This window comes from Brassica napus, chromosome A2 (assembly GCF_020379485.1).
Source record: "Brassica napus cultivar Da-Ae chromosome A2, Da-Ae, whole genome shotgun sequence".
Taxonomy (NCBI): domain Eukaryota; kingdom Viridiplantae; phylum Streptophyta; class Magnoliopsida; order Brassicales; family Brassicaceae; genus Brassica; species Brassica napus.
This window is the reverse complement of record NC_063435.1, coordinates 10438064-10577723: the sequence shown is the minus strand read 5'-3', so window position 1 is coordinate 10577723 and position 139660 is coordinate 10438064. Positions and strand designations below refer to the sequence as shown.

The 139660-nt window shown below is 33.5% G+C and overlaps 19 protein-coding genes across 26 annotated transcripts; 11 read left to right on the top strand and 8 right to left on the bottom strand.

Annotated features, from left to right (window-relative positions):
• Positions 1 to 330: 330 nt before the first annotated feature.
• LOC106395284 lies at positions 331 to 3912 on the bottom strand. Its single transcript, XM_048759024.1, has 7 exons — positions 3295 to 3912; positions 3081 to 3167; positions 2538 to 2747; positions 1860 to 2024; positions 1670 to 1723; positions 1428 to 1574; positions 331 to 1062 (listed from the first exon to the last, which is right to left on the bottom strand). The coding sequence occupies exons 1-7, from the start codon at positions 3484 to 3486 to the stop codon at positions 685 to 687; spliced, it is 1233 nt and encodes a 410-aa protein (XP_048614981.1). The 5' UTR covers positions 3487 to 3912; the 3' UTR covers positions 331 to 684.
• A 6820-nt stretch (positions 3913 to 10732) lies between these two features.
• Positions 10733 to 11595, bottom strand: LOC106421224 (pectinesterase inhibitor 1). The gene has a single exon (XM_013862078.3). The coding sequence runs from the start codon at positions 11306 to 11308 to the stop codon at positions 10808 to 10810; it is 501 nt and encodes a 166-aa protein (XP_013717532.1). The 5' UTR covers positions 11309 to 11595; the 3' UTR covers positions 10733 to 10807.
• A 9995-nt stretch (positions 11596 to 21590) lies between these two features.
• On the top strand, positions 21591 to 24483 carry LOC106395293 (cysteine-rich receptor-like protein kinase 2). The gene is made up of 7 exons (XM_013835793.3): positions 21591 to 22543; positions 22627 to 22740; positions 22820 to 22959; positions 23179 to 23389; positions 23464 to 23698; positions 23768 to 23909; positions 24009 to 24483. Exons 1-7 carry the CDS (start codon positions 21793 to 21795, stop codon positions 24336 to 24338), a joined length of 1923 nt encoding a protein of 640 aa, XP_013691247.2. The 5' UTR covers positions 21591 to 21792; the 3' UTR covers positions 24339 to 24483.
• Positions 24484 to 29433: 4950 nt separating this feature from the next.
• LOC106395301 (homeobox protein knotted-1-like 2) lies at positions 29434 to 35040 on the bottom strand. Its single transcript, XM_013835806.3, has 5 exons — positions 34543 to 35040; positions 34342 to 34464; positions 34115 to 34259; positions 29948 to 30189; positions 29434 to 29824 (listed from the first exon to the last, which is right to left on the bottom strand). Exons 1-5 carry the CDS (start codon positions 34855 to 34857, stop codon positions 29666 to 29668), a joined length of 984 nt encoding a protein of 327 aa, XP_013691260.2. The 5' UTR covers positions 34858 to 35040; the 3' UTR covers positions 29434 to 29665.
• A 10858-nt stretch (positions 35041 to 45898) lies between these two features.
• LOC106394555 lies at positions 45899 to 48464 on the bottom strand. 3 transcript variants are annotated; one of them, XM_013835133.3, is made up of 9 exons: positions 48275 to 48464; positions 47541 to 47901; positions 47412 to 47445; positions 46937 to 47152; positions 46772 to 46861; positions 46628 to 46693; positions 46455 to 46546; positions 46321 to 46368; positions 45899 to 46187 (listed from the first exon to the last, which is right to left on the bottom strand). In XM_013835133.3, exons 2-9 carry the CDS (start codon positions 47870 to 47872, stop codon positions 46082 to 46084), a joined length of 984 nt encoding a protein of 327 aa, XP_013690587.1. In that variant the 5' UTR covers positions 47873 to 47901; positions 48275 to 48464; the 3' UTR covers positions 45899 to 46081. The 3 variants fall into 3 exon arrangements, with proteins under 3 accessions (XP_013690587.1, XP_013690594.2, XP_013690581.1); XM_013835140.3 differs by lacking the exon at positions 48275 to 48464 and having other exon boundaries at positions 46455 to 46529; positions 47541 to 48223; XM_013835127.3 differs by lacking the exon at positions 48275 to 48464 and having other exon boundaries at positions 47541 to 48191.
• A 1872-nt stretch (positions 48465 to 50336) lies between these two features.
• LOC106394578 (phenolic glucoside malonyltransferase 2-like) lies at positions 50337 to 52069 on the top strand. The gene has a single exon (XM_013835147.3). The coding sequence runs from the start codon at positions 50524 to 50526 to the stop codon at positions 51904 to 51906; it is 1383 nt and encodes a 460-aa protein (XP_013690601.2). The 5' UTR covers positions 50337 to 50523; the 3' UTR covers positions 51907 to 52069.
• Positions 52070 to 56592: 4523 nt separating this feature from the next.
• Positions 56593 to 58428, top strand: LOC106394586 (ADP-ribosylation factor 2-B). 3 transcript variants are annotated; one of them, XM_013835186.3, is made up of 7 exons: positions 56593 to 56692; positions 57150 to 57311; positions 57389 to 57459; positions 57589 to 57708; positions 57827 to 57945; positions 58032 to 58113; positions 58212 to 58428. In XM_013835186.3, the coding sequence occupies exons 2-7, from the start codon at positions 57164 to 57166 to the stop codon at positions 58215 to 58217; spliced, it is 546 nt and encodes a 181-aa protein (XP_013690640.2). In that variant the 5' UTR covers positions 56593 to 56692; positions 57150 to 57163; the 3' UTR covers positions 58218 to 58428. The 3 variants fall into 3 exon arrangements, with proteins under 3 accessions (XP_013690640.2, XP_013690635.2, XP_013690623.3); XM_013835181.3 differs by having other exon boundaries at positions 57147 to 57311; XM_013835169.3 differs by having other exon boundaries at positions 56643 to 56756; positions 57147 to 57311.
• A 1967-nt stretch (positions 58429 to 60395) lies between these two features.
• On the top strand, positions 60396 to 61234 carry LOC125588593. The gene has a single exon (XM_048760080.1). The coding sequence runs from the start codon at positions 60620 to 60622 to the stop codon at positions 61067 to 61069; it is 450 nt and encodes a 149-aa protein (XP_048616037.1). The 5' UTR covers positions 60396 to 60619; the 3' UTR covers positions 61070 to 61234.
• On the bottom strand, positions 61191 to 64921 carry LOC106394659 (proline-rich receptor-like protein kinase PERK13). The gene is made up of 8 exons (XM_048760069.1): positions 63671 to 64921; positions 63069 to 63512; positions 62897 to 62983; positions 62743 to 62813; positions 62575 to 62651; positions 62245 to 62392; positions 61977 to 62138; positions 61191 to 61677 (listed from the first exon to the last, which is right to left on the bottom strand). Exons 1-8 carry the CDS (start codon positions 64419 to 64421, stop codon positions 61414 to 61416), a joined length of 2004 nt encoding a protein of 667 aa, XP_048616026.1. The 5' UTR covers positions 64422 to 64921; the 3' UTR covers positions 61191 to 61413.
• A 714-nt stretch (positions 64922 to 65635) lies between these two features.
• LOC106394631 (serine/threonine-protein kinase BLUS1-like) lies at positions 65636 to 69484 on the bottom strand. Its single transcript, XM_013835205.3, has 17 exons — positions 69262 to 69484; positions 68997 to 69168; positions 68653 to 68907; positions 68319 to 68443; positions 68197 to 68241; positions 68018 to 68099; positions 67748 to 67816; positions 67486 to 67656; positions 67296 to 67409; positions 67083 to 67208; positions 66917 to 66996; positions 66486 to 66816; positions 66340 to 66385; positions 66222 to 66259; positions 66085 to 66140; positions 65939 to 65990; positions 65636 to 65851 (listed from the first exon to the last, which is right to left on the bottom strand). Exons 2-17 carry the CDS (start codon positions 69162 to 69164, stop codon positions 65783 to 65785), a joined length of 1827 nt encoding a protein of 608 aa, XP_013690659.2. The 5' UTR covers positions 69165 to 69168; positions 69262 to 69484; the 3' UTR covers positions 65636 to 65782.
• A 6719-nt stretch (positions 69485 to 76203) lies between these two features.
• Positions 76204 to 77242, top strand: LOC106394669. The gene has a single exon (XM_013835240.3). It carries the CDS (start codon positions 76337 to 76339, stop codon positions 77105 to 77107), a length of 771 nt encoding a protein of 256 aa, XP_013690694.2. The 5' UTR covers positions 76204 to 76336; the 3' UTR covers positions 77108 to 77242.
• A 1595-nt stretch (positions 77243 to 78837) lies between these two features.
• Positions 78838 to 83587, top strand: LOC125574767 (beta carbonic anhydrase 4). Of its 2 annotated transcripts, XM_013835249.3 has the most exons (10): positions 78838 to 79076; positions 79463 to 79554; positions 80900 to 80964; positions 81302 to 81442; positions 81763 to 81811; positions 82226 to 82342; positions 82432 to 82485; positions 82835 to 82923; positions 83021 to 83126; positions 83217 to 83587. In XM_013835249.3, exons 2-10 carry the CDS (start codon positions 79501 to 79503, stop codon positions 83382 to 83384), a joined length of 843 nt encoding a protein of 280 aa, XP_013690703.1. In that variant the 5' UTR covers positions 78838 to 79076; positions 79463 to 79500; the 3' UTR covers positions 83385 to 83587. The 2 variants fall into 2 exon arrangements, with proteins under 2 accessions (XP_013690703.1, XP_013690709.1); XM_013835255.3 differs by lacking the exons at positions 78838 to 79076; positions 79463 to 79554 and adding an exon at positions 80599 to 80788.
• Positions 83588 to 84074: 487 nt separating this feature from the next.
• LOC106420971 (protein NUCLEAR FUSION DEFECTIVE 6, mitochondrial-like) lies at positions 84075 to 85289 on the top strand. The gene is made up of 3 exons (XM_013861810.3): positions 84075 to 84290; positions 84429 to 84547; positions 85011 to 85289. The coding sequence occupies exons 1-3, from the start codon at positions 84112 to 84114 to the stop codon at positions 85028 to 85030; spliced, it is 318 nt and encodes a 105-aa protein (XP_013717264.3). The 5' UTR covers positions 84075 to 84111; the 3' UTR covers positions 85031 to 85289.
• Positions 85290 to 86283: 994 nt separating this feature from the next.
• Positions 86284 to 88322, bottom strand: LOC106394690 (equilibrative nucleotide transporter 1-like). Its single transcript, XM_013835262.3, has 2 exons — positions 87604 to 88322; positions 86284 to 87134 (listed from the first exon to the last, which is right to left on the bottom strand). The coding sequence occupies exons 1-2, from the start codon at positions 88142 to 88144 to the stop codon at positions 86407 to 86409; spliced, it is 1269 nt and encodes a 422-aa protein (XP_013690716.2). The 5' UTR covers positions 88145 to 88322; the 3' UTR covers positions 86284 to 86406.
• A 13020-nt stretch (positions 88323 to 101342) lies between these two features.
• On the top strand, positions 101343 to 106021 carry LOC106394715 (potassium transporter 6-like). Its single transcript, XM_013835283.3, has 6 exons — positions 101343 to 101768; positions 101878 to 102370; positions 102469 to 102522; positions 103279 to 103592; positions 103871 to 104249; positions 104740 to 106021. Exons 1-6 carry the CDS (start codon positions 101730 to 101732, stop codon positions 105789 to 105791), a joined length of 2331 nt encoding a protein of 776 aa, XP_013690737.2. The 5' UTR covers positions 101343 to 101729; the 3' UTR covers positions 105792 to 106021.
• Positions 106022 to 106483: 462 nt separating this feature from the next.
• LOC106394727 (probable LRR receptor-like serine/threonine-protein kinase At1g56130) lies at positions 106484 to 112865 on the top strand. 2 transcript variants are annotated; one of them, XM_013835290.3, is made up of 24 exons: positions 106495 to 107021; positions 107410 to 107590; positions 107684 to 107755; positions 107872 to 107943; positions 108024 to 108095; positions 108177 to 108248; positions 108347 to 108418; positions 108563 to 108634; positions 108724 to 108795; positions 108867 to 108938; positions 109011 to 109082; positions 109155 to 109226; positions 109312 to 109377; positions 109526 to 109591; positions 109714 to 109758; positions 109848 to 109909; positions 109985 to 110361; positions 110441 to 110639; positions 110713 to 110871; positions 110998 to 111116; positions 111192 to 111402; positions 111475 to 111706; positions 111986 to 112136; positions 112214 to 112865. In XM_013835290.3, the coding sequence occupies exons 1-24, from the start codon at positions 106901 to 106903 to the stop codon at positions 112559 to 112561; spliced, it is 3057 nt and encodes a 1018-aa protein (XP_013690744.2). In that variant the 5' UTR covers positions 106495 to 106900; the 3' UTR covers positions 112562 to 112865. The 2 variants fall into 2 exon arrangements, with proteins under 2 accessions (XP_048607866.1, XP_013690744.2); XM_048751909.1 differs by having other exon boundaries at positions 106484 to 107021; positions 109848 to 110361.
• A 3724-nt stretch (positions 112866 to 116589) lies between these two features.
• On the top strand, positions 116590 to 123533 carry LOC106410680 (probable LRR receptor-like serine/threonine-protein kinase At1g56140). Of its 2 annotated transcripts, XM_048751921.1 has the most exons (24): positions 116590 to 116725; positions 118280 to 118463; positions 118584 to 118655; positions 118758 to 118829; positions 118907 to 118978; positions 119065 to 119136; positions 119204 to 119275; positions 119368 to 119439; positions 119532 to 119603; positions 119681 to 119752; positions 119835 to 119906; positions 120009 to 120080; positions 120168 to 120233; positions 120322 to 120387; positions 120569 to 120613; positions 120705 to 120766; positions 120878 to 121254; positions 121325 to 121523; positions 121599 to 121757; positions 121882 to 122000; positions 122098 to 122308; positions 122381 to 122612; positions 122712 to 122862; positions 122936 to 123533. In XM_048751921.1, the coding sequence occupies exons 1-24, from the start codon at positions 116605 to 116607 to the stop codon at positions 123377 to 123379; spliced, it is 3156 nt and encodes a 1051-aa protein (XP_048607878.1). In that variant the 5' UTR covers positions 116590 to 116604; the 3' UTR covers positions 123380 to 123533. The 2 variants fall into 2 exon arrangements, with proteins under 2 accessions (XP_048607878.1, XP_048607873.1); XM_048751916.1 differs by lacking the exon at positions 116590 to 116725 and having other exon boundaries at positions 118269 to 118463; positions 118907 to 119012; positions 119103 to 119136.
• A 6229-nt stretch (positions 123534 to 129762) lies between these two features.
• LOC106394738 (probable alpha,alpha-trehalose-phosphate synthase [UDP-forming] 8) lies at positions 129763 to 133723 on the top strand. Its single transcript, XM_013835300.3, has 4 exons — positions 129763 to 130070; positions 130531 to 132514; positions 132737 to 133010; positions 133085 to 133723. The coding sequence occupies exons 2-4, from the start codon at positions 130665 to 130667 to the stop codon at positions 133403 to 133405; spliced, it is 2445 nt and encodes an 814-aa protein (XP_013690754.1). The 5' UTR covers positions 129763 to 130070; positions 130531 to 130664; the 3' UTR covers positions 133406 to 133723.
• A 1439-nt stretch (positions 133724 to 135162) lies between these two features.
• LOC106420979 lies at positions 135163 to 135811 on the bottom strand. The gene has a single exon (XM_013861820.3). The coding sequence runs from the start codon at positions 135793 to 135795 to the stop codon at positions 135463 to 135465; it is 333 nt and encodes a 110-aa protein (XP_013717274.2). The 5' UTR covers positions 135796 to 135811; the 3' UTR covers positions 135163 to 135462.
• Between the last annotated feature and the right edge of the window lie 3849 nt (positions 135812 to 139660).

Genomic DNA, 139660 nt, shown 5'->3' with positions numbered 1-139660 from the left:
GTTCTTATCGTTTTTTAATAAAAATCTAATAAAAACTAAAAATCGTCTTTTAACCGAAGCTAAAAACTCCAGTTAATAGACTGTGATTAATCACGGTTAGTTTCAACCTTTGCTTAATTCTTCATATTTTTGGGGTATTCGATAAAAATAGACAGTTCACAGTTATGCGACATGAATGTTTGAATCTAATCTTCAGAACTAACATTTATAACCATTTCCAATTATTATTTCAGTCTCTGCTCTATTTCCACATAACTTGTCTTCTGGTCCACCAGTGACAAACCTTTCTGACCATTTTATACATATTTAAAATTTTGAGAAGAGCCTTAATTAGTTACGAGTACATGACATTAAAAATCAACATTCAATATCCTTTTGAATAGTCTACATTTACACATTGGTAACACTAATAAACATAAACATTGCAAAATTCATTATGCGATACCACATTCCTCATTAGTAATAAACAAAAGAAAATCCAAGGGAAAAATGTATAAACCTACCAAACTTTTTTTTGGTAAAAACTACCAAACTTTTTGTTGCCAAAGAAACAACTCATCCACATTATATTTGCAAAATCACCTAGCCGCAGAGATACTTTTAAGTTCCTAATCTTCTACTCCCAAAATCCATTAAAGCACAGCATGCTAGAATAACAACAATAATAGAACGTTTCTTGATCCTTCATGGACATCTAGGGTTTTTTCCTGGACCTCCATAATAAAAATAGTTACCCCACACACGACTCGTCCCACCTCTTATATCATAACAATTGGGATGATCAGCAAGAATCTTTAGATTCGAAACGGGAATAAGAGTATTGTCCCAATCAACCATTTGGAGATTCCGGAAATAAGATGCTTTACCAAAACCTTCACCTGCGAAATGGCCACTGCCCATTTGTGTCGAAGTGTGTGAACCACCAGGTCGGGTGTTCACAATCTCGCCTCCGAACTGGACCATGCTCCCATGTTGCCTTAGATGGGTGAATAGAAATGCCGGCCAGTACCCGACTAATACACCCGACCCGAATTGTAGCCACCAGTGACCGTGCTTCGGATCCTAAGTAGTACATGTAACGAACTTGCATTAACATCATTGTTATTATTATTATTATCATTAAAGTATTTAAGACTTTGTGGAGACACATCTTATAAATGACACGTTAAATGAGCTGGGCTGACGCAGGAAACATTGATGTGAACCATGTGCTTTAAATTCTTTCTTAACTGCTAGGTTTGATTGGTAACGTTTCTGAATTACATAATACCAACAATATATATATCTAGAATTATATAGAAAATAGTGATTATCAAAATGTTGCTTAATCATGAAATCATTATGCGATACTACCTTGTCTCAACTAAGCAATGGTATAACTACAAGGTAAATTTTGATAATGGATATGGAGTAGTGAAGAAGATTACCTTCCAGATCAATAATCTTATATCGAATTGTCCACCTTTATAAGAAGATCTAGGAGAAATGGCTGCTCCGATCGCGATTCGACGGTTGGTTTGGACAAAACCGGAACACAACAAATTGTAGCAACCCGTTGTTCGGTATGCATCAGACTGAAAATCACTATCGTTACCATTGTTAGCAAAATGTTAATTCAAGCAAACGATTTACTTTAGCATGACGTTAAAGTAATGAAGTAAACATTTACCGTCCAATAGGTGAAGAATCTTGGGTAAGTATCTCCGTATAGCTCCGGGCTAATCTTTGCAACGTAATCAAATAAACTTATTAGTCTACAAAAAAATCTAAATGGATAAAATAAATGAATCTCATAATTAGCATAATTTTATTAAATTTATTTTTCTATAAAATAAATAAAATGAAAAATCGAGACGTACTTGCCAACCGGCTTCGATAGTATTAAGATCGTGAGTGAACGAACCGGCAATAACCCAAATCTGAGAGAGACTGAACTCGTATTGGCTAGTGACTATTGGCGACCACACGTTTATACTCGCTTTTGCTCCGTAATATTGTCTCCCGGATACGTATCCTACCGCATGCTACACAAAAACAAACTTTATCATCAAAATAAAATATTATTTTCTAATCAAATTATAATTTATAGATTTTATATATTAAGAAAAATAAATATATAGTTATGTTAATATTCTATTTGTTTTCAGTAATTACTACTCATATTTTTATATCTTACTTTTAGTTTTAAATTAAAATGCATTACTTAAAGTCTAAACTAACCTTTTGAATCTAAAACAAAACTTTAAAAATATTAAACTGGCAAAAAAATAAATGTGTTTACTGAATTTCATGTAAATTTCTAAACACTGAAAAAGAGAAAAAAAAGGAACAGAGAATAATCTCTTGACGATGTGAACAGAGAATAATCTTTGTAATGTCACGCTTCTCTTTTGAGACTTTGGAATACAAGAAAGTGTGTGATGGTCGTGCAAAGAATTAACGAAAAAGCTGAGTTTTGGTATCATTCTATTATCTTTTTTCCTTTATAGGTAAAAGAAAGCTCTGACTTTTTTTTCTGGATAATTATAGTAACTTACTTCGTGTCCGTTACTTGTGGAATCTCTCCTCACGCGCCTGATTTTCCGACCAAATCTCCGAACAGAACTTGCTCGTAACATGTCTTGTTCCGTTGTTCTTCTTATAGGAACCGTACCTTCTGGACATGACTCTCCGGTTAAACTCCACAGCTGAGAATCTTCATACGATTCATCATCTTTGCTATATCCTTTGGGCATCTCAGGCGGATCCTAATGTAAGAAAGATTGAAAACTTTGATGTTTTTTTTTTTTTTTTTTTTGATAATCCAGGGGTTCCCCACTTACGTGGGTCATTCCCCTGGGCCCGGTTAGGCAGCGGTCCACTTCACCCGGGAGGGCTTTACCTGGGCTGGGGACAAGGCCCAACACCCAGTACCGCATTTGATGACAGAATGGGTAGTTCGCCTCCGCTTGGCGTCGAACCCGTGAGCATGACAATTGGCCCACAAGGTCCTTACCAAGTGAGCTACCACATCCCGTCAACTTTGATGTTAGACTTATGGTTTCAAATGAAAATGGAGAAGAAGATGGAAAATAACTTACCATTGGTCTCTGTCCATGTAAGAGAGGATGATCGAAAGCTGGTTGCTGATGAGTCGGAACACAATCTATTGTATCTCCGTCTGAGCTCTGCAAGAAACATAACATAAAGAGAAGAAACAGAGCAAAATGCTTGCATGTTGATGATAAAGTAAAATAGAGAGATCTAAATAAATACATTGATCAAAGATAACGCTGGGGCAGATAGAAAAATTACTTGAATGGTTTTAACGGCGGGCTTGTTGATCTTGAGAAGCTCATTTCTAATCAGTTTCAGCTTCTGTATCTCTTCTTGAGGCCGGAGAGTTTGATCTGAGGCAGTAGAATTGGAGGGAGAAGTGGTGTAGGAGAAGGAAGAAGAGACGAGGGAGAGTAACAGAATCAGTCTGAGAAATCTAGAAAAGACCATCTTAACGGACTTGAATGAAACCTGGTGTGGACTCGGTTATGATGATGATGAAAGCATCTGATGTGGTGTTGTTTTCTTCTTCTTAAGTGATTCAAAAGACTTAACATTTAATACGCTTTCTTATTGTTGTTCGTCTTCTTGATGTTTCTGACACATCTCCCAACAAACACATAATCACTCTCTCTAAGGAAACCCAGATGTGATCAGAAGCAATAAAGAATGGATCAAGAAAATTTATTAGGGTTGAGTGTTGCCAAATTTTTGGGCATGTGGGTACATAAGGTAATATAAATACATGGTTTATGATGAAATCAGAAGATTCATGTATCAAAGTTTTGCAGATTTGTAAGAAGTAAATGGATAAAAGAAGAGAGAAAAGGAGAAGTAAACTTCATATATATGTGAGAAGAGTAATAATGTATAGGGAAACTTGGTTTTGTGGTGATCATTCTTTGGTTTGAAGAAAGGGACCAGAGTTCAAACTTTATTACCCTCTCTTTCCACTTCCTTTTAGTTTTTTTTTTCGTTTTTTCACAGTTTATGTAGAATACTATATTAATATTTATATTCCATGCATGTTGCAGTTAAGAAAATATGTAGGGGATAACATCTTTTATTCCACAGTGTTACTTGTGGAATAGTGAACTGTTATCTTATTAATTCTCAAAGCAAATATATTATTATAGATAGGTCCCTATTATTATATGATCACTTATCTTTTGTATTTAAGAAGCTGTGGAGTTTACGGTACGTAGTCTCTTTAATCAGAGATTAAAACTATGCAGTCTATGCTTATAATTTAATCTTCTCTTCAAGCTGGAAGAAGAAGAATATACAACAACAAAAAACTATGAATTTGCGGAAAACAAAACGAGTTTATTGATACAAAACATTATTATAGCATAGTACAAGTTGTGAAATTAAATTGTCGAGCCTCGAGAGTGTCTATTCTTTAAAACACAATCATATTGTCTCTCAAAATTGAGGGATTGCTTTAACCAAAGCATGCTTAGTTCGTCCTTTTTTTTCCTTTTGAAAGAAACATGCTAAATTGAATCGTACGTATGTTGACCAATATTATAAGATTCCAGCGACATTATATTGCAACTTTATACGAATTTAATATACTAATCTTAAGATAATAATTATAAGTTGGGGAAGTAAGTGGGTGCAGTCCTCGTAGGGACACATGCATATATTGATGATCCTTCTGTTAGCCCATTTATAATCAAGTAATGGGTAATCCCTCTGCCATTTTGTAAATAATTCAAAAATTCCTGTCACTTATAAGTTGTCTCTTTAGAATCTTTTACCATAATGTATTTCTGGGGAAGATCTGTATATCATTTACTCTTTGAGTTAAAAGCTTTATGAGTAAGAGTCAAACATCCAAATAAATAAGAAATGTGAGCTTGGCTGCTATTTTGCCAGAGTCAACTCAATCAAAATAGCATCCGCTGGTTTAAAAATATGACGAATAATCGAACTCATCCATTTTGTGTTTAGAACATACCATTTATATTAAGTTCAAAAAAAGCATACCATTTATATTATTATTTTAAAAGTATTTATGTCTAGTAATTTAACTAAATTTCACAAGGCTAATTATTTCTCATTATTTTGTATCAAACGGGCGGGGTGATTCGAATATGGTAGTATCTTTACATAAACTGATTATATGGCTTTTACGACGTAATGTATGGTTGGACTTGGAGCTGCTTTTGTTACATTCAAGTTATTATTGAAAAAAGAAAATCGATCCGATATATATATTTCTTAGAAAAGAATATAGTTGAGGGCCTTGAGGCTCTCTTTTAGGTAAGCCCAAAACGTGAAGTTGTGACTTTCTATGTATATATACATATGTTTTGGACATACGATTCATTGTTTTTTGTTTTTAAGTTCTATCGAGGCCAAGACAAAATCGGAGGGTTTGGATGAGAAGCATGAAGATATAAGATGTATGTCCTGAATTAGTCGCTGACATAGTTGCTGAAACAGATGTTATGTTGAGTGATAAAAACTATACGGAGTTAAGGTGCTAAGCTGGAGTCGTGTAGACTTGGAGAGTAAGAGAGTATCTTGAAGAAAAGACAAGAAGAATAAACTTAGGTATCAAATTTATGACTTAAAGAAAGTGCAATAAGTACAATGCCAAGAAAAGAAAAGTTGCACTTATTGTTTTGAAAGATATCGATATTCTTGATGCTTTGGAGAAAATACATTGTAGAACATGGAGTTAATGATAAAATAGCTTTGAGGGTTGTCGAAAAAGACAGCGACATAGAGACTGATTTTATAGAGAGAGAAAAACTCTTGAGCGTGGTCTTAGTCGTACTGAAGTAGTTGTTGAAGTACTGATGGAAGACAAAAGAAGCATTGTAGCTTAGGAATCTTTCAGTTACGTGTGTTAGGGTGTTAACACTAGACGTGTAAAAGCTGAATTAAGCAGATATTGTAATAAATTGTTTAAAATAGATTCTATTAAAACATAAATGTTTGCTTGTAGTGTTTTGTCTCTCGGATTACTTTCTGCAGTACTATTGTGGTGTCTCCTTTACATCAATAATTGGTATCAGAGCGGGTCACTTAAGTCACTGGTGAAGAACCCGAAAATAAGAGAAAAGAAGGAAAGACAGAGTACAACAGAAAACATGGTGGAATAGCTTATTCTTGATCCTGAACAAGTCCAAAAGAATTTAGAAAGTTCTCTACTACATCTATTGCACCCCTAAATAGACATACATGACATTATAACACATGTAAACAAAAGTTTACGCAGCAGAACAAAAACCTTGGAGGATGGACCGACTAGGTCAGGTTGTTGTGATGACTAAAATGAATACCAATTGGTTATTTTTGACTATGGGGTAAACAAATTTGGGTTTGTAACTCAGAAAAAAAAATTAAAAATTACATTTATTTGTAATGAATTTTGAGAGTTTTATAACTTGGAGTACAAAATTATTTTCTTTCATGAAATTAGAATTAGTCTTTTTTTAATATTGTTTTAGCATTTATTTGAAAAAAATATAAATTTTTTTTTTTACAAATACTAAATTAATTTTATATTTTAAATTTATTTATTTATAAACAGCATATAATATCCATGAATATACAAAGACGGATCTACAAAGACGAGATATAAGAGAATGGGCAACTGTGAGAGCTTTCATTGGTTTCTCATATTAAATTCTCTATTTATGTTTTATTTGTTTTAGTTTAATTAAGCTGTTGTGGGGTTGACATGTGTAGAATCATCTCTCACTATTTTGTTTGCAGTACCTTTATAAACAATTGATCCTAACAAATTATCGTTCTCTTTTCTACCATTTCAATTCTTTTTGTTATTTTAATTGATAGACACTTAGTGAGATACCTTCACTAACGGTGCCCTAAGTGTCTAAACAAACCTCCAACATTGGTTTCAATCAATGTTTTTAAACATGACTCAGACGACTTACCGGGTCACTGGATCGACCGCGGATTAATAAATAAATTAATTTATTATATAATAATATATTAGCTATGAAAATAAATATATAAAACTAAAGTTTAATATTTTCTATATGTTTTTTAAAACATAAAATAATAGTTTGGATATGTGAATATTTTATGTTTAAAAAGTATTTAGAAAATACTTCACTTTAGTTTTTATATTTTTATTTTCATTTGACATACAAAATATCAAAAAATAATTTAGACTATTTAAAGTTTTGTGTAACAAAGTAAGAGTTATGAATCTAAAAAAATCAAGATATAAAATTTATAAATATTTAAATGTCTACTGTGAATAATAAATTAAACTTTAAATTTAAAATAAACCAAAAGTAAAAGATCATTGTAATAAATAGTCAATAACGGAAGTAAACTAACACCAAATCACGTCACCTAATTTTGTTTTTTATACCATCTTTCACTTCATTTTCTTTATGTGACATAATGAAATCTTCATCAAAATCTAAAAATTACAAATATAAAATTGAAAAAGGAAAACCTAACTCTTTTTTTTTATCAGCACCTAACTTCTTAATTGGAAACTTAGAATATACAACATAATCTAAAGACTTTTTTTTTAAGTTATTTATTGGTTCAATCAATAGTTCAATCGATATCAAGTTCCGGATTTTAATGGGTTTTTGCGGGGTTTTGCGGGTTTCTAAATATTGGATTTTTTACAAAACCCAAACCGGAGTTTTTTTCTGGGTCACCAAATTTACAGGTTCAACCGCGGGTCTAGGTCGGGTTTCAAAACACTGGTTTCAATTAAATCCAAACATCATAATATTTATATAAAAAGGTGATTAGTTGCACTGTAGAATACCTTTACAGCTAAAATTTTGTTTACATCCATAACCCATAACTAATACCAATTTAGCATTATTTAAAACACTCACCTTACAAAATAACAAAAGATGTATTTTTGAATGTACCAGCATTAATTTTTATAATCATGATTTCATTTCTTTAGGAAGACTGTAGCTAATTAATTATTATATTTTTCTTTTTAAAATAAATTTTGCAACTATTTCACATTTTATGATGTATGAAGTATGTGTTATAAATATAATATGTTATATGTTACGGTAATATATTCAAATTATTATACACAAATTTAAATAATCAAAATATATAGATACAATTTACAATTTCTTCTATAAATGCATCATATATTATAATAAAATCACATTGTTATAATTAATATTAGGTAATATTTTATTTTCTAAAAAATTGCAAAACTTTACCAAATAAATAATTATTAATCATTTATGTTTTATTTTAAAATAGCTAAATATAAAACTGTAGAGGTATGACTAATATATTTTGAAAACTGGGTATTATTCAACATGGCCAATTCCTCATCATATAACGAAAGTTATATGAAAACTGGGTATTATTCAACACTACACCACCTCTGTGCGAAGCCTGAATGAATCTAAATAACGAAAGTTAAAAATAGAATTTAATCTGCTCTGGAAACAGTTTAGTTATAAGAAAGAAAAAAGATCGTAGATAGGTTATTGATAAAAATTAAAAAAAATCATAGACAATCTAGTTTCTTTTTACTAAAGAGGGAGAAAGAGAATGCGGGGAAAAAGGTGAAGAAAAAAAGGAATATTGAAACAAAAGGAGGATACAACAATTTGATGTAAGAGACCAATGATGCTGTCTAAAGTCGTCCCATGCTCAGCTTTTACTTCCTCGAGGTAAAACTTTTATTTTAGTTTTGATTTAATCAAGATTCTATTAAGTACTATAAAGATAGATTTTTTATGTTGTTAAAGTATTTTTTTTATACTTTTGAGAAATATTTAAAAATATTTAAATTGATTAAATTTCATTGGTGAAAAATTATTGAAAAGTGTATAATAAAATTAAAAATAAATTAAATTATACATTTATTAAATTCTTAATAAGCGTGCATGCTCTAGAAAATTTTACTTTCGGAAACGGAGATGGTGTATCTTTTTTTGCATAGTACGTCGAGTATTTATTTTTATACTATACGATTCGGCACTCACTATGATTCCTCATCATTTTGTGAATAAGGTGTTCACAAAGCGGCGTGATTACATATAGGACCTGCACATTATTACAGCTTCAACACATGCATGATGAATAATGCGCATATGCGTGTGACCATCACTTATCTTATAGACAAAATTGGGCCAGGAGTTTCGTTATATTGGGTTGTATACAGGCTCGTCTTGGGCCCGTAAAGCTACGTACTCCAAATTGTATATTTGTACAACTACAACGCAATGCAATAAAGTTGCTACAAATTAATAAATTAATACCATAATATTTTATTCACTTAATAAGCTAATAATTTATTAAAAGACTTACTAAATCAAAAACTTAATTAAAAGGAAATTATGTTAATTAGTGAAATTATCAATTATTGGTATTGTATTATTTGTCATTTTAGAATTAAAATTTTGTTTTATTTTAAGTGTTGTTTTATGTTTTCAATGCCAAATTTAATAACAATATTCTCTATTTTATTTTTATTGGTTGAAATATAATTAAATGTATAGATAATGATGTTTTATTTTGCAAATATGCAAAATTAAATGTTTTATTAATCTGTGTGCATAAACCTAAAACAACAAATTAAGCGAAACATGTGGAGTATTAATTCATAGAGGCTAACGTGGGTCATGTTTGTTTACATATGGATATCGATGCGATCTACAACTACGATCAAAGACAAATGTTGTTTGTTTATTTCTGCAACTAAACACACCGACCAATTGTAAATTACATAAAATTTTAATTTCTAGTTGCTATTTTTCAACGTTTTTAAATTGCAATTTGCGTTAGTCGTGATCAGTCACACGAAAACAAAACAAACAATAATCAGTGACCTGCGACACAAATCATAGGTCACATCTACACACAGGCAAACACCTGACCACAATGAATAAACATAGATGGTCAAACAATCAGAAAATATACACAAGTTTTTATTGTGTACTAAAATGATGGCCTCTCGAATACAATAAACTTTAGTAGGTAGGTTTGACCATTTACAATGTAGGTGTTGAAAGTCCTCCAATAAGCAGGGCCGGTCTCGAGCTTAGGCGAGGTAAGCGACCGCTTAGAGCATCATATTTTAAGCGAAAATTTTAGTTATATATAAAGCATAAATTTTTTTTACATGAATAACAAAAGCATAAAATTTGAAATGAGCTTAGGGCATCAAGAAAAAAATGAGAATGTTGGACCGGCACTGCCAATAAGAATGTTGAAATATTGTGTTTATCTACCTGGATTCAACCACCGTCATAAAGTTTCAATTGTTAAAAAAAAAATTTGTGTTAATTCAAGATTGGGCAAACAAATTTTTATTGGTTGTGCAGATTTCTTTTGTTTTTTATTTTTACCTAATAATTCAAAAACATTTATTATACAATAAAAGATTTTTAAAAAATATCAAAATTAAAGAAAAATTTAATCTATAAATAGAGACTGCAAAACTACAGGGAGGAGCCCTGAACTCCGACTGGAACAAAAGCCAAGGAAGAACTCCATTCAAACACGCGGACACAAAGATCCATGACCTACAACTGCCTACAAGCTATACACCAGACACCTCACGCAAGAGAAAAATGGAAGCAAATGAAAAAGAGCAAACTCAGGAGTAGAGGAAATTTGAGTGAAACCGTGACTCTGTATTTCAAGCTTACCTCTTATATTTTGCTCACTTTTCTGTTTTTCTTAACCACAAAAAAAAAAGAATTCTTGAAATTGTGGCATACAGAAACAAATCAGTTTTTTTCTCTCTTTCATTATCAACAATCACATTTTCGCTATATTATCATTGTTTAACAAGCGTAGAGAGCGCTAAACAATTATCAGCCATTTCATGTAAAGTCTTTGTAGATCTAGCGAAGACATTCGACGCCTTAGCACCGCCCATGGCGTCGTTGCATGTATCAAATTCCGTTAAGGATGCACTAAGATTGATGTTAAGGCTAAATCCATCATTCTTTTTAAGGTCTTTCAACGCCTTTTGTAGATTACCAATCGCACTATCATAGTTTGAGTAACAAGTCTTGAGTCCTCCACCACTTTCCCGGCCACTAGCAGCGACTTCTTTAGCCTTTGTCGTTCTTTTCATCAGCTCTCTTATGGAAACTTCCGTCGCTGCGTTAACATTCTTTTGACCTTTCACGACTGATCTGCACAAGACCTTGAAGTCTGACACGGAGCATGGATCACGCCCGCCTGAGATCACCGGGCGAGCGATCGCTACGACGCTTTTGCTCACCATACAGAAGAGGAGAACCATCGCCACAAGGTGAAGATTCGCTGACATATTATATTATTGTGCTTTTGAGATTTAATATTATGGCCTTTAAACACCTGTTGTTTATTATTTGATCGAAGAGAAGGAAATTGATTATTTATGTGTGTTGCATATGCTAACCAAAACTATATTTTTAGTAAGTATTTTTGAGGAAAGTAACTAAAATCATTTGTCACCGGTGAATTAGAGGGACATATCAAATATAGTTCAATGTGATAGCTTTTTTGTTTTCTTTTGAGGAAGAACTATAAAATCTTCAAAAATTTGATGGTTTGTGACTATGCTTCAACATTAGCCATATATGACCAATGAATCATTTTGCAATAAAGGACTGCGGGAAAAGGCTATCTTAAATCCTATTTATGTTGCCTACCATTATCAATAGGGTTATAAGTGGCTCTTGCTGTTTCTTGGTTCAGTTAGAAAAGATGTTCAACCGTTGACTTGGGTGAAGAGGTTCACAATTTTACTTGGCACCGCAGAATAAATGACGTATCTTCACGAAGAATCAAACCTGACAATACATTTCGCTGATTAATATGACCTTCCAACATGATTTTATGTATTACGATGAATTTTCAATTCAAAATCAATTAATAATTTAATAGATCGACCTTCATGTTTAGAATAATTTTTATGTTCTAATATATATTCTCTCTATTTTTAAAAAATGCATATTATAGACTTTTCACATATATTAATAAAACTCATTAAATATGCATTGTTTTTTTGTGAATAACAATTTTCCATAACTTTAAGCCAATAGAAATTCAATAAACACCACTAATTTTTTTGAAACTTACAATTTTTCATAAAATCATATATTGAAAAGATAAAAAATGTATCTTTTTGAAACAATTTTTTTTTCTAGAATATACATCTTTTAGGAATGGAGGGAGTATGATGTTTTCATCTTTCTAGGTAACTTAAAGTTTATCAAAAACAATATAGCCAATCAAATTTAATAGTTCTATTTTGTAATTGGTTGAATCATTTTTAGTTTATAATTTTAATGATACTTTTAGGTAAAAATTAATTTTCTAAATAAGTGTGTACTATCCAAAACATCTTACATTTCAGAACAGAGAGAGAGTAGTTCAATAATATAATTATCCAACTACTGATATACAGTCATTTATTAACACTCACTAAGTGTGAGAACAAAATCTATAAGGCTTAAATTAAATGAAACAAACGGCGGTATATTTCTGGTGAAAAAACATATTTATTCTCATTTCAGCCAATATTAAACCAATCAAGTTAAAAAAATTTCACCTCCTTTTCTGTTAGTAACTACTTAGATAAAAGTAAAATTGGTTACTCTTTCCCTCTTGATCTATGAAGAGAAAAAATATGTTGCATTCGATTTGACTTTTTTTATCATTAGATTATATATACTATTAGAATAGAAGTTTTAGATATCATGTTTATAACTAGTTGTAGAGTTTACTAAAGTACTACTGGGGAAGCCATTTCATATCCAACATACCGCGATATGTTCAATTTAACCGAATTATATGAACATGTAAAAACATATTCGTACTTTTGAAAATTTCAAATAACATACCCATTGTTTATTTTTTTGACAAAATCACTGGTCGCCACAACAGCTGTCACTTCATCTAATTTTGTGACGTGGATATTATGTCAGCTAATTTTGCTGACATATATGCTAAATAAGCTAATTTTGCTGACGAAGATTCCACGTATACAATTTTTTTCTTTTTAAATAAAAAAATAAAATAGTCGTTTATACAATTTTTTTTAAATGTAATATTTTATAATTTTTATTATTCAGTATTATAACAAAAATAAACTAAATTAACAAAAATTTAATCTTATATAACATATATATATATATTCATAAATGTTTTGATTGTATCACAATATCGTCATTATAAGAGTTATTTATGTGTTGTAATGATTCAAATTCAATGCTAGTGTACTCTCGATTAATCATGGTTGTGTTTAGGGTTAGACATAAAATCCGTGACCTGAAATCTGAACCGAACCCGAACCAAAAACCACAATCCATACCCGGTCCTAAATGTAAAAAAATACTTGAATAGGTCTTGTAGTGTATTACAAAACATATCCCGATCCATATTTACAAAAATTCAAGTATGGGTCTGATGACGTGTTACAAAATAGAACCGAAATCTGAAAAGCTCGATTGAACTCCAACAGTACGCGAACGCTACATTTAAAGAATTTATGATGTAAATATATTGTATAACTAACATTTACGAATATATCTCTTACATAAGAATACTTTTTATGATTTAATTAATTTTTGTTAATTTACTAAATAATTTTTTTTTATAAAACGACTATTTTTGTCTAAAAATATTATACACGTGGCATAGCAAAATTAGCTAACGTGGACAAACATCAATAAATTTAGATGACGTGTCAGCTAATGTGGTGACTAGTGTATAATTTTGTCAAAAAATAAACAATAGGTATGTTATTAAAATACAAGTATGTTTTTGTACGGTCAAATAAGTTAGGTATAAATTGAACGTATCGCGATATATTGGGTATGAAATGACCATTTCCCATAATATGGGACACAACTTGTAGTTGTGAGATCCATATATTGTTTCAAGGATAAAATAGTAAAACAACTCAAAACAAAACAAAAAGACGAAAAACCAGTATGTGTTGGTCCAAATGATAAAAAGGTCCAGGTTGGAATTACCGCCACATAGGTATGAAATGACTATTTCCTATATTTAATTTGTATTTAAAATAATATATAAATTTTTATACATTTTTTTTTTATGAAATTTCAAATTTATTGATCATGGCAAAAGAATATATGTACAAGGGGAAATTTTACTTATACACTTTTCTTGATACCACTTTTCACTTATACCACCACTCAAAGGACATTTTCATAAATACCACATTCATTAATGTGTAAAAGACTAAACTAACCTTACCTTATCTTCAATCTATCGTCTCCTTCTTCTCTACCGTCGTGATCCTTCTTCTCTCTCCGTTTGGATCCACCGTCTCTCTCCGTCGGATCCACCGTCCTTCTTTTCGAGATCCATCGTCTCTCTCCCCGTTGAGATCCTTCTTCTCTCTTCGTTGAGATCTGTCGTCATCTCCGCCGAGATCCGTCGTCGTCTCCGTTGAGTTCCATCGTCACTCTCTCTCACGTATCTGGTGATAAGCAATTACGAGAATCACGATTCAAAACCTCAAAGATGTTGGCTCCGCTCCACGATTCACACTGGTATGTTTCTAATTTGTGTATTTTTTTTGTTCGATTCAAGTAATATTTTGGATTTGTTCTTTCTGTTATAAAAAAAAGTCAACGAAGGTTGGTTTACAACAGGTCGATCTAAGAGAAAGAGTTTCGATAGTGAACATTGAGTTTTCAAAAAATTATAAACCTTTATAAATCTGGGTTCAAGTAATTTTAGGATTTTTTTTTCCTCTGTTATTCAAAAAACAAATAAGATTGATTTAGACTTGTCATTTGAATAGTTCTGGTTAGGAGAAATATTTTCGGATAGTGAACATTGTATTTTAAAGAATTAGAACCTCATATAAATCTGGGTTTTAAGATATTGTTGATAGTACAACTCCATGCTTTACAAAGTTTTATAAAGAAGTTTGTAAACAAGAGTTGATCATATATGTCTATAAAAAACATATAAATGTGTGAATTTGAGAAGTCTTGTCTTTTATTATCCTATATTCTTTGTAAGATTGTTACCAAAATACATGAACATTATGCTTGGATAAAGTATCTTTAGACCATGATTAAAAGTTAACATCATCTTTTTATTTCGTCTTGTAGTTAGATAGCAATGAATTTTGCACATCTTTGAGATTGCGTCCGAGGATTGATGAAGCTAGAAGAGAACCACTAGACAATCTAAAAGTGATTATCCAATCGGTGTCTTGGTCAATAATGTGAAGCATTTTATAAAAGATTATAAATGTAGTTTTATAAGGGTTTATAAATTAGAAGTTTGTAGAGACTTATAAAACGTTGTTTATTCTTTATTACTTCTTATGGTTAATACAATGCTTGGATTTCCTGATGAATACAAACATTTGGTGACCCCAACACATCCTGATCTTGATGACATAGATTTTAACAGTGTTGTATAATTAGTTCAACAAAGATATAAAATGAAGAAAATTTAATGGGAACAAGGATTTGTAGATATACTTTTTGCAACATATGATATAGGAAAATAACACATGAAAGAAGATAAAAATGAAGAAAAAAGAAAGCTGAAAAGCAAATAAGAGTTTGTAAATCATTTATAAAACGGTTTGTAAAGTTTATAAGCTATTTATAAAGGTTTATAAACTATTTGTAAGAGTATTTAAACCATTTATAAAGGTTTATAGAACAATTAATAAAGTCTATAAACCATTTATAACTGTTTATAAAAACATAATGAAATTTTATAAACAATTTATAAGGGGTATGTATACAATTTATATGGTTTATAGGTTTAGGAATCAATTAGAAAGTCTCTTAAATAATTTATAAGAGTCTCGAATAATTAACGAAGACTTATAAAAATCATTTATAAGAGTTTGTAAAATAATTTATAAGGGTTATAAGGATATATAAATACTTAATAAGAGTTTATAGATCATTTATAAAATTTTATTTAATTTTTTATGAATTTTATAAACCTATTATAAAGGCTGATAAAACAGTTTATAAAGTATATAAACTATTTATAAATGTTTATTACAAAAATTATAAAAGTTTATAAATAATTCATAAGGGGAATGTATATAATTTATAAGGTTTATATAGGTATATACATGTTTATAAATCAATTGGAGGTCTTTAAATCAATTATAAGAGTCTATAACCATTTAGAAAGGCTTATAAAACAATTTATAAAGTATATAAACTATGTATAAATGTTTATTACAAAAATTATAAATGTTTATAAATAATTTATAAGGTATATGTATATAATTATAAGGTTTATATATGTATATACATGTTTAGAAATCAATTGGAAGTCTTTAAATCAATTATAAGAATCTATAACCATTTAGAAAGACTTATTAAACAATCTATAAGAGTTAATAAAATAATTTTAAAGTGTATGTAAATTATTTTCAAGGTTTATATAGGTATATACATGTTAAGAAATCAACCGGAGGTCTTTAAATCAATTATAAGAGTCTATAACCATTTAGAAAGTCTTATTAAACAAGGTGTTATAAAAGAAGTTCTTAAACAAGAGTTCATCGTATATATCTATAGAACAACATATAAACGTGTGAACATGAGAAGTCTTGTGTTGTGTTATCCTATATTCTTTGTAAGACTGTTACCAAAATACATGAACATTATGCTTGGATAAGGTATCTTTACACGATTAAAAGTTAACATTATCTTTTTATTTCGTCAGGCAGTTAGATAGCAATGAATTTTGCACATCTTCGTGATTCATCTGAGGATTTATGAAGCTGGAACAGATCCACTAGACAATCCAAAAGTGATTATCCAATCGGTGTCTTGGTCAATAATGTGAAGCATTTTATAAAAGATTATAAATGTAGTTTTATATGGGTTTATAAATTTGTAAATTAGAGATTTGGGAGACTTATAAAACTTGTTTATTATTTGTTACATCTTTTGGTTAATACAATGTTTGGATTCTCTAAGGAATACAAACATTTGGTGACCCCAACGCATTCAGATCTTAATGACATAGATTTTGACAGTGTTGTACAATTAGTTCAACAAGGATATAAAAAGAAGAAAAGTTAATGGGAACAAAATTTTGTGGATTTACTTTTTGCAGTATATGATATAAAGCAATAACACATGAAAGAAGATAAAAGTGAAGAGAAAAGAAATTTAAAGGGAAAATAAGAGTTTATAAATCATTTACAAAAGTTTATAAAACATTTTTGTAAGTTTATAAGCGATTTATAAATATTTATAAATTATTTGTAAGAGTCTCTAAGATCTATGGTTCACTTTCTCAGATCAACCAATGGGGGTAGATCTATGATTATTGATGAATGTAAATAATTTATAAATTTAAAAACTATTTATAAAAGCAATTTATAAACTATTTATAAAAGTTTATAAAAATGTTATGAAAGCATATATTCAATTTATAAGGGGTATTATAAGAGTTGTATAGGTTTATAAATCAATTAAAAGAGTCTATAACCATTTAGAAAGCTTTATAAAACAACTTATAATGGTTTGTATAATAGTTTATAAGGGTTTATAAAGGTATATAAATAATTTATAAGGGTTTATAAAAATAATTTATAAAATTGATACACCATTATAAAATAATTTATAAGGGTATGTAATATTATTCGTAGGAGTCTATAAACCATTTATAAAGACATATAAGATTTGTAAGTCCGACAAAGGAGGTTTCTTCGTTCGTGGAGCTGAAGCGGTGGGGTCTGAAGCGGTGGAGCATTGTTTGCTGTCCGCATGTGCCTCAGAATCTGCCACGTATCATCATCTCTTTATAAAACATGCACGTGTTCTTTATTTTTATGAATTTAATCTTGTGTATCAAAGTGTTGGGCTTTAAGACGAAAGTGTGCCCATAATTTCAGCCCATGAGGCTTAAATGAAAAGAATGTTGACAAAAAAAAAGATTTATAAGGGTTTATAAAAGATTTTAATGGGTTTTTAAGAGTTTGTATAGGGTTTAAAAAAAATATAAAGGTTTTATAAGACTTTATCAAAAGATTTATAAATAGTTTAGAGAGTCTTTTTAAGCTGTTAGAGAAATATCTATTCAGCCAAAAAACATATCAGAAGAATCAGGTTAGTGGTTTTTTGAAGTGTTACAACTTTTTATTTCATGAAATCAGGTGTAGAGTGTATGACAAATGAAGCATTGTTAAAAGATAGTTGCTTGTTACTAGTACTTAATCTGAAGGATGAATGCTTCTTGAGACATTAAGAAACATACATTCAGAAAGAAGTCGTTATAGTCTTCTTTGAGTGTGAATTCAGCTGACTCAAACCGCCAAGCAAGAGGAGTAGAAGGCATCATCATAATAGAGCCATGGCGGATTGGGGAGCACCAAGTTGATGAGCTCTTCAAGCAATCAGTAGACTTGGGATATTTTATTTTGATTTACAAGAATGTATAAATTGATTCATATAGGTTTATAAATAGATTTGTAATACTTTATAAAATATCTACTGCAGTCTATAAGTTAATTATAAATATTTATAAACTAATTTATAAAGCTTTGTAAATCATTTGAATCTAGCTCCAATAGAGTTTGTACTTGCAAAACTCGGTTTTTGTTAGTTGTTACTAACATGATCTGAGAATATCAAGGCTTCTCCATATCTCATTCTTCTATAAAAGAAACGATTGGAACCACACTCATTTACATGTCGAACTAATCTCTTCAACTATGCAACTCGTAAGAGGATATACAATTGGTTTAGTATAAGAAATGTCTGAAGAAGATGAAAGAGAAGGATGTATAAAGAAGCCAACTCTGCAATTTTTATAAAGAGTTATAAATATTTAATTCTTTGATCATACAAACCACATTTTTGTTCAGAGTTCCTCTTGCTTCTTCAAACAGCTCACCAACCTTGTCGATCTTCAAAATCTGAGCGCAAGCCAATCACATGTTATTCATACGCATCATCACTCACTTCCAAAAACAAGATTCAAAAATAATATGCTTTGGTAACTCAACAAACTCATGCTTCATCTCCACTGCTTCTATAGATATTATACACAAACAAGACATAAAAAATGAATCTCATATAGTACCAAACAGAACATTACACTACCAAAACACCAACCTTCCACCTCATATACTGCATATACTAAACCTTGCTAGTCAAACTACAAATGGTATCATTGTATTACCTCAAGAAAGTGAGGTACTTGATATGCATATCATCACACATATTCTCCACAGCATCTCTTAAATCCAAAAGATCATACCACACCTTTGTAATTTCCTGCAACATTAACATATCAACCAAGAGAAGAAGAAATCATGGAATAATCTTAATCTTAAATTATTAATTTCTCATGATTTAAATATATGTTAAGTTCTATGTCTTTTGATTGCTAACAGATCAACGGTAAGATTCCAAAGGACCCAATTTATAAGGTCTTATAAATTTGAGATTTGAAAACTTCATGAGAAAAACTTCAAAACTTCGTCTTCCTTCCTAGAAATTGATCGAATTTGATATACCAACCTACAATTACAGAAAGAGACGAAAATCACCATCTATTATCCTCTTACCTTTGTTAGCGTTTCTTAGGTGTTGGGAGAGAGATCGTCTTGTTCGTTTGAGCTTGTAAATTCTGTTAGCTTCGTGGAGAACTCGTCATTGGCGTGAGATCCATCATCTAGGGATTGGAATTGGAAAGGATGAGTTCACCTGAGCAGGCGAAGACATGAACTGAGGCGAATCGAAGATGTCAATATACGGCGGCGGACTCGTAAGAGGAGGCGTTTGATCACCAAAGGCTTAAGCTGCTCGACACGTTACGAGCTGCCGGAGCCATCAGATCTTCACCAGACGAGCATGACGATGCAGCCGATGAGAACAGCTATGGAGGTGGATATAACAATGGCGGATTGACGATTCTCGATGAGCATCAAGCTCAATTCGGCGGCGACGGACTCATAAGCGGAGGCGTTGGCCAGGTTGGAGACGATGATGGGTTCTCCATTTCTTTTGATTAGTTAGGGTACAATAGTCTTTTACCTATTAAAATTTTAATGGTAAAATTGAAAAGTGTAAAGTTGAAAAGTGGTATTAGGAAAGTGGTATTAGTGGCAATTCCCCTATGTACAACTATAAGGTGTTTTACAGCTTAAATATCTAGTTTTCTTATAGTGATTCCTAAAAGAATTTTACAGTCTGTGTATATTCATCTGTTGTTAAAGGATTTTTTATAAACTTTATGCAAAATGAAAACTTTTTAATGCATAACATTTTTTTAATTAAAAACCAATTATAGTTTTAACACTCATAAAAATAGTTTTAAATTTTAAATATTTTGGTTGTTATAGTGAATCAAAATTATACATTTTTTATTGTATTCCTTATGTGAAAAATATTTTTAATGATTCTATTTAATAATAAAACTATATAGTTGAAACTTATCAAGTTTTATTTTATACTAGGTGATTTCCTTGTGCTGGGTATAAATATTATAAAATAAGTACATCATAAAATTTATTAATATTAATATTTTTATTTTTTTATTATTCTATTATTTATATTGTAACCAATATGAAAGGTTTTAATAAAATTATGTTATTTTAATTAGACGTATAGTTTTAGACATATAATATCTTGACTTTTTGGTTATTATTTGGATATATTAGATAACATTTACTTTTCCGATTCAACTATAATACTTTTGTTATTTTGATGTAGTTTGATTCTTGTCTTAGACTTGTAAACATATTTCAGTAAGATTATGTATAATTTACTATATGTTGTTTGAGAATCAAATAATAAAAGTAAACTAAAGTGTTGACGATTCAAAGTTACATAAATAAATATAACAATGAAAGTCCTTTGAAACTTTATGCATATATATATATATATATATAAGTTATACAAAATATTTAATTGTAATAATTGGTTAATATATTTCTAATATTTTTTAAAAAAAATCATATTTATTTGTAATATGTTGAACCATTCTATAATTTATATGTATAAAAATATTGCTATAAATAAAAAATATTATTTTTAATTTAATGTTTGACTTTGTATAAAGAAAATTGAATTTGTCTAGTTACTCATCTTGTGAGTATATTGTGTTACATATATTCCATCAAATTAAAAATATTACTATTTATATTCATTGTATTAGTTTGGTTGTTCATCTTAGATGTATAAATATATTTTATTTTTTTAGTTCTTAATGTCAGTGAAAAAAATCAGGTTTTGAAGTGATCATCAAAGACTAGCTATTTCGGTGATGACACGAAAAGAACCGACATTCGAGCCAATGAAGTAAATCTCACCGTTTAAGTTTGTTATATCATCGCCTCTGAGAACCGGTTAATGATATTTTAAAGATTACATAACGATCTAGCGGAACGATTAAAAATAAGCTAGTGTCTTAATGTTTAATTAAGAAAATTTTGTTCAAATCGATTTTTAATCAACACTTGAATTTTTGTTTTTTCGGATTGTTTGAATGAAATTAAATATTAAAAAAAAATATACCACTGAAAAATTGAGTCATTAATATTGGTTTTTAGTTTGATGATGTATAACACTATAAATAGAGAGAAAAGTCTCTCATCATTTAACAAATTCAAACTTTTTTACGTCAGTCTAAGTACGTCAGCCTATCATTTTCTTTTCTTATTCAACTTTTTTGTTTGCTTCAGTTGACTGATTTACATACCCCTTTGATCAAAGTCAAGCTGTTGAAAAATTCAACACTTTTAATTTCAACATATATATTCTGTCTCCATGTATCCAATCAAAAGAACAACAAATGAAGAAAAAATCAAAACATCTCTACCTTCCATGCCTCTTGACTTTGTTTCTTGCGTTACTCCGTCCAACCAACGGAGACGCACGAACTCGAGCCGTAAGAATCACATGCTCACCACAGCTCGAGCGCAACGAAACCGTCTACATCTCCAACTTCGTCGCCACGTGGGACAAAGTCCTCCAACAGGTTCAGACCAACGCTTTCGGAGTCGCTTCCACCGGCTCAGGACCATCTTCTAACTACGGTCTCGCCCAGTGTTACGGAGACCTGTCTTTAAGCGACTGTTTCCTCTGTTACTCGGAAGCACGCGCTAACCTTCCACAGTGCTACCCTCACAACGGTGGTCGTATCTTCCTCGACGGGTGTTTCATGAGAGCTGAGAACTACAGTTTCTTCGACGAGTTCAAAGGACCTGAAGATGACGTCGTGTGCGGCGGGACCACGACGAGGATGAGGAGAGAGGAGGAGAGTTTCGGAGAAGCGGTGAGGCTGGTGGTGAGAAACGCGGTTGCTGCGGCTCCTGGTAACGGAGGGTACGCTCGCGGTGCGTCTGCAAACGCGTTTGCGTTGGCGAACTGCTGGAGAAGTTTGAGTGCTGAGTCTTGTAAACAGTGTTTGGAGGATGCTTCTGCTTCTGTGATTAGCAAGTGCTTGCCGTGGTCAGAAGGGCGTGCGATTCACACGGGGTGTTTCCTTAGGTACTCTGATCATGATTTCTTGAACAAGATTCCAAGAAACCGAAGATCAAGAGGTGACAGACACAAAAGGGATAGATCTCTTTTATAGAAGAATCTGATTTTAGCTTGATCATAACTAATCAGTTGACTTTTGCAGGTTCTGTAGTTGTGATTGTTGTCTCAGTGCTTAGCTCTGTGTTTCTGTTCATTGTTGGAATAGCAATAGGTGTTAATATCAGCAAACACCGGACCATAGAGAAGAAGAGAAGAGGTCAGTGTACATTGTTTTGTTTCTGATGAATCTATTGTAGAAGAGAATGTTCTTACCTAGACTTTTGGTTCAATTTCAGGACCAAATGATGTTGAAAAAATGGCTAAAATTTTGACTAACAGTAGCTTGAACTTCAAATACACAACTTTGGAGAAGGCCACTGGTTCATTTGACAGCGCAAACATGCTTGGACAAGGTGGGTTTGGAGCTGTCTTCAAGGTATGAATACGTTTCTAGTTGTGAGTTATGACCGGTCCTCAGATTTTTAGGGATATAAACAATTTAGCAAGAGTTTATATAATTTTTTTTTTTTTTTACGAATTTGGAGGTCTATATATATATGTAAACGTTTCTTAAAATTTTAGAGGTCATAGCTAATGCTTCAAAAGCTTTTGCTAAGAACCGGCCTAACCTAGTGGCATCTCTCTTGGTTTATAGGGGGTTCTTCCAGATGGAAGAGATATTGCTGTGAAACGGTTGTTCTTCAATAACAGGCACAGGGCAGGAGATTTCTACAATGAAGTCAACATTATCAGCACTGTTGAACACAAGAACCTTGTCAGGCTCCTTGGCTGCAGCTGCTCAGGACACGAGAGTATCCTTGTCTATGAACATATTCAGAACAAGAGCCTAGATAGATTCATCTTTGGTAAACACCAAACACTATTCCATGAGTTTCTTTCATTGGTTCTTAAAAGCAGGTGATCATTAATAATTTTACAGATGTGAACAGAGGCAAAACACTAGACTGGCAGAGAAGGTTCGTGATCATTGTTGGAACAGCTGAGGGTTTGGTGTATTTGCACGAGCAGTCGACAGTGAGAATTATCCACAGAGACATAAAAGCAAGCAACATCCTTCTAGACTCAAAGTTCCAAGCTAAAATAGCTGACTTTGGTCTGGCAAGATCGTTCCAGGAGGACAAGAGCCACATCAGTACTGCCATTGCAGGGACTTTGTAAGATATTGATTTTGTTACTTCAGAAAATTAAATGTTTGTTATAATCCAATACGTGTGAATCTGCAGGGGCTATATGGCTCCAGAGTACGTGGTACATGGTCAGCTAACAGAGAAGGTAGATGTCTACAGCTTCGGAGTTCTTGTATTAGAGATTGTAACTGGGAAGCAGATCACCAAAAGTGAAATGTCAGAATACTTGGTCACAGAAGTAAGTTTTGACCACAAAAGAAACTTTCATGAATTAAAATAGTAAGTCAAATTTTACTATCTCATACTAATTGGTGTGTTTTGTTTTGGCTATAAAAAGGCATGGAAACATTTTCAGTCAGGAGACTTGGAGGAAATATTTGATCCAAACCTGAACTGGAAGAATCATAAGGACAGTATCATCATCAAGAAGGAGATAGTGAGGGTTGTTCAGATAGGGCTCTTGTGCACTCAAGAGATAGCTTCGCTAAGACCATCAATGTCAAAGGTGTTGCAGATGCTAAAGAACAAAAAGGAAGTATTGCCATTGCCAAGTAATCCTCCCTTTTTGGATGAAAAAGTCATGGAACTTACACATGTTTCTAATAGCACTCCACCTGCTTATACATCTCATGCCACCATCTCGCAAAACTCCTTGTACTGTAGATGAGTCTTTGAAGAACTGCATAAGGACAGCAAAAACAGTGTTGAGCACAAACCAAAAAGTTGTGTACAAACCGAAAAAAGAGATAAAGAGTTAAAGGTTAATATTTGGAACTTGAATTCTTTTTAATCAATAAATACACATTCCATGCGTTTCATATATGTATATGATTTTTCATGTTTCTCAAATATCAAGAAAAATTATTAAATGTTTATCAAAAATCCTCACTTTTGTGATTATCAAATTTTTAATAATACTAGATTTTTTAACCGCGCTACGCGCGGATAAGATATTATATGTATTTATCAATTCTAAAAAATAATGTATAATATTGTATTATATTATTTAAAGAATAGAAAATAAGACTACATAACATAAATATATTTTTATATTTTCTTTGTGGAAATCATTATGTTGTTTGATTGTTGTACTTAATTCACATATTTGCATAGATATTTGTGATAGATGAATAACTATATTTTTATTATCAGTAAATAATATATATTTATTATATAATATAAGAAAAATAGAATTATTTACTTTTTAACAAACTTGTCTCATGTTGGGGACTCGGTTATAGACATATCATATTCGAATGAAACATTTTTACACTTATCAATCTTCTTAACAATCAAGAAACAAATCTGAATATCAAAACAATATCTCATACGATCTCTTTGTGGAATAACTGCTCTGAAAAAATTGAATTTATGCATAAAAAAGGACTGGAAATGGATGTGCATATGTGTTATCTAAGTCAGCTTTACAAAAAACTATTTATAGTTCATATATCATTTATGTCCATCCTATTTTTTTGTCCATCATTTCTTAAACATCTTGAAATAAGTAATGCTAATTAATAATAAACTTTTTGCTCACAAAATAAAAATCAAATTTGTCTAATTATCGCTTAATTTGTCTAACTGATATATGTATTTCTCAATTCTAAAAAAATAATGTATAATATTGTATTACATTATTTAAAAAATAGAAAATATGACTACATAACATAAATATATGATGACTATAAAAAACATAAATATATTTTTTAAATTTTCTTTGTGGAAATCATTATGTTGTTTGATTGTTGTACTTGATTCACATATTTGCATAGATATTTGTGATCGATGAATAACTATATTTTTATTATCAGTAAATAATATATATTGATTATATAATATAAGAAAAATAAAATTATTTACTTTTTAAACAAACTTGTCTCATGTTGGAGACTCGGTTATAAACATATCATATACGAAGGATACATTTTTGCAGTTATCAATCTTCTTAACATTGAAAAAACAAATCTACATATCAAAACAATATCTCATACGATTTATTTGTGGAATAACTACTCTGAAGAAATTGAATTTAGGCATCAAAAAGGACTGAAAATGGATGTGCAAATATGTTATCTAAGTCTGCTTCACAAAGTACTATTCATAGTTGATATATCATTAATGTCCATTCTACTTTTTGTCCACCATTTCTTAAACATCTTGAAATAACTGATGCTAATTAATAATAAACTTTTTGCTGAAAAAAAATCAAATTTGTCTAATTATCGCTTAAATATTTTATTAATATGGTCTAAGAAGCTTTTAAGTGATATCATAGTTTAATTTATTAGTTTTTTTGTTAATTTTTAGAGGTTTTTGTATTTAAGATTTTTTTCCATATTAAGCTTCTATTTCTTTCACGGAATTGATATATATATATATATATATATATATATCATAAAAATTACCATCAAATCAGTTTTACTTATTTATTATTTTGTTTTAACGAAAATACACTTTTTAAATAATTTAATTTAAAATAAAATTATATATTAATTTGCTGTATTTTAACAATTTCATTGATTTAATTAATTTGCTTTGGTGGATAACTTAAAATGTTTTCATATGAATCAGGGAAAGCAAGCTTATGTTGTTATATTATATTTATTTTGTGTATATAGAATCTATATATAATGCTAGTGTAATAAAGAAAGAATATTATTTTTTTGTAACTTCAAAAAGATACATTATTACAATTTAAAATGAATCAAAATTGAATAAAATGGTAATTAAATATTTGTAAATCTAATTGTTTAGTTGGATTCTCATGAAAAAAAAATCGATTGGTTAAACAAATGTTTCAAAATTTGTTGTGGTATTGTTTTGTCTATAAATTATAAAATTTATTGAATTAATATATTTAATTATTGCATCCTTAAATAATATTTTATTAAGACATTAGAAAAATATGTTTTGAGTTGTTTTGTCAAATTGTACAAAAATCTATGCTTTTTCATATTTGTAACTTCAAAAAGATACATTATGACAATTTGAAATTAATCAAAATTGAATAAAATGGTAATTAAATATTTGTAAATCTAATTATTATTTTTATCTTGTTTAGTTGGATTCTCATGAAAAAAAATCGATAGGTTAAACAAATGTTTCAAAATTTGTTGTGTTATTGTTTTGTCTATAAATTACAAAATTTATTGAATTAATATATTTAATTATTGCACCCTTAAATAATATTTTATTAAGACATTAGAGAAGTATGTTATGAGTTGTTTTGTCAAAATTTTATAAAAATCTATGCTTTTTCATATTTGTCACGAAAATTTATATGTTAAACTTACTTTTACAAAATCTTAACTTTGTCACGAAAACAAAAATCTATGCTTTTTCATATTTGTCAACGTTCTCACACTTTCTAAGAATATATTAGCTTAGTCACTTACTTATTTTTTTTTTACAAAACAAAGTATCGGAGTCTTGAAAGTTGAATTCATATTAATTAAATGTACATAAGAGTTTGTGATTATATACTTAGTGGTTTTTGTATATGTGTCCAAGAAAGTTTCAATGGCTTAGTGGTAAATGTCCTATATATATATCATACTAACCTGGGTTCGATTCTCACCTTCGCATTGTTTTTTTATTTTTTACGAAAAATAAATGAGATGACATGGCAATTTCGGGTTCTCTGATTGGTTGATTTTTCTATCCTATGTGGATACCCTCTCCATGGCTTATATCTCCCTTTTAGTATAGTATAGATTAAGGAATATCAATTCACTAAATTTAGTTTTTTCAAAGTTTACAGTTTATTATTATTAGTAATAAAAATTGTAGAGAACATTAAAAAAATATTTTTGTGAAATTGATTTTTTTTCTTCTAAATCATACTCCTAAAATAGATTTTTTTGTATTTTATATTAATTTCTGTTATTTAATAAACTAGTAAAAATTAAAATTGAATATTAAATCAGTGTTGTTTTAAATTTATTGATAATAGAATGATGTATTTATAATACAAATTTAAAGTAATTGTTATGTGTCAAAAATATGAATTTTATTTTGAAATAGAGAGTACTTTAATAAACTGATGAAGTATATATGTATTTTCCAGCAACTTAAACATATGCAAAAGGAAAAAAAAATAACACCAAAACCTAATTCATAAAGGAAAACACCAAAACTCTTTTCTTTTTCTTTTTTGAAAATACCAGAACTTAACTAAAACACCTAAATCATGTGCAATCATACCAACAATAATACACCAGATTCTATCGGAATTCCGCAGTTAAACATGTTTGGGTGAGAACAGTACTAGAATGCATGACTTCCCAGAAAATCTTCGTATTACACCTTCTTTTAAGATTAATCAAAGAAAAAAAAAGGGACACCCAAATCATTTACGAGATCTCGTGTCAAGAAGCTAGCTAGGATGCAGTTGTGAAATGAAGTAATTTTTGTAACCATATGAAAAGATATGGATGATATAGATAGGTCCGAAATTAAAAAGATCTTTGCTTTCTTCTCATTTAAGCCCCTTTTAGTCTGCTTGAATTTTCTGCAGGCTAGGCCTTTTTAAAACATTTCATTTTGTTAAGTAGAATTGGGTGGGCCTATCTTCTCTAGAAGGAAGGTTTCAAAAATCTTTCTAAAATTGCTACATTTTTGACCAAGAAGTAGAGAGATAGAAACAGCATATTTGGTTGACTATATTATCACACACCTATTTCATCAGTCAAGCTACTGAAACAGAATACATAACCCTTGACCGGAAGAATGAAGGTTATGTATTTAGTAGGACACGCACGTTTTTAGTGGAGGAACTTGAGTACTGAGTCTTGTAACGAGTGTTTAGAGAATGCTTCTGCTTCTGTGGCTAATGAGTGGTTGTAACGGTCAGAAGGACGCCCGCTTTTGCACGAGATGCTTTCTTAACTCAGATCAAGATTTCTTGAACAAGATACCAACAAACGTAAGATCCTCGTCAGGCTGTTTGGTGCAGCTGATCGGGAGCAGAGAGCCTTCTCGTCTATGAATACCTTCAGAACAAGAGCCTTCAACGATTCATCTTCGTTAACAAAAAATATATATATGATCCAAACCTGAACTGGAAGAATAAGTATGATAGTATCATCATCAAAAATGAGTTAGTGAGAGTTGTTTAGATATGGCTTTTGTACACTCAAGAAATCGCATCGCTAAGACCATCCATGTCAAAGATCTTGCACATGCTAACGAACAAAGTGGAAATCTTGTCATTACCTAGTATATCTTCTGTTACTGGATAATAGATTCATGGAGTTTCAATATGGTTCTGATATAGATTCAGCTGCTTGTGCACCTCTTGCAACTATCTCGCAAGGGTAGATGAGGCCTTCGAAGCTACCATAAGAACAACAAAAACATCGTTGATCATGAGCACAAACCAAAGTTTAATATAAACGAGTCGGAAGATTTAGCTAGTATGTATAGGTAGATGCGATATTGAGTAATTTGTATACCAGATGAAACCTATTCAATGAAAAAAAAAAAACTCAATCGAGAAGCCCTTTTAAAGATCCAGACACGAGATAATGAATGTTTTTCGCATGAAAACGCCAAGCCATTGCCAACCTCAACTGATAAGCAAGCTTCAACCTTATTGGAAGATAGAATGTTTCAGCTACTCAAAAGTTATTAGAATATTTGTATTTTAACAATGCTGTTCCAGTCACAACTTGTAACAAATTGTTTATGTAATATTATTTAGGACTAAATTTACATGAACTTGAGAACCACATGAATGCCATCATTTTAGACCAGTGGTGGATATGTGACAATTAATATTTGCCCATATATATATTTTAATACAAAGGGTCGTTTCGCCCCTCGGCCGTACATGTAAATATTCTTTTCGTTTGGCCTAGGACTCTAGGAGTTTAATTTACTGGCAATGACACTCCATGTACTAAAGCTTTTAGCTTCTTTTTTATCTTGGCAAAACAATGTAATATAGAATTATACAACGCATGATGTCAATGCATAGGCTTCTGTTACGTTTCATTCCTCGGTAAAGAAAGTTTCACTAGAATCGTCCATCATAGCGAACGGCATGTTCTCGGATGGCTTCCAATGGCGTTTCCTTTGGTTTATAAACCAGTTGTTGATTTGTTTTTGATCCAAACCCGTTTCTTCAGCCAAGGCTATTTTGTCAGCTTCCTGCACACATTTCATACGAGTTGAGATGAACACAACAGTGACCAATTGTTAGGCTGACTGAAATATAGAAACATAACATCCTGTCTCCATTAGTATATACGGTCCAAAACACAGCAGACTTACAGTTGGGTAAGGCCATTTATAATGAACATTCCACCAATCAAGCAATGCTTGTCTTGCTTCTCTTGGTAGCTTCCCTTTCTTCTTCTTCTTGGAGAACTCGAGTTTCAATGAACTTATATGGCTACCGAATTTACGCAGCAGCTGGTCCTTGAGTTCCCGGTCATTACTTCTTTGTTGGCTGTCCTGGGTTGCTACGTCATCACTTTCTCTTAGTTCTTCGTCTGATGAAACCGCACCATCATCTATTCATATAGCAGAATTTATTGACATGCAGAAGGTCACTCAATGCTTAACATTAAAATATGATATGACTGTATCATTGTATGCTCAGCTAAACGGCTAAAACAAGAAAAGAGCTAAAAACCTATAGAAGGGAGTCAAATGGCTTAGGGGTAAAAGAGAAAAAAACAATGTAGCGAGAGAATATCGAGGGCTTCACAAACACACAGACAATAAACTGTTGTCGTGACTGAACAAGTGTATAAGCTTCCATTTTCACTTGTCAGAGGACGAAGTGCTCCCCTGGGGCCTGCCACTGCCCACCGGAGTCACGACACGTGTTAACTTTTCTGAGCTTTTTGGGGTATAGAAATGACCCCCGGAAATAACGCTTCCACAACACTTATGATCTTTTTGGCGATGACCAAACTGGCCCCATAATGTTGCTGCCACTAATCAAATTAGTGGCACCATATTTTAAAAAATGGCACTAGAGTTAATCTCCAATCATTTGATTAGATAAAAGAAATTACCTACTATACTAATATCTCTTTTTTTTTTTGTCAAGGACCTATACTATACTAATATCAGAAGGCATTAATGCGAAAGAGGCAACGAGATATATAATTTGAGAAAACAATCTCTTTAAATTCTGCAACACCTTGATGTAAAAATATTTTTTTGATGAATACCAATTTAACATTCATTCAAAAAAGATATATAATTTCAATATAGACATCCCAGGATATGAATCATGTTATGGGTTTGCTATACATAGAAGGACCATCTTAAATGCATAGACACATGCATGGGCTAGCGATCTTTAGACAAATCAGACAAAGATAGTTCATACCCATCTTTGCTAGTTGAGGAAGGCATGTGCAATAGTAACTTAGTTTGTTCTTTACCTATTAACCGAATTTGATTCATAAACATCAATGCATTGACAAAAAAATACCAAGAAGGTAACGACACGATGAAATAACATGGCCCACTAAGGGCACAACGCAGGGACGACATGACAACCACTATTACTAAACAATAGTTGAAAAGGATGGCAAGAACAAGAAAGTGGAGAAGCATTAGTCATAGATGATTGGGTTGTACAGAGAAACCCTATTTTCTTTTTTCCCTTTTCCTTTATAATCAGAAGAAAAAAGCTTTTAAAAGAGGAAGTTGCTATTGGGTCACGGAGGGATCCACCAGCGGAATCCACGGGAGTCCATGTGACACCCGACCACCCAATGCACCCCGCTTTGTTCTTCCATCTTAAGCCCTCTTCTATTTTGAATTTAAAAGGTCCTATAAAGTTTCTAATTCAAGCTTATCATCCTCTCTTTTTGTTGTTAGTTTTACGTGAATAATGCGTATTGTATTAAGAACCCTACTATGTGCAACACGACAATGGACACGGCTCTCTTAAGTGATCATGACTACAACTAGACGAACAGCTAATGTGCAATCACTAGTAATAACGCGTATTGTATTAACTACATTTTGTAAGATTACTCCATATTAGACGTGGCTTTCCTAAGGCATTCTGATTCGAATCTAGTATTCTGATATGAAGTTAAAGCAAATGATGAGGCTAGTCATTTAGCACAAAACATCAAGAAACGAGAAAAAAAGAGCAGATAAATGATAAATCCAATTGTTATGATAAACATCACTGGGCCAAAAGAGGATATGGTTTATTCCTAAAGCATATTAGCAGGAAAAGAAACCAAAGCACGTGACTCTGAAAACAGGTGAAACGAATACATTAGGAAGCTTTTGATTAGTTTAAGATAAATTCAGTTGAAAAGAAAATCTCTTCTCGAGAGAGTTAAGAAGCAGGAAAAGCTATTGGCTAAGGAAAAAGATAAGTTCAGAAGGTAATACATATCCAATCAAAAAGAAAATACATGAGATTACCCAAACAAAAAAGTTAGTTGTACTTCCCAACATTAAAATATAAGATTATAAACTAAACATTCGCCCACTATAGAAAATTCAACCTGCAGCGATCCGTTTTAAAACCTTTTGAACATGATTCCCTACGCAAACTACAATTAATTAAATACGACCTGATATGTATTAACAACTTTTCCAAATTAAACAATGCTAACAAAGTACAACCGAAACTGCATTTGATATCTACAGACTACATACAAAATAGCACGATAACAAGAAGCCTACAAAAGCTGAAACCCACGATTTTTAGTTCCATTTCTTTACAGCTAGCTCTTATCAGGTGTAGTTGAAGAAAGAAATGATTAATTTCAAATCCCTAAGATCGTGAAAAAGCTTAGGCGGCTAATAAATTATTGTACACTAACAAAGACTCTACACAAGGTAAATAAAGCAGTACTTTAATGGAGAAAAAAACCTAATAGTTCCATATATGGGCTAGTAGTAAATATTCACCAGGTTATATCCTTTCTAACTCAGAAAACAAACATAACTTAGATGTATAGTTCCAACAAGATTACAAGACGACAAACACATTAACCAAGCCATGCAAAATACTACCACTTGGCCAGAAAGCATTTTAGAAGGCTAATTATACAATCCATGCGCATTAGCTCAGACATTGGAACTTGAAATCTACCAAAGATTTATTTTTGCTCTTTTAGGTTCAAGTAACACAAAACCCAACCGGCTGACATATTCAAGACATTTATGTTGTGTACATAGTCAAGGGAGGTTCGTAAAAGATAAGCACATGCGAGTGATTTTGTAAACGTGACGAAATTAACACATTTGGACTTGACTGAATTCAAATGTAAGACTAACACACAATGTATCCAATAATAAGGACAGATGTCTACAAGTTGGGGACTGTCAACTACTCCCTCCGTTTTATCTTTAAAACCCTTTACAAACGTGGTTAAACTATTAACCCTGATAATAGACTATAAGTTCATCTCTCTAATAATGAATTTGTTTGAAAATCTTGATCGAGTATATAAAAATGATTATTTTTTGTGAAACAAACTCAAGTCACACAGCAACATTTATTATAAAATGGAAAGAAAAAAAATTCTGAAAATGTTTCTCACCAAGAGAATTTGGGAGCAGTTAAAGAACTGCCAAAGTTTTGTTTTACCCGTCAGTCTTAATGAAGAAGAAAACAGCATAAGCCTAGCGACTCAGATGGTCTAAAACATGAAGTAAAGAAACGGTCTCAAGAAAATCAATGGCATTTTTATTTTTTAGTAGAACTTAAGACTAGGTTTTTTTTTCTCTTATCATTAGTTTTTCACTGGAAAGGAAGGCATTTTAAAAAACTTTCAGTACGACATTGAAACGTCAAAATCGGAATCTCTACCGCAAAAGTTTTTGCTTTCATAGACCATTTTCTTTCTGTCAGAGAAGATAATAATACAACTACATATATAAAGTAACAAAAGAAAAGTATAACATACACAAAATCATGCACTAAGGAAGAAAATATCGTCGAGCAAGAGAAAATCCCACCCACTCCTTTTGCTTAACACTATCTAAAGCCCCACGACTACTAAACCATAACGGATGACGAAAAAAAATAATGTCACAAAGTTTAGCTTTTCGCAGGAAACATTTGTAAGCAAAAACAACAAGAACCATTGAAGGAAAATGGCAGTAAATATGTAGCAAATGTTTTCACCATAATTAGGGTTTTATATTCACGCGGTTGTTTCTACAACTGGATTTACTAAGCTTATAGTTTCTATCGTTCCCCACGATTATTGTAATATTAAAATAGCAAATATATTAAAGGAACCAAAACATGTGTCAGAAGGTTTTCATCAATTCCTAGGAACTGGTGTGGAGCACCGAAGGGAAAGTTCTGGCTAAGATTTTCCATATCCGCTAGTTTTGTAAGGTGAAATTTAAATAATAGGACAAGCAGATCAATAAAACCTAAAGACTGAACAAGAAATCAACAGCACATGCAAATAAGAAAGAGATCATTTTAGAGCTGACCTGAAACTGAAAGGCCTCTGGCAGAAGCGGGACCAGTGCACAGGTCCTGAAGTTGCGTTTCGATCTTGTTCAGGAAAGTCGTAGCCTCATCGAACGGCCTCGCCAGATCGGATTTGTACTTAACCAATATATCGCAATATGTTTCCTAAAATAGCAAAAAAATGATTTATAGAAAAGATTAAAAGGTTAGAGAATTAAAGATCGAGACCAAGGATGAAGTGAGAAACCATGAACTCATCAAGTTCAGGATCAGCTCCAAAGCAAGACAAAGGAGCAGCATCTCTCTTGTACACATCGTTCTCTCGCTGAATCTCTTCCAACACACACGCTATCTCCAAAGGAGCTCCAACCTGCGAATAAAGTAACCAAAAAAACATACTCATCAGCATAACTGATCTTGGTTGTGTGTATATAAATCAACCAATCACCTTTTGGCAATCGATGTAGGTCTGAAGCAAGCGGGGATACAAAGGATGAGAAGCGATTTTCGACTTAATGAGACCAAGTGAGGGGTTGTCCTGATCAGCTCTTCGAGCAGGCGGCGCAATCGAAACCTCCGAGGACAAAGCAGAAGCTGCTGCTGAGAAAAGCTCGTTGGATCCAAACACGTGGTTTTCTCCGGCGGATGAACAAATCAAATTATGGTAATCAGACAGCGACATAAGACTCTCCGAAGAAGACATCATCAGCTCAGCCTTCTCCGAGTAATCTCCCGCCGAACGGAAACCGCACATTCTATCCATCACGTAGCTTTGATCTTTCAAGCCTTGTCTTGTCTTTACTTTCTGATGAAGCACAAAGTTACGAAGACGATGAAACGGAGCTGCTCCACAAACTTGTATCCAGTTCAACTGCGTGGAGAGAGAGACAATGAAAAAATAGAGTGATTCGGTCTCGGACTGTCGTTCGAGGGCATGATCGTAAATAAAATAAACCAAAACGTTTTGGACGAAAAGAATATATTTATATTGAAAATTACGAATTTAGGTATAAGACCTATTTATCGTTTTTTTTTCCTCTCCTGCCAGTGTCCTTGAGATACACTAGCATAAATTTCAATATTTCATGCATATTGGAAGCATCATTAGTGGGGTATTTACATGATTTCTCATAATTAAAATAATAAAATAGTATAACAAATTTAAACAGAAAAATTTCAGCAAAAGATATTAAATGTCAAATTATGTGGGTGATTTATTTTTATATATTTAAATTTAAATTATATTATTAAATAATATCAATATAATATATTTGCGATGTTCTTGTTAGAGTATTTATTAATAAAGCTGCTTTTATTTTATTTGTACTAGTATTATTTGCATAAGCGACATTATCAAATTATTCTATAATATATATAAATATACTTTCTCACTTTTAAAATTAAGGAGAGTGAAAAAAGAAGAAAGGCTTGTCATATATATGTGTTAAGGAATACGATTCGGGTAAATTAAATAACCATGATCAGCCTGCTTGTCTTCTTTCTTCGTGATTCAATACCACCTTTTTTGTTTGTCCCATTCAAATGTATAACATTAATCATGACTAGTTTTGATATACATCAATTATTTTCTAAAATGCGAAAATAACACCCTAAGACCATCCTAATGTTACATCATTTTTGAAAAATATTTAAAAAACAATAAAATATTCTTCAATAGTGCAACAGAAAAAAATGAGGATATAAATATTATCCTCTCGAATTTGAGGAACACTATTCACAAATCATTTTTACTATTGAACTTTTTATTTACAAATTGATCTTTAAATTTTTATATAGTTTTATTTTATATTTAAAAGATTCAATATTTATGTTTTATACTTTATTGAAATGAATAATACTTTCGTTAATATAATTATAAGTTCATATAATTCATTTTCTATTTTCTAAAACTAAATTAATGTATAAAATAAAAATTTAGTTAAAATAAAAATTATAGTTGATTTTTTTGTGATTTTTTAAAATACATAGCATTATTGTAATTAATAATAAGTATTAATAATCGCACATAATTGGAATATTTTAATTTGAGGAAAAAAATAAAGGTAACTTTGAAGCAAAATTTAATTTGATGCCAACTATAAAATTATGAGAAATTTTTTTATGCGAAACCATTGGAGATGCCCTAAGTAGTCATCTAATCTATTAAAAGAAAAGTACCCATTGAGACTAACCCTTAAACTTGCACAATATTTACAGCTTAATGCCACTGAAATAATTAAATGAATCTACTTTTAAATAATTTTTGTCTTTTCCAAAATTAATGAAGTAATAATTACTCCTAATTTTATGCTTTCCATGTCTTTTTAAAAATTAATAAAATATTTCATAAATTAAATTCACAATCAATTAAATATAAATCTTTGAACTCATCTATATCATATTAATATTATAAACATTCATGAATATCAATAATATACACAAAATATTTATGTAACAATATAAATTACATTTTTGTCTCATTCTTTTTCACAATTCACGTTACTCTTTTTTTTTTGAACAAATTCTTCTTCTTACCAATATAAATATATTACATGCACCATTATAATTATTTACAAACTTACCATGTATATAAAATAATTTATTAGACATTCTCATAAAATTTTGATCCACAAAAAAACCAAAATAAAACATTTGAATAGATGCAAGGATCATATTCTAAAAATGGTGGTAATATAATTGACGGTTTACAAGATAAAATAAAATTTAAAAATATAAACTATAAAATTATTATGCTTATAAATTTTATTAAATAATTATTTAACACAGGTAAAATTTTAAAATACATATTATCACTTAGACAAAATAAATATTTATTTACAAAAATAAAAGCAAACATCTGCAAGGTCGTGGTTTAAATGTACACAAATTTAAACTCATTTATAATTTCTTATCGTTACATCAAATTTATATTTTTATTTTATTTTCAATCTTAATTTGTATATGTTCTAAATTTCATAGAAGTTTAACAATCATTTTATTTTCTTACAAATATTATAACTAATGTTTCATTTATAAATAGCATACTAATTCATAATTGTCTATTTTTATACTTTTTATTTAAAAAATTTGTTAGCTATATATCTTAGACATGGATATTAGTATATAAATGTTAGATTTTTTATATAATACCTAATATCGATGATACATTTTACGCTAAAATATAAAATTAAGTACAAATATAACATTTACATTTAAAAATGTGACTACATTAACAAATATATTATTAAATACAAACACAAATTAAATACTCGCGCGGTCACGCGGACCAAGGTCTAGTTTTATTTAAACCCCCAAACTTAATTTTTGTAAGCATTTACGATTTAATTAGGTGACCAAGCAGGGTAAAAAAAAGAATCTAATTCTACAATTACTTTGTTAACAGAAAAATCTGTTAGATGGTTCCATGGCTAAATATTCTTTATTGTATTAATTTAAGGCTCGAATGGTAGTTAACTAGTTACTAGTGGTATGCCAGTAAACTTATGTGAATGTATGGATAGTGCTGTGTCTCTAGTGCAGTGGCCTTAATATTTTAAAATGAGAACAGTAAAAATCAGCGTTATGTTTGTTGGATTTTTATTGCCAGCAATTCAGCAACCAAAAAGAAAAAAAATTATCGCTACATTTGTCGTTATTGTTGACGACATAGATATATATTACAATATATCCAATGCATTAATAACTAAAATCTAATGTAAATTTATAAATTAACTCACAAAATTTCGGTTTAAAATATTATTCCTTCCGTTTCATAATATTTGATGTTTTGTCTTAACGCAAATTCAGAATCTGAATAGTAAAATGCATGACAAAATAAATATTTATAAATATAGAAATATTTGTTACTATTAATAGCTGTGCGGACGGTGTAAGTCATTATTCGAAGCCTCACTTGAACAATTTATAGATGATATGCGACACCTCGATCTCGATTGAAAATGATTTATACGTGTGTTATATACAGTCCAAATGACTATCAATTCTGTGGAAATGGACGGACAGGATTAGCCCGATTTAGAAGAGTAGCGTTTACATTTCATAAAATTCTGTCTGCAAAACTTTATTTTTATTTTCAAATTAACTAGTACACATATATATATGATCACTGATATTAGGGGCGGATGTAGAACAGTACTGACACGAAGGCACACGGTATTTTTCATCATATTTAATTTTTTTATCAAGGACATTACACAAAGTTAGTGTAAATTAGTGAAGAGAATAAAAAAGAGTTGGGGTGCATCCACCCCTGGTACATATTATACACTAACAACATATTTATAGTAAGTTCCATATTTGTTTAGTACATCTCTAATGGTTATCTTCATTCCTTCCTCAAAATAAAATAAATTCATAATAAGTTTACATTTTGTTTCCTTCATTTTTTTTCTTTTAGAGAGAATATTTTAGTTGACAAAACCGAATATTTTAATATTTTATTATTAATATTTATTTACTAATTTTAATAATGCTTGTTATTTTACAAGACTTAAAAATTTTACTCAAATATAATTTTATTCCCTCTAACTATTCATTATATATATAAGTTCAGTTTCTAAAAAAATATATACTGAATTTTTAGATATAAACTTATAACTGTATCGTGAAAATATTTATAATTCATTAAAGTATAAAACACAAATATTTTACTTTTAGATATATAACAAATTATATAAACGTTTAAATACTAATTTATAAATAAAAAGTAAACACTAAAATTATGTACTATTCATTTGGTTCATGGACTCTAATACAGTAAAAAAAAATTATAAATGAATAATGTTGAAACAATAATATTTTATTAGTTTCATAGACTTAGTAATTAAAACCTTACCAACTTTATGCACCTATGCATGACGGAACCTTGTGGACGCGCGGTTGTATAATTATCGAAGCCGTGTTATAACGCGAGAAGTGTACATATATGAATTGATGATAAAAAGAATACACCCATGACCATCTATGAATTACTGATGATAAAAAGAATACACCCATGACCCGTGCGTAATATTGTGGAGTATTAGAGAGTACAAAATACTTTCTTGGGATTGTTATCGTGTCTTTATTAGGCATATACTCTACGATATGTATATTATTATTGTCTCTTTTAGGCATGTTTATTCCCCCAGACATAATAATATAGAGAGAATAATACGTTTGAGTATTTACAAAAGCATAGTTTGCTTGCAAGTAAACCCCAATAGAGAATCTATAGTGTATGTAAGAAACAAATAAAATTCAATTGGAAACAATCTACTTAAATTCGAGGATAAATATTCGTCGCGTGACGAAAGAAGTTGCACGGCCGTGAATGACCTGAATACGCTTTCTTGTTCCAATTACGGTGGCCGACACAACACCCTACGATTCTAGTTGTCTAACTGGATCGGTTTAACTTTAACTTCACTTCTTTGATTCTAATTCTCTGGTTATATGTATACATGACCACGGTAGCTACGTGCTCTTTGTCGATCACAGCCATCAAGTGATGGTCTTAGCGAGCAATTGTTGTGCTTAATTGCTTTCGGTCATGTGCTAATTAAAAATCTTTTGAAAAACTTTTAGTGGCCACTCGACTAATAGCACTTCTCATTATATGCATAAAGAATCTTAAGTCGCGTATTATATAAACTGATATATACACTATATGGTAATAGAACCTGAAATTTAATCTATTTCTTCACGTTTATATCAAATTAAATTACGCTTAAATAATATATAAATAATATTTGTTATGAATAGAATGATAAATATATCCCTATGTATAATAATATAGTTGATTATATACATTGAAAATAAAAATAAACTATTTTTAAAAAATGTTAAATAATAAATTAAATACTAAATATGTATTTCATTTGAAATTAGAATTAACAGTTAGTATTTAAGGGTAGAAATTAGAAATAGAATTAATAATTAGTGTTTAAGATAATCTTTTAATGTTCAATGAATGCTATTTTGTGGATTTTTAGATGCGTTTCATAATCAGTTTTTAATATTATCTATGGATGTTGCCATTTTCTAAATTCATAATCAGTTTTTTTTTTTTGGCATCGTTCATTATCAGTTTTCTTATTTTATGAAAAACTCATTTTATGCATGGGTCTTCTCCGTAACCCAATCCGACGAGCCAGTATTTTTTTAACGAAAAGTAAAAGTGTAGTAAAGGTCTTTTCATTGATGTTACAGTTTGATGGACACATCCATCGGACCACTTTGGTGGGAAATTTTACTGACATAAAGCTTTGGTTGCGTCCAACCATATAAAACGACAGAGCTCTGCTTCTTCCATTTCACTTCGTTGGATCGTCCCGGATAAGAATCCCACCGTTGGTCTTCACGGCATACACATAAACATATATATAATATATTACATATGTAATCTATCATATCTGTTTTTTGGTAAAGGCTCTAGGTTACATATCTGATCATTGCACTCGAGAAATTAGACATGTTTTGGTCCGACCCTTCCATCATCAGTCCACATGACTTTGCAGAACAAAATAAAGATAACAATAGTGGCTAAATGATTGAATCAGTTTGTATTTACTGATGCTGATATTTATAGGTGAGTAGGTGAGTTTCAACTTTCATATATTCGGGTTTTACCTGATATTCATTATTTTGTTAAATTCATTTATCTATATTAAGCTGCCTCAACTTTTCAGGAATTCTCAAACAATGTCACAAAAAGTTACTGTATGTTGTTACGAAAGCAAATATTTAATTATTATAACGTTAAAAATGAGTACTTTATTATTTAACATATTGATATTAAAATTTTAAAACGACTGTACATAATTCTGATAAGTTGAGCATAACTGAAATATTTAGAAACTCGTATAGAGGGTTTAAATATAAAAATTTACCAAAACATACCAACGTACCTTTTCAAAAAAAGTGGACAAAATAGTCTCCTATAGCTTTGTTTGTTAAGCAAAAACAGAAGACAGATCGATTTGATTTTTTTTTTGTTCTTCAGCCTTCGTTGCACCAAAACCTTATATATACACCAAAGTTCCACAGTGATTTGGCCGGAAATATAAAATAATGGAAGCCTTTATGTGTCTAGAAAGTCAATTATGGATTATTTAAAAATTATCTTTAGGAATAAATCTTGTGAAATGTCGCTTGAAACAGTGGGAAATAATACTTATTGGAACAGCATCCTTGAGGTAGCATCTATAGTGTTGTCACACAGCATCATAATCGGCTTCTGAGTTCTAACCTTCCAACCTAAAATAATCGGCCATCACAAGCAATTATGCATTCATCTGTATGTCCTAAAATATGAGTATTGAGACAAAAACTTACTTTAACATTAACATCTTCTTGAGAAAAAAACATTAACATCTGCTTTTCAAACAAAACCAAATTTATGAATTATTTAAACACACAAAAATATTTGTATAAGAGGCGACGTTAAACAAACAACCACATTGTATGAAGATACTTGTTTAAGAAAGAAAAAACATTACTGTTGACAAAAAAAACAGTCTTTTATTCCCATGGTTAACTAAACAGGTCTTATTATAAATTACTGTAGTTCAATGATTTTATTCCCATGATTACCACGTGGTTATAAGAAAAGAAAACCCGAAGTCTGGGGATGTCGTGTACATGCATTAAAACAAAACAATATCAAAGCATCCTGATGCAAAGTGTTTAATTATGTTTCTTCACATAAGTTTTTTTTTCAAATCTATCTTGTGAAGTGGTCCTTCGGTTTTGTCTGTGGTCCATCAAATACAAACTTTGTCTTTCTTTTGTTATCTTATAAAATTTCGAAGTTCAACAGAAAGTGATGTGTTATATTTCCTATATGCTTACTGAATAATAGTAAAAACTAGGACACTACGGAAATGGATCAGTTTAAGTTGTATTTTTTATCTATTGTATTATAATGAAAAACGAAAAATAGTCTTAAGACATCAAGAGTGCCATTGAAATACACGCAAAAACTTATTACCATGGTAACATTTTATATTTTGAGACAACGTTTATGCTGTGTTAATATTTTTTTAAATTAAAAGGATATACTATATTTGTTTATGAATTCGGTTATGCACCTCAGTTCATCCAGTACAAATTTAAATGGACCGTTAGAATTTTAAAACACGAATAGTGATTTGTCGCTAATACTATTACCACATATTGTTGGTTTATCAAATAAAATTAAAATGAAAGTACATGTACAAGAAAAATCTAAAAACTTCTAAATATTTTTTTTGAGTTGAGTCAAAGACAAGAGTGCAAGGAAATTGGGCTCCAAGTCTCCAACTGTGCGGGTGAGATCAAAAGATACATATATGGAAAGTTAGTTTTATTTAATTACCTAAGGTCAAAAGCTTACCAAAGATAATATCTTTTTTGATTAACGTGGCACAATTTTGTTTATCTTCGGTTTTGACTTAGATTGGATATTACTATATTTATATAAGATAAGCCTAGCCTTTTGGTTATGGCGCATTTGACGGTGGAAACCTAACTATTATTCCAAAAGTGCAAGTATTAGCTGACTTTTTTTTTCATTGGGTATAGCTCGCAAATCATAACCATCATGTTTAAAAGGAGCTAAAAAGCTGATACACGTTATTCTAGTCAATGCATATACTATAATTTATAGAAATTAAATTCAAGAATTGCTTCATACAGAAAAAATAGAGATGGTACACTTCAACCGCTTTTTTTTTTATCACAGTTAAACAAAAGTTTGCTTTGTAAAAAAGAATTTCTCTCTCTAGGATTAAGTTCACTCATCTCTCTAAAAAATCTCCAGTAAAGCTTGCCGTGTAGGGTGGCCGGCGGCGGCTTTGGCCGTCGGTCACCTCTATTTCTTTTGTTTTCTGGTGTCCCGATCTTTTGAGACGGTATCTTTTTCGGCTAAGTCCGATGTAAAATCTGATGTATTCGGTTTATCTTTGTTTTTGTTTTATTTTACATCTATGCTCACCTTCTGCGTGTTAACCTTTGCTTTTTGATTTCCATTAGGAAGTTATTTTTCTGGGTTGATTTATACTTCTTTCTGTTTTTTCCGGTATTGCTTGTTCTTCTTTTATTGTGAGTAAATCTACACTTTCTCTATTGAGTTTGTTTGAAGTGGAGTTTCTCAATAAACAGAAGATTCAAGAGATTCAGATCAATTGTGTTTGAACATGAAGAAATAGTTGTCTCTTCACCGTATTAGGTGGTGCGCCAAAGAGTGTTTGACCTCAGTCATCTGCGAGCTTATTTTCCGGTGCTTCAGATTTAGACCTATCATCAACCCGGCGATTAACATAAGGTGTACTAACATCTTTTGAGTTGAGACCCTGGAAGAGAAGCTCACCGTAGGTATCACCGTCGAAAGCTTACCAGGAAATGTTTCTTCGGTGATGTTCCAGAGAATTCGAGTCTATCCGGATGACGTCATTCCCTAAAATCTCGACACGTGGTTGGCCTTAAATTGGAACTTATTCTATCTTTTGTACATGCTTATATTGGGCTTAAAATATATTGGGTTTAATCTCTCACTCGAACTCTGTTTATAATTTGGGCTTTTGTGCCTTTTAAAATAAATGAAATATCGACGGAAAAAAAAAAAGAAAAACAAAAGTTTTGGAATGGTTAATTTTCAATCTTTGCCAAATGCTGCGCTGAACAATATTTTTATGGCATTGGCGTATATGCGATTAGTTCAAAAAAGCTAATTTGTGTTATGTTTGTTTAGCGACTCAAAATTCAACATATCACCCAAAATAACTTGACCACATCTCTTCAACTATATCACTCTTTCGAGGGTCTCCCGATAAAAGTGTACCGATAATGTGGCTAAAAAACCACGTTGCGCACATACATGTTCTTGAAAGTCGTAGTAACAATAAAATAAGTAAAAACAAGCTGTAGATAAGAAACCGAGGGCCGAGGGGTTGAGAAAGATCCTAGGTTGGAAGGAATCGGAAACGGCTATATGTTTTTTGAAACGTAGAAACGTGATTATTAACAAAAAATAGGAATGAAAACATTTTGGAACGTTTATATATATATATATATATATATATATGATTGATTAACATATAAGTACAATTTTTTTCTTCTATTTAATGCATCTAAGAATACAAATCAACAAATAACCATTGATAGTGTTTAAGTATACAGAAATAAAATAAATAAAAATAAAATATCGAAAATCATATAAAAATTCAAAATAACACAAATCCAATACTCATATATTACTTAACTTAACTCAAGATAAAAAATCATAAAGACAAGCCAAAGATCAATAGCATCATCTTCAGCCTCATTTTCATTAGCTCCAGCAAACTTAACCATTTATCAAATTTATCATCAAGAGAAAGATAAATTCAAGTCTCCCAATATTAATCTCATACAATGAATCAAACCTCCAACATCTCATATATGATTAAAACCATCTTTGTATTCAAGACTTCGTCTAGATGGAAGAAGAAGATTAGTGTGCACAAACAAATACCAAATCTTCTGCTCTTTGCAAAGTATATCCCCATATTTATAAATGGTTTATAAATCTGTTTTAAATTAAAAATAACATAAGAGTTTTTTTTTTGCTTTTGCAAAACAGAATCTGTAATTTCTAAAATGAAATTAAAAAAAAACGAGTTTTGAATGTGTTTCTACGAGTTTCAAGAAACTCCGATTCTGAAACGTTTCAAAACGTGAAATGGACATTTACTCGAGTTCCATTCAATTTAAAAAAGAACTGAGACTAGTTTTTTTTTTTTTTGATAGCTGGAAAGTATCCGAATATGAAAATCTGACTGTTGAAATCTATGATTATTTTCTTTAAACCATTTGAATAAAATTTTGATTTCAGATTAAAACTGAAAAGTGAAACAGCCTAGAGCCGACAACTTTTGTGCGTGCTTTATTAGAAAGTTTTTTATAATTACTGTCTAATTTTCCAAAGATAAATTTGAAATATAATTTTATTGATTCTTATTTATGGGGATGTATTTTTATCCCGCCAATTTGTCTATTTCAATTGCAATAAAAATTTAGATGACAAAAGTAAAAAGATAACAGTTTTAAGAATTTGTTTTAATTGTATTAGCACTACGAATACATAACCATTTATTTCCTATTAGTATACAGTTGTTCCAGTTACTTTGTTAACATTACCACAAAGTTTAATTTTTGGTGGACGTCTATCTTCTTAAAATCACTTACAACTACTACCAAATACTAATATTATGTATTATCTAATTAGTGATTAGTACGATGCTATTTTGTTTTAATTTTGTCCACTAAGATATAAAACAAATATTTTGGTGTATTTCGTCTCTTCGTTTAAATGCTCTTTTAACACTTAAATGGCTATTATGTATACAGAAGATGTTCAACCATCTGTGTGAAGAATCGGGTCAACGACAAAAATGATCGAAAATGTTATCTTCTTCGCCATTTTTGGATACGAATATAAAGGTTTGTTCAAATCTGAATAAAATATGTTTTCTCAGGAATTTCAGTTCCAAAATATTCCCGTAAACATGATGCTTCTTTTGAAGTTTGAAAATAAAAGTCACACGATATAATAATATCTGAATGTGATTAAATAGGGGAAGAAGAGAAGATATGATTAATTAGCTTAGAGGGATATATATTTATTCATTATCTAATTGAAAATGGATTTGTGGAACTTATGATGTCTCCCTTTCAAATCCGGTCCACTATTATTGTTACATTTCTGATAGAATTAAGAGAATCTTGTGTATGATGCAGATATGCTAGAAAGAAAATGGTAATGTTCATCAGGCTATTCATAAAAATAATCATGGTGACCGTCTAAGTGATTTATATGTTCCTTCAACAGGAACTTTGAATGTCATTTACAAAAAAAATTGATACAGAAGGCAGGAAAGAACCTGTATCTGTACATGATAGTGTATAAATTTTCTTTGAACTCTGTTCAAGAATATAACCAACCATTCGAGTATATAGGCTATGTGTTACTATGGTTCTTCTGAGAAACATTTTGAGAGCCACATGTACTTCAATTTCACGATCAACGCAAAGACACCAAAGCACGGTACGTGCATCAACCCAACGGCGGCATACCTGCCATCAATTAAACCATTCAGTCCATTTAAGATCAAGAATCATTGTCTACATCAGAAGTTGAGTTTGATCTCTATTCTTTGGTGGTACAGGTTGTTATAAAAGTAACGGGCGATGAGTTTGTGTAGCGTACCATAAAGGGGCGTAGGATGATGACAAGTCCAAGAATGGGTATGGCCACCTGCATAAACAGATTACACATATGTTATACTAAAATGTTCATAGGATCATGTTAGGAAGGATATAACCATGGTCCATGAGTATTACCAGAAAGAGACACAAGCATGAACAATCCATTGGAATATAACAAATACACCGGTCCATACCACAAAGTATGATATCCTGAACAATGGGAACCGCTGCATACAAAGAAATCATCATCACCACTATAACCATCATCATGTTATTACGTTGAGTAAGGAAAGGATACAGAGACTAACAAGAGAGTTCAAGAAAGTTTCACCGAGGAGGAAAACAGCGTTGACTGAGTGCATAATCACAATGAACTACAGTATAAAATGTTTGGTTAGAGTTGAGCATGTCAGATACAACTTACAAAATGCGTGTTAAAAGTTAAAACTTACAAAGTCAAGATTGAAATCTTTGGAAGTGAGAAAAGGGTAGATGATGAACCAAAACACACCATCTGTAAGCAATACAGCTCCTGCACAAGTCTACAAATCCAAAAACACATGTTCAGAGACAGAGAGAAACTTAACACAGAGAAACGTAACACATCTGACACTTACTTGAAAAAGAATCTGATGGATGTAGCCCAATGTAGAAGCTACTTGACGTGTTGACCTATTGTGTCTCTCGTGTCCGTTAGAAGCTTTAAACACATTCGAGTTTTCGTTATGAATGGGAGGTCTATACGACCCTTGCTCTTCATCTACTCTACTACTGACTCCGTTGTGACAGTTATCACCAGATCTGAATTTGTTTATGGACACCAAGGCTGCTACCTGATTTTATAATAAAGTCCAATATAATATCCACATAGAAACACATCTAATAATCAACTTTCACTGACGCATAGAAGCATGGGCGGTCCTGAGCATAGCCAAGTAAAACATTGGTCATAGGCTCCCAAAAATTTTAAAAATAAATAACATAGACATGTCTCCAAATTTGTTAAAAAAAAAAATTTATAAAAACTTTTACTAAATTATGTAACCCCAAAATCTCACTGATGCTGGTGAATTGTTAAGAAAAAAGGCATACCCCAAAGTAGATTGTGACCAATGTGAAAGTCCATCTGATAAGAACAATCAAAACACTCTCCCATCAGAACAAGTGAACGTTCCTCAAAATGTGAAATCTAATCAGATAATCAGAATATGGAAGACTCACTGTGTGTAGAAGATGAAGATGCCAGCTCCATCAGCAATAGCATTACCAGAGATGAGTCCAAGAAGAGTAACAAAACCGAAAACTCGAAAACCTAAAAGCCAGTTCGGATGAATCCTTCTCACACACGTGTTCCACGTTTCATCATCGTACACAACTCCTGTTCCTTCTCTTTGATCATGATCATGACCACCTCCACGTTTCCTGCGTTTTCCAGGTCCTTCGTATTTCCAAATTAAGAAAGAAGATAGAAACAGAGACGTTAAGACGAAGATCGCGCAGAGGAAGAATCTCCAGTTCAGCCAGTAACTTGGGATGTTGGTCTCCGCAGACATTGTTGGTTGCCACGTGTGCTCTGTCGAACCTGTCACGAAACTCGAAAGATCAACTCGGCTGAACACATTCTTTGTCATCGTTATCAAAATGTCTCTGTAACTTTCTTAGTTTCAGCGTTTGTTTATGCTACAACAAGCTGATGAGTTCATGTCGAGGGAAAAGAGAAAAAGCAGAGGCGAGAAACACATGATGAGACATCACGGAGTTGGTTTTGCATTAACATCAAAAAAAAAAGGAGAAAGAAGATAAAAGTTTAAATGATCGAGTGATGTAGCATTCAAAGCAAGAGACAGATTCTTTACTTAACCAGAGACAAGAAAAAAAACCAAAGTAAAAAACAAGAAAAGAAAAAGCAAGAAGAGAGATAAGACAAGAATCATTAAAAGGAGATTAGATGATACCTGTAATAAAGCTTTGATCTCTTGTCTGCCGTATCAGATTCTGTTAGTAAACTCCATGAGAAGAACTCTCTCCTCCTCTGTAATGAATTTCGAATCTGATGATTTTTTAAAAATGATTTTAATTGGGAGAGTTTGTGGGAGATTTGGCTTTTGTGTTTCTTTGTAATTATCACTGCCACCTCCACACGTTTATTAGTTTTTTATTTGGTTTTAGTTTATTTAATTTAGAACCGTTGATTTTCCCGAGTAATCAAATCGAACGGTCAAGAGGAAAGGGTCTAGAAAGCTGGAGGTCGAATGTCCTTCTTATTCCAACTTGTAACATCTAGCATCTGTGTTAAAAAAAAAAGTAACATCTAGCATCTTTCTTATGCTAACTTGTTTATATTACATAAGCCCATTAATGGATTATCTAAGGTCCACTAAAGGATACTAGAAAGCTGAACGGTCATTAAGTTGAATCAAAGACAGTACAAAATGTATATACAGAGCTTCGGTGTGCGGGTAATCTTTTGTAAGAAAAGAAAAAAATGATACATGCATATTAAACTAGGGCAAATCTCTTAAAACGATATAAAATAAAGTTTTTATGATCAAAATAGCTCATGACAAAAGAAAATGATCTAAATAAATTTCATTAAAAAGGAAAATAAAATTAACCTATCTTTATTGATAATATAGTTATTTTAAATAAGTATTTAAATATATATTTTTTAAATACCATAAATTCTAGACCATAAAAAATTAATTCTTAAAACCCTAAACCTCATTCCTCAAAAACAAACTCTATATCTAGACTAATTAACCCAAAGTATACATGTGTCTTTAAGCCTTTAAATGAAGGTTACTTTGGTTACTTTTTCATTTTTAATTTCTTTTGTAACATTTTTTTCTGAAAACTATTATAAGGTATTTTTCATTAAAATATACTTAATTCAAACATGAATAGGAAAAACTAAACATTATGCAAGTATTTAAACTTCAAAAAGTAAATCTGTTTCAATTAAAAACAAAAGGTTGAAATAATATGAGTAACTAGATAATAGGAATAAACTTAAATCAAATAGAAATAAAAAGCTTTAAGACATGTGATAAAATTTAATTAGAAACAAAAAATTAATTGAAGAAAAAAAAAGAAAAATATATTTAGTGGTGTGTGATTTCGTATATACACTTATCTGATTTATTTTATTTTTATGGATTATAAATATTAAATGGGAATATGCACAACCTAATCTAGTAGATTATAAACTTATTATAAATCTACCATCATTCACATTGGTTTAAAATCTACTTAGACTTAATAAGAGTTGGTGTACACAAAAACATTTAACAAAAAAAGGTGTGTGGAAGCCCTTTAACATTAGAAAGTTTGGGTTTCGAATTCTAAAAAAGTGTGAAATTATGTAACTTAATAGGAAAAAGGTTAAAGGTTTACAAATTTTCTTTAACAATGTGCCAAGAATAACGTGAAGACTAGTCGTAATTGATTTAACAAAAAGAATAATGGCTATATTTTTAGGGCAATTGTCAATAATAGCACATTTTGAAGTTTATGTCTCAAAAATAGTATTAGAATGAGAAAATCACAAAAATAACATTCATTAAAGGGTAAAATATCCATAATACCCTTGGTTTAAAATTAAATAAACAAACAAACATAAATAAAAATAATTAAAATAAAAATAAAAAATAAAAAAATAATTTTTTTTTATAGTTTCAGATTATATGTTTTCAGATTCGAAATTTTTATAATTTTTTAAAAAATTTTTTTTTTTTGAATTTTCTTTTTGTAATTTAAAAATACTTTTTGAAACTGTTTTTAAAATTTTTATTTTTTATTTTAGTATTTATTTTTTATAAAATTTTAAACCCTAATTCCAAATCCCCATCCCTTAACTCTAAACCCTAAAGTTTGGATTAATTAACCCAAAGAGTATAAGTGTATATTTACCTCTTTAATGAAACCTATTTTTGTGACTTTGAACCTTGAGTGCTATTTTGGGAACAAAAACTTGGTTTAGTGCTATCTTAGTTTTCTTCTCATATTTTTATTTTATTTTTGAAAAACGGCTAGGTTTTTTCCTTACTATATTCACATCTATCATGAATGCTTGATTAGTGATGGGAATAACTTACGTGTAGCGCCGTAGCGGCAGCATGGTCTGGTATGCAAAAGAAAAATATTTTTCACTCTGCCCAAACTATTTAGTTCCTATCCGTTTTTTTCCTTCTCCCTCACCGATAAAATGACACTACACATCGTCGAGCTTGCCCGAGTCACCCCTGCCGCCGACTCCGACTCGGTTCTAAACACCGCCAACTCACTCCCAATCCCGTTGACTTTCTTCGATCTACCATGGCTAGTATTCCCCCCAGTAAAGCGAGTCTTCTTCTACAGGCTCACCGAGTCTACTCGTGACCATTTCAACTCCTCCATCCTCCCTAAGCTCAAGCTCTCCCTCTCCCTCGTCCTCCGCAGCTACCTCCCTCTCACTGGCCGCATCGTCTGGGACCTAAACCAGCCCAAACCGAACATCATCGTCTCCCAAAACGACACAGTTTCAGTGACCATCGCGGAGAGTGACGCTGATTTCTCTCTTCTCTCCGGCTATGGACAACGTCCAGTTTCAGAGTTACACAACTTACTCCCCGAGTTACCAGTTTCCGATGACTCAGCGACAGCTTTCTCTCTTCAAATCACGTTTTTCCCTAACAACGGATTCTCCATCGGCGTCGCCGCACACCACGCCGTTTTAGACGGAAAAACGTCAAGCATGTTCGTCAAAGCTTGGGCTCACTTATGCAAACAAGAAAACAGAGTCGTCTCCTCTCTGCCGGAGACTCTAACTCCGTCTCTTGATCGGTCGTTGATCAACGACCAAACCGGACTCGACGAACAGATGATCAAGATCGTGACGTCTCTGAAACGCAACAAAACCGGCGGGAGAATAAGTCTGCGTCCGATTCCCGCCCAGGAGCCCGCACACGACGCCGTACTGGCCACGCTAGTGCTGTCTCGTGACGACGTCGAGAGGCTCAGGGAGCGAGTCAAGAGCGACTCACGGACTCGAGATAAGAGCCTCCACCTGTCGACTTTCGTCATCGCCTACGCTTACGTGTGGACATGCCTTGTGAAGGCGCGTGGAGGAAGCGGGGAGAGACGCGTGTGTTTCCTCTTCTCTGGAGATTTCAGAGAGCGACTTGTTCCGCCGCTTCCGGCGACTTACTTCGGAAATTGCGTGTTTCCGGCGGGTAGCTACGACAGGAAGGCGGCGGATTTCGAGGGAGAGGAAGGGTTCGTAACGGCGGTTGAGATTCTCAGCGGTTTGGTGAAAGGGTTGAGTTCGAGAAAGATAGAGACGATAGCTGAAGAGTTCAAGATTGGGTTTGATTCTATGGGTGTCGCCTCACAGTTCGGGACTGTAGCCGGGTCGACCCGGTTGGGTGTATATGATTCGGATTTCGGGTGGGGAAGACCCGTTAAGGTTGATGTTGTCTCCATCGATGGGGAGAGGATCTCAATGGCAGAGAGACGTGATGGATCAGGTGGTGTAGAGATTGGAATGTGCTTGAAGAAGAGTGATATGGACATCGTCCTTACTCTGTTCAACAATGGTTTACAAAACTAAACGCCTTTTTTTGTTTCTACAAAAATTCAATAAGACATAGCTCATTGAGCTGTTCATGTGTTCTTGTTTCTTGTGAAGCTTTGTAGGCAAGAAACTTGATCGTCAGAGTTGTGAGCTTTGTCTGCGAACTATCTCAGAACATAATAGTTTCAACAGTTGCATTTTGTTTTGTCCATATCGCGAGAAACACATCAACATAATGAACATATCAAATGCTTTGAATTTGAATTTAGTGTGGTTGCTTTTAAGTGATCCATATATTTATAAGAGCATGATTATCTCTATAACCTCATTTGGGTTTCTTAAAGACTTTTAAGTGATCCATAATAGTTTTTGTACTCCATTGGTAGTTTCTTAATCAAGGGTTTCTAAAAAAGATTGTTTACAAGATTGAATTTTTTTAGATTCAGATGAATATTTTGAATTTGGATGTGAGAAAGAAGAATTTGAGAAGGAGAAGATTGCACAAATTGTTTACAAGAGTTGTTCAGTACAAAATAGGCTGTAACTGGTAAATTAAAATGGAATTGATGGAACAAAAAAAATGGAATGATAAGAATGAAATACTGCAAAAAATGGAATGAAATTCATTTCTTTCATTCATGAACAAATTTCTTATGGAATAGTTTTCTTTGTATTTTATCTAATTAGTTTTGGAATTGGTGGAATGAACATTACATTCCATTCATAGCAAATGGTAAAAAAATTTGTGGAACTAATGGAATCAACCATTCCACATCATTCCATTCCAAAATATTGTAACCCAGTTGCACCCATAGTATTTTAAAAACAATGACACAAGAAAACAACAAAACTATCTTGATTCCATGACGCAAGAAAAAAACAAAACAACAGAACAACTCGCAATGTTCCACCCGTGACACAAAGACATAAAACATTACACAATCAACATATCGTGTTCTCATCGTTTATCAGCACAAGACACAAGAATGTTATATCGAAAAGAGGAAATGGTTAAGATAAACAAACCTCAATGCTGGCAAGGAGGATCCTCAAAGCCATCTCATGACAATACTTCCCTCTCAATGGGTAAGAATCATATCTGATATAGATCAAAAAGATTATTGCACATCCTCAAAGATATTTTCAGGTAACACATCATGCAACTCTGAGGAGAATGTTCACATTATCATATTATTTTGTTCGATTTGAAACCTACGTTCAGACTAGTATTAGAGAGTATTAAGAGTAAACATACCCCGGTTTCCTTTAACTTCTTTTGCATCTTTCTTCTCCTTAGAGACCCCAACACAGTCATAGCAAAGATCTATCATGGAGGTGGAGACCTGTTTAAATAATCCACGAACTCTAAATCAGTACTTGAACATTCAAGAACCAGAAAAATAAATAAAAAAACAATGTCGTAAACACAGGTCTGGTGAAGTCAGCATTCGCCCGTCTTGACGCTGGTACCGATGCAAGAAACCTCTCTGTATACTTAGACATCAACCAAACACCGAAAAGACAAAGCAAAGCATAACCATGAGTTTCTATGAGACATTTTATCAAACACATTCCATGCATATACCATAAAGGGAAGAAAAAAAAGCTTACAAAAATAACATGTTTTGCACAGATTTGATGATCCTGTTTGCAATATATCTAACCACATCATGTTTGCAATATATCTCTTAAGTATGACTATGTGTTAGATTCTCTTATACATGTCATAGCTTTTATTACAATGACCCAAGATGAATTTTGCATATGATATCAATTGCATGGTTGATAAATGTTTTAAAATCAAATATTATGTTTTTCAGCCCTTTTGACATTTAAGATCTTTTTAACATTTTCAGATTATATTGGACATAGATTAAGAAAATGCACATTGCTTAAAATTTTGCATTTTATTAATCTATATGCATCTAATCTATTAAAATTGAGTCTAATTTGAAGTTATTGTGGTATGTTTTGAATTTGGACCTATTAAATATGTTGTGACTAAATATACAAACACGCTATATATCTATCGTTGCGGAAATTATGATTTTTGCATATTTATTCTATTAAAATAGAAGTCAACTTCTCTTCATGTGTGATATTTTTTAAAAAATGGATATTCCTAGAAAATTATATTTCATTTATTTTTAATTTAACATTTTGGCATCATTAAAATACTACATCTTATATAATTGACACACATAACAATCTCACCTATAAAATTTTCCTATTTTTTAATTATAAAAATCTGTCGACAAAAAAAATCTAACCAAATTTTATTAAAAATTCTAAATATTTTTTTAAAATAATGCAATTAAATTCGTAATTAGTAGTATAATAATATTACAAATCTATTCTATTAAAATAGAAGTCACAACTTCTCTTCATGTGTGATATTTTTAAAAATAGACATTCCTTAGAAAATTATATTTCATTTATCTTTAATTAACATTTTGGCATCATTAAAATATTACATCTTATATAATTGACACATATAAAAATATCACCTATAAAATTGTCCTATTTTGTTAATTATAAAAATATATTGACAAAAAAATCTAACAAAATCTTATTAAAATTTCTAAATATTGTTTTTTTTTAAATAATGCATTAACTAAGATAGTCATATTTCATTTAATTCTAATTAACATTTTAACAACATTAAAATATCACTTCTTATATAATCAACGCATATAACAACTCCATCTATAAAACTAACTTAATTTTATTTTAATTATAAAAAAAACTGTTGACAGACTAAAAAAATCTTAATAAAAATTGTAAATATTTTTTTATAAAATAATATACTAATTATTTTTGTATTTAGTAATATAATATTATTACAAATTAATGTTAAGTAAGATCTTATTATAAAATAAAAATAAATTTTGTATGCTATTTTCATAAACTTTCTAATTATAGTCTATATCTATTCTATTTGAATAAAAGTCACGATTTCTTTCCATGTGTGATTTTTTAAAAATAAATATTTCTTAGAAATAATATTTCATTTTATTCTAAATAACATTTTAGCATCATTAAGATATCACATTTATATAACCAACGGATATAACATTTTAGCATCATTAGTGACACGGTAACTTTCTATTGGAATCTATGAAACTGATCAAAGAAAATTCGAAAAGGATAAAAATGCATTGATAATGATACGGTAACTTCAGCCGTTCGATGTAAAAAAAAAACCACATGGTAACTTTCTAGGGCAAATCTCCAAAATAGCACCTTTCAAAGTTTATATCACAAAAATAGCACTCAAAAACTAAAATGACCAAAATAGCATTTTATCTTTTGAAAAATTTAAATTTTTTTATTTTTTAAAATTTGAAATCTTATCCCCAAAACCTCACTTCTCAAAACTAAACCCTAAAACCTAAACTCTAAACCCTAAACTCTAAATTCTAAACCCTAAACCCCACCCCTTAAGTGCTATTTTTGTGATTTTTGACCTTGAGTGCTAGTTTGGAAACAAAAACTTGATTTAGTGCTATTTTGGTATTTTTCTCTATTTTTCTATTGGAATCTATGAAATTGATCAAAGAAAATTCGAAAAGGATAAAAATGCATTGGTAATGATACGGTAACTTCAGCCGTTCCATGTAGAAAAAAACACATGGTAACTTTCTATTGGTCGATGAATAACATTGATATACATAATGACATGGTAACTTCCTATTGGTCAAACACATCAATGAATAACGGTCGTTCGTTTTGGAAAAAGCTATTGCTCTCGTGTCAACTATTGATAGGCTAAATCGCATGAGCCCCTGACCAAGATGAACACCTGCACACCAGTCGTGGAAGATTCAAAACAAAGGGGGGTATTCTCGTAAATCAAACAGCGTGAAAAGCGACGTACAAACCGGTGGTACCCTTCTCCCTAGGCATGGGCATTCGGGGTCCCAATCGGGTTTCGGTTTTATCCATTCGGGTTTCGGTTTTTCGGGTTTATCAAAATCAACCCCATTCGAGTTATATAAAAGTTCGGTTCGGGACCGGTTCGGGTTCTATCGGGTTCGGGTCGGGGTTAGTAAATCTTAAAAGAACCGGTATAACCCATTGTACTTTCGGGTTCGGGTCCCAATCGGTTCTTCGGTTTAAAAATACCTGATTTGTACCTATTTTGTAACTAAAACATAAATGAAATCGGTTCTTCGGATTTAAAATACATGATTTGTACATATTTTAATAGCTAAAACATAAGTAAAATCGATTCAAAAATAAGAAAAAACATCAAACGTGATCATTCAAAATCAAGCGAAAGATAAACATAGTTAGTGATAGAAAGAAAACCAGATAAATGAAATCATAAAACAAAAAATAAGTTCTCATGAAATGAGAAACATTATTCAATAAAAACAAAACCAAAATCTAAAAACTTCAGACATCAACCGTCACATTCCACCATCAACCTTCATGTAACATATAATTATTTTAGAAGTTCAATAATATCTTAAAGTATTTTGGATACATATTAAGAATTAAAATCATATTTGGTAGAAGTTCTTTTTGTGATTTTAAATGTTTCGGGTTTTATCGGATATCCATTTAGGTCCGGTTTCGGTTCGGATAATACCCATAACCCAAAATACCAAAAAACAGGATCCATTCGGTATTTATGTCGGGTTCGGATCGGTTCGGATTCATTTTTATCGGATCGGATTCGGTTCGGATTTTCGGGTTCGGTTTATTTGCCCAGCCCTACTTCTCCCTTATAAAAATATTAATTTCCCCCTCTAAACCGGTTTTGTCGTCGTTTCTCTCAAGCTTCGCTCTCTCTCTCTCTCGGTTACATTCTCCAGAGGTACGGTTTCATTATCTGGATCTGAGCTTCTGCATTCTCTTTTATAGATTTCGCGTAGATCTGAGTATGTGATTTGCTCCGGATCCGTTTCGATTGTTTGAGAATTGATTCCGTTTAGGCTGATTATATTCTCTGATACGATAGCCTCTAATATAGTGTGGATCTGTTATAATCTCTATTCACTTCCAGATTTGTAGACGATCTGATCCGTTAAGAGAGATCATGAATAATGCTAATGATAGTGCGGATCTGTTAAAATCTATATTCGATTCTCGTCGTAATTGTTTCTGATAGCTTCCGATCGGCAGATTTCAACCTATGTGTTTGGATCTGCCTCATCTCGTTGTGTTGATCATGTTCATAGAGATAATACAATTTACGTCATTTCTATCAGGAACGATAGTTATAGAATGTGGATGAAGTTTTAATACTCTTTCTTGTGGTTTGTGTGCAGCAGTTAAAGAGCACAAGATGGGGTTGAGTTTCGCCAAGCTGTTTAGCAGGCTCTTTGCCAAGAAGGAGATGAGGATTCTGATGGTTGGTCTTGATGCTGCTGGTAAGACCACTATTCTCTACAAGCTCAAGCTCGGAGAGATTGTCACCACCATCCCCACTATTGGTAATGCTTCGCAGTACACACCATAAGAAACTGTAGTTTGTGAATGTGTATGATAAACTCTAGGATCTTTCTTGCAGGTTTCAATGTGGAAACTGTGGAGTACAAGAACATCAGTTTCACTGTGTGGGATGTCGGGGGTCAGGACAAGGTATCAGATTATCCACTTCTTTCAGCTGTGTATTATGCACTTCTTTGTACCTACATCTCATTGTCGATCTTATTCTTGAAGAACTTGTAACTCGTAACCAAGTAAACTAATCTTTTGGCTTCTTTTCAGATCCGTCCCTTGTGGAGGCATTACTTCCAGAACACTCAGGGTCTGATCTTTGTCGTGGACAGCAACGACAGAGACCGTGTTGTTGAGGCTCGAGATGAACTTCACAGGATGCTCAATGAGGTCCATTTCTATTGCTGCTATCCAAGATGAATTTTCTTCTTCTTCTTTTAATCATATAACATATTCAGGAAAGACATTTATACTTAATAAAATCCTTGGTTTCTTTTTTTTTGTGTAGGACGAGCTGCGTGATGCTGTGCTGCTTGTGTTTGCCAACAAGCAAGATCTTCCAAATGCGATGAATGCAGCTGAGATCACAGATAAGCTTGGCCTTCACTCCCTGCGCCAGCGTCACTGGTGAATAAAAATCCCCAACAAGTCTCTCTGAAGATCAAAAACCTTTCTTTGGTTTTAAATTTCTTGTCTTTGTTGCAATCTACCAGGTACATTCAGAGCACATGCGCCACTTCAGGTGAAGGACTGTACGAAGGTCTGGACTGGCTGTCCAACAACATTGCTGGCAAGGTAACATAAAGTTTCAAAAACCCAATCTAACACAAGATGGTTTCGTTCTTTCTCTTAACGATTCTTATTTTCTTGTCCTCGTGTTACTATTTACGCAGGCGTAATGAGGGTGAGTTGCATTTGCATCGAGATGGTTCTACCTTCTGTGATGCAAGAAACGATTATAAATATTATCTGAACCTTTTTGATATTGGGTATGTGAATGTTTTGATTGTGCAAGTAGATGTCTTGTCTCTAAAACTTACTAGAAGAACCCATTTAAATAAGTTTTCATGTGTTTTGAATATGAGTATTATTTTGCTTTTGGCGTATTCATTTGCAAGTGTTATTTTGCTTTCGTGTCTGAACCCGGCTTTTCAATAGTGGCCTTGTCCATTTATGTCTTGCACAGTGTATAAGGCAGTGTAACAGTCAAATCAAATGGTCATCATGTTTAGAAAAGCTCAGCTTGTTCATCAGAAACAACAACAATGAACACGAGCTCAAGCTAATTCAGTCATTAAGAAAAATAAACAAAAGTTAAAAAGAACTGACAATCCTCACCCAAATCGATGACCAATGACTTATCTAGCGTAGGATCGTAAGGAAGCTTTTTGTTGGTTAAGAGGTCCAATCGTAAGGAAGCTTTTTGTTGGTGTTTGGTCACACAAAGCGCTCTTCCATGGAATGAGAAGACAAATCAATGAATCATCGAGCCTTTAAATCCCAATGCGACGGTCCTAGAGTGACACCTTCTCTCTTTGTGTAGACAAAAGAGTTGAAGCCTTGAGAAATAAGATTCCCACGTGTCGTTTTCTAGTTGAACTTAGCGGGGAAAAAAGAGGGTTTCTAGCCACTGTTCTCGAACTCCGTGCTGTTTTGGTGAAAACGATGGCTCCTTTTTGCTCTACTGTAAATAAAATTACTTTAGTTTCTCTCCTTCCTTTTCTAAATAGCTTTTCTGAGCTCATTAAGTTGGACCAAGTTCTTTCTAAAGGTCTTATGATCTTTTTCTTCTTCTTCTGTATATGATTAATGATAGAGAGTAAGATTACACAGAAGTGAAACAAAGTACAAATCACACAAAATATGTAACAAATTTTAACAATCAAAATATTTCTGTTAGTGAAAAATGGTAATAAGTCCAGTTGCGGAAGCGGCCCATTATGATGAACGCTTTCACGAACCTCTCCAGCTAAACCGGTTTCAGAGCACCTAACAACAAGAGATATTGAACAATACAGAAGCAAACCTAGAAGCAGTGCCGCTCCTGGACAAAGCTTAATAAAACATTCGAATTAGGTCCCAAACTTTTTGAAAAATTTTATATGTAAATAGATCTCTAATTAAGCCCCGAAATTTTTTAAATCTTTACCCCCAAATTCTCAGGGCCGGCCCTGTCTCGAAGACGTGTTTATGATTGGTTGTACACTCATTTTAAATATTCACTTATGCGATGTTTAGCAAAAGTTTTGTAATCTTCGGCTCATCAAGAGACTTAAAGAACATAGCATGCATGGAATATTTTTCTTTCTCGGTGAAAAAGAAAAGCAAACAAAGAATCAAAATTCAAAATCTAAAGGTGTTCCCATTAGGCCTCAAGAAGATATCACTGTAAACATTACAAGAAGATGACATTCAAAGAGACATAAAGTTTGAAAGTAATATGAAAAAAGGAAAAGAAGAAAACAAATATCTGCGTGAAAGAACTCAAAATGTGCTTTGCACTAATCCCTATGTTGAATACATTCCACTTACACTCTCTTTTGTGGAACCCCACTCTAAACCTACAATTTAAAGTTGATAAATCCAGTTAGAAATTCACTAGAAAATTTAAAGCTAACACTATAGAAAATTTGATGGTGTATAAGTATACTATTATGCAAAACTAGTGGATCCATATTCTCACCTTAAAAAGAAAAAGAAAAACAGTTTTTTTTCTCCTGATATTTAGCAAACTTTATAACAATTATTAAGAATTGTGTCATTAAATTATACACCTGCAGGTCCAGCATTAGGGAATTGAAAATTGGAGACTGAAGAATAGTGAAGAGGTGTATAAATTAATGGGTAATGGGAATTCAATAGAGCAGAGTCAATGATTGGTAAAGGAGCATCCCCACTCATCAAATCTTTAAACTAATCTTTATTGGAAACAATGTATTGTGTCTCATCTAAAATACTTAACCACAGTCTCACTTTCTCTTCTTACAAAGCAATCAGAAAATATTCTAAAGTGCACCTCTTAAATAAACCCATATTGTTGATGACAAGCAAACAAGACAACCCACAGTATCTTTTCTTACAAAAATAAAGTTGCGCAACAAACAAACTGGTAATTTCCACAAAAGCAAGCAATATGTAACTTTATTTCAAAAACAACACCATATGTCTAGCATAAACTTTATTTATAGATACTGATACTATTAATACATTGGCCACATTTCAGATGAAAATGGCATAAACTGAAGTGATCTTCAACACCACAGAGCTCCCAATATCACAATCAAAACCAAACCCACCCAAAATGGCAGATCAACCACAACAGTTCCAGCAACCTCTCATTGTGTATCCATCATCATCTTCCTCATATGCACCGCCCTCGTCCTCTGGTTCAAGTGGCTCATTCGGTACAGCGTTCATAGTTCTAGCAGCCATCCTTATCTTGGCAGCACTGGCTTGTGTATTCGGAAGGCTATGCAACCGGGGCCGCAAGGACCACAAAAACAACAACAAAGCTTCAAAGCATGAGAAACCGTCTTCAAAGAAGAGCCGTGAGATCAGACCTGTGGAACGTGAGCCGAGACAGAGAGGTGATGATTTGGAGCTTGGGTTCGATATAAAGCGTCCTGGTCCAATGAGCAAACCTTCTGGTCGAAACGGAGGAGACATTGAGGTTGGGTTTGATAACAAGAAAGGAGGAGGAAAGAAAGGACCAACTCCTGTTACTAAACATGGCGTAAGGTCCAAGAAATGACTTCAGACACGGTGGTTCCGTCTTCAAGTTCCTATTTATTTCTAATTGTTCTTCTTGATTTGGATCAAATTATAAATGAAAGTAAAAAAAAAGTAGATGACAAGTAACATTACAAGCTCAATCTGTAAGAAAATGTTACATATCTGAAAATGGAGTTCTTCAATATCCTCATCACACAAAAAAAAATCTGAAACCAAACACAGAGAAACAAAAATAAAAAAAATCAAAACTAAAGGTAGCAGCTATGCAATAAAATGTTATCTCACAAAAAAAAAATTACAAAGAGCATTGATGCTGTACAGAGAGCTCAAACATTAGGTATAATAACTTCACTTGTATTTGAATCAGAACCGCCGGTTATTGAAGTTTCGGTTCTCAGATTCGTTCCTTGTGAACTCAGTAGAGGCTCCATTGGATCCTTTCCTGGAGGTTTGGACAGAATAGTCTCCACTGTGCATCCCTGAATCTGAACTATCGTCAAAACCAAACGCCATTTTCCTGTCGTCTGAGTTATACTGACCAGAGTCATAAGCACTACTGTTTTGTCCCACTTTGGATCCGTTGCTGATGTCTCCCATGTCCCCTTCACTGTCTAGTGCTCTCACAACCTTATTTCAACCAAGTTTTGTTTCAGAAAATAAGTTTTCAAATTGAACAACTAAAACATGAGATATGTAGAATTGTTAACTGTAATTTTATATTTTTAATACATATATTAATTAAAATTTTAAGTTAACATGATCAAATATGTAAAACATAAAAATTATTTTCTTAATCCCTTGTGAAAAAACTTTAAACAACACTTATTATGAAATGGAGAAAATACTTGATAAAAGAGATATATGCACATAAAGAAAGCTTCCCATTCACAAGGAGCTTATCAGAAAGTGTTATAAAAGAAAGTTACCTGAGCCATGCGTGGACGTTTTGGACCAGAATGTCTAACACATGCAGCAGCTGTTTCAATCATTCTGAAAACTTCATTCTCTACGTAATGCTTTTCGAGCCGTCTATCAACTAGTTCGCTGAAATCACCCGTCTCAATGGCTTTATGAAGCAGAGGACGAGCCTGTGAGTTTTATGGATTAGTAACTATAGCCAAGCATACTTAAGTGTAACTGAAGAATGTTAAGATTTCAAAAGACGGGAATGTTTGCAGATTAGTATTTACTTACCCATTCGACCAAACTCTCTTCTCCCAAAGGCATGTACTGATCAACTGGTTTGCGTCCAGTTATAAGTTCTAAGAGAACAACCCCAAAGGAGAAAACATCTGATCTATCTGTTAGTTTCCCGCTTTGTGCATATTCTGGTGCCAAGTACCTGAAAACAAAACCCAATAACATAGAGGCTTATGTAACTTTGAACAATGTTGTTGATTGTTAGCAAGAAAACATTTCAGACTTCTAACATATATCTCTATATAAACAAATTAGTTCATAATTTTCAGATCCAGAAGTTGAAGCACCTACTACTAGAAAAGATTTTATTTCTCAAATGCTTACCCAAAGGTTCCCATAACGCGAGTTGAGACATGGGTTTGTGTTGAATCACTGAGTTTTGCAAGTCCAAAGTCAGCAACCTAAACACCAAGAAGCAGAAAATTAAGAACAAATAAAACTTTCAGCAACTAAAACACAAGTGTCGAAAACAAGGATGGTTTTCTTTATTGCCTGAGCTTCAAACTCATCGTCCAGCAGGATGTTTGCCGACTTTATGTCCCTGTGAATGATTTTTGGGTGACCTATAAAACAAAACACAGAGATACACTCAGCTTCCCTTTGTACTTTTAAGCTTTGCTTTCACACTTAATAAAAAAAAACTTACAGTCTTCATGCAAATACGCCAAACCTTTGGCAGAACCTATAGCGATTCGGACTCTCCTAGCCCAGTCTAGGACTGGCCTTCCCTTCCCTGTCCAAAAAAACACAAACCCCATGTAAGTAAAAAAACAAAGCCACATGTCAGCTAATGAATGGAAGTGGTAAATGAACCTCACCATGCAAATGATGCTCCAAGGTTTGGTTTGGAACATATTCATAAATAAGCAACCTCTGGACATCCGAAATACAGTAACCAACCAGAGAAACCAAATGACGATGGTGAACACGGCTAATGATCTCAACCTCTGCTTTAAACTCACGATCACCTTGTCCACTCCCAACCTTAAGCTGCTTCACAGCAACTAGTTTCCCGTCGTGTAGTTTACCTTTGTAGACACACCCGAACCCACCTTCTCCGAGTATGTTTTGCTTAGCGAATCCTTGCGTTATCTCCATTAGCTCTTCGTAGGCGAAATGCGTCTGACCACTTCCCATCACAGCTGAATCAGGTGTACTCCCTCTTTGGCTCCCGAAGCTGTTATTGGACTGTTGCTTTGTGTTGTAGCCACCAGGACCAGAATATCCTCCCTTTGTCGTATTCTGTCCGTATAAAAATCCATCTACATGATTTAAAAAGGTGTTAAGATTTATGTTTTTAAGACAGAACACAAAGTTGAGAGATTGATCAAGATCTGACCGTACAAAAAATACATCTGCATGATTTTTAAAATGGTTAAAATTTATATTTTTAAGACAGAACACAAAGATGTTGTTTCACCTGACTTGATGGAGAAGTTAGAAGGAGGCAAGTACTGGGAGTCAGTATATACATCAACGTTTTTCTTTTTCTTTCTTCTGACTAAGAACACGACGGCGATCAAGGCGATGATTGCGAATCCGGCAACTGCCATTCCGGCCATGGTCTTGCCTTGATAGCCACCGTCATTGCTGGTTGGAGGAGGTGGCGGGAAGCTGGGGACGCCGCGAGATGGGGATTTGAGGGGTCCACCTGGAGCGGTGGACTTGGGTGGTAGTGCGTGAGACGGCGCATTTGGAGGAGCCGGAGGAGAATTGGTTGGTGGTGGTGATTTTTTCGGGTTTTTGGGTCCTCCCTTTGGTGAAGGCGCCTGAGGAGGAGGAGGAGGAGGGGATTGTTCCGGAGGTGAAGGAGGAGAGGTGTTGTCTTCATTCGGTGGAGGTGGTGGTGGTGATTCAAATTCCTCAGGGGGAGGAGGAGAGTTTGTGGGCTCCGGTGGTGGAGAACCGGAGTCAACCGGTGGTAGAGGATCAGATGGAGGTGGAGCATCCGGGGGAGGAGGGGGTGAGGAATCAGGCGGGGGATTGGATTCCGGAGGAGGAGACGCCGGCGGTGGAGACGGGGTACTCGGCGGCGGTGCTGAGTCAGCCGGTGGGGAAGGAGGTGGTGAGGAATCAGTAGGTGGAGGAGCAGAACCACCGGTGGAGTTATCCGGCGGTGGAACGGAGTCGGCGGAGGGGGCTGGTGGGGAAGAAGTCGGCGAGTCAGACATTTTCTTGTTCTGATTCTGATTCTTCCCCAGAAACAACACTCAGAAAGTCTCTAATGAATGAAACTATCAATCGATACAGAAGAACTCTAACAGATACAAATTGAATAATCAGATGAAAATAAATTATATTTCCACTCTGCAACTGGAAACAACTAATAATTAAAATCTGAAAAATAGATCTCCAATTTACAAAAAAAATAATAATAGTAATTACAAGAAGTCAGAGTTTATGAAAGCTAGGGCCTGGAAATAAGCTGGAGAGAGAGGAGAAATGCATTCCATTACGGAATTATAAATCTGACAATGTCAAATGTGAAAATAAAACGATAATGGAGGTCCTCTCTCTCTCTCTCTCTGTGCAATGTCAAATGTTTTCCAGGGAAAATAAAATAAAAAGGAAAAAGAAAAATGGAAGGAATGTTGAGTATAAGAGGGTCTCCATGATCTTTCTTTTTTTTTTTTTGAATTTCTAGCGAGAGAGTTGGAGGCACGTCTTGTGTACCGTTTGATCTTCTCTCCTATTATATTATTTGTTTCCCTTTTCTGAGAGTTTGAGAGAGTCTCTCTCTCTCTCTCTCCTTCATACCCGGGTTACCGCGCAAATTTAATGGTTTCTTTCTTTCTATTCTTTCAAACCCGACCCGGTTACGCGTTTGAGTTCTGCCACATCAGACTATACCCAGAACCGGAAACATAATTGAGATAGTCATGGACCAGATTTTGTAAAGCCCATATCTTTGTGGGCCTATTCATTCTGGATTTGGAAAGTCGTTTTCCATTGAAAAGAAACAATGTTGGTAGGAGAATGGCAATTGAAGAACACACAAGGAAGTGAGAATAGGAGAATCCTTGTTCTCCAAGCCTTTGCTTCTTAACGTTGCACTCACTAAACCTAACCTATAACTAACTGACTGTAAATTGTCAAACGGATTCATCTTCTGGTTCCTTTTTTTTTTTTGGTAGAAACGGAAGCTGGGGAGAGAGAGCAGCTAGAGAGCTAGGGAAGTAGTTGTAGACGGAGACCTCTTTTGTATATAATCAAGGATGGTATTTGATCATAGTAATTTTCCTTTTACCAATTCTTGTTACACATTAATTTTGCTTTACGTCAATATAAAAATTTTCTTGTGAAGCAATGTCTTTCGCTCTCTTTGGGAAGGGTCTATACTCTATATAGCATAAGTCTATATATATATATATATACATACCTTAAAAAGGTTTGTGAAAATATAATCTAATTTAATTTATTTTGTAGAATAAAAGTGTGATTCTACATAATTATGAATATTATTGAAAATTGAATACAAAAAAAAGAATAGTCTCCCTCCTTCTCTTGGAAGAGACAAAAAGAGGATGGTTAATTAAGCTCCTGATCTGCTATTGCTCCTCCTGCTGATGCTGCTAGTTAGAGATCTGATCTGTTCTTCTAGCTGCAAAAAAAACAGATCAACATTTTTAGTTTTAAAGTTACTATTATGATCTCTAATATCATTTGTGTTTTAATCCTTTTTTTTTACCTGATCGTTTATTTCTTTTCTTCTCTTCACTTCCTCTACAAGTATCTCAACACTGAAAACTCATAACCATACCTTATCTCAGCTTACTAATCAAATCTTAAAATCAAAAAACAAACAAACAAAAGGGAGAGAAGCTATATCATTACCTTTGCTCCAAGAAATTAACTTGAGATTGTAGTTCTCTCTCCCTTGATGGATATATCTGTGAATATATTCATTCATGCTCTTTAGTTTTGTGATGATCAAGTACTAAAGACATCCACAGAAGTCACATGAACATTACCTGCACTGCTTCGTTTTTCGAGGTTGGATTTTGAGTTTCTGCACAAAGGTCATCAAAACTCATTAGTCCAAAAGACAGTAACTGAAACTGATAGAGATGTGCGAGACAGAGACATTACCGGAGACAGTTCCATCAAAAAATCTAATTAATCTGATTACTTTCTCCTGCAAAAAAATATAATGTGAAGACTCACAAGTTAAAATCCAAATAAACCATTTCAGGAGAGTATATTTTTATTTGGATATATACGTATAGGCCACACACCCTCTGAATGTCATTCTGAACCAGGAGACTCTGTAACAGTGGTAGGACTTCATTTGCTGTGCAAGACGCCCGGCTCACAGAACCAACTCTGTAGCCATTTTTTGGTTTCTCCGCTAATGGTTCTACTTGATGTGACTCTTGAAGAGCTAGTGTCTGCTTGGTGGTATCCACCGCTAATGGTTCTTCTAGTTGATGTAGCTCTTCAAGAGCAGGTGTCTGCTTGCTATCCACCGCTAATAGCTCTAGTTGATTGGGCTCTTCAAGAGCGAGGGCCTCTGCAGCTCTTTTGCAACATGCATTGCTTTCATCAGAAAGGATGCCAACTTTATATCTGCATCCAATACGTTTATTTCAAAAGTTGTACAAAACAGACACAGCAAAGCAGTGCAGGATCTAGGAATGTGTAGAGAAGATAAAAGTTGTAAAAGTACCCAATAGCAGGGAGGAACTTGCGACGAAATGAAGGAAGTAATGGACCTATTGTTAGACTATTACTCGCACTCATCAGATCCTGTAAAGTTGAATATTAGCAAGAGGGTTTAGAATAGGCACACGGAGACATGAATGCGTTCATTAGGAGGAAGCAAAGACACTAGCCTTGTCTGAGATTTTGAACATCTCCAAAGACATAGTCTTTGACCTTTGTATCATTGGGTTTCTCTTTGGTGCATCAACCTCTTTAACATCCCGAGTCTCTGAACTGCACATTTCATTATCTGGATTCTGATATAGCAGAAACATTGAACCACTGAGAAGGTGCAAAACAACAAGTTTTACTTTTACTACTTAAGAAGACATGACCTTACTTACAAGTGATGCCTGCTTCCTCAAGTCTTGTAGATCAAAGTTCCAAGCACTAATCCCTCGCATGTACTCGTGTTCTTTGTCACCATTTATGCCTTTAAACAACTCAGCTTCTGCCTCCTATAAAGACAAACATAAAGAGATGATTGCACAGCTTCAATCATCACCTTTTTTTCTAAGTTCTAATCAACTTTACCTTGAGCTTTTTAAAACGTTCACCAAGTGGAGAAAGACCATGTAGAATTTTACGGGACAGATAATCTGTGGACCGTGCATGTTTGAAGAAAGGGTGCTTCAGAAGCTTTGCTGCGGTTGGACGCTTCTTTGGATCTTTAACCAAACAGGCTGCGATCAACTCTCTAAACGACTGCGTACAGCAGAAACAGTTCTTTTCTCTCAGTGAAAGAAAAAATGAAATCTACTTCTTTATGCTGCAAAACAATTAGTCTCTCACTTACCTTTGAGAATTTCTTATCCCTGTCATAGTCAAGTCGAGGAGGAGCATTTTGTAAGGTCATTAATAGCACCTGAATTAGTAAATCGGGGTTTTGAGGCTACTATAAATAATGAATCTAAAGGATTGTAAATTATTCATTTACATAATCAAATATACAAACCCTAAACAAGTATTTGCTTCAAAAGGCTTTTTGCTCTTTAAAGTTTCTTTGCTTTCTTAAAAAGTTAGTTTGCGTTTGTTGTTCATTCACATCAATAGTGTAAGGACTAACCTTCATAGGTGGATATTTTGAAAATGGCGCGTGACCATGAGCTAGCTCCAGTGCAGTTATGCCAAAAGACCAGATATCCGCTCTGTTATACAGAACAAATACATTCAAAATCAGTAAGTAAACACTATTCATGATTGTGATTGGTGTGCAGATAGACTAGAAAAGTTGCAAAAACATACTTGAAATCATATCCATCTACTTGCTGCATAACTTCAGGTGCCATCCTTTAAGACCCATAACAAACACACAAATAAGAAACTTGAAAAAAAACACTTATTGTAAAGAGAATATAAGCACACACCAGCAAGGAGTTCCAACGAATGTGTTCCTTGTACGCATCCTTTCACCGCTATCAAACATACACGCTGAAACTCCAAAGTCTCCTAGTTTCACTACACCTCTCGAGTGAACCAGTATGTTCCCAGCCTATATAAAAAAGCATTTTAGATGGCAAAACTAATATAGTGTAACCGCAGGGCCGGTTCTGAACATAACCAAGTGAAACCATAGCCCAAAAATTTTCGAAAAAAATTACATAGACATATAAGTCCCCAAATTTATTAAAAAAAATCTTTACTAAATCGCCTACGGCCCTAAAATCTGAGGACTAGAGTTAAAAAAAAAAAGGTGACTACCTTAACATCTCTATGGATGTGACCTTGTCTATGAAGATAAACAAGAGCTTTAAGCACTTCCCTCAACAAAGTAGCAATGATAGGTTGCTCAAAACCTTGAGGATAAACAGTTTTCATCAAATGAAAACATGAGCCACCAGACATATAAGGCATCACAATCCATAAGGTGTTACGGTCTATGAAAGAGCAATGCGCTTTCAACAGATTCGGATGCTCAATCAAACTCATAATGTGAACTTCCTTCCTTATTGTGTCCTGTCATTGAACAAGACAAGTCAAGTAAGAAAAATATATAAAAATCTGATTTTTATTTTCTTAAATTTAATAAAAATGCAATCTTTTACCAAATCGTTTCTGCATTTCTCAAGATCCATAATCTTAATGGCGACATTCTCGTTAAGAGCAATGCACTTAGCTCTGTACACTGAGGCGCTTACACCTTCTCCCACCTCCTCGAAGAGCTCGTAGTCCTTAGCGTAGAGAGGAAACCTCTTGGTTGATGAACCAGCCATTTGTCTAGCATCAATGCACAAACATTGAAAGGAAAGGATAAGACTTTCTTCCTTCTCTTAACGAGTTGAAAGCGAATGAAGCGAGAGAAAATGGAACCTGGGTTTGTTGTTGTTGTTAGACGAAGAGGGTGTCGTGATGAAGAACCACCCTTTTGGGAGTGTAATGGTGATGAAGTTGGTCAAGGATCCATTCAAAGTTTGCTCCTTTTTTGGGGGTTTTGAGGAGGCAAAGGCTTGATTTAGTAAATATCTAATCCGGTTTTCAATTGGATCCTCTCTTTTAGTTCTCTTGTGTTTTTTTGACTTTTTTTAATATTATCTTTTTTGAGGAAATTATTAAATAAATACCCATTTGTCTCAAGTATATGACAAAAATAGCGATTGATTTTTTCTTTGATACGTTGAAAATATTTTAAATTGGGTAATAATTTTTCTTTGAGGAAAAAATTGGGTTGTACACCTTTTTTTTTTTGAGAAAGGACAATTGGGTTATACACTTTCCAATACAGTATTGGTTTGGATTTGGAGTGTTCAACTGACCTTTTGCAAAATGTATTGTATTTTCTTACAGCTTTTGTTAAAAAGATTTTGTTTTGTCTAAATATTTTATTTTAAAATATATGATTTTAGGATTATTTCCCAAAATTTTGTTCGATATTTTAATATGACATTGTTCTGATTCCCTATATTACTGAAGCTAAACTCTTTTAGTATAAAATAGTTATCAATTAATAGATGATATATTACATAGGAAGTATATATGTATATTAACAAAATTATTTAGTCTGCAAGTAAAATATCAGAAGGACAATTTTTATGAAACAAGAAAATCATTTTGGTTATTGAAAGCACTAGCAATAATATAACTAACTAGATCTCGATCCGTGCAACCGTCTTTTCATTTATTTTTATATAAATATTTTTTTAATTCTAAATTGGCATATATTGTAATATATATGTGTCTATCAATTTTTAAAACAAAATAAGTTTACGGTATATTTTTTTTATTGAATAGATTGTTTCAAATTTTCACATGTATCTGTATTTTTTCTATATATATATTTTCGGATTATTATTTTATTATTAAAATCGTAACTATATATATAAATATTAGTAAAATATTGTTTTATTGTCATATTCAAAGATATTGTAACATTTCACAAATTTAGAAAGTTTTTTAAAAAATTAATTTTTTTCCTTCATAGATTTATATTATCGTTTAAATAATTAAACATTTAGTTTTTGTTTAATGTTTAAAATAAACTATATAGTTTAAAATTTGTTTTCATTGATTTAAGGTAGTAAAGATTAATCATTGTTAAATAATATGATTTTTGCTATTTAAAAAAAAAACTTTATAATTTTAAAAGTTAACATCGACAAATATTTAAATAATTAACATATGGAGGTATAGTATTACAACATTAAATTATATCTATTTAATTTATACTATCTATAAATCCAATGGATCATCTATTGTTTAAATCCAATTATTAATAGCTCAATAAAAAATTTTGGTAAACCCAAAATTTAAATGATAAGATTAAAGATTAGACGTAACATGATTTTCTAGAAATATGTCCACTTTTTAAAAAATCACACATGAATCAAGGTTGTGACTTCTGTTTTAATACATAAGATTAAGGTTATACTGGTTATCAATTTAAGGAAAATCATAAATGAAAGAAATTAAAAAAATGGAATGTAGATGAATGGAATAAGGAAAATTATGGAATTAAAAAAATTGAATTACATTCCACTTATTCAGGAGCTTTTTTAATCATGAATGTTTAATAACTACATTCTATTTTTTTTTTCCAGACATTCCACAAAGAATCACTGAAATGAATTTTTTTTTATTTCATTCAAATGGTAAAAGAATTTAAAATCTGCAGGAATAAACTATTCCAAACAATTTTATTCTAAAAATTTGTAATCCAGTTACACCCTCAAACATGATAAAATAATACAGTGATTTTTAATGATTTCCTTGATAAATTATTTTAAAAATATAATAATACAAATGATTTTAAAATTACGTTTCCATCCAAAACTCCCAAAAACAAATGTAAGTAGAAAACTTGAGTTTCATGTGTCACAAAACTGAAATAGAGCTACCTGCTAAGAGGGCCAAAGTTAGCAAGCTTCATTGTGACATCTTTATGGATTAGAAGGCTTTGTAAGAATCTATTTTTGCATGATTTTGTGTGCAAGTACTCAGTAGTCAGTACCTGCCTGAGTGTCTATGACTTCTTTCAGTAAAGGTAGGACGTTAAAACAATGTGTTCCTTTGTGGAAAGTTTGGTGAATGCTCACTCTAGACATATATTATGTGAATACATTACATGATCAAAATCAAATCACATATTTCATAGCTGAAGAAAAACAGTATGATACAAATATCATAATATGATTATGAGCTACGGACATCTCAAATGTGTCTTGGTCAATTATCAGGTAAGCTCTTTTGAGCCTCATGACATATTTCTTAGCTTGGTACAATCTAATCCCATTTACTTCAAAACCTCCCAACAACGTTGCTTTCTGAATGTGGATATATGAAGTAATTGTATGACATTCTTATGCTTCATTTCCTTTTTTTGTATCTAGGGGCGGACCTAAGAGCATCTCCAACCAATTCATATATTTGTTTCTAAATGCTATAATAGAGTAAAATCAGCTTCAACCCACCTCTATTTATTCCCCTAAAATAGAGATTGCTATTTTTTCCTCTATATTTAGGGGAAAAAATAGCATTCCTCTATAATAGAAGCAAACTTTTTTATTTACAAAGTAGTATTCTAATTTTTTATGATTGTAACTAAAATACTTGTGTAAGAAGAAATACAATTCTTACAATATGAAATCACACATTTTTGTTTACGTACTAATTATTAATATTAATAACCATAGTTATAATTAAAATAAAAAATATTTATTTATTTAAAAGTCAATTATAATTAAAATAAAATAAAAAAGTTATTATTTTATTTAAAAGTCAAAGACTTTTTATTTAAATATTAATCAATACAACATATTAAAACTTAATACTCCAAAGAAAAAATATTTTGCAGCACAACAAGAAGCATGTAGAAAAGATGTAGAACGTGCATTCGGAGTTTTACAATCACGTTTTGCGATTGTGAAAGGCAGGTACGTTTTTGGAAAAAAAAAGTACTACATGATATAATGACTACATGTATAATTTTACATAATATGATTGAAACTTCAAATAATATTGAAATTAAATTTGAAGTTTTACTTTTGAAGAAAAATACATTGAAACTTCAAATATAGAGTTTTGCAAACTTTCAAATAAACTGTAAATACAAAAAAAGAAAAATTCCAAAAGGTCTTTAAACATTTGGCCGATTTTGTTGATAATATTAAAGGCCTGCTTCCTTGGCTTCCTATCAAGGCCAGGCCTGAGTGTAACCATTACATCATGTTCAATGTAAATGTTTTGTAACAAACAAACAATTATAACAAACGCTTACTGCATTCTCATCATCTGAGACTATTTCGGCTGAAAAGAAGCAAAAAAAGTGTCTATAGTTAGAAACAGCTTATGACGAAGGAAGGAGATCAGAATACTTTAGATTCTTCTATGTCTTTCTAATACAAGATTAGACAAAACTAAGATGTAATTTAAGCAAGATTGGTTGGATTAGCTCATTGAACTCAAACTTTAAATAATATAGTATGAAGATTGGAAATTCGGAATAAAGTATATATATTCACACAAGTCATATTTAGATGTCGCATTTTTAGAAATTATTAAACTTCATGTTGGTTTTCAAGCGGCATCTTTGGTTTATACCTGAACTATCAAAAGTTCTTCAATTGCTTGCCACATAAACAGAAACCCACCTTATATTTGCTTGTTTTATTTTCTCCGTTCAGCTTATGTAGTTGCAGTTCTTTTAGTCATGTAGACTTTGGTGTCTTTCTTTTTGAACATTTTATTCGTTAGTGTAGTAGGATAAACTATCCTTAAAAGTGAGGTTTGCCAGATTTCTGTTGACATAATAACAAAGTCAATAATCTCCTAAATTCTAGTATTGAGTTACTAAGATGTCAATTAATTGTATCAAAGTCTAAGAAAATAAATGGTTCGGTAGAATAGTTGTGGTCTACCATCAGCAAAACAACGGGCAGTACAAATGCGACGAACAAAACCGTAAAGAAAAATTTCAAAAGGTCTTCAAACATTTGGTCGAAAACATGTTAGCTTTTGCGGCGGTTCTGGGTACGAAAGTTATATATTGCTTCAATTCACCAAATGCATACAAAATAAATTATTGTACACGATCTTTCTGTCGGGTTATGGACTTTATTAAAAGGCACATGTGTGGGACACAGCTATTCTCTATTAAGACATTCAAATTTTGGATAAGTTTAGCTGTTAAATTCATAATATGATGATGTATTACCATTAGTTTCAAAAAAAAAAAAAAAAGATGATGTATTACCATTTAATTAAGACATAAAGTAAAAGAAAATAATAAGATATGATGTCTATTGAAGAAAATGAAATGTCTTAATGGCTTAATATCTAGGAACTATATCACCCATTTTAATTAGGATCTAACTGATAGATCCTACAAGATGATTAATGGAACTTGAATTGTGGAAGCACCGTAGTCTAATGGTTATGGTTTAAAGTCTTCTACACCCAGGTCTGGGGTTCAAATCCCAGACTATGCAATTTTTTGCAGATTGCATAGGAAATCCATGTTTCAATTCTCGGAGCAAGCGATTTATTCAACAATTATGCGATTACGGAAGAAAGACTTACAAGGGTTTCTCAACATGGTGCAAGTAAATCCAGTCAGGCTTGATCTTCATAGGACGGCTCAAATGATGCAGTTAAGCGTAGATTCTCATAAGGCAGGTAGTATTGTCGGTTATCGAATCGTCTTTGTAATCTTTCTCATAATTGTAATATCTAAATAAATTCTTGATAAAAAAAAAAGATTAATGGAACTTGAACTTTGATTAGTCACAAATTTTATTTGTTGTGTATATTATCAGCAATTTAGCATATCATTGCTTGAGACAACACTAAACGCGTTAATATATATTTTTGGTTTTTAATTCAGATGATTTGGACATTATTTCCTCGACGTCCACATTCTACCTATCTTCTCGATCATTAAGTACTACTTTCTAAATTTGAACTCAAACGTTCTCCTCCACTGCTGAGAACTTTCTCCAAGTCTTTATTTAAAGAAACTTTTGAATATTGTTCTTTTTGTCAACTATTTTCCCCGTTAAATAATATGAATGCAAGACGTAACTTACTTGTAAACTAGTCTATACAAAACGTTAACTGCTAAGTAATCATACTCGTTTGTTCATTTATGTGAATTTTTTTTATCTCATCCATAATTTTTTCACGCGGTGAAATTAATCCACTTCTGTTATTGATCATACCGTAAAATAGAGAAATGCAAATTTTTGTTGTGGTTCACAAGAGATACTGATTAATGTTTTCTAACTTGTAGGTAAATCTTATACTTTTTACGACCAAGTTATTATCACATCATTACCTGAAAAAATGTCCCTCGTAACCGATTACGAAACATTTCTCCGGCGATAATGCGTGACATTTACCAGTTAAACATTGATACAATATTATTAATACTTTATTTTAAAACACTAGTATAGTGATTGAGTCTGTGTTGGTGAGCCACCTATACGAGCCAACAGCGACCAATTTTCATTTATACCACACAATAAATGGAACGATACACAGCTCAACACTTGCCACTTCATTCTCATAACTCTTCGTTTGTTCGTACGTGGATACTTAATGATACAACACATGTAGAACATGATCGAAGGATAGTATTTGAAACGGTGATAAAAAGTCGGACCGACTTGTGTCAGACCAAATTCAACCAAATTGAAGAAATGTTTTGTAAATGATAAAAAGGATAAATAAATAAGATAGTCTTGTTCTCTGTTTTGTGAAAAGTTTCCTATAACATATCGAATAAAGTTATTATTTCTCTTCAATTTATGTAAAAGAAAGTGATGTATTATTGTACGTTTTCGAGATGAGTACTAGATACTATCATATACCACACATTATCACAACTTTTATCTATAGTCCACAAAACTATTGGACCCACCAAAACCCTACGCATACGAAATCTGACAATAACAAAGATTTTTTTTTAAGGTCTACCAATAACAGATATATTATCATTGAATAGACCCGAGCTGAATAGATCCACGCCTTACATTGCTAATACCGTTCACCGAATGCGAACCGGCCCTTACAAGAAAGCCAAGTGAGCTTCTCGATAATTATCGTCTATTTATCAACAAGGTCAACACGTGAACCTCAAGCCACCTTCCACGTCAAGAATCATGTCAGCGCCATTGAACAAGTCCTGTTTTGCTTCTCGAACATATATTCATGTTCCTTTCCCATCACGCGGTTTCACGTTCTTTTGGTTTTTGTTTGGTCAATTGGTGAAATAACTTTGTAATACATATTTTGTGATTTGAATGGAGGAATTAAAGTCTTTTGAAACTGTTGAGATTTTTTTATAGCTAAAAACCAATAACAGAACTGCCAATCATTTATGTCTTGTGTTTTCATAAAGGGATTTATAACTAGTTGATTTTCAAAAATTCTTTTCATTCATGGCCTTTTTTTTGGTGAACTATTCATGACTTTTCTAAATTGGATCAACTGTAGTTTGGTTTGTAATGGTGTGTATTCAAGGTCAATGCTAAGATGACGTTCAATATTTGTTTGTTCTAGAATCCAAATCCAGTCAACAAAGAAAATACTATATTGACTTATTTATATTCGTTTTTGTTAGATAGATATGGACAAGAATTAATTTCAGTAATTTATAGTGTAACCATTACATCAAGTTCTCAACAACGATGTTTGGCAATTATTTTAAAGTTTTTTGTAACAAGTTTATGACAAATAAATAAATAAATAAAAATAGGAAAATAAAAATAGAAGATACTTAAAATATCTGGTCCATATATAAAAAGAGAGAGCAAAGGATCTTCCTCTATTTTTATCAAACAAGACCCTCTCTCTCTCTCTATTTCAGATTATTTTTTGTTTTTTTTTTCATAGAAAAGAGAGAAGTTTTGTGTGTTGTATCTGTTTTGCTCTATTTGATATAAAAAAAAAGAAGATGCAAGTTGTTTCTCCTTCGTCTCCGGCGGCGAGGTTCGTCGGAAAAGAAAGATTCGCCGAGCTTTACGGGAAATTAAACGAAGACTTCAGCTCCAAACTCAAGGTCGGTGTTACAGAGAAGGAAGAAGAAGAATCTAATGATGAAGGAGAAGAAGGTGATGAGTTCTCGTTCGCGAGTGTAAACGGAGAGAACTCACCTATAACGGCGGATGAAGCTTTCGAAGGCGGTCAGATCCGACCGGTTTACCCTTTCTTTAACCGGAATCTCCTCTTCGAACCGGAGGCTGAAGAATCTCTCCGTTCGCCTCTCAAGAAGGTCTTCGTGGAAAGAGAGGAAGCCACCACCACCACCACCACCGCGACGGAAGAATCTGAGCCGATCGGTCCTTACTGCTCGTGGTCAGGTAGAACGGTGGAGGAAGCTTCGCCGAAGACTTGTCGGAAAAGTAACTCGACAGGATTCTCGAAGCTTTGGAGGTTTAGAGATCTTGTCCTGAGAAGCAAAAGCGACGGTAAAGACGCGTTTGTGTTTCTTAGTAACGGTTCTTCGTCGCAGTCGTCTCCTTCAACGGCGGCGGCGGCGGCGAAACCGAGCGGCGTGAAGAGAGCGGAGAAGGCGAAGATGAAAACGAAGTCGGCACACGAGAGGCTGTACATGAGGAACAGAGCGATAAGGGAAGAAGGGAAACGGAGATCGTATCTTCCGTACAAACATGTCGGGTTCTTCACCAATGTCAATGGTCTTACAAGGAATGTTCATCCTTACTGATCATCACCTTCTTGTTGCTCAGACAAAACTTTGATTTCGTACATAGTTAAAAATCTAACCATGTCTTAATACCATTATAATAACCCTTTTTCTCTAAGCAAAAAGTTATTTAAACTGTTTCGTATATTCGTACCACATTCCAGTTTACCGACAATCGCTTAATGCCCAAAAACATCCAAGTACAACCAAATCCATTGATTGATACTTTGATAGTGACAACACATCACACTAAAACACTCCTCACGTATGCAAAACTATACCTTATATGTTTAGAGGCCCATTGGGGCTTCGAAAACAAACCCAATACTAGAGGTAAATGCCTTTTAATTAAGAGGTCTTTCCGTATTAGTAATATGAAAATGCAGCCTTGGTTAAATCGAACCACGCTCATGAATGAAGGACTCCTGGCTCCAGGCTGACAAACACCATTATAAGAAATCGATAGTTTGTATTAATGTAGATGATGGACCCATCAAGCCCAATAAATTGACCACTTTCCTCGGCCCACTTTAAGCTAAGTTTAATCCATATGATGTTAGAGCACCCTCGGTTAAAATGGTTGCAACTCAAATGTAAACGTATGCATAGAAGAATATTAATATTAGATTTCTTAAATAGGTTCTCATGAGTTTGAGATATACAACATAACAATTTACATTTCAGTGTACTTTTTTTAAAAAACCACAAAATACTTTCAATGAAAGTGTTCGTATACCAAAACTTTTCAAACTGAACTTAATGAAAACCAACTGTTAAGACATTAGCTTGTGTGAACATTTTACATCATTAGCTTGTGTGAACATTTAATATATCATTATTTTTTAGGGTGTCATGTCTTTTTTTTTTTTTTTTTCTGGAACACATTAGGGTGTCATGTCTTCAATAACAACTTGTTGACTCAAAACAAAACAAAAACAAAAACTAATAATAACAACTGAAATTTTGTCATAGATGAAACTTGTAAGAAATAAGACACAGTTTGAATAAAAAACTTCAATAATTTAGAATTTATAGATTTTTTTTTGTAAATATAAATTTTGATTTTACATGTTTACTTTTTGTCAAATAAGTTAATTTCAATTTTGAAAATCATTTACATATTTATTTTATATTGGAATGATTAGTAGAAAAATAAAAAAAGGGGAAAATCTTATGAGATTATCTTCTTTTTTGTGCAACATGAGATTATCTTCTATTACTTCCTATATTTCATAAATAATGTCACTCTAGCTTTTTATTTTGTTTCAAAAATGTCATTCTACATTTTCAATGTAAATTTTCATATAAAATCTCTTTCTTATCTTTTTAAATAACCAGTAGATTGTTATTTAAATTATTTTCAGATCTTATATTAATTTAGTATAACTTTTAAGTATTTGCAGATCTTATACTTACAGTATAACCTCTTTAAATTAATACTCTATAAATTAATATACACTAAAAATCTCTATAAAATAATATAATTTTATAGTCATAAATTGAGTTTTTGGTTCAATGAATATATCAATAAATTAATATCTTTATAAATTAATAAAAAATTATAGTTTTGGTGTAGTTCTAATATTATTAATTTATAGAGATTTCACTGTAGTTGTGAATTTAACTAGATAAAACCTAACAGAAATAAAATATTTAATTATGATTTTACTAGATAAAACTTCTATAAATTCTAAAATAAAATAAAAACTTAATAAAAATAAAATAATTGGAAGAAGAAGAAGGCCTGCTTCACTCACCTTTCGCTTTCTCTATCCCTTGCATTGCTCGTACGGTCGTCATTATTCCCTAAAACATTGAAATCCAAACCCATATCCAAATAAAATATATAAATTCGTTTTCTTTTTGCGGAATTTTTATTTCAGTTCCCAAAATTTTCTGCATTATCGTCATCACCCGTAGAGGATTTCGAGGAGCTATCAACTGGCCAACAAAGAACAATACCAAGTCCTCCTTCATCCCTAACCATTTGGTATCTCATTTCTTCCTCTTAATCTTATCACCTTATGTATGGACCCTTCGGTCCTAATGAAAAGCCAGCTTGCTGTTCTTCAGCATGTTAGGCGAAGAAAAGCTTGCAAATATGGTATATTATATATATATATATATATATATATATATATGAATCTAAAGAGTCGAGAACCATTCAGTTATGGACCATCTATCTATTTTAATATTCGAGCTTCGACTATGGCATATTTTCAATTCAAATATAGTAACATATAAATCTGCTGTGAACAGAAAAAAATGAATGCCGACGTGATCAGTGATCAATAATGTAGTCAATAATACAATGGGACGTTATCTCTAAAATATTCAAATCTAAATAAATATTAAAATCAGTACGTATTTGGGCAGATTGCTTGGGCCTTGGAGAAGCAGAAACAAATTACTTAATGGCTCCCACATTCGGCAAATGTTTCACGTTCTGCTGTGCAAAGACCTCTCCCGTAAGTTCGATCAAACACATTTTCAAGTAACACAGAAAATATGAATACTGTTTATATGCTTATAAGAAAGAAACTATATGCTTAGGCTCTTGTGGTATCTTAAGAGTTACATTTTGTATTTTTATTTAATTAACAAAGGGTCGACTAACTCGTGAAGCCATTTGTTTATATATATATTATAGAGCTATTTTAATAGTGATGGTATTAGTTTACACAGTGTACCCACTAAACGGTGACGAAATTGACCTTGAAATAACAATAAGAATGCAAAATGCTGACCTGTAATTGTCAGCTGGCGAGTGCGGTTAAACCTTTTAAATCATTACGCGTTAGCCCATAGGCTTGCCTTCGTTGACTTTATCTTCAAATGGGCATCGTCCACCGCCCCTCGGAAAAGACGAAGACCATTTGCTTTTAACAATATAGGAAAGTAAAAAAAACTTTATCATTTGCTTCCATTTTTCTTTTGTTCCCTGCGTAACTGCGTCTACTTCTGTTTTACTGCGAGTCGATATCAGTTTTAGGGGTCCGATTGTTTGAGACTCTGGAGACTTTTGCCTAACTTTTGCTATCAACGCTTTAAGACAATTGCTTTCTATTCACTTTTGATGTTTAGCTGCGTGACAACTTCTAACCGGTGTTTTAATATATTGAAAAATGTAAACCAAACAAAAATGATGTGTTTATTTTGGTAAGTAATCAATAATTATTTAATCGATTCCTGGATAGGAAGGAAAAGCTTGTCACGTAATACTATTTTTTTACCCATACCCCAAATGGAATAGGAAGATGAGGAGGAAGAAATGGATAATAGATGCTCGAACATATAATGATTAACTACAGAGAATACAGATTAGGTGTGCAAACTGATAAAACGAATAAGAATATAGAGAGACACTCATTAAATTCGGCATGTTCACAAAAACCCTACATTATTCATAAATCACCATTTGGCCCCCACACTTATCCTTAATTTTTAAAAAAATGATTTGTCTTTCCCATTTTTGTGGAGTTTTTTTTTTTTTTAATACCGTGTGTAAAGAAAACAAAGTTGTGAGCATAAAGAAAATGTAAGACTTGAGCCAAAGGGGTAAATATAGATCTCTCTCTTTCTCTCTCTCTCAGTCTATAAATACCGGTTCTCATAATCAATCTCTCAGCCTTAAGTGATTTCACATTCCTCATTAACAACTTTTCTTTTAATAAAATCATCATCTGCTTTAAAACCTTTAAGGTAGTATTGTATTTCCTCAGATCCCAAAGCTTCATACTCCTTTGTTATAAATTGAACGTATGATCTTCAAGTTTTTTTCTGGAATTTAAACCGATTGTTTTTTTAAAATAGGAAGGAGACGAAATGGCCACGGAATCTTACGAAGCCGCCATCAAAGGACTTAATGATCTTCTCAGGTACGACCAACGAGACATTCTCTTTCTCTCTCCTCTGCTTCAAAGGACAGAAACAATCATTACATAGCTAAAAAAAACTGTCGGAATATTCGCCTTCCCCGATCAACACTTTTGTTTACATGAATCCATCATCGTTTGATTTTAATTGCAAAAAGTTTGACGTTTGAATCGGAAAAAAGGTCTTTTGATATCTCTGTTGTGTTGTGTGTGTGTTTTATTTGGCATCCCCGACATTTAGGATTCCGTACGCGTACGACTGATCCTAACCGTCGATCACGCTTTTACTTTATTTCCCTTTTTACCCCTATTTACGCGTTTTTTATTAATCTGGGGACAGTAAGAAAACAGATCTGGGGAACGTCGCCGCGGAGAAGATCAAAGTGTTGACGCAGGAGCTCAAGGAGCTTGATTCCTCCAACAACGACGCCGTTGAACGAATCAAATCCGGTTTCACCCACTTCAAAACCGAAAAATACTTGTCAGTCTTTTTCTTTTAAATATATTCTTGTTTATTTAAATAAAATTTTGTTGGTTAATGACGTAAAATATTACCTTTATTATACGTATTTCCCCCGTGTGTTACGGTTTTATTTTTGGGGCCCTTTTAAGTTTCCACATCGGATAGTGCTAATAAAAGTTATTAAAAGTTAGTTACAGTGATTCAATTAGTGGGTTTCGTTGTAAGAATTAAAAAAGTGAGATCCAATTAGTATATGCGTAAACAAAAATTCTGAAATTTTAACCTTTGATCTCTGAATATAATGAAATATAAATGTTTTTGTTTTTTTTTCTTAACAGGAAGAATGATGCACTGTTCAGTGATCTCGCCAAGGGTCAGAGCCCAAAGGTTTTAACTTTAACAACGTCTTTCTCTATGTCTTCATTTACTCGTCTTGGTTTCATGGGTTTTGACTTATATATATTAATTAACTAGTGTATTAAAGTAATTAGGTTTATGTAAGAGGATCACGGTCTAAACGGTTGTTTTGTCAGAGTCAAAGTTGTAACAGATACTATAAGATTTTCTGGTTTGGACTGGTTTTTATAATTAATACAACTAATATCTATTTTAAAAGTAAAAAAAAGTGATTAATAATAGAGATGGAATAAAAGGTGTATGAAAGCTTTTTTAATCCAACTGTGATGTTTGTTGACTTTATGAATAATCAAAAGTCAAAAACAGACCACTTTCTTGATATTGAAACAATCCAGTATTTATTTATTGAAAACTTTGAATCTTTTTTTTTTGTTGTTGTTGCAGTTTCTGGTATTCGCTTGTTCGGATTCTCGAGTTTGTCCATCTCACATTTTGAATTTCCAACCTGGTGAGGCCTTTGTCGTCAGAAACATTGCTAACATGGTTCCACCTTTCGACCAGGTTCTTAAACAAAACCATAACCATTTCATTAGACTTTCGTCCGAGATCAAAACAACTAACTGCTGAAAGCTTTCTTGATATTAATTCAGAAGAGACATTCTGGAGTTGGTGCCGCCGTTGAATACGCAGTTGTACATCTCAAGGTATATAAAGCCACAATGATAGGCACTCACAGAGTTTAATTAATAAATAAGGAAACTTGCTTATCTTCTAATCAGTTATCATAACAAAAGTTTAGCTCTCTTCGGTTATGCCAAACTTTGGTTTTGAAAAGTCGTGTGATGCGTTCTTGCACATGGCCCTAAATAAAAGTTGATGTCTAGTCACAGTACAGTAGCATTTGTCCCCATTGCATTCACCAAACCTTTTTTTTTTTGCCATTAGGAATTGCATTCCACTAATTATCTTTTATTAAAATAATAAAAAGATGAATCATTTTGCAACTATTTTTAATCACAGGCAAACAGTTTTTTAATAATCATTTTTCGGCAGGTGGAGAACATTGTGGTGATAGGCCATAGCTGTTGTGGTGGTATCAAGGGACTCATGTCCATTGAAGATGATGCTGCACCAACTCAGAGGTAACTAAAAACTATATCTGACTTGGCACATCGAAATAATGGCAAAAGAGAAAGGATGTGTATAATGTTCTTGTGGATTTGTTATTTAAAATGGCAGTGACTTCATAGAGAACTGGGTGAAGATAGGTGCACCAGCAAGGAACAAGATCAAGGAAGAAAATCAAGACCTAAGCTACGACGATCAATGCAACAAGTGTGAGAAGGTAAAACACAACAAATTTTAAAAGTACACAATAACACAAACAATGATTGACGTGTTATTAACGTTTTTAAGAAATCTTTTTCACATGCAGGAAGCTGTGAATGTGTCGCTTGGGAACTTGCTTTCGTACCCATTTGTGAGAGCTGCAGTAGTGAAGAACACACTTGCTATAAGAGGAGCTCACTACAATTTCGTCAAAGGAACATTTGATCTTTGGGAGCTCGATTTCAAGACCACCCCTGCTTATGCCTTCTCTTGAACATAATACTCTTTGCAATTTTTTCTCGCAAAAAGCCTTTGACTCGTCTTCCTTTTCCTCTTTCTCATGTTGATTCTGGTCTCAACTTCTTTCAACTTTTGCTGCTTCTGTTTCGAAAAGATGTAAACAATAATACTATGAACAACATTTGAATCTTTTTTTTAATTCCAATCAAGAAATACCCATAATATGGGGTTTATGTATCTCTCTGCGTTTGAACAAACATCTCAGCATCATCATAAGTCTTAATAGATTCTTTAGAGACATGGACGCATATAACTTAAATAGAAAAAATATTCTTCTAGTTCTCTCAACCTCTGCTTCCTGCCACAAGATCCTCAGACTCTTCCAAGTTCCCAAGCATTTCTGCTTCCACTAGTCATTGCTTAAAACCAGGTGTCGAGGTTCAGAAGACTAACCTTGCAATGTACATACCCTGAAGCGCACTCTACTATGCAATGTACACAAGTCCTCCATTTAGAAAAATAATAATTTTCAGTTCCAATTCTTGAAATAAAACAAGCCGGTTACTAACTCCCGGTTGAACCAGATTCGACCGGTTTTGAATATACAATATGGAAAAGCTCGGCTGGTTTGCAGTATGGGCCGAAGTAGGCTTTTGACGGATCCAACCAATCCGAGATCTAACCCGACCCGAACTAAAACCCCACATTAGTCAAATCAGAACCATGTCAGTCACCGAAGACTTGGAGGAGGAGTTGGAACAATGGCGGCCAACGGCGTGAGAAGGGCCCTTAAGCTATCAGGAAAAACACTCTTCGGTCGTTCTTCAGCAGCATCATCTTCTGGTCCGAGTGTCGGAAAATCAGCAGGATTCTTTTTCGCGAATGAATCATCGTCATCTACTTCATCTCGCTCCTCACTTCGCAGGCTCACATCCTCCAGGTCAGCTTCGAAAACCGTAAAACTGAGTGTATAAAAACTTTGTCTCTAAGGTGAAGCAAATCGATTTCGAACAGGGTTGTAAATTTCTCTGCACGAAATGTATAATTAATTGGGGTTTGTTTGTGTGTTGTGTTTCAGGGTCCCTGTTGAGCTGAGTGCAGGGGTTTCGCTTTTACCTTTACATAGCGTTACTGCTTCAGCTTTACTCACTTCGTTGCTGTCTCTTAGCAATCAAAGCTGGGGTTGCTTGTCTGAAGGTATTCTTACTTACTTGTCTTCTTAGTCTCTTGTTTGGAAACGAGGAAAGTTTGCATCTTTGCTCATGTATGTTTAGATGCGATTTTTTCAATCTGTTTCCATAAAAGTAGTTTCAGTTGATAAAGGTTCAGTAAAAGATCTGCTTGACATGCCATGCCATATCAAGTGTTGGTCTTTGTAAAAACCCTTCCTTTTCTTTGCATGTTTTATCTGTTTTGAGAATTGAGTTGAAATAAGTTGCTCTCTCTCTATCGTACTATTGATGGATTGGGACCTTATCATTTGTCTGCCTGTCTTTCCACACCATTACCTTGGCCTTTGTTAGCCATTAACCGACGCGAGTGTAAACCTTATCTGAAACTATGTGTTGATTTCATATCTGACAGGCTCTTTGGACCAGAGTTTTGTTAGTCAATTTGCACATTGACTCATCAATGTCTATGCACTTTGGTGTTTTTGCAGGATTTGGAACGACACTATAACATGGCCTCCAAGTTTTTGACTCCAGTTTTACAACAAACTTAGTTTCATCATCGGTGGTCTGCAGTTTCTTTTCCCCAAAGGTTTTAAGATAACATTTCTTCAAAGGGGCTTCTTTGTTCTGTTTACTCTTATACTATTGTCATCTTCAATTTGATGATTTCATTTCTTCATCAATTCTGCCTTGAAATAAAACTACTCATTTTTGTTAAAGAGTTTTACTCGAGAAATATATATTGAAACAGTTCGATTTTCTTGCAATATGGCGCATGTGTTTAGTCTTGAATCTCACACTATGGAAATTCGGTTAGTAGGAGTGGTTGTTAACCTGTGTCACAGTTTGGTTCCTCAAGTTGGCTAATTACACATCACATCGACCAAACTCTGAGCTAATCACTCCTCCAATGACCTTAACTCACCTTCGCATTCAATATATTCGTAAAGCCAAAACGTTCACTGATACTATTAATTAGACAATTCAAACAGAAACAGAGATCTACCAGCAGTTCAACCGTCACAACGTTCCAAAAAGCTACTTCTTGAACTTATGAACCACTCTTCTCGAGCTAAATCTCAACAAAGATGGTGGCTTTGGCGCCAGGAGTACTTCAAAAACTGATCAACGGTATGAAAACAGGAACCAAACCCACCAGGAACTAATCCCTGGACTTTGACCGGTCCACGCCGGCTAAGAGACGGTGTGAGATGCTCTTACGGCGGAGGGGTTTGAGTGAAAGTGGACCGGGAGAGTTGTGTGGTTACGAGAAGCAGAAGTGTCTGTCTGTGATAGAGAGGCGAAGAGGAACAATGTATCAGCTTCTGTTTTTAGTCCATTCAAATCCTCTCTACGGACATTTCTTGTTCTATTGATCGTTCAGTGTATCTAAAGTTCATGGAGTTTCACCAACAGATGGCACAAACCATATCCCAAATCACATCCATTGAAGCAGAGAGCATAGACACAAGAGCTGAGAAATGAGAATCAGAAACCAAGAGACGAAGAGTCTTTCATCATGCTTGAAACCCCCCGCTTGTGCGGAATGTGCAACACAGCAAGGCTTGCAAAGGAGATAAGAGGACAAAACTGCAAACTGGTTTATGGAGTTCATTGAAATGGCTCTGGAGAAAGGCATGACTAAATCAAGAGACCCTGAGACGTTAAGAAGGTTCCACAATCTATGATTACACTTATCTTAATGACCGAACCCACGTGCAGTTCTGTCTGCTTTCAGCTTAATGTGTTCTTGGTGTAAAGAGGTTAAAATAAGAGTTTTTACTGAAGTAAAAAAAAAACAAACGATTCACAATTTAATGAAGCTTAGTTTCTTGAAAGCTTTAAAGAATACAAATACAGATACCAACAAAAGCATTGGTAGAATCAGATAACCCAGAACCAAGCCAAGACCGACCCAGACGCCAAACCAATAACCAAGAACAGCACACTTACAATACCTGCCGTCTCAGAGTGCTTCAATGGAACAGACTTCGGAGCCAGAATCATCAACACGCTTGTCAAGTACCCATTAGTAAGCCCCAACAAGCACGTCAGTAACGCTACAGGTATCTCAGTCCTCAGAAACATCGGTCCATGCAAGCAACCCCAGAAGAGAGGGTAAAACAACAGCCTAGCGATGCACCCACCGACCGCAATCTTCTCATCCGTAAACATGTAAACAGCAGTCAACGACTTCCCAACCAAGTCAAAGACATTGAAAGCCGCAATGAGCAGGACAGGGAACCAATCTCCGAGAAGATCAGAATGAACATCCTCAGTGATGTAGCCAGGGAATATCGATAACGTCACAATGTATATAAGCACGATCCCGAAGCCATGAGACTTGATCCTCGTCACGATCTGCCAAAGCGTCTTCCTCCACATTGGTCCGGTTAAAGAACCGTTCTCTTGACTCTCTTTGAGTGCTTGAGCCTTGCGCTCTTCATGGAACTTGATCACAGGAAGCTTGTGAGCTAAGTTGTAAGACACAGCACAGATCACCATAACAACAATCCCCACAGCAAAGTAAAGATTCGCGCTTTTTCTTAACCCATTAGGATCTTGTGGGTACACAGCTTTAGTCAAGATCCTCAACAGAGACACAAGCACACCTAAAAAGAAAAAAAATCAAAACCTTTCTAAATTAACAATCTAACAGTAAAGGTTCAAACTTTCTATTAAAGGTTGAAACTTTCTTAGTCAAGATCCTCAACAGAGACACAAGCACACCTTAAAAACAAAAATCAAAACCTTTCTAAATTAACAATCTAACAGTAAAGGTTGAAACTTTCTTAGTCAAGATACTCAAGAGAGACACAAGAACACCTAAAAATTCAAAAGCTTTCTAAATTAACAATCTAACAGTAAAGGTAGAAACTTTTATAGTCAAGATCCTCAAGAGACACAAGAACACCTAAAAAAAATTAAAACCTTTCTATATTAACAATGTAACAGTAAAGGTTGAAACTTTCTTAGTCAAGATCCTCAAGAGAGACACAAGAACACCTAAAAATCAAACCTTTCTAAGTTAACAATCCACTAAAGGTTGAGACTTTCTGTTAAAGGTTTAAACTTTCTTACCGGAGCCAGCAGTTCCGGCGATGACAGCTTGCGTATACCTCTCAGGCATCTCACCAGCAACACCGATCAAACCCCCCTGCATAAGCGCGTCGGCCACACCGGAGAGGCCAACAGCGACGGAGGTGATATCGAACCCAACGTACAACCCGACTCGCCCCTTGACGTAGACGAGATCCAAGACAGGGATCACGAGCAAGGAGACGGCGAAGAGCGCGAGGCCGAGGTTGATCCTGAAGCTAGCGAGGCTCTTGTGCGCGTAGAAGACGATGATCACGAGGAGGCAGAAGAGGCCGACGAGCATGTAGACGACGGCGAAGATGCGGTCGACGGAGGTGGAGGGGTAGAGGTAGGAGAAGTAGTCGACGGCGGTGATGAAGGCGTTCCATGGGAGGAGGAAGCCGACGCCGAGGGTGAAGTAGATGATGTAGGCTAAGTGGAAGGAGTCGGGTGGGGATTTGGGGGTTGATCCGAGGAGGGATGTCTCCGGTCCTGATTCCGGGTCGGTTGAGATGTCGTCGGCGGGTTTTCCGGCGGAGCCCATTTGGAAAGTTGTTGACTTTTGTGCAAGTTATTGCGTAACCGTAATGGAGATAGTTGCTAAACGGTGTGGTTTTGTCTGTATGCAATCGGCTAAACGCTGTCGTTTGGTTTTGGCTAAGCAATTATTGGAGAGGAGGACATGGCCAATTGTCCACAATGGTTAGCTTACACGCATAAATAGTGTGCTATATAATATTTATTGTCTTGTTTATCTGTTTTATAGATGATATATTATTATATTTAAAAGAAAAAAACCAAAATAGCATTAAATCAAGTTTTTGTTCCCAAACTAGCATTCAAGGCCAAAAGTCACAAAAATAGCACTCAAGGAGTGAGGTTTAGGGTTTAGAATTTAGGGTTTAGGGTTTAGAGTTTAGGTTTTAGGGTTTAGAGTTGAGAAGTGAGGTTTTGGGGATAAGATTTTAAATTTTGAAAAATAAAAAAATTTAAATTTTTCAAAATATAAAATGCTATTTTGGTCATTTTAGTTTTTGAGTGCTATTTTTTTGATATAAACTTAGAAATGTGCTATTTTGGAGATTTGCCCTATATTTAAAGTAAAATCTCAAACTTGATTTGTAGGTTAGACATAACATATAATAATATCTAACATGGTTGATAATTCAACATCTTATTTTCTTACCTTTTGATACTTGTTATTACTTTTTCCACTTTCAGTACAAATTTAAATTTTATACTTTATATTGGTTTTGTTTACTAAAATTAAATATCATATCTCATCATTTTGATTTTATATACTTTTCTCTTTATGTTTGTTCTTGTGATTATATATCATTAATCATTTTAAATAAAAATTAAATTAAATAATTAAAAGCTGAATACATTTTGTTCTTGTCAAAAATGTAACTAACAAAATTTTAAGTGTTAAAAGAGCTATTGTTAAGATTTATTTCCCAAAATATTTAAAATATGTTAATATGTCCAAATTAAATAAATCAGATTTTTATCCTCTATTTGTAACACATGAAAATGATCATTAAATATGAAAATAATTTATCATAAAATAACCAATATTAATTATGATGAAATAAAAAGCTGATTTTGGAAACTAATAATGAAATAATTATATGGTGCGTTGGTATTTATCTTTTGTTTATTTAATATGGTGAATTTTTTTTGTCTTATAATATGGTGAAATGTTTTAAACTATGTTTATTTCACATCATTGTTTATTTTTTCATTATTTTTTTTATATCGATTAAACCGCTGAATAAACATAATCATTGTATTGTATGTAGTCTAAATTAAAAATATATATATATGGTTTTCACCTATTTGCCGGGTATTAAGCAATGTAAATAGTTTTTTTCCAAAAATAATTGAACCCGAATGACAGTTTTCACTAGACATTTTTTTACCACTAGACCATCAGCTTGTTGGTAATCTAAATTCAAAACAAACATGTTACGAGCAAGATCTGGATGTACGCAACTTAGGTAAAACATCGCATGTGTTTGGTATATCATGGTAAAACTTTGCAGATTCCATTATACTACTGCATGCCATACCATATTTTGGATTATTTTTTTATGACCACAATCTGTTAAAACATATATACAAACCTTCGCAGAGTATGCCAAAGGGTCTCCAACAATTTACTAAGATAGAATCTTAAATATTGCATCAATGGAAAATGGTGCTTTTCTTCAAATTTATATAAGATAGAATGTTGATCTCTCTCTTCCCTAGTGGAGTTGAAAACAAACCACAGAAGAGCTATTGAGAAACCATTATTTGAGCCAGTGATGAACATATATAGAGCTCTACAACCACGTGGAGCTGTGTGCACAAACAGAAGCTGAAAGCATATGGCCTCACATGAATATCATCGAAGACATTGTTTCTAAGTTGGGTTGATTTCAAGAAACCTGTAAACCCAGACGATGCTAATGAGAGCGCGGTCAAGTTACGGTTTTACAACTTCGAGAGGTAGTAAAAAATAATCGCTACGCCTACTATAGCAATCAGTTCATATCATGCTTGTGTTAAATGACTCATCTTTTTAACGATTTGAATCTTTTTGTGTGCAGTTACACAGTGTGATTGATGCAAAAGCCGGACATATCCAACTCAGCTTTATAATATAAATTTTTAAAATAGAAAAAAAAATAGAGATATAATTTTTTGCTCTATTATGTTTTTTTATAATATAAAAATGTTATATTTGTCTCTATAAATAGTATTCCTCTATTTATAAAGGTAAATATAGCATTCATCTATTATAAATTCATCTATTATAAATGAATACATTAGAGTAAAATTTTTATTTTTTTGTTTTTTTCTATTTTAGAGATCCTTATAGTAGAGGTGGATTGGAAATGGTTACGAAGAGAGAAACTATCTGCTATTAAATAAAGTGATGATATTATATAATGGGACTTTTAGTAAAACAAATGTTATCTAGGCGTATATTAATAGGTAACAGGTCATGAATATCAATAACTATAACAAGACGTTCACCGTCTAACTACACATGTGTATGATTTCACATCGATCGTCACATCAGCAATTAAAACATAACTATTTTTTCATCGTGATAATCTTACGTAAATCATCAATCATGTTTGATTTCCAGTCGTGCACCTTAGATTAACTTTACATGGTGGAATTAAATACAAGATGAGATAGGAATGGTATAAAGGTGTTTGGTTCACCAATTCAACACCTAAGTACTCATTCACAACCTGGGGTTGGCTATTCATAATAGATTGGCAACAGGAGATAGGCTCCTCCTTTGGAATAGTACTGCTGATGCTACTTGAGTTCTATGTCAGGAGGCACAAGAAATTAGGCAACACCTATTCTTTTCTTGCACCTACTCAGAAAAAGTCTGGAAAGATGTAGCATCAGGGCTGCTTCTGGATAAGTTTACAACTGAATGGAATGCTCTCATTGATCTCATATCAGGTTGATCACCAGACCAAACACACGTGTATCTTGCAAGATACGCCTTTCAAACTGCTGTCCATAGCCTATGGAGGTAGAGGAATCAAAGGAGAAATGAAGAGACACCACAAGATCCTAGCTACTAGGCAAATTCATTGATAAGGTTGTGAGGAACATATTGTGTTCTCTAAAGGAAATGGGAATTCAAAGTCTCAAGGATAGCCTAATTACTTGGCTTGGGACGAGGATACATGTCTCTTAGTATTAGAGATATGTTGGGCCGGAAGATATGTATCTTACGGACCAAGTCTGTGAAGCCTGTGAAATCCATGAAGACCCTCAAGACTAAAAGAAAAGACTTAAAGAACAAGTTACTCTCGAGATATTCTAGCATATTTACATTAAGTGTTTAAGAAAGTTAGCATTATCTAGTGTTAACATTATGTTAATGTTACCACTATATATATGCATATTGTATTCTCTTATCACACACAACACAATAATATATCTATTATATTATACTTTACATGGTATCAGAGCACTCGATTCTTAGGGATCAAAATTAAGCTTCCGCGTTATAAGTTTTAAACTTCGAAGATGCTTACCATCGGTGGTGTTGATGATGGCAAAGAAGGTGGTGGCGACGATCCAGACGAAGACGTCAACGTATACGTCAAGTTCTCTCATTAGGGATACTTCTTAATAATAAGTATCAGGGTTTTGTTAAGTACCTTATCTAAGTCAAAGGATTTATTTTTTTTTCTATTTTGGTGAATGCTTGAGAATTATTGAGGGGTAAGGTTTGTAGTTTCACATGGGTTATTTTCTATCTGAGATTTTTCTATAGTTTAGAATTTCTCAAGAGTTGTTTTCTCATAGTTTGGGATTTATTGGTTATAGTTTAACCATTACGGGGGAGTTCTAGTTAAACGCTCAAATTCTTAGGTCAGTTTTTTTTAGTCCGTGTTATGGACTGTCCAAGTCAAGGATAATTGTTTATGGAGCTGTAGTTGCGCCCACGAGATGTATTCTCATTGTCAAGACCGAAGAAGAGCTGAAGATTTCATCCCTCTTTGTCTAAGTTGAAGTTTATTCCCGAAGGAATCTACTGATTTGTTTTCCTCGACATAGTGTCCACGACATACGTGGTCTGCTTTGTGATTGCAGATTTGCGTGTTGCATCCCACGTTTGTCGTGCGGAGGAGTATTAGAGATATGTTGGGCCGGAAGATATGTATCTTACGGACCAAGTCTGTGAAGCCTGTGAAACCCATGAAGACCCTCAAGACTAAAAGAAAAGACTTAAAGAACAAGTTACTCTCGAGATATTCTAGCATATTTACATTAAGTGTTTAAGAAAGTTAGCATTATCTAGTGTTAACATTATGTTAATGTTACCATTATATATATGCATATTGTATTCTCTTATCACACACAACACAATAATATATCTATTATATTATACTTTACACTTAGGAGCGCATTCTTTTAATCAATTATAGTTTCATTTTTATCCTTTTTATAATATCAGCAAACTCTGTTAGAATAGTTAAGCATGTTTTTTTGTCTGAATAAATTTTACATTCAAAAAACAAAATGCAAGATGAGGATGGGATGATGTTTTATTTTTCCCACAGGTAAGCAGTAACGAATATATGTAGAATTTTTCAACTAATTATCCTAGATTGTTTTGTTACGTAACGAAGTGACAAACATATCGAGGGTGATTGTAAATTGTGAATGTCTCCATGACCTGATGGTAGTGACTATTTAACGGAGCGGAAGTACCGTTTTAGTAACCGATAACACGATGATCCTATTTAGTCTGCGAATGCCTAAGATCAAAGTCTTCTTGTGATCGTTGAGAACACCTATGTTCTAGCCGATTGCAAGGATTTCAAGAGATGTTTGTAAAACAAAGCTCTAAGTTTTATAAAATATTAATCAAAGTTGTGTCTCTTACAAATCAAGAGCTCACTATTTATACTAATAAGAAAAGACCTAAGTCCTTAAGGATTAGGATCTAACCTTCTATCCTAAAGTCTTTAATCATTATCTTTCTAATATTAAGAATACTAATTATATCCAGAACAAGAATAAAAAGGAAATTAGAAAACTAAACCCAATAGATATAAGATGCTACGCTGCATCAGGTCCCTCCCCCTTTGAAAGATTCGTCCACGAATCCGGACAGTAACACATCATCTGGCTCAAATTTTAGCAAATGTTTGACGTTAAAAACGTCAGTTGTATGCACACGCGGGGGCAATGCAAGACGGTAGGCGTTTGCATTGAACTTCTCAAGAATCTCCAATGGTCCCATCTTCCTCACCTTTAGCTTACCATAAGAACCTTCAGACCTCATGGCCTGCACACTATTTCTTTTGAAGTCCGGAGCAATCCCATGAGCGAGTGGTTCCACTTGAACTGTAGGAGATTGAACATGAACCACTGTAACGTCCACTTGTTCACTAATAGCAGCGAGGATAACCACGACGAACTCAAGATTCATGAGAAGCACGATGTCGAACTCTCTTTTAAAAACTCTCAGGTGTAGTTGATGTAAGGATGAGACGGAAGGCAAAAGGTGAACAGTCGGATACGCCGATCCTAAGGCCAAAGAACTCCACGATTGTCTCACCAAAGAAAACATTTTCCCTTCCTTGATCACAAAGAACGTGCGACTACCACATTGATAGGCCACCCAAACGCTTTTCTTTTGTTGCACTAGCTGTAGTTCTCCATCGTATATTGCTAATCTCCTGTGAAACACCTTGTCTCTCAGGTCAAGATTTTCAGAAGAGACTTCAACCGAATGAATAAGATCCCATCCCACGTAAAACGTGCACCTCGTTACGTCGTTCAAGAAAATATTTCGAGTGTTCTTGTTAGGTAATAGGCGATGTGTTGACTTGAAAATTTTTAACACGACACCACAAATGAGCTTATGACCCACTGATCTTGTCATAGCCCACATAACCATAGAGAACTTCGTGCGAGATGACGGTGAAAATATTTGCTTGACTACGGGAAAGTATGTAGCAGCTTCACAAACACGTTGAAAGTCTGAGTTAGGATACTCCCCCAAGTTTCTTGACTCACAAGAAAAGTCACTCCAACAAATTAATGCCACAAATATGCAACCTAAACCCGTATGTGGACTATGCACAACCTCAACTTTCCTCTTAGATACTCCCCACTGCAACTCAATTTGTGGCCACTGAGAAGGAAAGACTACTAATGGCACAGTGACGTCCATGTGAGAAAGAGGCCACACAGCTGAAGACCGTAATATGCCGTAGATGGAAACAACATTAAAGTGGATACACAGGGTCCATAATGGAATTGAACGTTGCAACTCAAGAAACGTGACGGTCTTATACGCTCCAAACACCCAAACAAATTGAATCATATCAAAGGCTTCTATTCGTCCATCTAAATGCTTATGTTTCCCCCTGATTGGCGAAGAGATTGTAGAGTAAACCAACACAAACCTATGTTCCACCATGTATTTAAAGACTAAGACCACATCTGAGCTAAAAGACATCAACACACACCGAGAATAAGCGACGAAATAAAGATAGCTTCGTACTCTCTCAAACTCCACTTTGATCAGATCCACTGAAAGATCAACATGAGAGACAGTGGCACGAAATATAAAACTCCAGCATAACTTGTTCTCCTGCCTCACCCATTCAAAAATCCACTTCACATTCTGCATACGGCGAAAAGACCAACGGCATGACCGTAAGCATGAGAGACTGACCAAACAAGTAATTATTTGGACTTTCACTTGCTCATCTTTGCCTATTGCCTTTAAATCTCTTACGTAAAACATCACACTACCCATAAGAGGCAACAAATTTACTCGTCTCTGCTGCTTCTTTTTTTCCAAAAAAAGATTGTCAGAATGCATGATAGCACATACGTGTTGATGGCGACAATAAGACATATCAACTCCAAGAATGACGAAATTTTGCAATGATCCTCTTGAGAAATACACAAGCCAAGTAGAACTCGTGGGATAAATCACAAACATTACGTCCATAAAGGAAACTTCACCAGATAACTTTGCCACTGTTTGGAACACTACCAACTTGTCTAGGCAAATTGGAGTATACAGATGAACAATTTCCTTGTTTGGTAACACTGGATCCATTGTCTTTTCCCTAGAAAATAAAGGACCTTGTATGCCTCTGAACGAAACAGGTGTAACTCCAAGGCCATCGTACAATGTTCCTCCGTCGTATTTCCATGAACGTTCACAGACTCTTAGGTGTGCAACCATTGACTTCGCATCAAGATATGTTGCTGCGAGATTTATGTCCTTCGAACCAGTCAGCTGACTGGCAGTGATGACTCGATACAACCCATTCTCTGTTCCTAGAGATTTTTTTGAAACTATCCATTCCAGCGGACCACTCATGGTATCACAACAAAACTCATCATTCAAAACAACCCTTGTTTTATTTTGTTCAGCAGATTTACCCCGAACAAAAACTGTTTGTGAATTTGATGACTCTCCTTGATACCCAAGACCAATTGTTGACTTCTCTGTTCTTCCCATGCTTAGAATCTTATCTAAAGTTGAAGATCCTTTGTTTAACATACGGATTTGTTTATGTATTTCGTTTAGTTCATGCTCCAAATTCATGTTTTTCTCTTTCTCCAAGGCAACAGCTTCCCTAAGATAATTGATTTTGTACTCCATTGCATGTTTCTCCATGAGAAATAGTTTACTTAAACAATCATGATGACCATGATCCAACTTCAGAACACTCCCCGTTTCTTCTAACAACTTCGTATACGTAGAGCCAATGCTTCTTCTTTCTTGTGTTTCAAAAGTACCTACATATGAGGTCTCTTTATTTTGATCACGATCAGGTGGCTTACGACGCAAGTGTTGCGGACAATCCTTTTCTCTCAAACCATAATCTATATGTTCCTTGCGGACACATATATTACCATCATCAACTACCACGTGAAAATCACCTCCTTTGTTGGAGCCTTGAACTTCATATTCATCAATGAAAAGCGGATCTCTGCAGTAGTTGGAATCTATAAATACTTCATCATCAGAAACATCATAGATAGGCTCGTCCGTCAGGTTTGTGATTGGAACGTAATAGCTCCCCACGTTGCTAGTGACGATAGGTCTATCAAGATGCATCTCTCTCGTCATATTACCATTAATCTCATGAATATCAATTAGAGACATGTCTTCTTCTTTTCCCATCATGTCTGATTTGTGACATGGCTCCCTGCAAAAATTATCGTCATAATCGTCATATATTGGCGCCCCGACGAAGTCTCTAACTTGATCGTGAGGTTCCTCCAATTCATGAAGTAGATTCTGGCTGTTGTTTGTATTTGCAGATAAATTGTTGCTAAGAACATCATCTTCGTCATCCTCCCCAAAAATTTGAGTAGTACGCCGTCTTTGCTGTCGAATAAAAACACTGGCAGTAGTTTCGATGAAATCACGTAATAACTCTCGCTGTTTATGCTGATGTTTAGCTAGTGCACCATCAACGGCAAATGTTATAGCTTGCGATATTATGGAGTTTATAGGATTACGAAGTGTCATCATCTGAGATGACATTGGATCGAGCCCTAATTAAAAATTAAAGCTCCTGGATTCTGATACCAACTAACGGAGCGGAAGTACCGTTTTAGTAACCGATAACACGATGATCCTATTTAGTCTGCGAATGCCTAAGATCAAAGTCTTCTTGTGATCGTTGAGAACACCTATGTTCTAGCCGATTGCAAGGATTTCAAGAGATGTTTGTAAAACAAAGCTCTAAGTTTTATAAAATATTAATCAAAATTGTGTCTCTTACAAATCAAGAGCTCACTATTTATACTAATAAGAAAAGACCTAAGTCCTTAAGGATTAGGATCTAACCTTCTATCCTAAAGTCTTTAATCATTATCTTTCTAATATTAAGAATACTAATTATATCCAGAACAAGAATAAAAAGGAAATTAGAAAACTAAACCCAATAGATATAAGATGCTACCCGCATCACTATTGATCCAAGAAATATTGTTGTCGGATACGATTACATCATAAGATTTGTCGGCTTGGAGGATTTCAATACAATTATAATATCAATTAGGTTAATATGTAATTGCTACTATTATATCTGGGATCCTTGTTTGTGGCTCTAAATGCTTCCCACGTCTTTTAAAAAGGAGAAACCAAAAGGGATGGAAGATAGTGTATATAATCGTTAAGCGACAATATTGTCCAACCATATGAATGAAACATATGTTTTATATATCTAGAGGGAGCAATTATCGTAAGGGCCCATCTATTGGGGAAGAAAACTCTTGCAAGTAAAAATCAAACACCTGAAATTTTGGAAATACTAGTGTTGTATTTTTGAAATGTTTTGTAAATGCTCAGATTAGACTAACGAAGACAAGATAGAGATACGAAAATGATCGAGTTAAAAAAGGTTATCAAAAACTGGTGATCTAGTATAGTAGTTGTAAATAAGGGTTGCTTCTTCTTTTTTAATTAAATAAGGATTGCTTTCATTCTTAATTCAAATCTTTTTTTTTGGGACGGATGATTATACTAATAATACTATATTATAAAGGCTGAATTACAGAAGATTATAAGATAAAATTTTGGAATTTTAATGGTTTCTCAAAACAAAATTTAAAATGATATGATTTTATTATCTTTAAGCCTTTCCGAATAAAACAGAAAAGAAGAGATTTTAAGATAACGAGATTTGAGTGTTCTCTCGGTGAAAAAAATGATTAAAAATAGACAGATCAAACTTTTATCGGATCAAGAGTAAAGTTAGATAAGGTAAGTTCAGAATACTCAGAATCTCATTATCTATTTTCATTCTGGTTTCTGATATATAGCAGGTCGAGAAATAATTATTATTTTTATGTATAATGTTTTTGAAGCAGTTATACGCACTCTTAGATTTTATGCTTTCATCTTTTTATTATTTTAAATGGCAAATTAATGAAGTTAGTCTTATTCAATTAATTTAACACGTGCGAAAGATATAGAATTACTATAGGTAGGATTTCAAATGTGAAGAATAAATTATAAGTGCTGACTATATGAAGCGTATGATCTCTCTAAGGGTTGGTGTGGTGAACTTGGCGTCTTGAGATCATCTCACCATTCATCAGCAAATGTTTAATGTAATTACCAAGTAACATGTCGGGAAATACAAGTAAAAATAGTTTTAACCATCAAAGTGCTATAACGTTTATCACAATGGTAAATAATTACTACCCAACCCGGCAACCCCTTAAAGTACACAGTAGCTACCTAAATTATAGAAACCAAAAACATAAAGTATAATGGTTTGTGTTAGTATTTTTCAAATGTCTATATGTTATTAAGACAATCTCAAATGGAACATTACAATCTCCTCTATATTTTATTTTGAAATAGAGTAATTTTATTATATAGTTCAATTTGTTACGATGCGTTACTTTAAATTATAATAAATAATAACATTCTTCTATGTTATAATTTATAATAAAATAATTATATTATATAGTAACGCAATTGGAGCAAATCTATATATAATTATTTTTATTTTCTTTTAGATAGAGAAATTATAGAGATTCATTGGAAATGTTTTAACTGGACTAAAAACCACCAAACAATGATGTCACGGGCGGCTAAATAAGTCAATATCTAACTAATTAGATATCAAAATTGTTGATATTAATGTAATGACATATGTAAAATGGCAATGACGCAAACTAGGGGATGCAGCGACAAAAGAACAATTACCTAACAAAAGTAGGAAACTATATAGTGATTTGCAGAGTCATCAAATAGTTTATCCCACTATGAATAATAATTTTCTTATACAAATTTACCCACGCATTTATGGTGTTATTATTATATTATCTTATATTTACGATTTTATATTATGTAGTGGATCATATGTGATGCACTATAATAATTCTTAAAAATGGATGAACTAACAAAAATATGTAATTGATATCCAAGCAAGGTGAAAGGTAATTATTTTACTTCTATAGTTCTGTCGTTATAATTACCGTATTTTTCTACTGGATATGTTGTTTATTAATTCATGCAATGGACAGTTTATGTTGTCTTGGAATATGACATATTAGGGAGATAAGAAAGAATCAAATCATTGACAATTATTTGTTTGTGATTCTGCAGGAACTGGAGGGCACTTCACGTTCTTTACACACGTGTAATGTCTAACATCGCACTCCATATTAACCGGGATTCCGAATTTATCCAGAGATGACCACGTGGAATCCGGTTAGTGACAAACCGTAATAATCGCTTCTAAGTTCTAACTGTCATGACCTTGATATCCCATGCGCTTAATTGTAAATTTGCAAGTGTTCTCTCCTTTTTTTTGATAAGAATGTGTAAGTACTCTCGTTCCCTTCATCACCCCCAAACAACAACACAAGTTGCTATAAAATTGATTTAGAAAAAAAGGTTTCTATAAAGCTGATGAGAATATGATTCAGATTATTATTATTATTATAAGCTTTGTCATTCCATGTTTGAAAACGAATCAAATTGACAAAAAGAAGAGGGCTAGTTTTCTAAAAAAAATACGCGAATACTTTGTTAGAAAGCGAAACAACAACAAGAACCTAAAGGAAAACTAATCAACTTTAGATAATAAAGTAGAGTTAAAGACAAGTTCAACATGTATGGTCTTAATAATAATTCCAGACTGCTTCAATTTAATTTCATTACTACAGATATTCACGAATATGTGGATCTCTATATTCGGATGATAATGTCGTCAGCTTGATTTTGGCCTTTTTCGTAACATATAAAATGGAATAAATGTAAAACTTCAAATTAGAGAGGACCCATATATGTCTCCATTTCTGGTCATTACTCTCCACACAAAACCTCGAATTGAATTATGTATTTGCATGGTTTATTTCTCTAGTGGAGTAAATATAAATATACCGCTTTAGCCAAAAAGTGGCTACGAAAGAGAATTATTCTGTTATAGATTCCACCACCGGACCTAAAAGCAAATACATATATTGTTGATAATTAGATGGCTGCTCAAGTGAGAAACGCATGACTGTTTTTGAATATCATATAACATCTATATGTTAGGTGAATAATATTAAAGTTAATGTGTAAGTTGATTTAGTTAGGGCACCAATTCGTGGGGAATGAATATTAAGGGAATGTTAGATATTATAAGGCTTGCGTGTTTATTATTACGTTTCTTTTTGGTTACTGGTTAAGAGGAATGGTAGATATATGATCATATGTTGTGAGTTGATTTTAAAATTACAATGCTCATAATTAAAAAAGAAACATATTTGGTTTGTTTTAATACAAAAGAGTATAATTGGGGTTCAAGGCCAAAACATGTTAACGAGTCTCTTTCTACAGCCAGTTGCTGTAAATTAAAACATGATATCTCAACTACACATGTGTTTTTTACCGCTGCACTAACAACCATTACAACAATACTATGACCAAGTAACGTTTATGACCACAATCGTCCACTTTTAAAATTACAAGACATTTTCAAAATTAGGTGACAGACAAAACATGTGTCCAAACTCTAATTAACTGAATTATGGCAAAAAGGGGGAAAATCAAAGTTGAACCTAACTTTTCAGAATAAGATCAGCAGAGTTTGAAGCATTTTCATGTTTTACATTCAAAAATTATAATAAAAATATTTTACATTTTCGTTCCACTGTCTCTTAATTATATTGTTTATCTTATACTAAGAGAAAAAACCAAGGAGGTATAATAAACTTCAATATATATCTTATTCTAAACTATATATTTAAAATGGTTTAGTTAAATAATAATGAATCATTATATGCTAAGTGAACTAGTAAAGTTGGGGTTTGATTAAATAGAGCCAACATTGGTAATGATTATTATTTTTGTTATAAAAACAAAATAAGAACTATTTTTCTTTTCTTCACGCTTTATAATTTGTCTTCAAAGTTGAACATAACATTTTCTTTGAAGTTATGTGATAAATTCACTTTATAGAAAGCTTAAACGATATGAATCGACATCCCACTTATCAAAACACCACACTTTTCTCGTTTCCTTCACTCTCAACGCACTTTGCTTTCACATTTTAATTTTCCTCATAATTACACCTTTTTAATTAATTATATAGTAACAATACACATTCGTTGAATCAACAGTCAACTGATTACATGCTTATCCAGACCCAATTACTATAAGTAAAGTTATTAGCGTATAGAGTTTGACTAATCTCTCTCTCTCTCTCTCTCTCTCTCAAGTAATAAGCAACTTCAAAGTTGGTTAACCCAACAAAACAAAACAAAAGAAGTCGCTCTCTTTCTCATAAAAATCTTGCCTTTTTGTCCACAAACCCATACGCAAACATCCTCTACGTGTTCTCCTTTCACGATTTTCTCGAATTTTCTCGCGTTTTACCTTTTAAAAAAAAAATTGTTTTAAAACTCTTTTCGTACTTCTTCTTTCCGAACCATTCTCGGTTAGACGGTTACTCAAAAGCCTGTTCAGTTCTGAGTGGTAATAACAAACATCTGAAATAAAACCGTTTCGTTAAGTTTTTTTTTCTTTTTGCATCTGTTTCAGTTTCTTCTGTAAACTCTCTCTCTTGATTCATGGACTTCTCCACTTCCTGAGCCTAAATCCACAAAAACCCACCATGGATATCGAATCAAGGACTTATCAGAACATCGTCAAGGTGAGATCCAATCTCAAAGTCCTCTCCTTTCTCTCTCTAGATCCTCTTCCCTCGTTATCATCGAATCTTGAAAAAAAAAAAAACAAAACCTTTCGTTTTGATTTTGCAGAAGGAATCATGGAGAACAGTGTTGACATTAGCGTACCAGAGCCTAGGCGTAGTATACGGAGATTTAAGCACTTCTCCTCTATACGTCTACAAAAGCACATTCGCCGAAGACATTCACCACACCGAGTCCAACGACGAGATCTTCGGTGTTCTGTCTTTCATCTTCTGGACCATCACTCTCGTCCCTCTCTTCAAATACGTCTTTATAGTCCTCAGAGCAGACGACAATGGCGAAGGAGGCACCTTCGCTCTCTACTCGCTCCTCTGTCGACACGCGCGGGTCAACTCGCTACCCAGTTGCCAGCTGGCGGACGAGCAGCTCATCGAGTACAACGGATCGTCGTCGTTGGAGATGGCTGCTCAGACGGGTTTCGCGGCGAGGTTGAAGAGTACGCTTGAGAAGCAGAGAGTGTTGCAGAAGGTTTTGCTTGTGTTGGCTTTGATTGGGACTTGTATGGTCATTGGTGACGGTGTTCTTACGCCTGCGATTTCAGGTAAAAGTTTAAACTTTTGACTTGTTCTTGTTTTTTTTTGACTAAGACAAAGATCATTCTTTGACTTTGGTCTCTTTTTTTTTTTTTGTCTATTACAGTTTTCTCTGCAGTGTCTGGTGTTGAGCTTTCAACGGCCAAGGAGCATCACAAGTGTGAGTTTTTTTCTTTAACACTATTCTTTGATTAGTTTCATCTCAAAACGTTACTCATGGTGATTGTGATGGACACTTTCGTCTTAGAAGGTGTTAGTTAGCATTTTCGGGTTTAAGGCCGGCTCTGAGATTGTGGGGGCGGTAGGCGAGTTAATGGAAGTTTTAATAACTTTTCTTTTATTTATTTTTTTAATTTGAAAGCTTATGTTTATGTAATTTTCTTCAAAAGTTTTGGGGCTACATGTCAATGTTTATGCCCATAACCGGATATGCAGACATGGCCGGTCCGAAGCATAGGCAAAGGGACCGACCGCATCATGATTTTAAGCGATAGTTTTAGTTGTGTATAGGGCTCTATAAAAAGTTTACATGAATAATAAGGGCACAAAGGTGAGCATAGGACATTAAGAAAAAATTGAAAATGTTAGACTGCAGAAAGTCTTTGGTTTCTTTACTAAACCGTGGAGCCAGTTGCTCCCACCATCTGTTTATTAGATAGCTTGACATGGTTTTTTGCACGTAACACGAATTAAATATATCGTATAGGCATCGCTTTCAGTTTGGTTTAATGGCCCACGCCTATTGAATAAGCGTTTTGGATTGTTCTGCACAGACCAAGTGGATGTTTATAACGTTTATCTTCTTCCTGAAAATCCTCATCCACCCCATGTTTGGATCTTAGTGTCAACCTCTTTGACTAAAACGTTAATGTACAATGACTCTTGTAGTAATTAAAGTTTTCTTTTTCTAATGCAGATATAGAAGTCCCTGCTGCTTGTATAATCCTGATAGGTTTGTTTGCGCTTCAACACTACGGCACACACCGGGTCGGGTTCTTGTTCGCACCAGTTATCCTCTTGTGGCTAATGTGCATTAGCGCCATCGGTGTTTACAACATTATCCATTGGAACCCGCATGTGTATCAAGCGCTCTCTCCTTATTACATGTACAAGTTCCTCAAGAAAACTCAAAGCAGAGGCTGGATGTCTCTTGGTGGGATCTTGCTCTGCATTACAGGCTCAGAAGCTATGTTTGCTGATCTCGGTCACTTCTCTCAACTCTCAATCCAGGTTAGCAATCTGAGTCCAATGGATATATCATTAACTAAATAAATATAATTCTGTTTGTAGTCAGATTGTTACCATGTTTTAACCTAGTGAAAATGTGGTAAATGGATTATAGTTTAAGAATTTTAATATTATAAATTTTACATTATGTAAGATAAAAAAATAAAGTTTAATATATATAAAATATTTTTACCCCCATCCAAAATTATTTCTAGATCAGCCACTGTTACTCCTAGTCTTATAAGTTTCATTTTGTTGATTCGATCGTGTTCTCATTGCAGATTGCTTTTACATCACTTGTTTACCCATCCTTGATACTCGCCTACATGGGGCAAGCAGCGTATCTCTCTCAGCATCATGCCATCGCGAGCGAGTACAATATTGGGTTCTATGTATCTGTACCGGAGAAGTTGAGATGGCCTGTTCTTGTGATCGCTATACTCGCTGCTGTTGTTGGAAGTCAAGCTATTATCACTGGAACGTTCTCGATCATTAAACAGTGCTCTGCGTTGGGATGCTTCCCTAAAGTGAAGATTGTTCATACATCGTCCAAGATCCACGGTCAGATTTACATCCCCGAGATCAACTGGATCTTGATGATCCTCTGTTTAGCTGTCACCATCGGTTTCAGAGACACAAGGCGTTTGGGTAATGCTTCAGGTATATATAAACACTTCAACATCTCTCTAATCTACTTAATGTGGTCTGAGACTAGTCATGTGGGTTCGGTTCCGATTTTCTAGGTTTTCGGTTCAGTTCTTCCGGTTCTTGGTTCGGTTTAAATAATGAGACCCGACTAATAATTTTGGTCTCCGTTTTGGATAACTTTAGATTATTCGGTTTTAGATACAACTATTTGGATACTTAAGTGATATCCAGATAATTTAAAATACTGAATATAAACTATTGGGCTATTCAGTGTTTTTCTTTCTGGGTAATTAGTTTATAAATGTAGTACTTTTAAGGTATTTGGTTATTTCAAAATTAAATATAAGTATTATTTTTAACTATATAAACTGGATTTTGTATATCTAGGTATCCTTGGTTCGGTTTAAGCAGTTTAGGTATTGGTGAATACCGGTTTGGTTTGTTTTTTTGGATAAAAATCTCAGGCAGTTGCTAAGTAACCGTTTATAATGTTTCATTATAGGTTTGGCGGTAATAACCGTTATGCTGGTGACGACATGTCTGATGTCACTAGTGATCGTGCTCTGCTGGCACAAGAACATCTTCTTCGCCATCGCTTTCGTCCTCTTTTTCGGCACGATCGAGTCTCTCTACTTCTCAGCTTCCCTCATCAAATTCCTCGAAGGCGCGTGGGTCCCCATCGCCCTCTCCTTATGCTTCCTCGCCGCGATGTGCACGTGGCACTACGGGACGCTCAAGCGGTACGAGTTCGACGTCCAAAACAAAGTCTCCGTCAACTGGCTCCTCAGCCTCGGCCAAACCCTCGGGATCAAACGTGTCCGCGGCATCGGACTCATACACACCGAGCTCGTCTCCGGCGTGCCGGCCATCTTCTCTCATTTCGTGACCAACCTCCCTGCTTTCCACCAGGTTCTCGTCTTCCTCTGCGTCAAATCCGTCCCCGTGCCGCACGTGCGGCCCGAGGAACGGTTTCTTGTGGGCCGCGTTGGGCCGAAACAGTTTAGAATGTACCGTTGCATCGTGCGGTATGGGTACCGCGATGTTCATAAAGACGACATCGAGTTTGAAGGCGATCTTGTGTGTAGCATAGCCGAGTTTGTACGTTCAGAAGCTGAAACCGCTGTCGTGGAGACCAACGGAGAGGGTGAAAGAATGGCCGTGGTCGGAACTTGTTCAACGTACATGCAAGGGTTCGAGGAGGGAAGCGATGTTGACGAGATGGATAAGCCGGGGACATCAGAGATCCTATCACCGAAGCTGAAGAAGAAGAAGAGTAAGGTCAAGAAGAAAGTGAGGTTTGTCGTGCCGGAGACTCCGAAGATAGAGAAGGAGACGAGAGAGGAGCTGATGGAGCTAACGGAGGCGCGTGAGGGAGGCGTGGCTTATATAATGGGGAACGCGTATATGAGAGCGAAGCATGGATCAGGGTTGGTGAAGAGACTGGCTATTAACGTTGGGTACGAGTTTCTTAGGAGGAACACTAGAGGTCCAAGAACCGCACTGACCTCGCCTTACGCGTCGACGTTAGAAGTTGGTATGATCTACCATGTCTAAAAGGGGTATTTTCGTCTTTTGCTATGTACATGATTAATGATTTTGTTGTATGTTAATTTACCTGAAAGTGAATTAGATCATATCACAGATCAAGAAGTTTTGTCCTTTGTATGTGTGGTATTGCGAAAGGTTACTGCTCTCTTAGAGCCGGATAGAGAGTTTTTTTATATATAACAAATTCTGTACAAATGATGTGTGTCTTATCTATATTGTTGAAATGATGTTTTCAATCTGATACTATTTAATATCAATAATTAGCCATTGAGTTCGTCAGCACTAGTGCTTTCAAACCATATTTTTTTATAGATAATCTGTAAAAGTAGTATTCAGGTTTCAGTTTGTAGAAACCTTCTTTTATTTTGATCATTTATTTTTTGTTTATTATCTGTGTTTAACTATTTTCTTGCATCCGTTACAATATACTATTAGATTATAGTGCCTTAGTGTTAAGAATCAATTTATTTCAAGAGAATACTCTAAAAGAGTAATATTCATCCTTGTTATATATACAATCAATACTAGATTCATACGAAGAGTGATTCTTTATGTATATAGCGTCTTTATGTGTTTCTTATGAATTACAGAAATTAAAAGGCTAATGACGGAAGGAAGTGATGACAACAATGGTGATGACCGGTTGCACTTGACAATGTCTACATCCTTAAGAGCTAACTATCAGTCAATGCTTTATTTTAATTAGGTGGCGGGTTTGGCGACTGCCCCCACAATGGACCTCGCACAAAAAATGGTAAATAAAACACACTCTCATTATATAAGTGTTTATATTCGTTAGTTGAATATAATTAAATAATACCACTGTTCGTGTTTGTTATTGTCACCGAGGTCCACGGTAGTGCAGAGAGGCAGCCGCTAATAAGTCCTCGTTCCAAGCATGTGAGCTACACGCCCTCGCGCTTGACGAATGGAGAGGGATTAGTGTGAATCCTTAGATTATTAATCATATTAAATTAGCAAATTGATATTTTCAAAGTCTACTTTTTTTTTTGGAACACATATTTTCAAAGTCTACATAAACACCATAATCATTGTTTTTGAGCGATAAGTAATACCTCAAGCTTTTTAATTAACATCTTCTTCTCCGGTCGACCATGCCTAGATTACGACGGTCTCCGTGTCTACTACTTGCTGTCTTGTTCTTGTGTATTCACGGCTTGGTTCACGTGGTTCGAGCTCAGAACCGAACCCGAGCCACTACTCACCCCGACGAAGGTCTGTCTTTGAAACCCTGGACTCGATTGTGGATTATATAGGCTTCACCTAAGTCTTTGGATCCTCATTGATAATATCTTACCTGCTTCTTTACCGATTAGTTTCAACTAGTATCTGGCTTTAATGCAATCATGAGCTTATTTAGCATAGTTATATAATACATTTATGAACTTAAAATCACTCTATATGTTTTTATTGGTTATCATATGGTTTGGAACACAAAAAAAAGAACCCACGTAATAAGGGGGAAAATATCAATGGAACTATATTTTAGTTAATTTTTTTGTTAACAGTATTATAAATTGATGTATGTATATAAAAGAGGTAAAAATGTTTATTAAAAAGACAGAATTAATGAATATTAAGTAAAGTAAATATAAATTGACAGCGCGTGCGTTGAACTCCATTTTCGCGACTTGGAAGATCCGAGCGTCGAATGAATGGAACATCAGCGGCGAGCTTTGCTCCGGCGCCGCCATAGACAATGTCTCCATCGACGATGGTGCTTACAACCCTATGATCAAATGCACGTGTACTTTCGCCAACTCCACCTGCCGCATCACCGCTCTGTACAGCCTCTTTCCCCTCTTCGTGCACACCATCTGCTCGATGAATTCTCCCAGAGAGAATCACTAATTATGATTTTTGTCTTTTTTTCACAGGAAGGTTTATGCGATAGATGTTGTAGGAAGTATACCTGATGAGCTCTGGACTCTTGAATACCTCACGAATCTGTATGGTTTTACTCTAAAGACCACATGCATTTACAAGTTTTATATCATACACATCTTGAGACTGTGTGATGCATACAAAAGACATCAAGATCACATCTTTACTCTTTTTTTTACAGGAACTTGGCTCAGAACTTTCTGACAGGACCCTTGTCTCCTGCAATTGGGAATCTGACTCGAATGGAATGGATGTAAGGCTTTGAAACCCTGCGTCCTGTTGAATTTCTTTCACGTTCAATTAACAATGCTCAACTTTTTTTTTATCACGTAGGACATTTGGGATCAATGCGTTGTCTGGCCCTGTTCCCAAGGAGATTGGTTTGCTTACCAATCTAAAACTGCTGTAAGCTTTTGGGTGCTTCTTGTTTGCTTAAATATGGTGATCTTCTCTTCTTGATGGTTCCTTATACCTATATATTTGCAGTAGCATTAGTTCAAATAACTTTTCCGGTTCTATGCCAGCTGAAATTGGGAGTTGTACAAAGCTACAGCAAATGTGAGTGCATGTCCAATGTTTTGTGTATTTACTTCTTGGTTATAATACAAAACTCCTGGCTACGAATCATTTCTAAGAAACTCGTACATCTATTGCAGCTACATAGATAGTTCTGGGCTTGGCGGAGAAATACCTTTATCATTTGCTAATCTTGTGGAGATGCAACAAGCGTAAGCGATAACTAAATTCAAATATAAGCTTTATTGTTAGACTTTGACAGTTTTTTTTTGGTTATCTATTTATTACTACTTTACAATTTTTTCTTTTGTTTCTCTGGGTATTAAAGTGTTTTTTTCCTCAAAATGTTGTATCAGTTGGATGATGGATCTGGAATTTACAGGTCGGATACCAGACTTTATAGGAAACTGGACCAAACTTACTACCTTGTAAGAAGATTTCTTGTTTACTGGAATGTTATAATGGACGTGTTTTTATAGTTTCTATATTGGTTTCATTGGTACTTGTTTTATTGCAGGAGAATTGTCGGAACTGGTTTGAGTGGTCCGATACCTTCGTCATTTTCCAACTTAACTTCTTTGACGGAATTGTATGTGTTGCATTATTGTTTCCCTTTCTCTCTCTTTTTGACTCCTTCACATATTCATATTCTAAATGTAGGAGGCTAGGAGATATATCCAATGGAAGCTCTACTCTTGAGTTCATCAAAAACATGAAATCTCTAAGTACATTGTAAGGCGGCCTTGATTAACGTACTGTTTCTCTCTCCCTCCGTGTATTTAACACTGATGATCTATGCCGCAGAGTATTGAGGAACAACAATCTCACAGGGGAAATACCATCTGATATTGGAGACTACTCAAGCCTGCAACAAGTGTAAGTACATATGTTCGATGGAACTGTCTTTGCTGTTAAACAGGAATGGTTTAATTCATGTCTGTTTTCCAGTGATTTAAGCTTCAACAAACTACATGGACCAATACCGTCTTCACTTTTCAACTTAACTCGACTTACTCACTTGTAAGATGATATATTTTCTGTGTCTTTTTGGTCTTCTTTTGGTCCATTCAAATCATTGTGGGGAAATTTGTTGTCTATATATCAGGTTTTTAGGAAACAACACGTTGAATGGTTCCTTGCCCACTCAAAAGAGTCAGTCGTTAAGCAATATGTGAGTAACCAAAACCTAATTGTTTCATCTTATTCCTTATTATTTTAGAGGGTTTAACAGGTCCTCCTGATACCGACTTAAGTTTCATACTGGTTCGGAATATATAACATGTTCTATAGACACTAATTATTGTTCTTTGTACTTATAGTGATGTGTCGTACAATAATTTGTCTGGAATTCTTCCTTCGTGGGTCAGCTTACCAAACTCGAAATTGTAAGTGAAAAGGCTATCTATCAACTTATAGTCACTATATTTTTCAATTCTCAGAAAATTCCTTATTTATATTCATATTTCAAGGGAATATATTAAAACAAAACTGTATATTATTTGTGCAGTAACCTGGTTGCTAACAACTTCACACTGGAAGGTCTTGACAACAGGTGATTTGATATGTTTCCCTTTTTTTTATTTGCAATAGGATAAACGACTTGCCATTTCTTTCTCAAGTCGTTTTTCTATTTGTTAAAAGGGTTTTATCAGGACTGAATTGTCTGCAAAAGAACTTCCCTTGCAATCGAGGCAAAGGAATCTGTAAGTGTAACAAAAATAGATGTGCATTGATTGCAAATAAAAACACTCATATAATATATCTCTTTGGTGTCTTAGATTACAACTTTTCAATCAACTGCGGAGGACCGGATAAAAGGTCTGTTAGCAGGGCACTATTTGAGAAAGACGACGCGGATCTTGGACCATCTTCTTTTTTTGTGAATGCTGCTAGAAGATGGGCAGCTAGTAGCATCGGTCTTTTTGCCGGAAGTAGCAGTAATGCATATATAGCTTCTTCACTATCACAATTTACCAACACTTCAGACTCAGAGCTTTTTCAGACAGCAAGACTTTCTGCATCTTCCCTAAGGTATTATGGCCTGGGGCTCGAGAATGGAGGCTATACCGTAACTCTTCAGTTTGCTGAAATACAAATGGAAGCTTCTAACTCTTGGAAAGGGCTTGGAAGACGACGATTTGACATTTATGTCCAGGTCTGCACCACTTTATCAAGCTGTAGATAATCTTCCTCCGACATTGGTTCTTACGAACTGTAAAATGTATCTTTTTCAGGGAAGACTTGTGGAAAAGGATTTTGATGTACTCAGAACAGCTGGTGGCTCTACTAATAGGGCAGTTCATAGAGTATATAAAGCAAATGTGACAGAAAATTACATCGAAGTTCATCTTTTCTGGGCTGGAAAAGGAACATGTTGTATTCCTATTCAGGGGGCTTATGGGCCAATAATATCGGCAGTCAGTGCAGCGCCAGGTAACACACAATAGTGATTTTCACTCTCTAATGTGAGTAAATACCTAAGTAATTGTTACATATTGCTGCTCAGATTTTAGACCAACTGTGGATAATAAGCCACCATCAAAGGGAAAGAACAAGACTGGTATTATTGTCGGTGTCATTGTTGGCTTAGGACTTTTGAGCATCCTTGCGGGTCTTGGTATCTTCATCATACGAAAAAGAAGAAAGCCTTACACTGATGATGAAGGTATAGATGTAAATCCAAACGAGCGCCCTTGGGCTGAAATGTTTTGGCCCTCTGTCACCATCAAACTTGAATATTTATCTTTCAGATTGCTTCATTTTAAGAACTGTTCTTTTCTTCTTCTTGCAGAGCTACTTAGTATGGAAATAAAGCCTTACACATTTACTTATTCGGAACTTAAAAGTGCAACTCAAGATTTCAATCTCTCAAACAAGCTTGGAGAGGGTGGATTTGGGCCTGTTTATAAGGCAAGTCCCATACCAAAGTATCTGCATATACGTTGAAAGAAGATTATGTGTAATACCTTTTTATACATTCAACAGGGAAACCTTAAAGATGGAAGAGAGGTAGCTGTGAAGCTGTTGTCGGTTGGATCCAGGCAAGGGAAAGGACAATTTGTTGCAGAAATTGTAACAATTTCTACAGTTCTACATCGCAACTTAGTGACACTTTACGGCTGCTGCTTTGAAGGAGATCATCGTTTGCTCGTGTATGAGTATCTCCCTAATGGAAGTCTTGATCAGGCACTATTTGGTAATGAACAGACATAACATACATGATTCTGCCAAGCTAAAATCACTCATAGTGTACTTGTGATTGATGCAGGGGATAAGAGTATACATCTTGATTGGTCAACCCGTTTCGAGATATGCTTGGGAGTAGCCAGAGGTCTAGTCTATCTCCACGAGGAGGCGAGGGTTCGCATTGTACACAGGGATGTGAAGGCCAGCAACATTTTGCTTGACTCCGAACTGGTTCCAAAAGTTTCTGATTTTGGGCTGGCGAAACTATACCATGACAAGAAAACTCACATAAGTACCGGAGTTGCAGGGACCATGTAAGTCTCCCCATAACACACATTAGTTTGGATGTTTTAACACATTTTAGTGTTGTGGTGATAGAGGCAAAAGGTTCAAATGGTAAAAGTTTATGGGCTCTTTACTAGATAAGTGCAAATAACCATAGGTCATAATAAAAGTAACTATTGTTCAGTTATCTTTTATGCTTATCTCTATATATGAACTGGGGTTGGAGAGAGAGGGGCATCGAGAGTTTGAGAGAGAGGGGCATCTTTATTTCAATAAGAACGTACTGAGCCTTTACTATATCGATGCAGTGGATATCTTGCGCCAGAGTATGCAATGCGTGGACATCTAACGGAGAAAACAGATGTGTATGCATTTGGTGTTGTGGCTCTTGAGCTAGTTAGTGGAAGGCCAAACTCTGATGAGGTCTTAGATGACGATAAAAAGTATCTTCTTGAATGGGTACGTCCTCATTTTTGCTATAGTCATTTATGGTTTAACAAAGTCCAGTGATCCTATGTGTATCTCTGGTGACACAGGCATGGAATCTACACGAGAAAGGCCGTGAAGTTGAACTAATAGATGATAGGCTAAGTGAATTCAATGTTGAAGAAGTGAAACGAGTGATTGGCGTTGCTCTGTTATGCACACAAGCATCTCATTCCTTGAGACCACCAATGTCACGAGTGGTGGCTATGTTGTCGGGGGATGTTGAGGTCAGTGATGTCACTTCCAAGCCAGGCTACCTAACTGACTGGAGATATGATGATATCACCACTTCCTCTGGCTTTCAAACCAAAGAGACAGACACTTCTAGCTCCAAGATATCGCCCGGAAACACCGACTCTCTTCCAATGCTTGGAGCCAAGATCAATGTTGGAAGATGACAATATCTCTTCTCTGTTGGCCATGGTGATGCTTCTATACGAGTTCAATATCTTCTTCCTTGATTGGAGAAACATATTTCATTTTTTTATTGGATAAATATTTTAGCTCTACTTTTTTCTTCTTTTTAATGTGATATTTGTGTTGTGGTGAAGTTGAGATATATTTTGTTCTATGGGCCACTGAAAGAAAGAATGTGTATTTGAGGTCCATTGTAAGTGAGAACTGTATACTTTATAGCTTACAAATCGTTGTCCATATGGATAAAGAATTTAAAATTAACTCAATGCAAGAATTCAGTGTCTATGAACTGTGCTCTGATTTTACCTTCTTAACTTTTAGAAACTCTAGAAACAAAACAGAAATGAATCTAGTTGATCAGTTTATCTAGGCAGACAATCTGGTGTCCAGTCATGTTTGGTTCGAGTTTTTGAAGGCATGATTCTTAATCTCATTCGGATACTTTAAAAGTTTGATTAGGTTTTAGTTCGAATTTACTTGGATTCGGTTTGAGATTAGTAAATTACTAGATAAGACCCGCGCCTTGCGCGGGATTAAGTTATTATTTTTATTATATTTTGGATAATGAAACAATAGTTTGGCTTCATTTGGATTACGGGTGTTCAACCCGGATATCGGGTTGGTTTCGGTTCGGTTCGGTTTTTTTCGGTATTTGGTTAGTAAAATATAACTACTATTCTAAATCCATATTTACTTTGACTTTAGTCTTTCACATACTTTTGAAAGATTTCAACTGGACGACTAAATTGATCAGCCAATCTTGTTGCTTTAAATCATTAGTGTTTATATATATATACATATATATATATATATATATATTATTTAGTTTGAATATTTATTAAATAAAAATTCATATGCGTTATATTTTATGATCATTTGTAACTTATTATAACAAAAAAATAATCTATTGATCACAAAATTTTCAGAGTGGGAATATTCAAATTTCTAATAATATATAGACGTTTTGAAAAATTCAAATATAACATATAAGAAAAAATATAAATGTTTTTATTATATATTTAATGTGATTTTTTAATATCTTTCAATAATATAAAATTAAAAAAAAAAAGAACTAAGATACCAAAATTGTTATCAAATATTTATTATTCATAATAATTAATTTTCATATATACGTTAATCATATTAGGTAATTTCGTAGCTTCCAATTAAGGAAAGTGCAAAAAATTTTTTGGTAGATTATTTATCAATTCGATAGTTAGTTTAATAAAAAATATAATGTAAGTCAAGATGGACCAACCTATTTTTCTAAAAATAGTATATTTTATATAGTCATTTATTAAATGAGAATTTATAATCATACAGTTCTATGAGCATTCATATCATTTTATAACTGAATATTTAAATCATCGATAGCAAAATTTTCAATGTGAAATCTTTAATAAGTTTATATTTTATAAATGATTTTGAAAATTCATTGAAAGTTTTAATATTAAAATATTTATGTAATCTTATGGTATATAGTATAATCTATATATATATATATAAATATATATGTTTTATTATTAAATGATATTTTTTACTCATATGGTTTTAAAATCATGTGTATCTTCTTATAATAAAAATGTTAAACCATTGATCATTAATTTTTAACATAATAATTTTAATAGTTTTAGTCATTTATTGTCGTTTTTAAAAATTCAAAATATAACATATACGAAAAAATCTAAATTTTATTTTTATAGCTAATTTGATTGTTTAATTTATTTTAATAATATAAAATTAAACAAAAATGATGGAGGAGATATACATTGTTATCAAATCTTTATTATTAAACTCATTAATTGTCATATATATATTAGTCATTTATGGTAATTCCGTAGGTTTTATTTAAGGAAAGAAAATATCATATCATATCATTATATCATATAGTTTGACCAACTTATGTATCTAACAACATATAAAAATCGAATGTGGACCTACTTATTTTTCAGTTGAATGTAATTGACTACTTAATTGAGTGCCACCTATGCATTGAGACCTCTTTTAATTAATAAAAAATTGAGGTTACATCTTTTCAAATGTTCCTCAATTAATATATAAGGGATATGAAAACTGGTTGCACTTCGAAAACTTTTGAGTTTGGTCCTAAACCAGATTTAAATAACCCAAAAAACTTGTTTCTTTTCTAAATATATCCACTTAATTTGAATGACTACTTTTATGACTTCACCAATGACTGAAATCATTAAGTTCAAATATGAACTTGGTCGTATAAGAACTCTTGCAAACTAGTCATAACTATTAACGATAATTCATATACAAAACACTATGCTAACAATAAAGAAGTACAAAACTCAACTTAACATTAACAAACATAATTCTTAACGATAACTTATGTACAAAACATTATGCTAACAACAAAGAACAACAAATTTGGGTATAAAAAATAACCAACTAACAACAAACCACATATTAACACGAACACGAACCCAAGTAATGAGAATGTTGAGCTAAAACAGACCATATACAAGTTTCAAAATAAACTCTCAAACCTTGTAAACTACAAAGAAAGGAACACAAAACGAAGTGTATTGGTTCGAACAAAGTTCAAAATGATTGTTTAACAAATCAAACTCGATAAACCTGAACTAAAAAATGATCCATTAATTCATGATATCATATATATATCAAGTACAAAGAAGAATTACGAGCACATGTAAATGATTCCTTGAAGTCTCTGAAGGAGGAGATAATTGGAATCCATAATTTTGTGTTTTCATTTTGAAGAATCGGAAAAACTATATAAATGATATGTAGAAAGAATATCATGATTTATGGAGACTGCTTGAATTGAGTTATGAAATGAAAAAAAAAGTAATTTGAATAGAATATAAACTCGAATTATAAATATACTCAATCGGATTTCAGATATATACCGTACTGACCCGTACACCCATAATACCAATTCTAAAGATCTAATCAGTTTCTTAGCAAGATCCAAATCCGGCTCGGACCATTTTTATCGGATCGGATTCGGTCTATTTGCTCATGACTAAGTTAATATAATTTCGTTAATATTGTCTTTGCTAAAAACATGTTAATAAAGAAAATTGTCCATTTGCATGAACAAAAGCAAAAAACATATATGCAAAAAGGAACAAATAATAGTACAGATAAACAATTAATACTAAAGAATATACCAACTACGCCCCTCCACCCCCCCCCCCCCCCCCCCCCCCCCCCCACAAAAAAAATAATAATTGGAGCTTCAAAATTCAAATGTTAAACAAAAGAATAAGAACCATCAATTAAACGTTTTTGTGACATTTTGAATAAAAGCTAAAGACAATTTTAAGTCTGTAAGAGCAAAGCAAATCATTTCATCTCATATTGCTTCCGTCATCCTGGTATCAGCCGTTCGTTGACTTGCACCACCGTCCGTGAAGAAAAGGACTAAAGATATTATAGGATTTGAATGGGTAAGAATGATCAAAGTGTGATTAAAGTTGTTTTAATTGAATAAATGAGTGAAGCAAAATTGAAGTTTTTGGATTTGACTTTTCTCTATCGTTTATAGTTTGACAAAAGCATCATAAGATGGTGAGATGAGAAGGAGAAAAGATGATCCAAAAAGAAAAATGAGAGATTGAAATGAAAGAGACAAAAATGAGATAAGAGGCTTTTTTCATCTTTTAAAATGTCTAGATAGTTTGAAGTGTCTGATATTGAAAAGTAAAATTAGAAAATGTCTTAATGTATAATTTCTGTGTAATTTCTCTTAATTGTGTATTATTGAAATTAAAAGGCTACTGGTGGAAGTTGTAATAACTATGGCGGTGACTGATTGCACATTTTTGAAATGTCTACAGTTTTAAGAGTCAGCCATCAATCAAGTTTTAAAATTCAACGAATTAGGGATTAGTGTGTTTGCTTAGATTATAAATCAGATCAAATTAGCAAATTAATCTCTTCAAAATCTACATAGACACCATAGCCGTTGTTTTTTTTGAAACTAAAGTAAAACCTCCAGCTCTTTAAGAAGATCTTCTTTCTCCTGTCAACGATGCCTAGATTACGACGGCCTCCGTGTCTACTACTCACTGTCTGGTTCTTGTGTATTTACAGTTTGGTTCACGTCGTTCGAGCTCAAAACCGAACCGGAACTATTACTCATCCGGACGACGGTCTGTCTTTGATTTATGTTTTAATTTTGTGTTGGATTTTATATAGTTGGCTAACTTAATTGTGCTAGCATAATGGGATACTAAACAATCAGTCTTTAGTGTTTTGTTTGAATCTGCATATTTTAAATCATTAGTCTTCCTTAAATAGAAACACGTACATATATCAGATATAGACTAGTGCGTTGTATGAATTTTCTGAGGTTTTAATTTGAAATTATTCCTTGAAGTGGACTAAACAGAAACCAGAATTATAAATATTAAGTTACACAGTATAAGAGATCTATCAAACATAATATGTAGTATATTATCTTTTTGTAATTCTCAATCTTTGAAGCTGCAAAATTTTGATAAGAAGATTCAAAATATTTTCTTTTTAAATCTCGAATAAATAAGTTTTGTTCAAAACCAAATGTGCACTTCTGCAAATATTTTTAAATCTTTATTCAAGTTAGTTTTTTATGTGTCAGCATGATATGTTGATAAAATTTTGATGATACAATTAATATGTACATATTTTTATAATATGAAGCTTATTTTCAGAAATTGATCTAGCTGTTTTTGAATTATCTTCATCAACTATGACAAAAGTTACATAATCATTTCCATCATCTGCTACGAGTTTAATTCTGAATCTCAAAAAAGTTTATTTAAATTTTAAACTTTAATAAAGATGAATATTTATTTTTAAGAACTATAAAATTGTGAATATTATATAGAAACTCCAACGGACTGTGATTTAACACATGTTTGGCAATAAAGTGATAAGTCTGATTTTATCAATTTTGTTGAGCAAATTGAACAATGATATGTAATTCCTACCACTATATGAGATAATATTAGTAATAGTTTCCGTACAAATGAATGTCTTATTCTGGAATTTATAAGTTTATACAATGCTAGAAAGAGTATGTCATAAGAATTTAATTTAGTATTTGATATGATAAAAATTTTTCATTAGATACTATTATTTTGAGATGAAATCTCAAATAATATTAGTACAATGTCAGGCTTTTGAATTTTCATTATACTTTTTGAAGGATTTTCAATCATATCGTCAAAACTAATCCAACAGAAAAACATTATAGCTAAAATTAATAGAAACAAATTAAAAAAGAAAAGAAATTATTTTAACTAATCAAGTTTAAATATTTAATAAACATCCAAACAATTAAAATAGTACATTTTCGAAGTTAGTAACAAAATCAAAATATAATTTAGTCTAAGAAGATAATGATAAATAAATTTCACTTTGATATGTCTTTATCAAAACATTTGTCATAATAAGAACAATGTTATTAGTTTTCACAGCAAGATGTTTATACTTGTTCATTCCATATTGTTCAAGTGAAGGTATTTCATTTCCACTCTGTAACTATATAAAACCAAATTTTAAAAAGAAAAAAAGTAAAATAAAAACCGAAAGTGCATCAATTAAACATAAGAGATATATGTGATAAATATAAAAGATGCAAAAAAATTAGTAAAATATAAAATTTATGTTTTAATATTAAACGTTGCTAATTAACAAATGAATAAAAGTATATGATTTAACAGCGCGTGCGCTGAACTCGATTTTCGCGACTTGGAAGATCAATGCGTCGAATGATTGGAACATCAGCGGCGAGCTTTGCTCCGGCGCCGCCACAAACGGCAATGTCGACGTCGATGACCCTGCCTACAACCCTATAATCAAATGCGCGTGTACTTTCGCCAACTCCACCTGCCGCATCACCGCACTGTAGAGCCTCTTTCCCCTCTTCGTGCACACCATGTGTTCGATGCATTCTTCCTCAGAGAATCAGCAGATATGATTTAATGACTCTCAAAATTTGTTTTTTTTTTTTTTTGTTCTTCACAGGAAGGTCTATTCAAGAGATGTTGTAGGAAGTATACCTGATGAGCTATGGACTTTGGAACACCTCACAAATCTGTATGGTTTATCATAAACCTCACAAGTTCATATAATCAATTCTTGAGACTGTGTGATGCATACAAAAGACATCAAGATCACATCTTTACTCTTTTTTTACAGGAACTTGGGTCAAAACTTGCTGACAGGACCCTTGTCTCCTGCAATTGGGAACCTGATTCGAATGGAATGGATGTAAAGGCTGTGAAACCTTTCAACATTTTTCTTTCTTGCTCGTTCAGTTAACAGAGTTCAACTGTTTTATCACGTAGGACATTTGGGATCAATGCGTTGTCCGGCCCTGTTCCCAAGGAGATTGGTTTGCTTACCAATCTAAAAATGCTGTAAGCTTTGGTGCTTCTTGTTTGCTTAAATATGGTGATGTTCTCTTCTTGAGGGTTTTGATGGTTTTTTATACCTATATGTGCAGTAGCATTGGTTCAAATAACTTTTCTGGTTCTATGCCAGCTGAAATTGGGAGTTGTACAAAGCTACAGCAAATGTGAGTGCATCTGTCCAATGTTTTGTGTATTTACTTCTTGGTTATAATATGAAGTCATCTATTGCAGCTACATAGATAGTTCTGGGCTTAGCGGGGAAATACCTTTATCATTTGCTAATCTTGTGGAGCTGCAACGAGTGTAAGCTATAGTAAATTCACATATTTACAAAAAAGATTAATTTGTTTTTGGGTCTTGGGGTGATTTTTTTACCCCCAAAAATGTTGTATCAGCTGGATGATGGATCTGGAAGTTACAGGTCGGATACCAGAATTTATTGGAAACTGGACCAAACTTATTGTCTTGTAAGAAGAAATCTAATTTACTGGAATGTTATATAAATGGTCGTGTTTTTATACTTTCTATATTAGTTTGAGTGGTCCGTATTTTATTGCAGGAGAATTGTCGGAACTGGTTTGAGTGGTCCGATACCGTCGTCATTTTCCAACTTAACTTCTTTGACAGAACTGTATGTGTTGCAATGTTGTCATAGTTCATTATTTGTCGCCCTTTCTCTTTCTTCACATATTCATATTCTCAATGTAGGAGGCTAGGAGATATATCCAATGGAAGCTCTTCTCTTGAATTCATCAAAGACATGAAAAATCTAAGTATATTGTAAGGCAGCATTGATTCGAGATATACTGTTGATCTGTTTCTCTCCCTTCTGTGTATTTAACATTGATGATCTATGTGGCAGAGTATTGAGGAACAGCAATCTCACGGGGGAAATACCATCTGATATTGGAGAATACTCAAGCTTGCGCGAAGTGTAAGTACATATGTCGATGGAATTGTCTTTTCTGTGAAAAAAATTGAGATGACATATTTAATTCGTTGCTAAGGAATGATTTAATTTGTGTCTGTTTTCCAGTGATTTAAGCTTCAACAAATTACATGGACCAATACCGTCTTCACTTTTCAATTTAACTTCACTTTCTCACTTGTACGATGCTATATTTTCTGCTTCTTTTTAGGTCTTTGTGCAAAGCCGTTCAAATAATTGTGGGGAAATTTGTTGTCTATATATCAGGTTTCTAGGAAACAACACGTTGAATGGTTCCTTACCCACTCAAAAGAGCCAGTCTTTGCGCAATATGTGAATAACCAAATCCTAATTGTTTCATCTTATCCCTTTATTTTTAGAGGTTTAACAGATCCTCCTGATATCCTCTTTCTACTTACAGAGATGTGTCGTACAATAATTTTTCTGGAAGTCTTCCTTCGTGGGTCAGCTTACCAAACTCGAATTTGTAAGTGAAAAGGCTATATCTCAACTTATAGGCACAATATTTTTCAATCTCAGAAATTTCCCTTATTTTTATTAACTAGGCTTATTTAGATAATCATATTCAGTCTTCTTTTGTGAAGGAAATATGTTTTATAATCATATATTAAGTGAATAGTAAACAAAACTGTATATTATTTGTGCAGCAACCTAGTTGCTAACAGCTTTACACTGGAAGGTCTTGACAACAGGTGATTTTCTTACAAGTGTCTCTTTTTTATTTTGCAGAATCACAAATGACGTATAATTTATTTCTTAAATTATTTCTCTGTTCGTTAAAAGGGTTTTATCAGGACTGAACTGTCTGCAGAAGAACTTCCGTTGCAGTGGAGGCAAAGGAATCTGTAAGTGTAACAAAAGCACATGAATATACCCTCATAACAGCTTTATACATGAACATTGATTGCAAGTAAAAGCACATGAATATAAGATTTCTCTAATGATTGGTGTCTTAGATTACAACTTTTCAATCAACTGCGGAGGCCCGGATATAACGTCTGTTAGTGGGGCACTATATGACAAAGATGACGCGGATCTTGGACCATCTTCGTTTTTCGTGAATGCTGCTAGGAGATGGGCAGTTAGTAGCATTGGTCGCTTTGCCGGAAGTAGCAATAATAGATATACAGAAACTTTACTATCACAATTTACCAACACTTCAGACTCGGAGCTTTTTCAGACAGCAAGACTTTCTCCATCTTCCATAAGATATTATGGTCTGGAGCTCGAAAATGGAGTCTATAACGTCACACTTCAGTTTGCTGAAATACAAATGACAAGTTCTAACTCTTGGACAGGGTTTGGAAGACGGAGATTTGACATTTATGTCCAGGTGTGCACCATTTTATCAAGCCGTAGATAATCTTCCTGCGACATTGGTTCTAATGAAAATTCTTTTACAGGGAAGACTTGTGGAAAAGGATTTTGATGTACGCAGAACAGCTGGTGGCTTCACTGATAGGGCAGTTCGTAGAGAATATAAAGCAAATGTGACAGAAAATTACCTCGAAGTTCATCTTTTCTGGGCTGGAAAAGGAACATGTTGTATTCCTATTCAGGGTGCTTATGGGCCTATAATATCGGCAGTCAGTGCAGCGGCAGGTAACACACAATAGTGATTTTCACTGTCTCTGATGCGAGTAAATACCTAAGTAATTGTTACATATTGCTGCTCAGATTTTACACCAACTGTGAGTAATAAGCCACCATCAAAGAAAAATAATAGGACTGGTGTCATTGTCGGTGTCATTGTTGGCGTAGGACTTTTTAGCTTCCTTGCGGGCGTTGTTATCTTCACAATACGACAAAGAAGAAAGCCATACACTGATGATGAAGGTAATAAGAACTGTTTTTTTTTTTTTCTTCTTGTAGAGCTACTTAGTATGGCCCTTCGTCAAAATCAAACTTGGATATCATCTTTCAGATTGCTTCGTTTAAGAACTTTTTTTTCTTCTTGCAGAACTGCTTAGTATGGAAATAAAGCCTTACACATTTACTTACTCAGAACTTAAAAGTGCAACTCAAGATTTCAATCTCTCAAACAAGCTCGGAGAGGGTGGATTTGGGCCTGTTTATAAAGTAAGTCCCATACCGAAGTAACTGTATATTCGTTGAAAGAACAGTAAATGTAAATATGTAATACCTTTATATACGGTATGAATGACACATTCAACAGGGAAACCTCAAAGATGGAAGAGAGGTAGCTGTGAAGTTGTTGTCTGTTGGATCTCGGCAAGGGAAAGGACAATTTGTTGCAGAAATTGTAACAATTTCTACAGTTCTACATCGAAACCTTGTGACTCTTTACGGCTGCTGCTTTGAAGGAGATCATCGTTTGCTCGTATATGAGTATCTCCCTAATGGAAGTCTCGATCAGGCACTATTTGGTAATGAACAGACATAACATACATGCTTCTGCCAAGCTAAAATCACTCATTGTGTACTTGTGATTGATGCAGGGGAAAAGAGTTTACATCTTGATTGGTCAACACGTTTCGAGATATGCTTGGGAGTAGCCAGAGGACTAGTCTATCTCCACGAGGAGGCGAGGGTTCGCATTGTACACAGGGATGTGAAGGCCAGCAACATTTTGCTAGACTCCGAACTGGTCCCAAAAGTTTCTGATTTTGGGCTGGCGAAACTATACCATGGCAAGAAAACTCACATAAGTACCGGAGTTGCAGGGACCATGTAAGTCTCCCTAAAACCTGACAACCTTAGCTCTGCGTTTGGTTTCAACATTATTTTGGATTTATAACACTTTTAAGTGGTGTTGCTATATCAATGCAGAGGCTATCTTGCGCCAGAGTATGCAATGCGTGGACATCTGACAGAGAAAACAGATGTGTATGCATTTGGTGTTGTGGCTCTTGAGCTAGTTAGTGGAAGGCCAAACTCTGATGAGATCTTAGATGATGAGAAAAAATATCTTCTTGAATGGGTACGTCCTCACTCACTTCCACAACTGAGTGTAACGAAATCTAAGGATCCTTTTTGTATCTCTGCTGAAACAGGCATGGAATCTACACGAGAAAAGCCGTGAAGTCGAACTGATAGATGATAGGCTAAGTGAATTCAATGTGGAAGAAGTGAAACGAGTGATTGGCGTTGCTCTGCTATGCACACAAGCATCTCATTCCTTGAGACCACCAATGTCACGAGTAGTGGCCATGTTGCCAGGAGATGTTGAGGTCAGTGATGTCACTTCTAAGCCAGGCTACCTAACCGATTGGAGATTTGATGACATCACCAGAGATGTTGAGGTCAGTCATGTCACTTTCGAGCCAGGCTATCTAACCGACTGGAGATTTGATGACATCACCACTTCCTCTCTCAGAAGCTTTCAAACCACAGAGACGAACACTTCTGGCTCCAAGATTTCACCCCGAAAAGCCGACTCTGAGCCGATGCTTGGAGCCCAAGATCAGTTTTGGAAGAGAACAATGTCTCTTCTCTGATAGCCATAGTGATGTTTGTATATACTAAGGATCCATATCTTCTTTGATTGTAGAAAACATGTTTCATTATTTGATTGAATAAACATTTTAGCTCTTAGTTTTGTGTAATGAGACATTTGTGGGTGGTGAAGTTGTAGACATATGTAGTTGAACCCTGACCGGTTTAATTTTACTGGTAAGAATTAGTTGGACCGAACCGAATCCGAAGATGAGGATCCTGCCGTCGAGTTGTCAATGTCGTCCGAGTTGTATTTGTCTGAAAGCAATCTGACTTTGGATAATATACTCAAAGAGCCAGCTCAACTGTTTATGATTAAAAAGCACGTGCATTTAAATTTTTTGTTATCCTTTCTTTTTCGTTTTTGTTATGTTTTGTAGGATTCAAACCTGCTTTTTTTATTGGAAATATCTAAGCAATCTCATTGGATGATTTTTTATATGTGAATTTCAGTTACTGTATATTCTTGACTTTTATGTGTGTTCCTAGTTAATTATTTACTTTGTAAATTTTCTAGTTGCTTTAAAATATTCGAAATTTCAGGCATTGTGTTAGTAATGTTGATAAATTATGTATTATACGATAAAAAGGTAAAACTAGATGAAGCTGTGACTATTTTATATTATAATTATATTTTTCTGATTGTAAAATGTTAGTTATGTTATTGATTTTATTACTTATTAAAGGATTTATTGACACAATAACAGTATTTTTATAAAATTATACAACGATTTTGTTTTTCAAGAAAGTCTATACACTTTAAGAGTATTTAAAACACATTTTTAAGAGCATCTCCAAAAAACACTCTATAACTTTAAATATGAAGTTTTTTGTTCTTCAAAAAATAACTTCAAAACTTCAAATTTGAAGTTTTGAAGAGTGAAACTCTATATTTGAAAGTTTCACTATTCAAAACTTCAAATTTGAAGTTTCATATTTTTATTTACATTTTGGTCCATACAATCATACATCAGCTTTATGGTTCATAAATATTTACTCGCTTATTATTTTAATCCTTAAAAAAATTATATCTCATAAATATTTTAATTTTTTTTACAGATTTTAAATTTTACACATAAAATTAAATAAAACTTTAAAATAAGATTTAAAATATTTTAAGCTAGATTTAGACAACAATAATATACAAAAAAAACTTAACAAAAATATTTTTAAAAAATTACTTGCAGACATAACTATTACACAAATTTAAATATTACAACAATACTAATAGTTAGGTAAGTTTGATCCCGAACCTTTAAAATTTTCAAATATTGTCCAAATTTTTTTGTGTAACTGAAGATGGTTGTTGTTGTTTTTGATGTATTTTACTATGTTTCGTACAATTCTTTCTTGTTCATATCGAATATATTCACGAGTATTAATATCATCGAAAAGAAATTAGTCTTTTAACAATATTTTATGTTTCTCTTTTACTTTCTTGTTCCGATCTAATGTATTTATAAGTCCAATATTACCCGATTTCAACAACTTTTAGCTCGTAATCTACAAAGTAAAAATGAGGAGAGCTATTTTTACTTCGAAATGCACTAATAGATCATATATGCATTACGAAAATCATTTTATGAAATAATATTATATTTTGTTTGACGTTTAATATTAATTAAGTTATTTTTATTTAAATTTTTATATTTTAATAGAATATTTTATTAATAAAATTGTTGTAATATGTTTATATATTGTTGGTTATTTACAAAAGTTTTATGAATTCAAATTAGTTATGACAAATATAAGGACCATATTATAAAATATAAATAGTTTTGAAGTTGAGTTTGAAGTTTTACTTTTGAAAAAGAACACCTTTAAACTTCAAATATAGAGTCTTAGAAACTTTAAAATATAGTTCCTTTTTGTAAATGCTCTAACCTTGATGATATGTAAATAAGAGTTTGATTATAGTATTAAGTTGTTGGCTACCAGATATCCTTCCAAAAAGCTCTTCAAAAAGAAAACCAAAATATTCTACAAAAACAGATAATAATGTTTTTAAAAATTGACGTACTTTAAAAATATTTTCCGATGATTAACTTACAAACAAAATCGAGGCCTGGGCGTTCGGTGGTCCGTTCGGTTTTGGTCAGGGTGATTCGGATTTTCGGTGTTATGCTCATAAGTACCATTCGATTTTTACTAATTATTGGATCGGATTTGGTTCGGTTCCTTCCGGGTTCGGATCGGATTTAGCCAATGTTTAAAGTCGTATAAAAATATATTTTTAAAAACCTCGAAAATTGACCAAATTTTTTTCAAAAAATGTAAATGATTTACAAATCTAATTAAAAATTATTCAAAATAACAAATAAAACAAAGTACAAAGATATTTTGAATACTCTAAAATATCTAAATCATCTTAATATATATAAAAACATTAACATATTTAACTAATTTTGGATATCTTCGAGTCCTAATTCGGATTTCGGTTCGGTTCAGGTTATAACCAAAGTCCAAAGTAGTAAGCTCATAAGTTCCTTTCGGATATTTTTGTAAAACAGTTTGGATTCGGTTTCGGTTTTTCCGGTTTGGGCTAAGATCGGTACTTCGGGTTGAGTTAAAAACGCTCAAACCTACAAAATCGTATGAATTATCAAACGATTCAGAAACACAAAAAATATATAAATACCTAAAAAATAGGTAAAATGTTAAATTAGTTTGAGTTCAAAATAAAGGCTAATACCAATCCATAATTCGACCATATGTTTTCTAAGCGTTTTGAATTAAAAAATGGTGTTAAACAAGAGCTTTCTAAAGAGAACCAACGATTCAATTATATATCGGTGGTTATTTTTTGACATTCAATATTATTGTAAAATGAAGAGAAACTAATTTTCAAGCACATTTATAATTTGAAAAAAAAACATTTGTGTGGATGGATAAGAACTTAGTCACCCAAAGATCCTACTTTCAGTGTCGTACTCAATGTAGTTGATGCCGTATACGGCGTAAACGGATGGGCAAATGAACCAAATCAGAAAATCTTAACCGAATCCAATTTGATAAAGATAAATTTAAACTAAATCGAATTTGACATAAATACCGACTAGATCTTGTTTAATGATATTTAGGTTATATATTTTATCTAAACCAAAACCAAATCCAAATGGATATCTAAAAAACCCAAAATTAAGGGGGTGTTATTCAATCACTGATTTTAAATCAGTTATTAATGTTTTATAATCTTTCAAATTTTAAAGTTTTAAGTTGATGAATTCTAAAATCTCTGTAGTAGACCTCAGATTTTGAATTCATTCATTTGTTCATAAAAATCTATAAGAGATGATTTGAAATCAATTTAAAATACAAAGAACTTTAAAATACTTGAAAGTTGAATAACACTAGATTTTAAAAGCTGGATTTAAATCATTCACTGAATAACACTAGATTTTAAAATAGAATTTAGAATCATCATTTGAATAACAGTAGATTGTGTTTTGATTTAAACTCTATTAAAATACATGATTGAATAACACCACCTAAATTTTAGAAAATATTCATATCAAACCCGAACTCATTCTCGAATAAGTATTCAAAATATTTTTTCATTGAGTAACAAAAACAAGTATTTATCACAGAAAATTAAGTCAAATATTTTGTTTAATATATTTTGTTATTTGGTACTCTTCCTTCTTTTATATAATCGAATTTATTGGGTTCAATGTATTTTTTGTTCCGGGTTTATCTGATATGATGTATTTGCAAATAATTTTTGAATTTTATTCTATGATTTCATTATCTTTGTTCTTTAGGTTTACTTGTCAAAAGTTACATTACAACCCAAAAAGATCCTGACAAGAGCATTTTCATTTCAATTTTTTATTTTTGGTATTTTATTTCATATAATTTTTATTTGGTTTTCAGATTTAACCAAGTACAAAATAATATTTTGGAAAAAATTGACTAAGCTCCAAAATCTGAACCAAACACAACTAAACTTGAACTGAATTTAAACTGAACTTTATAATATCTAAATAGCTAAACTTTATAAATTCGAAAACCCAAAATTTGATTGTATTTGAATCGAAACCCGATTGAATTCGAACAAAAATCCGATCGGTTCCCCGAATACCCAACCATAACGTATAATTCGAACAAGACTAATTCTGTTTCGTTTTACAATCTAAGCTATCAAGAAGGGAAAATGCCCAACCACAAGTTGTTAGAAACCAAATCATTAACTCTTGCTAGAAGGCGAACAAAATAGAGTATTGCATTAAACACTCTCAATGACAGCTTGTAACAAAAACAAAAAGCAGTATAAATACAAAAGAAAAAAGATTCAATATGTCGGCTTATATTTTAAATCCAAAAAATAAAATGTAAGTACTTGATGTTACAGCTATGAGACAGCCCGGTAATCATAAATAAAAAGGGAAGGTTCTAAGGTTGGCTTTGGCTTTTCATACAGACATGCACAGATCCTTTCCCATGTAAATATAACATTATTATGACGTGTCAATAATTCATTGGCTATCAATTTTTTGACTAGTTACGTAAGTGGGAACGCAGTTCTGCAGAAATATAGGGAAACACTTATCCATTTCGGAAACATTCTGATCCTCGTTTCTTATTCAACCCCATGGGTCCCACTCACACTTAAGACATTACGAAATTGACATCGTGTCGGATTCGTATTGGTTTTTATGACTAAGGCCCCACCTTGGCCGACGATTATGTCTGCCTGTCTGGATAAACTATGTTTTGGCTCAATACCTGTTAGGATCAACTCGCATAGAAGACATTTAATTTGCAATATAATTTTTTTGTTTTTTTGTTTTTTGTTAAAGAATATAAAATTTATTATTTTGATGTTTTTCTTAAAATTATATTTTGATGTTTATATTGTATAACGAAATTTGATTTTGTTATTGAATTATTTGTAGGTAATACATTTTATTTTTAAAATATATGTTTTTTAGTTTATGTACACAATTTTAAAACATTAATTAATAAAAATATGGAAGATCATTACACAGTGTGTTACTATTTTTCCTGGAAACTAGTTTCTTGCCGTAAGAAAACAAATAATAATGTTAACCAAGATTAATACCACCAAAGATTCAAAGAATGCATTTTAGAAGGGAGTATATATCAAAGAAAAAAGTGGTTTAAGTTTCAAAAAAAGTGGTTTACTTTGTTTTTTGTTTACATAAAAGAAATAATCTTATTTAATAATTTGCACCCACGCGCATGGCCCTTTCGAATAGGGGAAGAGAAACTACAGCTGTGAAATTAGTTTTTATTTATTTAATTATATCCACTGGACTTGAAAATTTATTTATAAAATAAACTTTTTAAAAATATGAAAGGAAGAAGAAAGGGTCTTATCGGATACGTCGGATCCAATCTCCCAATCCGCATTGGCTTTCGAGGCAACGTGGGATGTAAAAAGAAGACCTTTAGGTTCAACATTATTTACTTAACCAGCCACTGGGTCTTAGGGTTAGTGGGCGTCCTAAAATCATATGAAGATAACGTGTGCATACACCTCGATATTTTCTTTTTTTGCATAATCCGTACTGTTTATAAATCTAATAAACAGCACTAATAGAGTAATAGATCGTGGGTAGGCAGGCGACTAGGCATTTCTCGTCACCAGTGGATAACGATAAGATATGTTTATTTTCAAACTTTGTTTCAACTTTGTACTTTGGAGTAGTTCTTTTAATTATTGATTCACATGATTTTTACCGTACCCTTTATTCACTTGATTATGTTATACTTGGAAGTTGGAACTAATTATATTATTTCAGAATATTCTTTAGAATAAACTTGTATCCGATGGATTAGGACCATTAGGTATTCAATTTTCTTTTTAGAACAATTTTTTTTGTTATACTATTGGTATTGTTTTTCAGTTTTAGGTTCAGTCCTCACATGCTTCAGAACATTACCATCAGAAAAACCATGTGCTAATGATTAATGAGACATGCATTTGCAATATAGTACTAATCATGCTAAAGGCTATATATATTATTCATAAATGAAATTTAACCAAACAGTGTAATAGAAGCCATGATTTGAATTTGTCTCCTTTTCAAATATTTTTAAACATTGGGATAAAAATTATCTTGTAAGTATAATTTGACTCTTATATATGTAAATGGGGGACCCCATAATATCCATATAAACCCCAGACAATAGGATAAGATGCGAGTTGGTAAAATTTAATTAAGGATTATATTAATCTGTTCTTGAGTGTAAAATACAAAGTTTGGTCCACCACCCCCACACACTAATCTACCAAACCCAATATTAGTCGATAAGAAAGAAGGCAAAGGGTACCATCGTAATTTCTTATGGCGGCCTCCCAAAAGACTTATCCAAAACATTATCGCCAAAAGAACGTACAGAGCAAAAGCTACGATATGATAATATTAAATAAATTTCAAAATATAGAACTTTTTTATAGTAATATAGAAAAGCAAATAGATCGTTAGAAAACGTGTATAATATATGAATATATTTCCGCATATATAAGTTTTCCTTTCTTGAAATCTCATATTTTATTTTCTTTCTTTTTCTTCCTCTCTCTGAATCTTTCTCTTGAGTGCTGCGAATATCCGAAAGAGTTCCGAGTCTCTTTCTTCTCTCCATCATCTTCGCAAGCTTTCCATTAACCGGTTTGACCACAATAATATAAACATCCACCGGTTCAGAGATCAAGAAACGACGGAGACGGTGAGTTTCCGGCGATATCTCCGTCTTTATACAACTGTGTTTTGATCCATACATATTTAGATCCTTAACGCTAAATCCTTATGTGTTTTTGATCTGTTTATGGTATAATCTCATGCTTTGATTATCCCTAACAATGGTGATTAATTAGCATCTAAATAGCTTCTTATTTCGTTGATTGTATAAACGACAGCGTTTTTGTACGAAAAAGACACAAGCTCGTGTTCTTGATCTGTTTATGGTATAATCCAATGCTTTGATTAGGCCTGAAAATGATGTTCAATTAGCATCTAATAGCCTTCTAATCTCTTTATTTGTAGATTATAAGAACGACACCGCTTTGTGAACAAGACACAAGCTCTTGTGTTTTTGATCTGTTTATTGTATAATCTCATGCTTTTGATTAGACCTGACAATGATGATTAATTAGCATCTAATACCTTTTTAATCTCTTTATTTACAGAAACGACATCGTTTTGGAAGTTATTCGAACAAGACACAAAGCTCTTTAGTCTTTAGCTTCTGGTCTACATGGTAACAAGACCCTGCGCGAATTTTCTCGACGTATCAACTTGAAACCTCTCTCTCCCACGCGTCATGACCGTTCCAGGAATCATCTCCGGCTCCTCCGAGGTAACTTCTTCTCCACGCGAGAGGAAGATCATCGTGGCCAACACGTTACCTCTCCAATCCAAAAGAGACTCAGAAACAGGCAAATGGAGTTTCTCATGGGACGAAGACTCTCTCCAGCTCCAGCTCAAAGACGGCTTCCCTCCAGACACAGAGTTCCTCTACGTCGGCTCCCTCAACGCACACGTGGAACCAAACGAGCAAGAAGCAGTCTCGCAAACCCTCCTCACCAGTTTCAACTCCGTCGCCACCTTCTTACCCAAAGACCTTCAAGAAATGTACTACCGCGGCTTCTGCAAACACCAGCTGTGGCCTCTCTTCCACTACATGCTCCCCATGTTCCCCGACCACGGTGACCGTTTCGACAGAAAGCTCTGGCAGGCTTACGTCTCCGCCAACAAGATCTTCTCCGACAGGGTGATGGAAGTCATCAACCCCGAGGACGACTACGTCTGGATCCAAGATTACCATCTCATGGTTCTCCCCACCTTCTTGAGGAAACGTTTCAACAGAATCAAACTTGGTTTCTTTCTCCACAGCCCTTTCCCTTCCTCAGAGATCTACCGGACGTTACCCGTCCGCGACGAGATCCTCAGAGGCTTGCTGAACTGTGATCTCATCGGCTTCCACACGTTTGACTACGCGAGACACTTCTTGTCTTGCTGTAGTAGAATGCTCGGTCTTGATTACCAGTCTAAGCGCGGACACATCGGTCTTGATTACTTTGGTAGGACCGTGTTCATCAAGATCCTCCCCGTCGGTGTCCACATGGGTAGGTTAGAGTCTGTTCTCAACCTCCCTTCAGCCGCGGCCAAGATTAAAGAGATCCAAGAAGAGTTCAAAGGGAAGAAGCTGGTCCTCGGCATCGACGACATGGACATCTTCAAAGGCATTAGCTTAAAGCTTTTGGCGATGGAGAGTCTCTTCGAGACGTACTGGCACTTGAGAGGGAAAGTAGTTCTTGTTCAGATAGTCAACCCCGCGAGAACCTCTGGTAAAGACGTGGAAGAAGCCAAGAGAGAGACCTACGTGACTGCTAAAAGGATCAACGAGCGCTACGGTAGTCTTGATTACAAGCCTATAGTGTTGATAGACCGTCTTGTTCCTCGTTACGAGAAGAGCGCTTACTACGCTGCTGCGGATTGCTGCTTGGTGAATGCGGTGAGAGATGGTATGAACTTGGTGCCTTATAAGTATATAGTCTGCAGGCAAGGAGGGAGTCTTGTTAATGATTCGTCGCCTAGGACGAGTACTCTTGTTGTGTCTGAGTTTATTGGATGCTCGCCTTCTCTGAGTGGTGCTATTAGAGTGAATCCATGGGATGTGGATGACGTTGCTCAAGCGGTGAACTCGGCTCTTAAAATGAGTGAAGCTGAGAAGCAGCTAAGGCATGAGAAGCATTACCATTATATTAGTACTCATGATGTTGGTTACTGGGCGAAGAGCTTCATGCAGGATCTTGAGAGAGCTTGCAAGGATCATTACAGTAAGCGTTGCTGGGGGATTGGGTTTGGATTAGGGTTTAGGGTTTTGTCGCTGTCTCCTAGCTTTAGGAAGCTGTCTGTGGAACACATTGTTCCGGTTTATAGAAAAGCGCAGAGGAGAGCTATATTTCTTGATTATGATGGCACTCTTGTCCCTGAAAGCTCCATTACTCAAGATCCAAGTGCTGAGGTTTTGTCTGTTCTGAAGGCTCTTTGTGAAGATGCTAAGAACACAGTGTTTATTGTTAGTGGGAGAGGACCAGAGTCTCTGAGTGAGTGGTTGTCTCCTTGTGAGAATCTTGGTATAGCTGCTGAACATGGATACTTCATAAGGTATGTATTAATGCATAGTACTCTTGTCCAGTGTTATTAAAACCATATTTACTATCAAAAATATTTTTTTGTTAATTGTTTTTATTAATTAAAACATTATAACTATTACAAATAAATTTTTTTTTAGATTATTTATTATACTCAATTTTCTGAATTTTCATATACTTTGAATGGTTTTTTGGATTTAAAGAAAATTCTTTTTGTTTGTTTGTGGGGGTTTAGGTGGAATAGCAAGAAAGAGTGGGAGACTTGTTACGCGTCTACGGGTACAGAGTGGAAGGCAATGGTGGAGCCTGTTATGAGATCATACATGGAGGCAACAGATGGGTCTAGTATAGAGTTTAAAGAGAGTGCTTTGGTATGGCATCATCAAGACGCTGATCCAGATTTTGGTTCTTGCCAAGCTAAGGAGCTTCTTGATCACCTAGAGAGTGTGCTTGCGAATGAGCCTGTTGTTGTCAAGAAGGGTCAACACATTGTTGAAGTAAAACCACAGGTAAGCAAAAAAGAATAAAAACACTCCCTTACTAAATTAACACACATGTTCTGAGTCTTGTCCTTGAGTTTCAGGGTGTAAGCAAAGGTCTAGCTGCTGAGAAAGTAATCCGGGAGATGGTTGAACGTGGGGAGCCACCAGAGATGGTGATATGCATAGGAGATGATAGGTCTGACGAGGACATGTTTGAGGGTATGTTGAGTACGGTGACAAATCCAGAGCTTCTGATTCAACCAGAGGTTTTTGCATGCACTGTTGGGAGAAAACCAAGCAAGGCTAAGTACTTCTTGGATGATGTAGCTGACGTGCTTAAGCTACTAAAAGGTTTGGGGGATTCATCGTCGAGCTTGAAGACCACATCTCACACAGAAGTTGCATTTGAAAGCATCATTTAAATGTGGGAAGTGCCAAGAATAACCAGAGTTAAATTTACTTAACATCAAAATGTAAAAAGAAAAAAGAAGAGGAGGAATGGTATTTAATTTGCTTCTGAAGGATTATGTTTCTTGTTTTCGGGATGGATTAGGATTTGCAGTTTCTATTTCTTTCTTTTTCTGTATAGAATTAGAAACTACTTTCTTTTTTTGTTTCTTGAATTTAATTCACTTGTGGCCTCACTGACTTGAAGATGTAGTCAGAGGGGTCCGATCATTTGACTAGTACAAGTGTCCACGTGACAGCCAACTAAAAAGAGTAGTTGTTGTTTGTAGTTTGATGTCATGTTCATTTATTTCCCAAACCAACCTCTTGTTTTAATATCTTCGACGGTCGTCATGGCTCGCACAACTTTAGTTCACATATATATCCCTAAACTTTCTCATTTCCAGCCCATGAGGCTCAAGCCTCACCAAACTATCAGCTCTCGTATCCCCGAAGTGTACACGAGTTTTGTTTCTATTAATTTTAATTGAAAGGCGAAAAATTACTGGAAGATAACTCCTAATACTATTAGATTACATCTTATCTTAACCAGTTAGAGATATTTTGGGCTGGAAGCTTTCGAAGCTTATCCAACACTCCTGGAGACTATGCTTTCATGTCCAAAGACGCAGAGAAAATGCAGCAGCTGCGTCGGAGCCGTGCATTCTACAGTGGCTGGGATTCTGAGTTCCCAAATCAGCAGCAGGAGCAGAACAGTGAGATAGTCTTTGGGGCGGTCCAGTAACAGAGCAGCAAGAGCATGGAAAAGCCTACTGAGTCTGGAGATCAGATAAATAATACTAATACTCAACATAAATTCTCACTACAGTGCTCATTCTGTTAGTTACCCATATGGTTACTATCCATATACATGTAAAGTCTTTGGGATTACAAATTTTAGGTTTTGAGATTTAATGCGAGGTACTTAGATGCTCTTGTCTTGTAAGAAAAGTTGCAAAACTTTTATTGCATTGAGTAATATAAAATATATATGATCTTTGTGAGAAAGTGATACTGTGATTTCATTCTTTAAAGCTCAACAAGTTCATTAGATCTATCTAAGATTTTAATTGAAGGCTTTGTGTCAGTGGCTAAGCTCAAAGAACTAGTATTCCAAACGGTTTTATTGGTTTAGTATCTTGAGGTAAATACATAGAAACATACATCAGTTAAGTGTAAAACATAGAGAGTTAAATAAATTTAACATTATTAAAAAAAATTATTAGAGAATATTTCATCACTTATCAGATGCAACTACGGATGGTCCTACCTCTTCAGAGATCTAAAACACTAAAACAGTTTATGAAGATGTAGTCTTTTTAATTCTTAGTGCTGTTTATTTCAAATTAAACACATTGAGATGAAACATTTGCCTATAGCTCCCAAAGTATTAGTGGTTGATATGTATATGTCATTTGGTCCACAAATTAATCAAGTTAAATATATGCATTGATTGTTTAGTAATTGTTTCAAACCCTACGAATTTCAGGGTCGACATTGTATATACCTCAACTTACTTTTCGATGAGTACGTGAGTTATCAGTGAGATGGATGTACTTGCTTAATCAATTAGTCTAGGCAGATTTTTAGAGTAATGAGTTGGTGGAACTTGGAAGGTTCGGTACATATGCGGTTTAAAATCCTGATTAGGTCTTCTCAGGATCCTCCATTATTCTTTAGGCGAATGTATTCCTGGAGTGGAAAGTTGAAACCGTGCATGTATATTCACAAGTAACTTAAACTTAACTCTTCAAATATAAGATAATATGAATTTATAACATCAAATATTAGCCATCAGTATACGAAGGCCTTGGGCAAAACAAGAAGTTCACAAAGCATATTTTAGAATTTCAAACTACTCAATTTCTTACACATTGTCGGATACACATGAATATAGATAACCAATATAACAAATGAAAATACGACATAAAGCAAACTCCAAATGACAATTGATATACAGAGAAATAAAGTCCTTACCATAGCTTATATGACAATGAAGAGAGGAAGAAGCAGAAGAATAGTGCTAGGATTTTCAGAGAGAGTACATATCTGAGAGTGCTTTAAGGAACCTAATCTTCAACTTCAAGTGGACAATATAATCCACGGTTTTAGATAAAAGCAGATCCGGGTGGTTGCATCTCTTTCCACCCGGTATCAGTATTTGGAGCTTCCTCACCTTCACCCCAAGCAACCCGGATCCTGACCCAGAGCCATGACCCCTTTTGTTGTTCTTCTTCTTGTTCTTGTCCATTGTTTGCTTCACCATCCTCTCGTATTTCTTTGACTCCTCCATTGCCTCTTTGTGTAATGAGTAATGACAACACTTCAAAGGGTTGTGATGCAAACGAACGTGCGGGTGGTCCATATTTATATAGGTATATGCTTCTAAACCAATCAGAGTTCTCAATCTTTTTTTTTTGGTTTTGTCATTTTATTTTCGTGCAATTATAGAATTTGTTGTTTTTAACAAGGCTGCTTACTTCCACACGCTCAATCTGTTTGTCCTTTTTAATTGTGCGATTAGAAAGCATTATCCATTACAGATATATGTATTAGTAATGTCGGTCGTTAAATTTGTATTTAATATTGCACGGGTTCAATAATTCCCAAAACGTTAAAAGATATATGTAATCACGTGTGCTGGATTCACTATCATTTGTTTTGGTTTGCAATGTAATCTTGTAATATATATACACATATACTAGAGCTTGGTCCCTGCATCCATATGTGTTTTGTTTAATAAAATAGACACATATAATTCTTCACATCACAATAATTTAATAATGAAATAAACATGCGTTTGTATGGATGTTTGTTCAATTTGTAATATAAATTTCTTTTGATAGATCGAGAGTTTTTAATTTTCTGTAATTGGTTAATTGTTAATATTATGATTAGATATTAAAGCAATCAAAATGATATGTTTATATGTAATACATTCGTCATTTAATAATGTTTAACTACATTAAACATTTTCTTATGTATTTGTGTATATAAATTAAAACACCAATCAGTAAGTTTATGTATATTAATAAGATAGATAGTTATGCACTAATTTATTTACATGCCAAATAAATTCCACTTCTCTATTTATTTTTAAGGAAAATATTAAATTGAAATTTATTTGTTGTATTCTTATAATCCAACTATATTTATGTGAATTATACTAATTATCAAATTATTTAACATATATTTGAAAATAACTTATATCTTTTAATAAAACATTTAGAGTTTATATTTTGTATGTGAACTGAAATAATAATATATATGATGTATGTCATATTTCAAATAAATCTGTTTAATTTTATTATAAAAATTGTTAGAGAATAATCTGGTTATAGAATAATCTAACAATAAATTGATTTGTTGTTAATTAATATTTTTTGATTAATTAATAATTATTAACTTAGCAGCACAAACTGTAATTATTAGGATGAAAGAAAGATTATTTATAACAGATACTTCAAATTTTAATAGAATAGACGGTTCTAGTTTAGTTGGTTTTACCTATATGTTTCTATATCAAGATTATACATATACAACAAAATCTTAAAGAAGAAAAAATACTTGGATGATTCCTCTTGTCTTGCGCAAACGACCATAGTATATAATTAATCAGATTGTAGGGATGTAATGTTTGTATCAATCAACAGGGATGTAATGTTTTACCCAGGTTTCTATATCAAGATTATAAAGATGATAATGAAGGTTACTCATGCAAATGTGTGTGAGTGTGTTCCGCGGAGTTGGGGCGTACGTGTTGTGTTGTTAAAATTTTCTTTTGGCCGACACTATGCAAGGTTTGTAAGTGCCAACTGGACACTACGCACGTGTTTCGACAGCTTAGCTTAGCTTTAGCAAGCTCTCTTTTGTAGCCATCGGTTCTCGACAGTCGACATTGACGTGATCTCTCCTTACCCCCCTGTCTCTTTCTCATTGATAGGCATGGATCAGTCCACATAATACGTTTAAATTATCGTTGCTCTGGTATATGGGAGTAGTAGTAGTACACTAGTTAGAAGAAATCAGTAAATCAGTTTTACATATGTTTAGACTTTAGATCGATGTATATAACCACAAGGTTGTTTAATACAAAGAAATAACGATTAATTTAGGAATTTGAATCTAAACAGTATATTATGGATTTTATTTATCTTTCTACAATCGGATCATCGTTATTTCAGTCGTTTTTCAGCATATATATTTATTGAAACAATACATGATTAACATAAAATGGACCACTCTACGATTCACATGCATTTGTATGATAATGAGATTGATAAGGATGAAATCAAGTGGCCTTTAGCTTCGAGCTTAGGGCTTTGACAGCCTGACCAGATGGCTATATGTGAGTGACTACTGACCAATGGGGTTTTGCTGTTATTACCCTCTTCGGCAAATCGACGTGGCTGACGTGCCACATGGGTCCCTTCCTTAGACTCATTGCTTCCACAACACACGTTTCTCACCGTTCGATGATTGCCCATATGTATTTCCTTTCCTTTGCAACTGCATGGTTTTTATACATATAGATAGTTTTAAACAATTTTATTTAGATGATCATAGATTGTTCATGGAAGTGGAAATGCACCGCAGTCTACGGCAACAGGTCCCTACTATTGTATGTTTCCCTCTTTTGGGGCTTTTTTTTGTTCATTTGGCGGGATCTCGGAACAATTATTGGAAATACATTTTTTCCATAAGTCGTTATAGTAATTCCGAAATTATTTTCATCAAACATTTATATAAACCACTACAGCTAAACCCTTCTCTTCTCTTTTCAAAACTGATAGACGATATATTTGACTTCGTGTGCGTTAGTTTATAAACTATTTCTTTAAACTCTCTCAAACAAGTTTTTTTTTTCATTCAAAGGTCATATTGCTTCAAATTTTTGACATCAGAAAGAAAAATGTATGAAAAAACTTGGTTTGATGAGATAATAACGATCGAGTTTTTAAGTTTCAGAAACCAAAAACTACAATTATTTTCGTCTTCAACACCTAAAATAATACACAGAAATACACAAAAATTAATTGTATCAATTTCGAAAAGACAAGAAAAACGTACTGTAGTGAAATACTTTGTTATAAGAATGTTTAAATAATTTTTTTAATATTTACATGTTTTCACTTTATCTTACTTGTGTATTCAACAAAATATATTATTTAGAATATTGGGCAGTAAAGACCTACAAGTATAAGCTTTGCACTTTATTGTTTGTTTTGCAATTCAAATCGGATTAAGTTGCTAACTGATTTCGTCTTCCTTCGTATCTACCTTTTTATTTAAAACAACGGTGAGGCTGTGAGTTGTAATAGTATGTGAGGTTGTTTCAAGTTGTAATCATAAGTACGAATATATGGTTTGATGTGAAATATCTCTAACGAATTAGCGATCCATCTATATTGGATATCGTTGAATTTCAATATATATGTGGCGCATTTTCCAATATTCTATAGGCTTTTAGATGTAACTTATTAATACATAAATAATCGGGAAGCACATGATGTGTTTATTCAGTGAATATCAAAGTCTATGATCGCAACGATTATTTGACCTATGAATTGCAAGATATTGTAATATTAAATACGAATACATATCTGAAAGACTGAAAACTAATATAGGTTTTATATTCGGGGATTTGATCGTTTCTCAAATCTACATGTGCTTTGCCATAAACGCTAGCATGATGGAAGATTTGAAGTTTCTCACAAGAAATGTTGATTAAAATCATTTTGCCAGCTTCACTCCCATTTAGCCCATACAGATATATCTACCAGCACAATAATTGTAAAACGAACATATGGTTAAGAGACGCTATATAGTATATTAATGAACAGATGATGATGCTCATGTGTTTGTTGCAAACGTTTAATTGGTTGGTTGTATCAACCAAATTAACTCAATATATTTACATTTATGCATGCAACCCATACTCTCATGTGTTTTGGCCAGCTCAGTGTCCGCCGTTTTCAATGTAGTTTACAAAAGTAGAGCCATTTTAAATTGTGGATGGTGTGGATGCTCTCCGATCTTTTGTTTGTGTGTATACGTTAATATTTACCATGTAATTTTCAAATAAACATTTTTTATACTCCAAGCCTAGACCCCAAACGCAAACAGAAAATAAAATCAATCCATTCAATCATATGATGTTTGGCTTTCGCGTTTTCACTTTACCGAAGTTTTTCTTTTATAAAGAATGAACATGTCTTCTGTTTCGAAAA

What these genes read in the sequence shown, in the direction of transcription:
- LOC106395284 (XM_048759024.1), bottom strand. Translation starts at nt 3,486, where the DNA reads ATGGTCTTTTCTAGATTTCTCAGACTGATTCTGTTACTCTCCCTCGTC. An exon ending in CCGCCGTTAAAACCATTCAA is followed by an intron (nt 3,168 to 3,294) that starts GTAATTTTTCTA and finishes TGTTTCTTGCAG; the next exon opens with AGCTCAGACGGAGATACAAT. An exon ending in GATTCTTCACCTATTGGACG is followed by an intron (nt 1,575 to 1,669) that starts GTAAATGTTTAC and finishes AGTGATTTTCAG; the next exon opens with TCTGATGCATACCGAACAAC.
- LOC106421224 (XM_013862078.3), bottom strand. Translation starts at nt 11,308, where the DNA reads ATGTCAGCGAATCTTCACCTTGTGGCGATGGTTCTCCTCTTCTGTATG.
- LOC106395293 (XM_013835793.3), top strand. Translation starts at nt 21,793, where the DNA reads ATGAAGAAAAAATCAAAACATCTCTACCTTCCATGCCTCTTGACTTTG. An exon ending in GGTTTGGAGCTGTCTTCAAG is followed by an intron (nt 22,960 to 23,178) that starts GTATGAATACGT and finishes CTTGGTTTATAG; the next exon opens with GGGGTTCTTCCAGATGGAAG. An exon ending in CAGAATACTTGGTCACAGAA is followed by an intron (nt 23,910 to 24,008) that starts GTAAGTTTTGAC and finishes GGCTATAAAAAG; the next exon opens with GCATGGAAACATTTTCAGTC.
- LOC106395301 (XM_013835806.3), bottom strand. Translation starts at nt 34,857, where the DNA reads ATGGATAGAATGTGCGGTTTCCGTTCGGCGGGAGATTACTCGGAGAAG. An exon ending in CCTACATCGATTGCCAAAAG is followed by an intron (nt 34,465 to 34,542) that starts GTGATTGGTTGA and finishes CTTTATTCGCAG; the next exon opens with GTTGGAGCTCCTTTGGAGAT. An exon ending in ATAAATGGCCTTACCCAACT is followed by an intron (nt 29,825 to 29,947) that starts GTAAGTCTGCTG and finishes AAATGTGTGCAG; the next exon opens with GAAGCTGACAAAATAGCCTT.
- LOC106394555 (XM_013835140.3), bottom strand. Translation starts at nt 47,950, where the DNA reads ATGACAAAGAATGTGTTCAGCCGAGTTGATCTTTCGAGTTTCGTGACA. An exon ending in AAGATTTCAATCTTGACTTT is followed by an intron (nt 46,694 to 46,771) that starts GTAAGTTTTAAC and finishes TTTATACTGTAG; the next exon opens with TTCATTGTGATTATGCACTC. An exon ending in TCATCCTACGCCCCTTTATG is followed by an intron (nt 46,188 to 46,320) that starts GTACGCTACACA and finishes AATTGATGGCAG; the next exon opens with GTATGCCGCCGTTGGGTTGA.
- LOC106394578 (XM_013835147.3), top strand. Translation starts at nt 50,524, where the DNA reads ATGACACTACACATCGTCGAGCTTGCCCGAGTCACCCCTGCCGCCGAC.
- LOC106394586 (XM_013835186.3), top strand. Translation starts at nt 57,164, where the DNA reads ATGGGGTTGAGTTTCGCCAAGCTGTTTAGCAGGCTCTTTGCCAAGAAG. An exon ending in CACCACCATCCCCACTATTG is followed by an intron (nt 57,312 to 57,388) that starts GTAATGCTTCGC and finishes TCTTTCTTGCAG; the next exon opens with GTTTCAATGTGGAAACTGTG. An exon ending in ATGTCGGGGGTCAGGACAAG is followed by an intron (nt 57,460 to 57,588) that starts GTATCAGATTAT and finishes GCTTCTTTTCAG; the next exon opens with ATCCGTCCCTTGTGGAGGCA.
- LOC125588593 (XM_048760080.1), top strand. Translation starts at nt 60,620, where the DNA reads ATGGCAGATCAACCACAACAGTTCCAGCAACCTCTCATTGTGTATCCA.
- LOC106394659 (XM_048760069.1), bottom strand. Translation starts at nt 64,421, where the DNA reads ATGTCTGACTCGCCGACTTCTTCCCCACCAGCCCCCTCCGCCGACTCC. An exon ending in CTTGGAGCATCATTTGCATG is followed by an intron (nt 62,984 to 63,068) that starts GTGAGGTTCATT and finishes TTTTTTGGACAG; the next exon opens with GGAAGGGAAGGCCAGTCCTA. An exon ending in AAGAGAGTTTGGTCGAATGG is followed by an intron (nt 62,139 to 62,244) that starts GTAAGTAAATAC and finishes TAAAACTCACAG; the next exon opens with GCTCGTCCTCTGCTTCATAA.
- LOC106394631 (XM_013835205.3), bottom strand. Translation starts at nt 69,164, where the DNA reads ATGGCTGGTTCATCAACCAAGAGGTTTCCTCTCTACGCTAAGGACTAC. An exon ending in AAGTTCCTCCCTGCTATTGG is followed by an intron (nt 66,817 to 66,916) that starts GTACTTTTACAA and finishes TATTGGATGCAG; the next exon opens with ATATAAAGTTGGCATCCTTT. An exon ending in TTTTGATGGAACTGTCTCCG is followed by an intron (nt 66,260 to 66,339) that starts GTAATGTCTCTG and finishes ACCTTTGTGCAG; the next exon opens with AAACTCAAAATCCAACCTCG.
- LOC106394669 (XM_013835240.3), top strand. Translation starts at nt 76,337, where the DNA reads ATGCAAGTTGTTTCTCCTTCGTCTCCGGCGGCGAGGTTCGTCGGAAAA.
- LOC125574767 (XM_013835249.3), top strand. Translation starts at nt 79,501, where the DNA reads ATGGCTCCCACATTCGGCAAATGTTTCACGTTCTGCTGTGCAAAGACC. An exon ending in TTCAAAACCGAAAAATACTT is followed by an intron (nt 81,443 to 81,762) that starts GTCAGTCTTTTT and finishes TTTTCTTAACAG; the next exon opens with GAAGAATGATGCACTGTTCA. An exon ending in CCAAGGGTCAGAGCCCAAAG is followed by an intron (nt 81,812 to 82,225) that starts GTTTTAACTTTA and finishes TTGTTGTTGCAG; the next exon opens with TTTCTGGTATTCGCTTGTTC.
- LOC106420971 (XM_013861810.3), top strand. Translation starts at nt 84,112, where the DNA reads ATGGCGGCCAACGGCGTGAGAAGGGCCCTTAAGCTATCAGGAAAAACA. An exon ending in CGCAGGCTCACATCCTCCAG is followed by an intron (nt 84,291 to 84,428) that starts GTCAGCTTCGAA and finishes GTTGTGTTTCAG; the next exon opens with GGTCCCTGTTGAGCTGAGTG. An exon ending in CTGGGGTTGCTTGTCTGAAG is followed by an intron (nt 84,548 to 85,010) that starts GTATTCTTACTT and finishes GTGTTTTTGCAG; the next exon opens with GATTTGGAACGACACTATAA.
- LOC106394690 (XM_013835262.3), bottom strand. Translation starts at nt 88,144, where the DNA reads ATGGGCTCCGCCGGAAAACCCGCCGACGACATCTCAACCGACCCGGAA. An exon ending in CGCCGGAACTGCTGGCTCCG is followed by an intron (nt 87,135 to 87,603) that starts GTAAGAAAGTTT and finishes TTTTCTTTTTAG; the next exon opens with GTGTGCTTGTGTCTCTGTTG.
- LOC106394715 (XM_013835283.3), top strand. Translation starts at nt 101,730, where the DNA reads ATGGATATCGAATCAAGGACTTATCAGAACATCGTCAAG. An exon ending in TCTCTCAACTCTCAATCCAG is followed by an intron (nt 103,593 to 103,870) that starts GTTAGCAATCTG and finishes TTCTCATTGCAG; the next exon opens with ATTGCTTTTACATCACTTGT. An exon ending in GCGTTTGGGTAATGCTTCAG is followed by an intron (nt 104,250 to 104,739) that starts GTATATATAAAC and finishes GTTTCATTATAG; the next exon opens with GTTTGGCGGTAATAACCGTT.
- LOC106394727 (XM_048751909.1), top strand. Translation starts at nt 106,901, where the DNA reads ATGCCTAGATTACGACGGTCTCCGTGTCTACTACTTGCTGTCTTGTTC. An exon ending in TTAACTCGACTTACTCACTT is followed by an intron (nt 109,227 to 109,311) that starts GTAAGATGATAT and finishes TCTATATATCAG; the next exon opens with GTTTTTAGGAAACAACACGT. An exon ending in TCTTGATCAGGCACTATTTG is followed by an intron (nt 111,403 to 111,474) that starts GTAATGAACAGA and finishes TGATTGATGCAG; the next exon opens with GGGATAAGAGTATACATCTT.
- LOC106410680 (XM_048751921.1), top strand. Translation starts at nt 116,605, where the DNA reads ATGCCTAGATTACGACGGCCTCCGTGTCTACTACTCACTGTCTGGTTC. An exon ending in TACTCAAGCTTGCGCGAAGT is followed by an intron (nt 119,907 to 120,008) that starts GTAAGTACATAT and finishes TCTGTTTTCCAG; the next exon opens with TGATTTAAGCTTCAACAAAT. An exon ending in GATTTGACATTTATGTCCAG is followed by an intron (nt 121,255 to 121,324) that starts GTGTGCACCATT and finishes ATTCTTTTACAG; the next exon opens with GGAAGACTTGTGGAAAAGGA.
- LOC106394738 (XM_013835300.3), top strand. Translation starts at nt 130,665, where the DNA reads ATGACCGTTCCAGGAATCATCTCCGGCTCCTCCGAGGTAACTTCTTCT. An exon ending in GAACATGGATACTTCATAAG is followed by an intron (nt 132,515 to 132,736) that starts GTATGTATTAAT and finishes GTGGGGGTTTAG; the next exon opens with GTGGAATAGCAAGAAAGAGT. An exon ending in TTGTTGAAGTAAAACCACAG is followed by an intron (nt 133,011 to 133,084) that starts GTAAGCAAAAAA and finishes CTTGAGTTTCAG; the next exon opens with GGTGTAAGCAAAGGTCTAGC.
- LOC106420979 (XM_013861820.3), bottom strand. Translation starts at nt 135,795, where the DNA reads ATGGACCACCCGCACGTTCGTTTGCATCACAACCCTTTGAAGTGTTGT.